This window comes from Coturnix japonica, chromosome Z, assembly GCF_054131305.1.
Source record: "Coturnix japonica strain WE chromosome Z, WE-NBRP24, whole genome shotgun sequence".
NCBI lineage: Eukaryota > Metazoa > Chordata > Aves > Galliformes > Phasianidae > Coturnix > Coturnix japonica.
The window spans coordinates 311559-449725 of NC_140702.1; the positions used below are offsets into that span (position 1 = coordinate 311559).

Genomic DNA, 138167 nt, shown 5'->3' on the forward strand with positions numbered 1-138167 from the left:
TGCGGCATGCAGTTGGGGGAGCTGCTGATCGGTGGTTTGAAGCATTATAATCAGCTCAACAACTCGGGGCCATCTGTCCACGAATCCTTTAGATCCTGATACCAATGACTGTGCAATTCTCTCTGGTGCTGTACTTGTGATTTTCTGCCACATGTCAGGATCGGCCCTCACTCTCTCAGGGTCAAGTTCGCTTGGATCAGGGCTGTACAACATTTTCGCCATGGCCAATTCCCTCAGGCGCTGAATACCTTTTTGGACGGTATTCCAACTATCAAATTTAGGCTTCAAAGCATCCTTATAGGGGTACCTTTCTCTCACGGCTTCTAACAGCCACAACCAGAGAGTGGCAGCTCCATCCGAACATCTGCTAATCCCTCTGTCGATACCTGCATCTTGGGCAATGCTTCCTAGTTGGCGAGCTTCATTACCATCTAGAGACAAGCTGTTGGCCCCGTTGTCCCAGCAGCGAAGCAACCAAGCAAGGATACCTTCATCTTGACGCCGTGTGAACTCCTTTCTTGAGCCTTGGATTTCAGTCAGCTTCAGAGGTCGACAATAGGTGATTTCCTCCTCATCATCAGTCTCTTCTTCATGCCTCTTGGTTTTTGCCTTTGCTTTTTTCGGTACTGCTCCATGCCCGGCACCTGGGTCTTCTGCTGCCCCCCCCTGTGCTTCTCCTTCTTTTCGTTCTAGACGCATGGACACCCGTTTCCATTTCTTGCCTTCCACAGGGGCAACTGATATTGCTACTGATGCCTCCTGTGACTGATCAGAATTAACTTGGGCTTGAATCTCAGATCGGAAACTCTCTCTCTCCAGAATAGTATGATACAAAGCACGGTATGCATAAGCCAAACCCCACATAAGGTTTACCTCCTTAGATCTCTGACCCAAATACTCACTTAATTTCTTAGGGTCCCTTAGGTGCTCAAGAGTGAAATCCCATGACACTGCGGGTCCCCATGCTTCTAAGACTTTTCCTAAGCCTTTCCATATTCCCTGCCAGTCATCATTCTCTGGTTCTGGAGGAGACTTCCGCATAGAACGAATGCATAGGAACATATATGCATGCATTGATAGTGATAACATGAATGCAAGTATGAACCCTATCTCAGTTATTGAAAAGCGTGTGGAAATCTGAGAGTACAACCTAAATAAAAAGGGTTTTTTTAGCCTGTACAATGAATTAAACATGGTGCTGTTTGTAAAATTGCCTGTTCCATCTGGGATGCAAGTATTTGTAAAATTGCCTGTTCCATCTGGGATGCAAGTATTTGTAAAATTGCCTTTTCCATCTGGGATGCAAGTGTTTGTAAGATTCACAATTCCATCTGGGGTGTAGATGCCAAAATTCTGACCATACCACATCTCGTAAAAGTACCAGGCAGGTGTCTCCATCAGTATCCACCTTATTAGGCTATATATCTGCACAATTCCACAACACCAAATTATGGTGTTAATAGTTGACCAATACTTTAAGAAGATCATAATTGCTTTCAATCCCTTAAACAGAGCAACTGGGATGAAGAGTGGATTCATAGCTGGCAGGCTCTGTAAAAGTCAGAGCTAGCTAGCTTTGCTCTAAGGGAGAAAGAAATCCCTTTGTTTTCTACACAAAAGTTAGATAGCAATGCTGAGAATGTGCAGCAGCCCTTAATGTTGACAATTTGTCTGGTATTTCAAGGTCATGTTCTCCGTGAGCAGCTACGGAAAGATAACACTCCCAACACTCCCGTAACGAAGCTCTTTAAGAGCAAAGAGAGAGTTGTTCTAAAAGCTAAAAAGCTCTATTGCCCGCATTCTCCACCAAAAAATCTGTCACGGGTTACTTAGATTTACCTATGCCCGTGACAGGGGAAGCCACCCCACGCCCCCCCCCCCGGGGCCCGGAAAGGAGGGGGAAAAAGGGAGTGGGATAAAACAGCGACAATCTAAGGAGGAAAAACTTATTTTACTAAATATGATATCGAAATACAAGATAACACAATATAATATAATTAAGGCTAACAAAATCGAACGAAACAGAGAGAGAGAGAGTCTCCGAAAACCGAGAGGCCTACTGTGAACTCTAGGCGACACGGCTGGAACGCTTCCCACTCTCCGAGAAGTTCGAGAGAAGAAGGAGGGCACTCCAGCCTGGGAACGAGATTATATAGAGTCCTGGTCCCGTGACTTATTGTTACTCCTGTTGTTCTCTGGGATATGTAGTCTTCTTCTGTGGACTGCACATTCAACAGAAGTATCCATACTTGACATGATGTTATGATGTGGAATACTGATAGCAAAATTACAAAATTACAAAACCATGACAGAGATGTTCCAGCCCATCCCCATCTTGGGGTCTCTCAGTCCATCCCCATCAGGAGTTGCTCCAACCCAACACCCATCTCAGGGTCTCAGTCCCACGACCTGGGATCTGTTATGGGGTCTGGGCTTTCCCTGCAAGCCAGACTGCACTCCCAAGCCCTCCTGCTGCTGCTCCTTGTAGCCTTTTGCTCCTCCACCCCCCTCTGCTGATCCTAAACCCACCAGAGCTGCCCCTTCCCCCAATTAACCACATGTAGCCTCAGAGCTACCCCAGAGCTTCAGCTCAGTGACAGCGCTGGATAAGAACACAGGATAAGAACACAGCAAAGAGCAGGATGGTCCTGACAGCTTCAGGGAGGGAGCCTTGTATAGTTAATGCAGAGAGGATGTGCTGGTCAATCATAGAATTTCTCAGGTTGGAAAAGACCTACCAGCCCCACGGGGTTCCACTTAGGGTTAATTAATAATTAATAAAATAATAATAATTAATAAAGTAATTCTAAACAAAAACATTAAGGTGGATTACAGCGATGGGATGCAGGACTCAATAAAACAACCAGCTCAGCATTCAGTTTGTTTATGCATGATTTCTTTGCCCCTTTTCTTTGTTTTCAATGCTTATTCGTCTTGCTTGGCTTCTCCCAAATAAACAGCTCCCCTCCCCAGTTCATTTTCCCCCTGTCTGCTGCATTGGAGCCCAGATTTGTTGTTCCAGGTGCTGTTGGCTGGGGGCATTATGTGCTTTGGGGCTGTGACTGAGTTCCTCGGTCCTACTGGCCCTTCTCCATTCCCGTCTCCATAAGGATCTCCATAAGGATGCACATCCTTCCATCAGACACACATGGAGCCGCTCATCTGCCCCACCACCCCCCTTTAACCTCCTGGATAACACAACTAAGGGGGAAACTGAGTACCCACGGACCCCCCCTCGGGTGGCACAGCCCTCGGAACCGACGGTGCTGTGACATCAGCGTTGCGGGCAACGGCAGCGTCCGTGGCGACGAAGCTGGTGGTGCTGTGCTGCCGTGCGATGATGATCGTGCCCCGGGGGGCGATGGTGTCTCTGCTGCCCCTCGTGGTGCTGCTGGCCGCCTGCCGGCCCGGACACGGATACACCGGAGCCTGCGAGTGAGTAGCCCCGATGTCAGCCCCGAGGGGACGGACGGCGGTTCGGGTGTTAAATGGATGCGTTTCTGGTTGCAGCACCTGCGGGATGAGACCTATGGCTTATCAGTACAGCAGCATGAGAGTGGTGGGGGGCTCTGCAGCCCGGCACGGTAACTGGCCGTGGATTGTCAGTATCCAGAATTACCACTCTGCGGGTACAGGACACATGTGCGGAGGGTCCCTCATCACCCCGCAGTGGGTCCTCACGGCTGCTCATTGCTTCGGACAACCCAGGTAACAACCCTTCCCTTCCCCTGCAGCACAGACACTGCAGGTCTCGGGGCTGGGTGCGTGCCCAAGGCACACCATACTCAGCCCCCATAGCACTGCCCTCCTCTCTCTGCATGTCTCTGCTCCTTCTCACCTCTCCTTCCATCCCAGCCACCTCTGGGACTCGCGTGTGGTGATCGGTGCCAACGATCTGACTCGCCTGGGCCAGGAGGTGGAGGTTCGCACCATCCGCAGGGCGTACATTCACGAGTACTTCAACAACAGGACGATGGTCAACGACGTCGCGCTGATCGAGCTGGACCGACCCGTCCATTGCAGCTATTACATCCAGCTGGCTTGTTTGCCTGACTTCTCTCTGCGGGTGTCGGAGCTCACAGAGTGCTACGTCGCCGGTTGGGGACACACGGAATTAAGATGTGAGTGCCCACAGCTCATGGGTGGCCCCAGTTAAAGCTTAGAGTGAAACCCAGGGTGACACCGTGGGGATGGAGCCATAGAGAGGGATGGGGCTGAAGGATTTGGATACATCGCTACGTGCTGAGATAGAAAGCCAAGATCTTGGGCTGGGGTTCAGGTGATGATGATTCTGCTCTGTGCTCACAGCTGCAGCACCAGCCAAAGCCTCTGACATCCTGCAGGAGGCCAGAGTGCATCTCATTGACATCCAGATCTGCAACAGCAGCCGCTGGTACGGCGGGGCCGTGCACAGCCACAACATCTGTGCTGGGTACCCGCAGGGCGGCGTCGACACCTGCCAGGTAGGAGCTGCACCCCAACACAGCGCTGTGCTCTGCATGCAAACCAACCCCCAATAACACTCTGTGCTTCACTGCAGGGCGACAGCGGCGGCCCCTTGATGTGCAGGGATAGACACGCTGACTTCTTCTGGCTCATTGGTGTGACCAGCTGGGGGAGAGGCTGCGGTAGAGCACATCAGCCTGGAATCTACGCCTCCACTCAGCACTTCTACAACTGGATCCTGACGCAGCTGAGAGCAGCGGCCCACCCCACATCGCGGTCATGGAGCCATTACACGACCGCCTCATCCCATTATCACGGGCAGTATGTGGCGCCGACACAACCCAGCACATCAAGCTCCTGTCCGTATCCAGTCCAGAAGCTCAGGGAATTCTTTGCTGGGGTGCAGGAGCTCCTGCAGAACCTAAGGGGGAGCAAGGCTTAATTAGGTGCATGACCCACAGCGGGATGAAATGCACCACAACCCTTTATTTTGGGGTAATGCCCAATGGCAGCCCCACTGCCAAAGTTCTGCTCTGCCCCATCCACAAGTTGGAAAAATAAAGCTTATTTTCACAACCATCCCAATCTCTGCTCAATTCAATCTCATGTAGTTCCAGAGGTAACCGCAGCCCCATCCCTGGGTCTCTCAGTCCATCCCCATCAGGAGTTCCTCCAGCCCAACACCCATCTCAGGGTCTCTCAGTCCATCCCCATTAGGAGATGCTCCAGCCCAGCCCCATCTCTGGGTCTCAGCCATCCCCATCTCAGGGTCTCTCAGTCCATCCCCATTAGGAGTTGCTCCAGCCCATCCCCATCCCTGGGTCTCTCAGTCCATCCCCATTGGGAGATGCTCCATCCCATCCCCATATTGGGGTCTCTCAGTCCATCCCCATCAGGAGTTGCTCCAGCCCAGCCCCATATTGGGGTCTCTCAGTCCATCCCCATTAGGAGTTGCTCCATCCCATCCCCATCCCTTGGTCTCTCAGTCCATCCCCATTGGGAGTTGCTCCAGCCCAGCCCCATATTGGGGTTTCTCAGTCCATCCCCATTAGGAGTTGCTCCATCCCATCCCCATCTTGGGGTCTCTCAGTCCATCCCCATCAGGAGTTGCTCCAGCCCAGCCCCATATTGGGGTCTCTCAGTCCATCCCCATCAGGAGTTGCTCCATCCCATCCCCATCCCTTGGTCTCTCAGTCCATCCCCATTGGAGATGCTCCAGCCCAGCCCCATATTGGGGTCTCTCAGTCCATCCCCATTAGGAGATTGTCACGGGTTACTTAGATTTACCTATGCCCGTGACAGGGGAAGCCACCCCACGCCCCCCCCCCCGGGGCCTGGAAAGGAGGGGGAAAAAGGGAGTGGGATAAAACAGCGACAATCTAAGGAGGAAAAACTTATTTTACTAAATATGATATCGAAATACAAGCTAACACAATATAATATAATTAAGGCTAACAAAATCGAACGAAACAGAGAGAGAGAGAGTCTCCGAAAACCGAGAGGCCTACTGTGAACTCTAGGTGACACGGCTGGAACGCTTCCCACTCTCCGAGCAGTTCGAGAGAAGAAGGAGGGCACTCCAGCCTGGGAACGAGATTATATAGAGTCCTGGTCCCGTGACTTATTGTTACTCCTGTTGTTCTCTGGGATATGTAGTCTTCTTCTGTGGACTGCACATTCAACAGAAGTATCCATACTTGACATGATGTTATGATGTGGAATACTGATAGCAAAATTACAAAATTACAAAACCATGACAGAGATGTTCCAGCCCATCCCCATATTGGGGTCTCTCAGTCCATCCCCATCAGGAGTTGCTCCAACCCAACACCCATCTCAGGGTCTCAGTCCCACGACCTGGGATCTGTTATGGGGTCTGGGCTTTCCCTGCAAGCCAGACTGCACTCCCAAGCCCTCCTGCTGCTGCTCCTTGTAGCCTTTTGCTCCTCCACCCCCCTCTGCTGATCCTAAACCCACCAGACCTGCCCCTCCCCCCAATTAACCACATGTAGCCTCAGAGCTACCCCAGAGCTCCAGCTCAGTGACAGCGCTGGATAAGAACACAGGATAAGAACACAGCAAAGAGCAGGATGGTCCTGACAGCTTCAGGGAGGGAGCCTTGTATAGTTAATGCAGAGAGGATGTGCTGGTCAATCATAGAATTTCTCAGGTTGGAAAAGACCTTCCAGCCCCACGGGGTTCCACTTAGGGTTAATTAATAATTAATAAAATAATAATAATTAATAATTCTTAACAAAAACATTAAGGTGGATTACAGCGATGGGATGCAGGACTCAATAAAACAACCAGCTCAGCATTCAGTTTGTTTATGCATGATTTCTTTGCCCCTTTTCTTTGTTTTCAATGCTTATTCATCTTGCTTGGTGTCATGGTTTAATAATTTTGTAATTTTTGCTATCAGTATTCCACATCATAACATCATTTAAAGCATGAATAATTTTACTGAATCTGCAACTTACAGAAGAAGACTACATCTCCCAGGGAACAACACGATGGGTCACGGGACCTGGACTCTATATTAACTCTGTCGCAGACTAGACTGACGTCTTTCGAGTTCTGGCGTTCAGGGGAGTGTGTGGGAGCCTTCACCGTCTCGCCTAAATTTCACAGTAGGCCTCTCGGTTACGGGACTCATTCTCTCTCTTATTTTGTCTGATTCGTTAGCTCAATTTTCAATTATATTATATTATATTTTATTATCCTGTATTTCGATTTAGTAAATAAGTGTGCCTCCTTAGATCATTGCCGCTGTTTTCTTTTCCTAATTAACTTTTTCCTTTTGGCCCAGGGCCCCTCCGGGGCCCACGGCCCCCTGTCACGGACGCAGGTGGATTTTTAGTTCAAACCGTGACAGATTTTGGTGGAGAATGCGGGCATATTGAGTTGCTGTTTTTCTGTGTTTTCTTCTGTTGCTCTTTTAGCTTTTAACAGAGCTACAAGTTGTTTTTCTTTGTTAAGGAGCTATCTTAGGTTTGCGATTCTGCGCCTGCGAGCTTGACCTTGAAAGTCCAGGCGGACTGCCAATACTCCGGTATATTTTATAAACACTGCTGAGCTTTGTTTTCTTTTAGTTTTTTTCTCTCTATTGAAGAAAAAAGAAAAAAAAAAAAAAAAGAAAAAAAAATGTTCCCTCTAGTAAGTTTGTTCTACCAGGGACTGCATTTCATTAGTTCCTCTTTTGTGATGCTCCAAACATATTGGAGCATGTTTAAGCTAGCCACTTTTTCCTATGGAATTGTAAACATGTATAATGATTTGAAAGCATGGTTATCAACGCTTACTTGGTATCTGCATGCAGCTCCAGAGGGAGCAACTAATGCAACTAATGCAACTAATGCAACTAATAGTACGGAAATGGTGGTTTTTGAGCGTGCTCTTCCTTTTTTCTTTGCATCCTTTAAGCAGTCTTCGACTGACCAGTTGTCCCAGTGGACCACACTGTCAATCTTATTAATCTCCCTGAATTTACTGTTGGTTATTGTAGTGATCTCACTCAGTATCTGGATTTATAACCTCAGGAGGAAGTCTTCCCTAGAATTAGAGAATACTGAGTGGCAGGGAGTGTGGAGAGACTTTGGAGAGACTTTTAGAAGACAGACATCTTTAGTGTCATGGAGCTTTACTCCTGAACACTTAAAGAATCCCAAGAGTTTGACCGCATATTTGAGACAGGAATGTTGTGGCTCAGGCAGATCTCAGGAGGCACAAATGACTTGGGGCCTAGCTAATGCTTATCGGGCCTTATTTAATACCATTTCTGAGAGGGAAGTTTTTGATGCTGAGAGAGGGAGTCTCAGGGCTGAGAATGAGAGTCTCCTTGATGAGAGAAATAACCTCCTACAACAACGAGACTCATTCTGGTATGAGAAAGAGAGTCTCAGAGCTGAGAGAGAAGACCTCCTACATCAACGAGACACATATTGGTATGAGAAAGAATCCCTGCAATCCAAACTCAACACTCTTCAGTCCGAGCACAACGCTCTCCAGTCCGGGCACGGCACTCTCCAGTCCGAGCACAACGCTCTCCAGACCGAGCACGACACTCTCCAGTCCGAGCACAACGCTCTCCGGTCCAAGCACGACACTCTCCAGTCTGAGCACAACGCTCTCCGGTCCAAGCACAACGCTCTCCAGTCCGAGCACAACGCTCTCCAGTCCGAGCACAACGCTCTCCGGTCCAAGCACAACGCTCTCCAGTCCGAGCACAACGCTCTCCAGTCCGAGCACAACGCTCTCCGGTCCGAGCACAATGCTCTCCAGTCCGAGCACGGCACTCTCCAGTCCGAGCACAACGCCCTCCAGACTGAGAATAGCTGCCCCCAGTCTGAGCGCGACATTCTCCCGTCGGAGCGTGACACCCTCCAGACTGATTACAACACCCTCCAGTCTGAGCACAACATCCTTCAGTCCGAATGTAACACCCTCCGATCTGAGCGAGATGTCCTCCGGTCCATGTACAGCGACCTCAAGGTTCAGTTCGATGCTATCAAGATCGATCGTAACAACCTCCAGACCATGTACGATGCCGTCCAATCTGAGCGCAACACTCTCCAGTTCAAACACGACGCGCTCGAGTCCGGGTTCGACACAATTCAGTCCAAGTACAATGCCCTCAGGGCTGAGTTCGACACCCTGGAGTTCGAGCGCGATCTCCTCCGATCCAAGCTATGCACCCTCCAGTCCAAGGGGAACATCCCCAAGTCTGAACCGTATGTACCACACCTTGACCAACTACCAGGGGCACCAGATACAATGTTGGTTGCCCCTGTAAGAGGGCGAAAAGTAAAACAATTTTCAACTCAGTTAGAGAAAATGCAGAAGGAGTTAGAAGAGCGGAGGGAGTTAGGAGAGCAGGACTCAGGAGAGCAGGGGGACTCAGGAGAGCAGGGGGACTCAGGAGAGCAGGGGGAGTCAGAAGACCAGAAGAAGTTGGAGGAGCAGAGGATGTTAGAGGGGTATAAGAAGATGATAGAGGAGCAGAAGAAGTATGAGGAGCAGAGGAAGTTAGGAGAGAGGAAAAAGAAGGAGGGTTACCTAGAGGAAATAATACAAGAGTCAGAGTCAGATGAAGAGGAGCCAAAAGTTAGATTTTCTTTACGAGAATTTCTCGAGTCCAAACTTATAGATGGGGCAGCCTCATCAACACAGTTACCACCATCAACACCTGGGACTCTTGATAGAGCAAAAGGTGAGCAAAGTATTACGACCATTATTGATAGATCTTTAAAACTGAGTGAAATTCGGGATCTAAGAAAGGATTACACACGTCAACCAAAAGAACATATGGTCACTTGGTTACTTCGATGCTGGGACAATGGTGCCAGCAGTGTGGCTTGATGGCAATGAAGCTCGCCAACTGGGTAGCATTTCCAGAGATGCACGTGTGGACAGAGGTATTGGCACATGCCAAGATCAGTCCTACACCCTCTGGAAGCGGATGTTGATAGCGGTAAGAGATAGATTCCCCTTTAAACGGGACTTGGAGCCTGAGAAAAGGAAATGGACTGATATAGAGAAAGGCATCCAAACTTTGAGAGAAAGTGCTCTGGTGGAAATGCTATACAGCTCCCACTTCAACCGCAATGACCCGAACCAATTACATGATCCTGAGATAGTCCGTGTACCACGACAAATGTGGCGTGACTTTACAAGGGCTGCTCCAGAAAAGCATGCCAGTGCACTTGCATTAGTATATGGCCAAGGGGAAAGGAAACCCCTTGTTAATGAACTAATTGCTAAACTTCAGGAGCTTGAATTATTTATAAGCACTACAGAAGTTAATCGTTATACTTCAGCCATTGTCAAAATAGCTGAAAGGTTAAACAGAATGGAGGGAACACAAAATGAAATTATTGACATGTTGACTAACATGCCTGATGTAGATGGATCCATGGTGGTACCAGATGATGGGGACCAGGATTCCCACGATTGCCTATTGAAAAAGCTAAACAACATGAGTTCCTCTCGACCCGTATCATCGAAAATCTCAACCATAAAAAAGAGAGGTCCTCATATTCAAGCAAATGACAACGATAAGACCATACGTTTTGCTTTGTTGTATTTCTTGAGTAATCATGGGGAGGATATAAAGAGGTGGTATAATTCATCCACTTCTGCACTTCAGGCACGAGTGAAAGAATTACAGTACAAAACAACCACCAAGGCGAACTCTTCCAAAAGGGGGAAAGTTCCAGTTGCTGCAAGCCACCGAGGTAAACAATAGAGGGGCCCTGCCCCCAGCCAGGGGGGGGAAAGGGACAACAGAGTATACTGGACTGTGTGGATTAAGTGGCCTGGCACATCTCAACCACAGAAATATAAAGCCTTGGTGGACACTGGTGCACAGTGCACCCTAATGCCCTCAAGTCACCAAGGGACACAACCAATATATATCCATGGAGTGACTGGGGGTTCTCAAGAATTGACTATGTTGGAGGCCGAAATAAGCCTCACTGGTAAAAACTGGCAAAAACACCCTATTGTGACTGGTCCAGAGGCTCCATGTATACTGGGAATCAATTACCTTAGGATGGGACATTTTAAGGATCCCAAGGGGTATCGATGGGCCTTTGGGATAGCTGCTGTTAACACAAACGGTGTTAAGCAGCTGTCAACTTTACCTGGTCTGTCAGATGATCCTTCTGCTGTGGGGTTGCTCCAGGTAAAAGACCAAGTGGTACCAATTGCCACCAAAGTGGTTCACAGACGGCAGTACCGCACCAATAGGGACTCATTGCTCCCCATTCACAAGCTAATTCGCCAATTAGAAAATCAGGGAGTGATTAGCAAAACTCACTCGCCTTTTAACAGCCCCATATGGCCAGTGCGTAAAACCAGTGGGGAATGGAGGCTGACGGTAGATTACCGTGGCCTGAATGAAGTCACACCTCCATTAAGTGCTGCTGTACCAGACATGCTAGAACTCCAGTATGAACTGGAGTCAAAAGAAGCTAGGTGGTATGCCACCATTGACATTGCTAATGCCTTCTTTTCCATTCCATTGGCTGCAAAATGTAGGCCACAGTTTGCTTTTACCTGGAGAGGTATTCAGTATACCTGGAACCGTTTACCTCAGGGGTGGAAGCACAGCCCAACAATTTGCCATGGATTGATCCAAGCTGTTTTGGAACAGGGTAATGCTCCTGAGCACTTGCAGTATATTGATGATATTGTAGTGTGGGGCCATACAGCAGCAGAGGTTTTCCAGAAAGGAAAACAGATAATCCAAATTCTTTTGAAAGCTGGTTTTGCCATTAAGAGCAGCAAGGTGAAGGGGCCTGCCCAGGAAATTCAGTTCTTAGGTATAAAATGGCAAGATGGACGTCGTCACATCCCAGCAGATGTGATTGACAAAATCACTGCTATGTCTCCGCCCACCAACAAAACAGAGACCCAATCTTTTCTGGGAGTAGTGGGCTTTTGGAGAATGCATGTCCCAAACTACAGCCACATAGTGAGCCCCCTCTATCAGGTAACACGGAAGAAGAATAATTTCTCATGGGGTCCTGAGCAGCAGCAGGCTTTTGAGCAGGTAAAACAAGAGATAGCCCGTGCCGTGGCCTTGGGGCCAGTACGGACGGGACAGGATGTGAAGAACATCCTCTACACTGCTGCTGGAGAGAAAGGCCCCACTTGGAGTTTGTGGCAAAGAGCCTCAGGAGAGACCCGAGGCCGACCCCTGGGATTCTGGAGTCGAGCATATAAAGGGTCTGAGGAGCGCTACACTCCAACTGAGAAGGAGATCTTAGCCGTGTATGAGGGGGTTCGGGCTGCTTCTGAAGTAGTTGGGACAGAGGTTCAGCTTCTTCTAGCACCTCGCTTGCCAGTAATAAACTGGATGTTTAAAGGACAGGTTCCCTCCACCCATCATGCTACTGATGCCACTTGGAGTAAGTGGATTTCATTAATTACTCAACGAGCTCGAATAGGAAAACTCAGCCGTCCTGGAATTCTAGAAGTGATCATGGACTGGCCTGAGAGTAAAAAAATTGAAAAACCACCTACAGAAGAGGTATCACGTGCTAAAGAGGCACCACCATACAATGAGCTACCAGAAAACGAAAAGAAATTTGCCCTATTCACAGATGGATCATGTCGTATTGTAGGGAAGCATCGCAGATGGAAAGCTGCTGTATGGAGCCCCACACGACAAGTTGCAGAGGCCACTGAAGGTAAAGGAGAATCAAGTCAATTCGCAGAGGTAAAGGCTGTTCAGCTGGCTTTAGATGTAGCTGAACGGGAGAGGTGGCCAATGCTTCATCTTTATACTGATTCATGGATGGTGGCAAATGCCTTATGGGGGTGGTTGCAACAGTGGGAAGATGATAATTGGCAACGAAAGGGTAAACCTGTTTGGGCTGCTGAACTGTGGAAAGACATTGCTGCCCGAATAAGGAACATTGTTGTAAAGGTGCGCCATGTAGATGCTCATGTGCCTAAAAGTAAGGCTACTGAAGAACATAAAAATAACCATCAGGTTGATCGAGCTGCCAAAATTGAGGTGGCTCAAATAGACTTGGACTGGCAGAACAAGGGTGAATTATTCCTAGCTCGGTGGGCCCACGAGACTTCAGGTCATCAAGGAAGGGATGCGACATACAAGTGGGCCAGAGACCGAGGGGTGGACTTAACCATGGACGCTATTGCTCAAGTTATTCATGACTGTGAGACATGCGCCATAATTAAACAAGCCAAGAGGATGAAACCTTTTTGGGGGGAAGGGCGATGGCAAAAGTATAAATATGGAGAGGCATGGCAGGTTGATTATATCACCTTGCCACGATCTCGCAATGGTAAGCGTTATGTACTCACCATGGTGGAAGCAACCACTGGGTGGCTTGAAACATACGCAGTACCCCATGCTACCGCCCGAAACACCATATTAGGGTTGGAAAAGCAAATCCTGTGGCGGCATGGCACTCCAGAAAGAATTGAATCAGATAATGGGACCCATTTTAAAAATTCCCTTGTAACCACTTGGGCCAAAAATCATGGCATTGAGTGGATTTACCATATTCCCTATCATGCACCAGCTTCTGGTAAGATTGAACGATTCAATGGGTTGTTGAAAACTATGTTGAAAGCAATGGGTGGCGGAACGTATAAAAATTGGGAGAACCATTTAGCAGAAGCCACCTGGTTGGTCAACACTCGAGGATCTAGTAATCGCAATGGTCCTAACCAATCCAGCTCCCTACATACCGTGGAGGGAGATAAGGTTCCTGTAGTACACATAAAGAGCGTGTTGGGAAAGACGGTTTGGGTCCTTCCAGCGTCTGGAAAGGGCAAACCTCTCCGGGGTACTGTCTTTGCCCAGGGACCTGGGTGCACATGGTGGGTGATGGACAAAAATGGGAATGTTCAATGTGTACCACAAGGGAATTTGATGTTGGGGGAGTGCAGCCAATGATTTTCCTGTAAATATGTAGGTAGAGTCTCAGAAAATATTTCAATTAGGTACAGAATAGTTCAATTAGGTATAGGACTTAAGATAGAGTGGATTAATGTTAAGGAAACACTTTTCTCTATATACCTTAATTAGGCATTCTGTAAGCAAGTTTTCCATCTGGACTCTATATCCTGCACTGGCCATGCATGTGTAGAGCACACATGGAAAGAAGTATAAGTCAAAAGGGAATCTGCTGTGGTGGCTGGGAAAGGATGAGTGCACCTTGATGTGGGGGACGCCCTACTAGCACTGCCTTTCCCCTCTACCGCTGACGTGTTTTCCTTTTCTGGCAGTTTTGCCATTTTCTCAAAATTAATAAATAGTAGGTTAGGTTATAGAGTTTTGTTCTCAACTTAGGGATTTGTATGGAATAAATATAAATTGTTGAGGAAAATAAGGTTGCTGATTATTCACAATTATACATATGAGTGTGTATGTATGTATAAACATAATGTAATGATGTAGAATAAGGGGTGGAATGTCATGGTTTAATAATTTTGTAATTTTTGCTATCAGTATTCCACATCATAACATCATTTAAAGCATGAATAATTTTACTGAATCTGCAACTTACAGAAGAAGACTACATCTCCCAGGGAACAACACGATGGGTCACGGGACCTGGACTCTATATTAACTCTGTCGCAGACTAGACTGACGTCTTTCGAGTTCTGGCGTTCAGGGGAGTGTGTGGGAGCCTTCACCGTCTCGCCTAAATTTCACAGTAGGCCTCTCGGTTACGGGACTCATTCTCTCTCTTATTTTGTCTGATTCGTTAGCTCAATTTTCAATTATATTATATTATATTTTATTATCCTGTATTTCGATTTAGTAAATAAGTGTGCCTCCTTAGATCATTGCCGCTGTTTTCTTTTCCTAATTAACTTTTTCCTTTTGGCCCAGGGCCCCTCCGGGGCCCACGGCCCCCTGTCACGGACGCAGGTGGATTTTTAGTTCAAACCGTGACACTTGGCTCCTCCCAAATAAGCAGCTCCCCTCCCCAGTTCATTTTTCCCCCTGTTTGCTGCATTGGAGCCCAGATTTGTTGTTCCAGGTGCTGTTGGCTGAGGGCATTATGTGCTTTGGGGCTGTGACTGAGTTCCTCAGTCCTACTGGCCCTTCTCCATTCCTGTCTCCATAATGATGCACATCCTTCCATCAGACACACATGGAGCCGCTCATCTGCCCCACCACCCCCCTTTAACCTCCTGGATAACACAACTAAGGGGGCAACTGAGTACCCACGGACCCCCCCTCGGGTGGCACAGCCCTCGGAACCGACGGTGCTGTGACATCAGCGTTGCGGGCAACGGCAGCATCCGTGGCGACGAAGCCGGGTGTGCTGGGCTGCCGTGCGATGATGATCGTGCCCCGGGGGGCGATGGTGCCGCTGCTGCCCCTCGTGGTGCTGCTGGCCGCCTGCCGGCCCGGATACGGATACACCGGAGCCTGCGAGTGAGTAGCCCCGATGTCAGCCCCGAGGGGACGGACGGCGGTTCGGGTGTTAAATTGATGCGTTTCTGGTTGCAGCACCTGCGGGATGAGACCTATGGCTTATCAGTACAGCAGCATGCGAGTGGTGGGGGGCTCTGCAGCCCGGCACGGTAACTGGCCGTGGATTGTCAGTATCCAGAATTACCACTCTGCGGGTACGGGACACATGTGCGGAGGGTCCCTCATCACCCCGCAGTGGGTCCTCACGGCTGCTCATTGCTTCGGACAACCCAGGTAACAACCCTTCCCTTCCCCTGCAGCACAGACACTGCAGGTTTCAGGGCCAGATGTGTGCCCAAGGCACACCATTCTCAGCCGCCATAGCACAGCCCTCCTCTCTCTGCATGTCTCTGCTCCTTCTCACCTCTCCCTCCATCCCCAGCCACCTCTGGGACTCGCGTGTGGTGATCGGTGCCAACGATCTGACTCGCCTGGGCCAGGAGGTGGAAGTTCGCACCATCCGCAGGGCGTACATTCACGAGTACTTCAACAACAGGACGATGGTCAACGACGTCGCGCTGATCGAGCTGGACCGACCCGTCCATTGCAGCTATTACATCCAGCTGGCTTGTTTGCCTGACTTCTCTCTGCGGGTGTCGGAGCTCACAGAGTGCTACGTCGCCGGCTGGGGACACACGGAACTAAGATGTGAGTGCCCACAGCTCATGGGTGGCCCCAGTTAAAGCTTAGAGTGAAACCCGGGGTGACACCGTGGGGATGGAGCCATAGAGAGGGATGGGGATGAAGGATTTGGATACATCGCTACGTGCTGAGATAGAAAGCCGAGATCTTGGGGAGGGGTTCAGGTGATGATTCTGCTCTGTGCTCACAGCTGCAGCACCAGCCAAAGCCTCTGACATCCTGCAGGAGGCCAGAGTGCATCTCATTGACATCCAGATCTGCAACAGCAGCCGCTGGTACGGCGGGGCCGTGCACAGCCACAACATCTGTGCTGGGTACCCGCAGGGCGGCGTCGACACCTGCCAGGTAGGAGCTGCACCCCAACACAGCGCTGTGCTCTGCATGCAAACCAACCCCCAATAACACTCTGTGCTTCACTGTAGGGCGACAGCGGCGGCCCCTTGATGTGCAGGGATAGACACGCTGACTTCTTCTGGCTCATTGGTGTGACCAGCTGGGGGAGAGGCTGCGGCAGAGCACATCAACCTGGAATCTACGCCTCCACTCAGCACTTCTACAACTGGATCCTGACGCAGCTGAGAGCAGCGGCCCACCCGACATCGCGGTCATGGAGCCATTACACGACCGCCTCATCCCATTATCACGGGCAGTATGTGGCGCCGACACAACCCAGCACATCAAGCTCCTGTCCGTATCCAGTCCAGAAGCTCAGGGAATTCTTTGCTGGGGTGCAGGAGCTCCTGCAGAACCTAAGGGGGAGCAAGGCTTAATTAGGTGCATGACCCACAGCGGGATGAAATGCACCACAACCCTTTATTTTGGGGTAATGCCCAATGGCAGCCCCACTGCCAAAGTTCTGCTCTGCCCCATCCACAAGTTGGAAAAATAAAGCTTATTTTCACAACCATCCCAATCTCTGCTCAATTCAATCTCATGTAGTTCCAGAGGTAACCGCAGCCCCATCCCTGGGTCTCTCAGTCCATCCCCATCAGGAGTTCCTCCAGCCCAACACCCATCTCAGGGTCTCTCAGTCCATCCCCATTAGGAGATGCTCCAGCCCAGCCCCATCTCTGGGTCTCAGCCATCCCCATCTCAGGGTCTCTCAGTCCATCCCCATTAGGAGTTGCTCCAGCCCATCCCCATCCCTGGGTCTCTCAGTCCATCCCCATTGGGAGATGCTCCATCCCATCCCCATCTTGGGGTCTCTCAGTCCATCCCCATTAGGAGTTGCTCCATCCCATCCCCATCCCTTGGTCTCTCAGTCCATCCCCATTGGGAGTTGCTCCATCCCATCCCCATATTGGGGTTTCTCAGTCCATCCCCATTAGGAGTTGCTCCATCCCATCCCCATCTTGGGGTCTCTCAGTCCATCCCCATCAGGAGTTGCTCCAGCCCAGCCCCATATTGGGGTCTCTGAGTCCATCCCCATTAGGAGATTGTCACGGGTTACTTAGATTTACCTATGCCCGTGACAGGGGAAGCCACCCCACGCCCCCCCCCCCCCGGGGCCCGGAAAGGAGGGGGAAAAAGGGAGTGGGATAAAACAGCGACAATCTAAGGAGGAAAAACTTATTTTACTAAATATGATATCGAAATACAAGATAACACAATATAATATAATTAAGGCTAACAAAATCGAACGAAACAGAGAGAGAGAGAGTCTCCGAAAACCGAGAGGCCTACTGTGAACCTTAGGCGACACGGCTGGAACGCTTCCCACTCTCCGAGAAGTTCGAAAGAAGAAGGAGGGAACTCCAGCCTGGGAACGAGATTATATAGAGTCCTGGTCCCGTGACTTATTGTTACTCCTGTTGTTCTCTGGGATATGTAGTCTTCTTCTGTGGACTGCACATTCAACAGAAGTATCCATACTTGACATGATGTTATGATGTGGAATACTGATAGCAAAATTACAAAATTACAAAACCATGACATTCCACCCCTTATTCTACATTATTACATCATGGTTAATATATACATATATATACATATATATACACGTATGTAAAATTGTGATAGCTAAATAGTAGAATTGCATGTAACATAACTAAATGTACAACTATAATAACTAAAATACACTACACATGCAAACATATATATATATATATATAGATACATAAAATTATTGACTGCACTCCCCCAGCATCAAATTCCCTTGTGGCACACATTGAACATCCCCATCCTTCTGCATTACCCACCAAGTGCACCCAGGTCCCTGGGCAAAGACAGTTCCACGGATAGGTTTGCCCTTTCCAGAAGCTGGAAGGACCCAAACAGCTTTTCCCAACATGTTCTTTACATGTACAACAGGGACCTTATCTCCTTCTACAGTGTATAGGGGGCTAGATTGACTAGGACCATCACGATTGACAGATCCTCTAGTATTCACCAACCAAGTGGCTTCTGCCAGATTCTTCTCCCAGTGCTTAAATGTTCCACCACCCATTGCTTTCAACATAGTTTTCAACAACCCATTATATCGTTCAATTTTACCAGAAGCTGGTGCATGGTAGGGAATATGATAAATCCACTCAATGCCATGATCTTTGGCCCAAGTATTTATAAGAGAATTTTTGAAATGTGTCCCATTATCAGATTCAATTCTTTCTGGGGTGCCATGTCGCCACAGGACTTGTTTCTCAAGACCTAATATGGTGTTTTGAGCGGTAGCATGGGGTACTGCGTATGTTTCAAGCCACCCAGTGGTTGCCTCTACCATAGTGAGTACATAACACTTACCACTGCGAGATCGTGGCAAGGTGATATAATCAACCTGCCACGCCTCCCCATATTTATACTTTTGCCATCGCCCTTCCTCCCAGAGAGGTTTCATCCTTCTGGCTTGTTTAATTATGGCGCATGTTTCACAGTCATGAATAATCTGCACAATAGCGTCCATGGTTAAGTCCACCCCTCGGTCTCTGGCCCACTTATATGTTGCGTCTCTTCCTTGATGGCCTGAGGTCTCATGAGCCCATCGAGCTAGAAATAATTCGCCCTTATTCTGCCAATCCAAGTCGATTTGAGCCACCTCAATTCTAGCAGCTTTATCTACCTGATGGTTGTTTTGTTGTTCTTCAGTAGCCTGACTTTTGGGCACATGTGCATCCACATGACGCACCTTTACAACCATATTCTTTGTTCGGGAAGCAATGTCCTTCCATAGTTCAGCGGCCCAAACAGATTTACCCCTTCGTTGCCAGTTATTTTGTTCCCACCGCTGTAACCACCCCCATAAGGCATTTGCCACCATCCATGAGTCAGTATAAAGATACAGCATTGGCCACCTCTCCCGTTCAGCAACATCTAAGGCCAGCTGGACAGCTTTTACCTCTGCAAACTGACTTGATTCTCCCTTACCTTCAGTGGCCTCTGCAACCTGTCGTGTGGGGCTCCACACAGCAGCTTTCCATTTGCGATGCTTCCCTACAATGCAACATGATCCGTCAGTGAATAGGGCATATTTCTTTTCATTTTCTGGTAATTCGTTGTATGGTGGGGCCTCTTTAGCACGTGATACCTCTTCTGCTGGTGATGTTCCAAACTTTTTATCTTCAGGCCAGTCCATGATTACCTCTAGGATTCCTGGACGATTGAGGTTTCCCATTCGCGCTCGCTGTGTAATCAGCGTAATCCACTTGCTCCAGGTGACATCGGTAGCATGATGAGTGGAGGGAACCTGTCCTTTGAACATCCAGTTCAGCACTGGCAGTTGAGGTGCCAAAAGGAGCTGTGTTTCAGTCCCGACTACTTCGGAAGCAGCCCGAACCCCCTCATATGCGGCTAAGATCTCCTTCTCAGTTGGAGTGTAGCACTCTTCAGACCCCTTATATGATCGACTCCAGAATCCCAGGGGTCGGCCTCGGGTCTCTCCTGAGGCTCTTTGCCACAAACTCCAAGTGGGGCCTTTCTCTCCAGCAGCAGTATAGAGGATGTTCTTTACATCCTGTCCAGTCCGTACTGGCCCCAGGGCTACAGCACGGGCTATCTCTTGTTTAATCTGTTCAAAAGCCTGCTGCTGCTCAGGGCCCCATGCAAAATCATTCTTCTTCTGCGTTACCTGATAAAGGGGGCTTACAATGAGGCTGTAGTTTGGAATGTGCATCCTCCAAAAGCCCACTGCACCCAGGAAAGATTGTGTCTCTTTCTTGCTAATTGGTGGAGACATGGCAGTGATTTTGTCGATCACATCTGCTGGGATGTGACGACGTCCATCCTGCCACTTTATACCTAAGAACTGAATTTCCTGGGCAGGTCCTTTTACTTTGCTTCGCTTAATAGCAAAGCCAGCTTGTAGAAGAATTTGGATGATCTGCTCTCCTTTTGTGAAAACTTCTTCTGCTGTATCGCCCCACACAACAATGTCATCAATGTACTGCAGGTGTTCAGGAGCACCACCCTGTTCCAGTACAGTTTGGACCAACCCATGGCAAATGGTTGGGCTGTGTTTCCACCCCTGGGGCAAATGGTTCCAAGTATACTGAATGCCCCTCCAGGTGAAGGCAAACTGTGGCTTGCATTCTGCGGCCAAAGGAATAGAAAAGAAGGCATTGGCAATGTCAATGGTGGCATACCATTTGGCTGCTTTTGACTCCAGCTCGTACTGGAGTTCCAACATGTCCGGCACAGCAGCGCTCAATGGGGGTGTGACCTCATTCAGGCCACGGTAGTCTACTGTCAGCCTCCATTCTCCACTGGCTTTACGCACTGGCCATATGGGACTGTTAAAAGGTGAGTGAGTTTTACTGATCACTCCCTGATTCTCCAACTGGCAAATCAAATCATGAATGGGGAGCAAGGAATCCCTGTTGGTGCGATACTGCCGTCTGTGCACTGTCTTTGTAGCAATCGGTACCTGCTGCTCTTTTACTCGTAGCAGCCTCTGACAGGCCAGGCAAAACAGACAGCTGCTTAATGTTGTCCATATCTACAGCAGCTATCCCAAAGGCCCATCGATACCCCTTAGGATCCTTGAAATGCCCCCTTCTGAGGTAATCAATATCCAGTATACATGGAGCCCCTGGGCCAGTCACAATAGGATGTTTTTGCCAGTCTTTGCCAGTGAGGCTTATTTCAGCCTCCAGCACAGTCAATTCTTGAGAGCCCCCAGTCACTCCAGAAATATGGATTGATTCTGCCCCTTCATGACTGGAGGGCATTAGGGTGCACTGTGCGCCGGTATCCACCAGCGCCTTATATTCCTGTGGTTCTGATGTGCCAGGCCATCGAATCCACACAGTCCAATAAACTCTATTATCCCTTTCCCTCCCCTGACTGAGGGCAGGGCCCCTCTATTGGTTACCTGTGATGACTGGAGCAACTCCACTGGTGGTTGGTATGTCTAGTAGTTCTTTCACCCGTGCTCGTAGTGCAGACGTGGGCTGATCATGCCACTTCCTCATGTCTTCTCCACGGTCACGTAGGTAGCGCCACATGGAAACACGCGGTGCAATCGTACTGTTGTTCTTTGCTCGAGCTGGGAAGCGTGTGCGTTTAACAGCTGAGACTTTTGGTGATGCAGGTGGGGAGTAGGACTGGAATACTTTGATCAGATCCTTCATTAGACCTGGTGGCCCGTACGAGGATTGACCTTCATCAGTTGTTTCTGATACTATTACGGGATCATTACAATTAGTTGATGGAAACAATTTCTTGCACATTTCATCTACTCGGTTTTCTAGCCGTGAGATGGCAGAAACTGCGGCATGCAGTTGGGGGAGCTGCTGATCGGTGGTTTGAAGCATTATAATCAGCTCAACAACTCGGGGCCATCTGTCCACAAATCCTTTAGATCCTGATACCAATGACTGTGCAATTCTCTCTGGTGCTGTACTTGTGATTTTCTGCCACATGTCAGGATCGGCCCTCACTCTCTCAGGGTCAAGTTCGCTTGGATCAGGGCTGTACAACATTTTCGCCATGGCCAATTCCCTCAGGCGCTGAATACCTTTTTGGACGGTATTCCAACTATCAAATTTAGGCTTCAAAGCATCCTTATAGGGGTACCTTTCTCTCACGGCTTCTAACAGCCACAACCAGAGAGTGGCAGCTCCATCCGAACATCTGCTAATCCCTCTGTCGATACCTGCATCTTGGGCAATGCTTCCTAGTTGGCGAGCTTCATTACCATCTAGAGACAAGCTGTTGGCCCCGTTGTCCCAGCAGCGAAGCAACCAAGCAAGGATACCTTCATCTTGACGCCGTGTGAACTCCTTTCTTGAGCCTTGGATTTCAGTCAGCTTCAGAGGTCGACAATAGGTGATTTCCTCCTCATCATCAGTCTCTTCTTCATGCCTCTTGGTTTTTGCCTTTGCTTTTTTCGGTACTGCTCCATGCCCGGCACCTGGGTCTTCTGCTGCCCCCCCCTGTGCTTCTCCTTCTTTTCGTTCTAGACGCATGGACACCCGTTTCCATTTCTTGCCTTCCACAGGGGCAACTGATATTGCTACTGATGCCTCCTGTGACTGATCAGAATTAACTTGGGCTTGAATCTCAGATCAGAAACTCTCTCTCTCCAGAATAGTATGATACAAAGCACGGTATGCATAAGCCAAACCCCACATAAGGTTTACCTCCTTAGATCTCTGACCCAAATACTCAATTTCTTAGGGTCCCTTAGGTGTTCAAGAGTGAAATCCCATGACACTGCGGGTCCCCATGCTTCTAAGACTTTTCCTAAACCTTTCCATATTCCCTGCCAGTCATCATTCTCTGGTTCTGGAGGAGACTTCCGCATAGAACGAATGCATAGGAACATATATGCATGCATTGATAGTGATAACATGAATGCAAGTATGAACCCTATCTCAGTTACTGAAAAGCGTGTGGAAATCTGAGAGTACAACCTAAATAAAAAGGGTTTTTTTAGCCTGTACAATGAATTAAACATGGTGCTGTTTGTAAAATTGCCTGTTCCATCTGGGATGCAAGTGTTTGTAAGATTCACAATTCCATCTGGGGTGTAGATGCCAAAATTCTGACCATACCACATCTCGTAAAAGTACCAGGCAGGTGTCTCCATCAGTATCCACCTTATTAGGCTATATATCTGCACAATTCCACAACACCAAATTATGGTGTTAATAGTTGACCAATACTTTAAGAAGATCATAATTGCTTTCAATCCCTTAAACAGAGCAACTGGGATGAAGAGTGGATTCATAGCTGGCAGGCTCTGTAAAAGTCAGAGCTAGCTAGCTTTGCTCTAAGAGAGAAAGAAATCCCTTTGTTTTCTACACAAAAGTTAGATAGCAGTGCTGAGAATGTACAGCAGCTCTTAATGTTGACAATTTGTCTGGTATTTCAAGGTCACGTTCTCCGTGAGCAGCTACGGAAAGATAACACTCCCAACACTCCCGTAACGAAGCTCTTTAAGAGCAAAGAGAGAGTTGTTCTAAAAGCTAAAAAGCTCTATGCCCGCATTCTCCACCAAAAAATCTGTCACGGGTTACTTAGATTTACCTATGCCCGTGACAGGGGAAGCCACCCCACGCCCCCCCCCCCGGGGCCCGGAAAGGAGGGGGAAAAAGGGAGTGGGATAAAACAGCGACAATCTAAGGAGGAAAAACTTATTTTACTAAATATGATATCGAAATACAAGATAACACAATATAATATAATTAAGGCTAACAAAATCAAACGAAACAGAGAGAGAGAGAGTCTCCGAAAACCGAGAGGCCTACTGTGAACTCTAGGCGACACGGCTGGAACGCTTCCCACTCTCCGAGAAGTTCGAGAGAAGAAGGAGGGCACTCCAGCCTGGGAACGAGATTATATAGAGTCCTGGTCCCGTGACTTATTGTTACTCCCGTTGTTCTCTGGAATATGTAGTCTTCTTCTGTGGACTGCACATTCAACAGAAGTATCCATACTTGACATGATGTTATGATGTGGAATACTGATAGCAAAATTACAAAATTACAAAACCATGACATTCCACCCCTTATTCTACACTATTACATCATGGTTAATATATACATATATATACATATATATACACGTATGTAAAATTGTGATAGCTAAATAGTAGAATTGCATGTAACATAACTAAATGTACAACTATAATAACTAAAATACACTACACATGCAAACATATATATATATATATAGATACATAAAATTATTGACTGCACTCCCCCAGCATCAAATTCCCTTGTGGCACACATTGAACATCCCCATCCTTCTGCATTACCCACCAAGTGCACCCAGGTCCCTGGGCAAAGACAGTTCCACGGATAGGTCTGCCCTTTCCAGAAGCTGGAAGGACCCAAACAGCTTTTCCCAACATGTTCTTTACATGTACAACAGGGACCTTATCTCCTTCTACAGTGTATAGGGGGCTAGATTGACTAGGACCATCACGATTGACAGATCCTCTAGTATTCACCAACCAAGTGGCTTCTGCCAGATTCTTCTCCCAGTGCTTAAATGTTCCACCACCCATTGCTTTCAACATAGTTTTCAACAACCCATTATATCGTTCAATTTTACCAGAAGCTGGTGCATGGTAGGGAATATGATAAATCCACTCAATGCCATGATCTTTGGCCCAAGTATTTATAAGAGAATTTTTGAAATGTGTCCCGTTATCAGATTCAATTCTTTCTGGGGTGCCATGTCGCCACAGGACTTGTTTCTCAAGACCTAATATGGTGTTTCGAGCGGTAGCATGGGGTACTGCGTATGTTTCAAGCCACCCAGTGATTGCCTCTACCATAGTGAGTACATAACACTTACCACTGCGAGATCGTGGCAAGGTGATATAATCAACCTGCCACGCCTCCCCATATTTATACTTTTGCCATCGCCCTTCCTCCCAGAGAGGTTTCATCCTTTTGGCTTGTTTAATTATGGCACATGTTTAACAGTCATGAATAATCTGCGCAATAGCGTCCATGGTTAAGTCCACCCCTCGGTCTCTGGCCCACTTATATGTTGCATCTCTTCCTTGATGGCCTGAGGTCTCATGAGCCCATCGAGCTAGAAATAATTCGCCCTTATTCTGCCAATCCAAGTCGATTTGAGCCACCTCAATTCTAGCAGCTTTATCTACCTGATGGTTGTTTTGTTGTTCTTCAGTAGCCTGACTTTTGGGCACATGTGCATCCACATGACGCACCTTTACAACCATATTCTTTGTTCGGGAAGCAACGTCCTTCCATAGTTCAGCGGCCCAAACAGATTTACCCCTTCGTTGCCAGTTATTTTGTTCCCACCGCTGTAACCACCCCCATAAGGCATTTGCCACCATCCATGAGTCAGTATAAAGATACAGCATTGGCCACCTCTCCCGTTCAGCAACATCTAAGGCCAGCTGGACAGCTTTTACCTCTGCAAACTGACTTGATTCTCCCTTACCTTCAGTGGCCTCTGCAACCTGTCGTGTGGGGCTCCACACAGCAGCTTTCCATTTGCGATGCTTCCCTACAATGCAACATGATCCGTCAGTGAATAGGGCATATTTCTTTTCATTTTCTGGTAATTCGTTGTATGGTGGGGCCTCTTTAGCACGTGATACCTCTTCTGCTGGTGATGTTCCAAACTTTTTATCTTCAGGCCAGTCCATGATTACCTCTAGGATTCCTGGACGATTGAGGTTTCCCATTCGCGCTCGCTGTGTAATCAGCGTAATCCACTTGCTCCAGGTGACATCGGTAGCATGATGGGTGGAGGGAACCTGTCCTTTGAACATCCAGTTCAGCACTGGCAGTTGAGGTGCCAAAAGGAGCTGTGTTTCAGTCCCGACTACAGCCTGAACCCCCTCATACGCGGCTAAGATCTCCTTCTCAGTTGGAGTGTAGCACTCTTCAGACCCCTTATATGATCGACTCCAGAATCCCAGGGGTCGGCCTTGGGTCTCTCCTGAGGCTCTTTGCCACAAACTCCAAGTGGGGCCTTTCTCTCCAGCAGCAGTGTAGAGGATGTTCTTTACATCCTGTCCAGTCCGTACTGGCCCCAGGGCTACAGCACGGGCTATCTCTTGTTTAATCTGTTCAAAAGCCTGCTGCTGCTCAGGGCCCCATGCAAAATCATTCTTCTTCCGCGTTACCTGATAAAGGGGGCTTACAATGAGGCTGTAGTTTGGAATGTGCATCCTCCAAAAGCCCACTGCACCCAGGAAAGATTGTGTCTCTTTCTTGCTAGTTGGTGGAGACATGGCAGTGATTTTGTCGATCACATCTGCTGGGATGTGACGACGTCCATCCTGCCACTTTTTACCTAAGAACTGAATTTCCTGGGCAGGTCCTTTTACTTTGCTTCGCTTAATAGCAAAGCCAGCTTTTAGAAGAATTTGGATTATCTGCTCTCCTTTTGTGAAAACTTCTTCTGCTGTATCGCCCCACACAACAATGTCATCAATGTACTGCAGGTGTTCAGGAGCACCACCTTGTTCCAGTACAGTTTGGACCAACCCATGGCAAATGGTTGGGCTGTGTTTCCACCCCTGGGGCAAACGGTTCCAAGTATACTGAATGCCCCTCCAGGTGAAGGCAAACTGTGGCTTGCATTCTGCGGCCAAAGGAATAGAAAAGAAGGCATTGGCAATGTCAATGGTGGCATACCATTTGGCTGCTTTTGACTCCAGCTCGTACTGGAGTTCCAACATGTCCGGCACAGCAGCGCTCAATGGGGGTGTGACCTCATTCAGGCCACGGTAGTCTACTGTCAGCCTCCATTCTCCACTGGCTTTACGCACTGGCCATATGGGACTGTTAAAAGGTGAGTGAGTTTTACTGATCACTCCCTGATTCTCCAACTGGCGAATCAAATCATGAATGGGGAGCAAGGAATCCCTGTTGGTGCGATACTGCCGTCTGTGCGCTGTCTTTGTAGCAATCGGTACCTGCTGCTCTTTTACTCGTAGCAGCCCCACAACAGACGGGTCCTCTGACAGGCCAGGCAAAACAGACAGCTGCTTAATGTTGTCCATGTCTACAGCAGCTATCCCAAAGGCCCATCGATACCCCTTAGGATCCTTGAAATGCCCCCTTCTGAGGTAATCAATACCCAGTATACATGGAGCCCCTGGGCCAGTCACAATAGGATGTTTTTGCCAGTCTTTGCCAGTGAGGCTTATTTCAGCCTCCAGCACAGTCAATTCTTGAGAGCCCCCAGTCACTCCAGAAATATGGATTGATTCTGTCCCTTCATGACTGGAGGGCATTAGGGTGCACTGTGCGCCGGTATCCACCAGCGCCTTATATTCCTGTGGTTCTGATGTGCCAGGCCATCGAATCCACACAGTCCAATAAACTCTATTATCCCTTTCCCTCCCCTGACTGAGGGCAGGGCCCCTCTATTGGTTACCTGTGATGACTGGAGCAACTCCACTGGTGGTTGGTATGTCTAGTAGTAGTTCTTTCACCCGTGCTCGTAGTGCAGAAGTAGGCTGATCATGCCACTTCCTCATGTCTTCTCCACGGTCACGTAGGTAGCGCCACATGGAAACACGCGGTGCAATCGTACTGTTGTTCTTTGCTCGAGCTGGGAAGCGTGTGCGTTTAACAGCTGAGACTTTTGATGATGCAGGTGGGGAGTAGGACTGGACTAGTTTGATCAGATCCTTCATTAGACCTGGTGGCCCGTACGAGGATTGACCTTCATCAGTTGTTTCTGATACTATTACGGGATCATTACAATTAGTTGATGGAAACAATTTCTTGCACATTTCATCTACTCAGTTTTCTAGCCGTGAGATGGCAGAAACTGCGGCATGCAGTTGGGGGAGCTGCTGATCGGTGGTTTGAAGCATTATAATCAGCTCAACAACTCGGGGCCATCTGTCCACGAATCCTTTAGAACCTGTTACCAATGACTGTGCAATTCTCTCTGGTGCTGTACTTGTGATTTTCTGCCACATGTCAGGATCGGCCCTCACTCTCTCAGGGTCAAGTTCGCTTGGATCAGGGCTGTACAACATTTTCGCCATGGCCAATTCCCTCAGGCGCTGAATACCTTTTTGGACGGTATTCCAACTATCAAATTTAGGCTTCAAAGCATCCTTATAGGGGTACCTTTCTCTCACGGCTTCTAACAGCCGCAACCAGAGAGTGGCAGCTCCATCCGAACATCTGCTAATCCCTCTGTCGATACCTGCATCTTGGGCAATGCTTCCTAGTTGGCGAGCTTCATTACCATCTAGAGACAAGCTGTTGGCCCCGTTGTCCCAGCAGCGAAGCAACCAAGCAAGGATACCTTCATCTTGACGCCGTGTGAACTCCTTTCTTGAGCCTTGGATTTCAGTCAGCTTCAGAGGTCGACAATAGGTGATTTCCTCCTCATCATCAGTCTCTTCTTCATGCCTCTTGGTTTTTGCCTTTGCTTTTTTCGGTACTGCTCCATGCCCGGCACCTGGGTCTTCTGCTGCCCCCCCCTGTGCTTCTCCTTCTTTTCGTTCTAGACGCATGGACACCCGTTTCCATTTCTTGCCTTCCACAGGGGCAACTGATATTGCTACTGATGCCTCCTGTGACTGATCAGAATTAACTTGGGCTTGAATCTCAGATCGGAAACTCTCTCTCTCCAGAATAGTATGATACAAAGCACGGTATGCATAAGCCAAACCCCACATAAGGTTTACCTCCTTAGATCTCTGACCCAAATACTCACTTAATTTCTTAGGGTCCCTTAGGTGTTCAAGAGTGAAATCCCATGACACTGCGGGTCCCCATGCTTCTAAGACTTTTCCTAAACCTTTCCATATTCCCTGCCAGTCATCATTCTCTGGTTCTGGAGGAGACTTCCGCATAGAACGAATGCATAGGAACATATATGCATGCATTGATAGTGATAACATGAATGCAAGTATGAACCCTATCTCAGTTACTGAAAAGCGTGTGGAAATCTGAGAGTACAACCTAAATAAAAAGGGTTTTTTTAGCCTGTACAATGAATTAAACATGGTGCTGTTTGTAAAATTGCCTGTTCCATCTGGGATGCAAGTATTTGTAAAATTGCCTGTTCCATCTGGGATGCAAGTATTTGTAAAATTGCCTTTTCCATCTGGGATGCAAGTGTTTGTAAGATTCACAATTCCATCTGGGGTGTAGATGCCAAAATTCTGACCGTACCACATCTCGTAAAAGTACCAGGCAGGTGTCTCCATCAGTATCCACCTTATTAGGCTATATACCTGCACAATTCCACAACACCAAATTATGGTGTTAATAGTTGACCAATACTTTAAGAAGATCATAATTGCTTTCAATCCCTTAAACAGAGCAACTGGGAGGAAGAGTGGATTCATAGCTGGCAGGCTCTGTAAAAGTCAGAGCTAGCTAGCTTTGCTCTAAGGGAGAAAGAAATCCCTTTGTTTTCTACACAAAAGTTAGATAGCAATGCTGAGAATGTGCAGCAGCCCTTAATGTTGACAATTTGTCTGGTATTTCAAGGTCACGTTCTCCGTGAGCAGCTACGGAAAGATAGCACTCCCAACACTCCCGTAACGAAGCTCTTTAAGAGCAAAGAGAGAGTTGTTCTAAAAGCTAAAAAGCTCTATGCCCGCATTCTCCACCAAAAAATCTGTCACGGGTTACTTAGATTTACCTATGCCCGTGACAGGGGAAGCCACCCCACGCCCCCCCCCCCGGGGCCCGGAAAGGAGAGGGAAAAAGGGAGTGGGATAAAACAGCGACAATCTAAGGAGGAAAAACTTATTTTACTAAATATGATATCGAAATACAAGATAACACAATATAATATAATTAAGGCTAACAAAATCGAACGAAACAGAGAGAGAGAGAGTCTCCGAAAACCGAGAGGCCTACTGTGAACTCTAGGCGACACGGCTGGAACGCTTCCCACTCTCCGAGAAGTTCGAGAGAAGAAGGAGGGCACTCCAGCCTGGGAACGAGATTATATAGAGTCCTGGTCCCGTGACTTATTGTTACTCCTGTTGTTCTCTGGGATATGTAGTCTTCTTCTGTGGACTGCACATTCAACAGAAGTATCCATACTTGACATGATGTTATGATGTGGAATACTGATAGCAAAATTACAAAATTACAAAACCATGACAGAGATGTTCCAGCCCATCCCCATATTGGGGTCTCTCAGTCCATCCCCATCAGGAGTTGCTCCAACCCAACACCCATCTCAGGGTCTCAGTCCCACGACCTGGAATCTGTTATGGGGTCTGGGCTTTCCCTGCAAGCCAGACTGCACTCCCAAGCCCTCCTGCTGCTGCTCCTTGTAGCCTTTTGCTCCTCCACCCCCCTCTGCTGATCCTAAACCCACCAGACCTGCCCCTTCCCCCAATTAACCACATGTAGCCTCAGAGCTACCCCAGAGCTTCAGCTCAGTGACAGCGCTGGATAAGAACACAGGATAAGAACACAGCAAAGAGCAGGATGGTCCTGACAGCTTCAGGGAGGGAGCCTTGTATAGTTAATGCAGAGAGAATGTGCCGGTCAATCATAGAATTTCTCAGGTTGGAAAAGACCTTCCAGCCCCACAGGGTTCCACTTAGGGTTAATTAATAATTAATAAAATAATAATAATTAATAAAGTAATTCTAAACAAAAACATTAAGGTGGATTAATGTGATTGTAGGCAGGACTCAGTAAAACAACCAGCTCAGCATTCAGTTTGTTTATGCATGATTTCTTTGCCCCTTTTCTTTGTTTTCAATGCTTATTCATCTTGCTTGGCTCCTCCCAGATAAGCAGCTCCCCTCCCCAGTTCATTTTTCCCCCTGTTTGCTGCATTGGAGCCCAGATTTGTTGTTCCAGGTGCTGTTGGCTGGGGGCATCGTGTGCTTTGGGGCTGTGACTGAGTTCCTCAGTCCCACTGGCCCTTCTCCATTCATGTCTCCATAAGGATGCACATCCTTCCATCAGACACACATGGAGCGGCTCATCTGCCCCACCACCCCCCTTTAACCTCCTGGATAACACAACTAAGGGGGCAACTGAGTACCCACGGACCCCCCCTCGGGTGGCACAGCCCTCGGAACCGACGGTGCTGTGACATCAGCGTTGCGGGCAACGGCAGCGTCCGTGGCGACGAAGCCGGTGGTGCTGGGCTGCCGTGCGATGATGATCGTGCCCCGGGGGGCGATGGTGTCTCTGCTGCCCCTCGTGGTGCTGCTGGCCGCCTGCCGGCCCGGATACGGATACACCGGAGCCTGCGAGTAAGTAACCCCGATGTCAGCCCCGAGGGGACGGACGGCGGTTCGGGTGTTAAATGGATGCGTTTGTGGTTGCAGCACCTGCGGGATGAGACCAATGGCTTATCAGTACAGCAGCATGCGAGTGGTGGGGGGCTCTGCAGCCCGGCACGGTAACTGGCCGTGGATTGTCAGTATCCAGAATTACCACTCTGCGGGTACGGGACACATGTGTGGAGGGTCCCTCATCACCCCGCAGTGGGTCCTCACGGCTGCTCATTGCTTCGGACAACCCAGGTAACAACCCTTCCCTTCCCCTGCAGCACAGACACTGCAGGTCTCGGGGCTGGGTGTGTGCCCAAGGCACACCATACTCAGCCCCCATAGCACAGCCCTCCTCTCTCTGCATGTCTCTGCTCCTTCTCACCTCTCCTTCCATCCCAGCCACCTCTGGGACTCGCGTGTGGTGATCGGTGCCAACGATCTGACTCGCCTGGGCCAGGAGGTGGAGGTTCGCACCATCCGCAGGGCGTACATTCACGAGTACTTCAACAACAGGACGATGGTCAACGACGTCGCGCTGATTGAGCTGGACCGACCCGTCCATTGCAGCTATTACATCCAGCTGGCTTGTTTGCCTGACTTCTCTCTGCGGGTATCGGAGCTCACAGAGTGCTACGTCGCCGGCTGGGGACACACGGAATTAAGATGTGAGTGCCCACAGCTCATGGGTGGCCCCAGTTAAAGCTTAGAGTGAAACCCGGGGTGACACCGTGGGGATGGAGCCATAGAGAGGGATGGGGATGAAGGATTTGGATACATCACTACGTGCTGAGATAGAAAGCCGAGATCTTGGGGAGGGGTTCAGGTGATGATTCTGCTCTGTGCTCACAGCTGCAGCACCAGCCAAAGCCTCTGACATCCTGCAGGAGGCCAGAGTGCATCTCATTGACATCCAGATCTGCAACAGCAGCCGCTGGTACGGCGGGGCCGTGCACAGCCACAACATCTGTGCTGGGTACCCGCAGGGCGGCGTCGACACCTGCCAGGTAGGAGCTGCACCCCAACACAGCGCTGTGCTCTGCATGCAAACCACCCCCCAATAACACTCTGTGCTTCACTGCAGGGCGACAGCGGCGGCCCCTTGATGTGCAGGGATAGACACGCTGACTTCTTCTGGCTCATTGGTGTGACCAGCTGGGGGAGAGGCTGCGGTAGAGCACATCAGCCTGGAATCTACGCCTCCACTCAGCACTTCTACAACTGGATCCTGACGCAGCTGAGAGCAGCGGCCCACCCGACATCGCGGTCATGGAGCCATTACACGACCGCCTCATCCCATTATCACGGGCAGTATGTGGCGCCGACACAACCCAGCACATCAAGCTCCTGTCCGTATCCAGTCCAGAAGCTCAGGGAATTCTTTGCCGGGGTGCAGGAGCTCCTGCAGAACCTAAGGGGGAGCAAGGCTTAATTAGGTGCATGACCCACAGCGGGATGAAATGCACCACAACCCTTTATTTTGGGGAAATGCCCAATGGCAGCCCCACTGCCAAAGTTCTGCTCTGCCCCATCCACAAGTTGGAAAAATAAAGCTTATTTTCACAACCATCCCAATCTCTGCTCAATTCAATCTCATGTAGTTCCAGAGGTAACCGCAGCCCCATCCCTGGGTCTCTCAGTCCATCCCCATCAGGAGTTCCTCCAGCCCAACACCCATCTCAGGGTCTCTCAGTCCATCCCCATTAGGAGATGCTCCAGCCCAGCCCCATCTCTGGGTCTCAGCCATCCCCATCTCAGGGTCTCTCAGTCCATCCCCATTAGGAGTTGCTCCAGCCTATCCCCATCCCTTGGTCTCTCAGTCCATCCCCAGTGGGAGATGCTCCATCCCATCCCCATATTGGGGTCTCTCAGTCCATCCCCATCAGGAGTTGCTCCAGCCCAGCCCCATATTGGGGTCTCTCAGTCCATCCCCATTAGGAGTTGCTCCATCCCATCCCCATCCCTTGGTCTCTCAGTCCATCCCCATTGGGAGTTGCTCCAGCCCAGCCCCATATTGGGGTTTCTCAGTCCATCCCCATTAGGAGTTGCTCCATCCCATCCCCATCTTGGGGTCTCTCAGTCCATCCCCATCAGGAGTTGCTCCAGCCCAGCCCCATACTGGGGTCTCTCAGTCCATTCCCCATCAGGAGCTGCTCCATCCCATCTCCATCCCTTGGTCTCTCAGTCCATCCCCATTGGAGATGCTCCAGCCCAGCCCCATATTGGGGTCTCTCAGTCCATCCCCATTAGGAGATTGTCACGGGTTACTTAGATTTACCTATGCCCGTGACAGGGGAAGCCACCCCACGCCCCCCCCCCCGGGGCCCGGAAAGGAGGGGGAAAAAGGGAGTGGGATAAAACAGCGACAATCTAAGGAGGAAAAACTTATTTTACTAAATATGATATCGAAATACAAGCTAACACAATATAATATAATTAAGGCTAACAAAATCGAACGAAACAGAGAGAGAGAGAGTCTCCGAAAACCGAGAGGCCTACTGTGAACTCTAGGCGACATGGCTGGAACGCTTCCCACTCTCCGAGAAGTTCGAGAGAAGAAGGAGGGCACTCCAGCCTGGGAACGAGATTATATAGAGTCCTGGTCCCGTGACTTATTGTTACTCCTGTTGTTCTCTGGGATATGTAGTCTTCTTCTGTGGACTGCACATTCAACAGAAGTATCCATACTTGACATGATGTTATGATGTGGAATACTGATAGCAAAATTACAAAATTACAAAACCATGACAGAGATGTTCCAGCCCATCCCCATATTGGGGTCTCTCAGTCCATCCCCATCAGGAGTTGCTCCAACCCAACACCCATCTCAGGGTCTCAGTCCCACGACCTGGGATCTGTTATGGGGTCTGGGCTTTCCCTGCAAGCCAGACTGCACTCCCAAGCCCTCCTGCTGCTGCTCCTTGTAGCCTTTTGCTCCTCCACCCCCCTCTGCTGATCCTAAACCCACCAGACCTGCCCCTTCCCCCAATTAACCACATGTAGCCTCAGAGCTACCCCAGAGCTTCAGCTCAGTGACAGCGCTGGATAAGAACACAGGATAAGAACACAGCAAAGAGCAGGATGGTCCTGACAGCTTCAGGGAGGGAGCCTTGTATAGTTAATGCAGAGAGGATGTGCCGGTCAATCATAGAATTTCTCAGTTTGGAAAAGACCTTCCAGCCCCACGGGGTTCCACTTAGGGTTAATTAATAATTAATAAAATAATAATAATTAATAAAGTAATTCTAAACAAAAACATTAAGGTGGATTAATGTGATTGTAGGCAGGACTCAGTAAAACAACCAGCTCAGCATTCAGTTTGTTTATGCATGATTTCTTTGCCCCTTTTCTTTGTTTTCAATGCTTATTCACCTTGCTTGGCTCCTCCCAAATAAGCAGCTCCCCTCCCCAGTTCATTTTTCCCCCTGTTTGCTGCACTGGAGCCCAGATTTGGTGTTCCAGGTGCTGTTGGCTGAGGGCATTGTGTGCTTTGGGGCTGTGACCGAGTTCCTCAGTCCTACTGGCCCTGCTCCATTCCTGTCTCCATAAGGATGCACATCCTTCCCTCAGACACACATGGAGCCGCTCATCTGCCCCACCACCCCCCTTTAACCTCCTGGATAACACAACTAAGGGGGCAACTGAGTACCCACGGACCCCCCCTCGGGTGGCACAGCCCTCGGAACCGACGGTGCTGTGACATCAGCGTTGCGGGCAACGGCAGCGTCCGTGGCGACGAAGCCGGGTGTGCTGGGCTGCCGTGCGATGATGATCGTGCCCCGGGGGGCGATGGTGCCGCTGCTGCCCCTCGTGGTGCTGCTGGCCGCCTGCCGGCCCGGATACGGATACACCGGAGCCTGCAAGTGAGTGGCCCCGATGTCAGCCCCGAGGGGACGGACGGCGATTCGGGTGTTAAATTGATGCGTTTGTGGTTGCAGCACCTGCGGGACTCGGCCCATGGCTTATCAATACGGGGCATCGAGAGTGGTGGGGGGCACGGATGCTTCACCGGGGGCCTGGCCGTGGATTGTCAGCCTTCAAAGTACGTGGTACGTGGGCACGGGGCACATCTGCGGAGGGTCCCTCATCACCACGCAGTGGGTCCTCACGGCGGCGCATTGCTTCGACCATGCGAGGTAAGGGCTGTCCCCTTCCCTGGGCACTGCTGGGTGCCCTCCTTCCAGCAGCCCCAAGCTCTGCAGCCCTCATACCCAAGGCACACTTGGGATGTCACAGCCCTTGTAGGACCGCTTTCCTCCCTCCTGCACAGCAGAGATAGCCATGAAATGCTGTCTTGCTGCAGGATGTCGTCATATTCCTCCTGACCCTTTTATCCTCTCTCCTTCCAGCCCCGACACACCGTGGCACGTGGTGATCGGGGGCCACAATTTGAAGCAGCTGGGCCCCGAAGCTGTTGTGCGTAGCGTGGTGCGGGTTATTCCACATGAGTACTACCATAGGGACAGCATGGCCAACGACATCGCGCTGCTCGAGCTGGACCAGCCCGTCCGATGCAGCTACTACATCGAGCTGGCCTGCGTGCCCGACAACTCGGTGCGAGTGTCGGAGCTCACAGACTGCTACGTCGCCGGCTGGGGACACATGGGAATGAGATGTGAGTGTTAAAGTTAAAGCTTGGCACGATGCTGAGATGCGTCGGGCATCCCTGATGGTTGTAATGAAAGCCAGTGACACCATGGGGGTGTATCCATAGAGAGAATCCAATTCACAAAGCAGGGAATTGAGACACAAAGCCAAGCTGTAGGGAAAGGGGTTCACACACAAGCAGCGTAACCAGCAAGGAGCTGATGGTGCCAATTGTGCTCTATGCTCACAGCTCTACAGGAATACATCGAACCGTACCGTGTCCTGCAGGAGGCCAGAGTCCATCTCATTGACCTCAACATCTGCAACAGCAGCCACTGGTACGCCGGGGCCATACACAGCCACAACATCTGTGCTGGGTACCCGCAGGGCGGCATCGACACCTGCCAGGTAGGAGCTGCACCCCAACACAGCGCTGTGCTCTGCATGCAAACCAACCCCCAATAACACTCTGTGCTTCACTGCAGGGCGACAGCGGTGGTCCTCTGATGTGCAAAGATAAAACTGCTGATTACTTCTGGCTCATTGGTGTGACCAGCTGGGGGAAAGGCTGTGGGAGAGCACAGCAGCCTGGAGTCTATGCCTCCACTCAGTACTTCCGCAACTGGATCCTGGTACAGATGGGATTGCTTCCAGCAGAAGCGCCGACTTCAACACCATATTCAGCCTACGTCACTACCTCCTATCAGAGGCCCAAACCAACGTACTCGACCCCAATTAGACCGTGCCCATTTCCACGCCAAAAACTCCTGGATTTCTTTAATATGCTCCAGGAGCTCCTGCAGAGTTTAGGAGGAAAGAAAGCTCGATTAGCTGCATGACCCCCAGCAGGCTGCGATGCACCGCGACCCTTTTCTTTGGGGTAATGCCCAACGGCAGCCCCAGTGCCAAAGTTCTGCCCCATCCACTCTCCTCTGACTGCAAAGTTGACCCAGTTGGACAAATAAAGCTTATTTTCACAGCCCTCCCGTGTCTCTGCTCAGTTCAATCTCCTGTGCCAGCCAAAGGCTTCCATACCCAGCACTGTCTTGGGACTCACTGGGGTGTGTAACGCACCAGCCAACTTAATGCTGGGTCAGCTCAAACACCAAGAGACCAAACCTGGAAGGAGCCAATGGCTGCCCCACTGAGTGTGCAAGGAGCCAGCCAAAGGTATTACCTGGATGCAATTCTTGTGCTGTTATTTGAAGGATCTGTGGGCTTGTTCTACAAATCTAGAGAGTAAAGTTGCATATATATGGCACTGCTGAGCACCAGTCCTGGTAGCTGGAGAGACATTCATGGTCACATTTATGCAAGGACATCACTCTGTGTTAATAATGTGTTTTGTCACCCACATCAGTGTTTATTCTTATTTATATAATAAATATTATATACTTATTATATTTATTATAATATTCATTATATATTTATTATTATATATATATTTATTATATACTTATTATATTTATCCATATTCTTGAAAACCAGAGCCTGAAATGGGGTACACTGGGCACAGCATAGTCATCCAGTCAAGGTGATTCCCTTGCTATATTTCACATGGGTGCAGCCTCGCTTTCACCTTTGATGTCACAGATAGAAAGCATTACATTCAGAGCAGCTCTCATGTTTCTGCTGGTGGACTGTCTCTTTGCTATGGGATCCACGAACTCATCAGCTAGTCCAGACTTAATGAGCACAGCTTCCAGTCCTGAATAGATCCTGGACAATATAAACATGCTGCTGTCTTCTGTTGTCTTGATGTAGCCACTGTTGAGCAAAGCAAACAAAGTCAGCCCGATTTTCTTACATTCAGATTAATCTGTGAGGCAATAGACAGACCTCCAAGATTCCCTGCAGCTGACTATTGACACTGGCAATGGGACAGACATCTAGCACAATCTGCAGCATGTCGTCCATAGCTTCCAGGGTCTGTAAAGAGAACAGTGGGTTGTGGAAGTCTTTCAGGGTTCCCTTTCATACCCAGGAGACTGCTGTGAACCCCTCTGGCTGCCAATAAAGGATACCCACAGATCTGTGCACAGGGGCACCCTGCAAGGCTGCTGCACTCAGAGCAGGCTACAACACAGGCTGTTTGCCAAGCCCAATGGAGCCACAATGGAGATGACAGTCAATCTCAGCTGAGAGCCCAAGGAAGTGAGAAGGAACAGAACTAGGACAGCTGACTTAAAATGGCTAAAAGATATTCCATACTATATGACATAATGTGGAAAGAGTTTTGAAGGGGGTATAACTTCATGTAAATCTCTTCCACTACTAGGAGGCTAACTGGACACTGATTGGTAGGTGGTGAGCAATTGCTTTTGCATTCATCATAACTATTATCCTTTTCTCTATCTCAGTACATAATTCTATCTCAACCCATGAGTTCTACTTTGTGTTGTCTTTTCCCCCTTTAATTCTCTCCTGCAATCCACTGGAATGGAGTGGAGTACTGTAACTTTCTCTCCCAACAGAAAAACACATTCATTCACAGACCTTGTGAAATGTGATCTTTCAAAAGGCAATGGGACCAGTAGGCTGCATTCCTATGTACCATCCCACCTGCCCCCGTGTTCTTGAGAACTCCACAACTCCAACAGAAGATATTCTCATATTTAAATGCCTTTTGGCTTACCCATAAAGTAACTTTCTCCATGATTTTTACTGCAACTTTTTCACCAGTAAGAAGATGCCGCCCGAGTTTTACCATTGCAAAACCACCTACAAATCAAAACACAGATGCTTAAAGTTGAGTGTGAATTCTTCTCTAATATAATATTACAGATAAAGCAGAGTACCTAGCATACACTGTGTGTAATGCTTTAATTAGAGGAAGAGGTAATCAGCACCATCAATTTCCAACTGGTTTCAAAAATCCAATTTCAAGTTTATCCAAATGAAACCTGACTTAGAGAACTGACAAGAGCTGTCAATCTATTCTCAGATTAATTCCAGGGTGGTGAGACAGACTGTTAGGCGTGCTGTTTCTGTACAAAGATGACACTTACCCGTTCCAACTGTTTCATGGAATTCCTAGTACTGGAGAATTTCCTCGTAGTCACTGACAGACATCCTGAATGTGCAAGAACTGAAGATCCTCCAAGCACGTGCAATGAGGAAGTGCCAGCAGTGTTCACATCCTACTTAGGACATATTCTTAGAGGCAGAAGGGACACTCGTGGCAGATCCAGCAATGCTCATCTTCTCACCAACGTGCATCCCCCTCTCACCCAGCAACAACAAAACACAGTGCATGAAGCTGGCTTCACTTAGGTTAACAATATGGAACATCCCTCAGGGCTTTGTGCCACAGAGCAGTAGCAGGGCTGGACTACAGCTTGAGGAAGCAGTGGAAGCCTTTCCCTGTATGGTTACAGTGTCCCTGCACGCACCCCACAGCCAGAGCGTTGCAAGCTGAGCTGCCTTGATGTTTCTTGCACTCATCCCAATCTCTGCGAATGAAGACTCAGAATTCAGTCAAGGCGTTGATTGAGCACGAGCGTGCCTTTATTCAATAGGAGAAAGGAGGGAGGCGTGAGGTCTAAAGGAAAGATGGAACCCATCCTCTCTTGTCTCATGATAGTGGCTCAGAGTCTGTGCTGTTGCCTGGAGCCTGGGACTGGTGGTTTGATTCTATGCCCCCCTCTGAGATGTTCGGCTTCTCCTCTGTGCTGCTGACCTGAGCCTGCATGGTGGTGTCGCTTTCTGGGCACTCGGGCTGTTCTTGGGCTGGGCTGTCCTCGAAAGGCTCTGGGTCACAATCCCGGCTGGTGTCTGTGGTGTCTGGCAGGCTCAGGTCAGCAGCTTCAGGAGGGATGGGATGAATTACGGCTTGCACGATGATGATGTTCTTCTCTCCATCACTGCTGTCATATTGAAGGCTGTCAGTTGAACTGCAGCATCCTGTGCTTCCCATGAGCTCTCCATTGAGGGAAGCACAGGATGCGCCATCATCAAATGTCCTGCGTCTTTGGGTTACAGAAGGGCTGGAGTCACCTAGGAAGGAGAAGATGCACAGTGGTTAGTGTCGAACATTCGCAAGCTGAATCATGAAGCTGTGTTGCTGACAAACAGTGTTTTGAAAGCTGGATTTGCACCCTTACCTTCCAGGACCAAGACTTCTACTTCGGAGGGCTCCCTGGCGCTGCTCTGCAGTTGGTGTTCGGCCACAGGGGATGGTGTGCCCAGGCAGAAGCACGAACACCAACTGCCAGCTCATGACTCTGCCCTCCTACTGGGAGAACTTGGTCTGCAGAGAGAAAACAGAGCATGCTGTCAGTTGTGGTGTAGGGTGAGGGAAGAGCTGCACTGAGCCCTCAAGTCCTGCTGGCTACATTTCTCTCAACCATGTCAATAAAGATGCAGAGCATGTGAGCAAAGGCTCCACAGCCGGACAGGACAGGAGCTGGCAGGCTCATATACATGTAACGAACAAAAAATAAACCAATAAAACCCACCAAACCAATGATGATAGGGGCTGGAAAAAGAATTCCTCTTTACCTTTCAGATAGAAAATCAATGACTGTATGGAATCTGCCCAGTACAGCTGCGGGGCCTTCCTCAACCATGATGTCGCTGCTCCGTGTCGCGGTGGGAGAGCTGCTCTGGCCGCTTCTCTGGGCCTGTGCCTCCTGCACGGTGAGCAGCTTTGTGGCAGGAGGCACCCACACAGACTTGGGCCCGGCCAGAGAACAGTGCCCTGCAAGGGAAAACCACAGGTGAGACGGAGGATCAGAAAGCAGCAGCACAGCCATCCCAGATCTGCATTTCTCTAAGACTTGCTTATGCGAGCCACTGGAAGAAGAGGAGCTCAAAATAACCATGTGCTCAGGGGTATGCTCGGGGCAAATGACAGCCATAATTAAGAGCAGCTCTTGGTATCAAAACAGGCAAACAAAAACCCTATAAAAACTAGGGGGCAGGGTTATCAGAAAGCTTTGCTGTCGCATTTCAATTAAGCTTCACCTGCTTGCAAAACAACAGCAGTGACGGTTCTCTACATGTAAGGTTTGGGATTGGACACTTTGAGGATCCAGCAATGGGGCACCATATTCTAATCTAAGCCCAGATGCCTGTTGTCTCCTCAACAGTTAGAGCATTTTCAAAGGTCTTAGAGAAGGCCTGGATTGGATCAAGGTGTCAGATCAATGTCAAGCTAATTAAAGAAGGTGCTCACCCTCTCCCATGGCTGTTGTGGATTTGGAGCAGAATAGGACATCTGCGTGGCTGATGAGGAATTCCACCACAGCTGACTGGGTTTGCTCCATGCAGGCAGCTTCTCCACTTGTGCAGGTAGATGGGCTCCGCTGGGATCTGAAGAAAAGGCAGATCTTACAAGTCATTTCCCCAAGTCTGAAATTCTGTAGCCAAAAACTGTCAAATTGGGCTCTAGAGGCTTCCACAGTGGGCAAACAGCGATGCCACTGACGAAATTCTCCTGGATGATCAGGGACATAGAAGTCCCAGCAAAACAAATGAGTAGAAACTGTCATCTAGAAATTGTGCCCCTGGGGCTGGGGGAGAGCAGAACTAAGCAGCATGTTGAAACGGAAAAAGAAGTTTACCTTAAGAGGTTTGGAGCCCACACTATCGCTAAATTCTTTGCATCCATGTTGGTGACGGAGCTGTTCCCGGCGAGAGACGCCAAGTGTCTCATCAGGTATTCCAGCGTCCTGGAAAACAAGAGAGGCAGATGTTCAGCACCAGAAAGCAAGCCGTGCTGCAGTGCACTTCAGAATAGCATCATCGCCCTCTGAAAGGCAGCAGGGCTGAGCTCAGCAGACCGAGCGCAGCACTGACCTGTAGTGAGGAGCGGGCAGCTGCTGGATGGCGTCCTGCATTCTGTGCACCCGCTCCTCCTCTGTGGCAGCGCAAACAGCGTCCTGGAAAAAGGCAGGAAGGGATTCAGACACCAGTCAGGCTGGAGAGCTGCCACAGGTTTGGGAACCATGGGGACAGCGCGCTGGTGGTCAGCACCGAGGCAGACTCGATGCCTTCCAAGAGGCATCAGGGGAACACAGCAGCACGCAGCCTGTGCCATCAAGGCCAAGCAGTGCAAGCTCTGGGCGGCTTTACTGCCTGATTGCACAGTGCAGCTCCTCGCAGCAGGCATTCATCTCCAAGTCCACTTTGCTATTAACCCCATTCTACCAATAGTTGGGGAACATGCCTCATGGGGCTAACAGAAAGGAGACCTCAGAGCTGGGGCACTGCTGCAACCACTAGCCAGGATGCCCAGGGAACAGGTACGTGTCATTTCCAAGACATTGCCCTGAGCTTACCGAGAACTTGTCATACAGCTGGTCGGTCAGGAGAGGATTTGGGAGCTCCCTAAAATACATCTTACATAGGGAGCTCACGCTGTGAAGTTCTCGGACGCTGAGCTCGGGAACCTGCTCCGTATCGAATTCATGGCTGCAGAGAAGGACACAGAATTGGGCAGAGGACTTTGAGAAAGATGAAAACAAGTCCAAAGCCACACAGAATACAGCTAAGAAAAGAAATGGGTTCCTCTGAACGCCCTCAGCATGACATGTGCCCCTACTGACAGCTGTGTCAGTCACAGCACTCTTACCGTAGTCGCTGGATCCTTGACGCCACGCCGGACAGGCGGTATATCCCCTGGACTACGCCATGCTCCTCAATGAATTCTGAGCAGCTCTGGAGGACCTGGGGGACTACAGAACAAGAGCCAGCAGTTAGCTCAGCTTCTTACTCAAGTCCTGGTTCAGGCCGTGACCTTCGCATATCCCATCCACTAAGCCCAGCTGAGCTACCGCTTGCTTCCTCCTTAGAGGAGAAAGCTGGCAGAGACAGCTGTGAGGAAACTACACAGAGATGTGTTCTTGGCTTTCCAGAAATGCCACAACCTATCAACAGCCTGGAGAAAGTAATTCTGGCAAAGCCACAGACACTGCAAGTCCCATCACAGCTCCCTGGGGAATGGAGGAATCCAATCTCATGACCAGAAGAGCAAGGAAAAGGATGCAGGATGCTCTCTTTGGCCAGAAGGCTTCCTACATTTTCAGGCTGAAACAATTGCTGGGTATGATCTCCCTTTCATCTTTAGATGCCCAATGGAGGAAGATCTCAGGAAGGGGCTGTTCCTTACCATCACGCCCAGAGCGCAGAAGGTGCTCCCCCAGGTCACACCCAAACACCCCTTCCTTCGTTGGCTCCGGCTCCGTCGCTCTCCTGGGGCGGGCCTTCACCAGGGAGCGAAGGAAGGTACTGAGCTTGCCCCGTTTCTTCGGCACTGTGCAACAAAACGAAGAAACCAGTTCATTTCAGACTTGGATCGGTTGGACGAGGCTGAGCATAACGCATTCAACCGAGCAGGTAACAACAGGAAGAACATTCCCAACAAGGACACACAAGAATTGTTTTCCCCATCCCTGCAACTGCCCAAGGCCAGGTCAGAAGGGGCCCCGGACAGCCTGCTCTCATCCCCAGCTAAATGCACAGGCTGGCGATCCAGACTGAGGCAGGGGCCTTGGAGCCTGAGGATCCTTTAGGCCCCTTCCAATCCCAAGCCATTCAAGGAGGATTCTGTGACTTCCCCATGTCCAAGAATAAACACAGAGGGATCGGGCCAGATCTCTGCGTGTTCTGATGGAGCTTAATGCAGTCCTCTTGCTAAGCTTGCTCAACTCAGGTATTAACAAAACCCCTGAAAGCCACGTTCTGACCCCATTTTATTAATCCGCATTGTCAAATATAAAATACGTACCTGGCTTTGGCAAGGAATTGACGAGGGACTCGGGAATTTTTCCGCTGATGAGTTCCACACACTCACCAGGGAAAAACCCAACCTGTAACAAGATCAAAAAGACAGGTGGGCATTAGCCTGAGCCCAGAGCCAAAGGGAAGGTCCTCTGACACCAACACAGGGCAACTGTTTGCATCCAGAAGCCATCCTGTGCAGGCAGAGCAGCTCCAACCTGAGATTCTTGACTCTACTCAAGTTGAGCTCTCTAGTCGGAAACATGTGCCTACCTCAAAGCCACGCTTGCCTCTCCACCAGGGGCTCAGCTCCTTTGGTGGCATTGCAATAATGCTCACCATGTCTCCAACCTGCAAGGGATTGAAATGTCAATCCCAGCTTCAGCACAGCTGGCAGGAAAGCACAGCTCAAATAACTGCCTGATTCTGTGCTGCAGAATATCCTCAAGCTTGACAGCAAGGGAGACATCCTGAAGGAGTCTGAGAGTATTCCTGAGGCGTTCACACCCTACACTACTCTCCCGTGCATGACAACAAGGAACTCCTGGAACTGCTTACCTCCAGGGAGAGCTCACCCGGCCCCTGGGCGACGTGGCTCTTGATAACATGGGCTGCCGCAATCGCTGGAACGTTAATAGATGACACCGCACGCTCCAGCTGCGGCTTCCGCATGTTATCAGCCTGCAAAACAGAGAACAGACCGTGGTCAGGAGCTGAGGACAAACCAGGAGGATTTCAAGGTGAGGAGCACATCTGCAGAGAAAGCTGCAGCAAATGCGCTCCGTCCTTATCAGGAGCACTTCAGAAGGAGCTGCACGTCTCATCACAGTTATTTCCCATCCTGGCGTGCATTGCCAGGCCATGCAAAGATGCATCTCTCTCAACCCAGACTAATCAGCAATGGCACTGGCGCAGACAGCTGGCCAGGCCCTTTTTGGCCCATTCTTTCCTGCAGGAGAGTACACCTGCAGCTCCTTCTAATGGCTCAACACAGGGAACAAAGACCAGCCAGAGCTTCATACTGTACCTCCGTCGCCGCCACCTTGGGCTCACAGCTGATCCCACTGCACGCAGCACCCATCACAGCTGTGAAGAGCTGGAACAGAGCAGAAACACACTTCTGTTTTCTCTATTCACACAACACACTATGGACAGACTTCTTCAGAGCTACCCGCGCATACCCTGCGGCAAAACCATGCGGGGGGACAAAACATGGCACGTACCTGGCAGTGAGATCACCTCACGCTATCAGCAGCAGTTCCTTGTCGCTTTGCTCAGATGTAATGAGAGCAAAAGCTGCACCAAGGCAGTGGGCGGAGGGTGAGGAGAGGAGAGAGAAAGAGCAGGTCAGTGAGCAGGGCTAAGACAGCCATGGAATAACGCACACAGCACAACCGTCCCATCCACTTGCTGCAAGACATGCTGAGTCTCAGGCTACGTGATGCCTGTCCACCCAGCAACTTTACAATGCTTCCACAATTGAGCAAAGAAGACAATGGAAGAAGCACGGGATGGGTGCCACCTTTACAGATACCCCCTTTGGAACGTGTGTACCAGGGGAAAATTACGTCTGATGGTCAAGAGTAAGCAATATGGTGCTGTGAGCTCCGACAGCCAGCAGTTCTCAACACCTCACTGCCCACCCATCCATCCCACATCAGCTCAACTTACCTACAAGCTGCTGCACACGACGGTGTGAAGAAAAAGGCACTAAAGGTACTAACTATAGGCACTAACTAACTAAAGGCACTAACTAACTAAAGGCACTAACTAACTAACAACACTAACTAACTAACAACACTAACTAACTAACAACACTAACTAACTAACAACACTAACTAACTAACAACACTAACTAACTAACACTAACTAACTAAAGGCACTAACGGCACTAAAAGCACAAGAGCAACAACGCAACCAACCACTCCGACCACTAGCTCACCCACAAAGGAACACAGAACGCACCGCTCCTCCCCTCATTCCAGCCACTTAAGACATCACCAACGTCCAACAGCCTGGTCCACCATGACACCCCACAAGGCGGGGAGCCAAGACCACGTGGTCACATATGTGACCTATATGTGGTCTAGTGGGGTCAATATGGGGTTGTGGGGCCTATATGGGGTCTATGTGCCCCATATGGGGTTGTGGGGCCTGTATGGGATTTCGTGGTCCGTATGGGACTGTGGGGTAAATATGGGATTTTGGGGCCTGTATGGGGTTTATTGGGCCCATATGTGTTTTATGGAGCCCATAGGGGGTTTTGCGGCCTGTATGGGGTTGTCGGGCCTGTGTGGGGTCTATGTGCCCCATATGGGGTTGTGGGGCCTGTATGAGATTTTGTGGCCTGTATGGGACTGTGGGGCCAATACGGTACTTTGGGGCCTCTATGGGGTTTATGGGGCCCATGCCCATAACTCAGTGTGGGCTTGGAATTCTGTCCTGGTGTGGGAGCGCAATGGGAGGTGTTAGGGCACAGCTGAAGAGCTGACAGACACCGGATGTTTCCAAAGGAGGGTGCCAGATTAACTCTCAGCATTCTCTTGCGGGGCTCTTAGGGATGCTTCAAACCCATTTTCACTGCCTAGGTCATTTCTAGAAAGTCCAGCTGACAAATGCTCACTTTGTCTGTGGAACGCCTCTATGCATCATGAATTAAAAATAAAATAAAATGGGCACGCGACCCTATGAAACTTACCTCTCTGCTCTTGTTGTCAGCCAGACACCTTAGATGAGCATGACGTGTCCCTGCTCCTGAATGAAGATTCACCCAAGTCTGTGTTCCTCTCTGCTCCATCTCTGGGTCTAAAAGAAATACGGACAGAGATGATGAGAAGATCCTTTGCGCAGACAAATAAGAAGGTTGCACATGAATTCTCTTTAGCAAGAAATACTACTTGAGAATGCACAGTTTTTTGAGAGGCTGTATGAAAGATGAATGAAAAGGAAACACATCCTGAACTATTATCATGAAAATAACCTAATCTCTCCCCATCAAAAAGGATGCCTTATTTGCAGCAGCTCCTAGAACACCTTGCACCACAAACTGCGGCACATTCATCTTCTTCCCACAGGCCCCTCCCCTTTCTCATTAGTGTCAGATTCACTCAGGTTAAAATACGTGGATCAGAACAGCCATTCAGTTCTGCTGAGGCAGGATCCCACCGCCGGGATGTCCCCCAGTCCCATTCCCTGCTTTTCCCAGCACGGGTGGGGAAATCAACAGCAACTGACATCACCTACCCAGACTTCTGCAGGGCCTTCCATTCAGTCTCACATCACAGCGAGAAGCAGGAGAGCTCTCGTGGCACAAAGCTCGGGGCTGCAGAAATCAAGGCTGCCTCTAAGATGGTGCTTCAAACAACGTGTGTAACTGGACATGAGACATAAAAGACCGGGCTGCATGTGCAACATCAGCGCTTCCTGCAGAGCACATTGCACAGCTGTTGGGGCTGGAGCTCGAGAGCTCAACACAACAGATATAACATGAGGTGCAACTGGATGATGTGTCTCCAAGCCAACAAAAGCCAACTCACCAACCAAGAGCCAGGTCTTGCTCATTCGGCTGATCAGAGCATGCGGGAGGGGCCGGACATCGGACCACAAGTGTCCATTTCCACTGCAGCTCCATCTAGAGAAGAGCACCAATCAGCAGGTGAGAATGAATTCATTCACAGGCTGCACAATGAGTCTGTTCTTTAGACAGAAAAGCCCACATTGATTCCCCCCAAAAAAGGGAACGGCAGGAGCTAATACGGACCAAAGAGGTCCTTGTTCCTACGCCTCATCCTCTCATCCCAAGTCCTGGGTGATGCCCACAGGCTTCAAGTCAGGTCTCAAATCCATTGGACTCCCGTCACTGGATTTGCCCTGGCCTGGCCAAAGCCCCAAACCTACCAGACAGACCCTGGGATTAAAACTGCTCCACAAACCACAGATGGACACCAGCACACAAGAAGTTGATCAGATCCAACCCCATGCAAGCACCAAGCCTCCCCAGGAAACTCTTTGCCATCAGGACTTGAGCAAGAAAAGCTTCTCAGCTCCTTGTAAGGCACTAAGTGATGGGATGATTTCCCATACCTGCAGAAATCCTGACCTCTGCCACAGGTGGGTGAGTGACACAAAAGCTGTGTCCTTGGTTCCCACCCTTCCTTTTGATGTTAACAAACTTAAAAAAGCCTTTTTTATTATCCTTTATCTCCTTAGCTAGATTCAACTCCAGGTGGGCCTTAGCCTTCCTCATCGCATCTCTGCAGGCCCTGACTATACTCTTATATTCTTCCCAAGTGGTCATACCCTTTTTCCACATACCATGAACTTTTCTCTTCCCGCGGAGCTTACACATGAGCTCCTTGCTCATCCACGCAGGTAGGAGCTCATCCACGCAGGTAGGAGCTCATCCACGCAGGTAGGATGCTCCTTGGGGAGCCTCAGCTGCATGCCAGGATCCCGGGCTGACAGGGTCTGGCACCACCAGTCAGTTTCAATTTCAGTCTTTAATAGCCCTCAATCTCTCCACCAGAGAGTTTCAACAAGGAGAAAACCAAGCCTGTGTTACTGTGTCACCTCCACATTAGCGAGGCTTAACTTAAAACATAAAATAGCCCCAGTGTGATCTCTCTTTATCCTGTTCACTTCTCTCTTCAGGTCACATCTGTTGAGATCTTGGAAGCTCTGCCAGGAAGATCAGAACTGTTTCTGTTCCTTGATAGTTGATTTCTATCTGCCTTGTTTACTTTTTTGAGAGCAAACAACTTTCTGATCTGACATCTGTATGGACTGTACACAGGTAGGCATCACTTCTGGTGGCAGCTTTCTTTTCTTCTCCTACCTAGAAGGATCCATATTTTCCAAGGACTGGCTGCTGGAATTGCAGTGAATGAGGATGGAAGAGGGAAAATCACAAACAGAGGAACAAAAATGTCTTTGTTGTGCCAGTTCATTTCTCCCAAGTGTTCTGTTTATTTGATTGCCAAAATCATCTTGTTGTGTTTCTTGAGCGATGCCAGGTATAACAGTCTCCCAGTTTGCATTTCCTAGTTGTCACTTCTGTTGCTGTTGAAGGCAACATAGCTTTCATAGAATCACAGAATCACCAGGGAATGTAAGGAGGTGGGATACATGCTGCTGCAGCAAGGCAGAGACCCCTCCCCATCATACCAGCTGAGATACCCCACTGCAGGCTTGGCGTTATGCAGAATATAAACGTCAGCTTTTTTATTCCCTTAGATCCGATTGCTACAGATGGTGCCTTTTTCTCTGCCAAGGAACACAATGCCTGAGCAAAGGCCACTGTGTATCTCACTGCACCGCACGTGTGGAGCAAATAAAAGCAAAGGAAGGTGACTCAATTGACTTAGAGCCTGCAGTGGGGCTGAAGGGCACAGCTCCCCATATCCACCACCAGCAAAGGAGCTGGGTGGCAGCCAGCAACAACTCAGCAATAGGGCAGACCCTGCCCTCGCTATGGGGCAAAGAACACAACACCTGGTGTGGGCAAACAGCTCACAGCACGGCCCCATTACAAATACCGGCCCCATTACAAATATCAGCCCCATTACAAACACCGGCCCTATTACAAACCCCATTACAAACACTGGCCCTATTACAAACCCCATTACAAACACCGGCCCTATTACAAACCCCATTACAAACACCGGCCCTATTACAAACCCCATTACAAACACCGGCCCCATTACAAACCCCATTACAAACACCGGCCCTATTACAAACCCCAATACAAACACCGGCCCTATTACAAACACTGGCCCTATTACAAACCCCATTACAAACACCGGCCCTATTACAAACCCCATTACAAACACCGGCCCTATTACAAACCCCATTACAAACACTGGCCCTATTACAAACCCCATTACAAACACCGGCGCTATTACAAACCCCATTACAAACACCGGCCCTATTACAAACCCCAATACAAACACCGGCCCTATTACAAACCCCAATACAAACACAGGCCCCATTACAAACACCGGCCCCATTACAAACACCGGCCCCATTACAACCGCCCACTGTCTCCACACAGATTGAATGAAGCCTTTCTCAGGCTGGAGGGCACAAAACAGCCCCTGAAGCATTATGAAGGGACAGGACAGAGCTATAGGGATTATGAAGGGGAGCTGACAGGCCGCCATCCCCACAGCCGCCATTGTTATCCCTGGAGAGCCGCCATCTTGGCGCCCAGCGTCGCTCTATTATGACGTCAGCACAGCGCCACGCTCCTTACGCCGGCGCATGCTCTGACGTCATTACGCAGCGTCGGACGTCGGACGGCGGCGCGCGGGCTCGGTGCGGAGCCGCCCCGCCATGGCGGCGGATCAGGGTGTGTACCACAGGGACAAGGTACAGGCCCGGGTCGGTTCGGGTCGGTTCGGATCGGTTCGGTTCGGCTCGGGGGGTGTCAAGGGGACGGGAAGGGGCGGTTCGGGGCCGGGTTGGGCGCTGTGCCGGCTGACCTTGAGAGAGGGTGGGCGGGGGGTGTCGTGTGGGGGGGCAGGCAGGCTGTGGGATGGGCTGTGGTGTATATGGTGTATATGGTGTAACTATAGGGCAGCCAGGCTGTGGGATAGGCTGTGGTGTATATGGTGTAACTATGGGCAGGCAGGCTGTGGGATAGGCTATGGTGTATATGGTGTAACTTATAGGGCAGCCAGGCTGTGGGATAGGCTGTGGTGTATATGGTGTAACTAAAGGGCAGCCAGGCTGTGGGATAGGCTGTGGTGTATATGGTGTAACTATAGGGCAGCCAGGCTGTGGTGTATATGGTGTATATGGTGTAACTATAGGGCAGCCAGGCTGTGGGATAGGCTGTGGTGTATATGGTGTATATGGTGTAACTATAGGGCAGCCAGGCTGTGGGATAGGCTGTGGTGTATATGGTGTATATGGTGTAACTAAAGGGCAGCCAGGCTGTGGTGTATATGGTGTATATGGTGTAACTCTATAGGGCAGCAGGGAGTGGTCTGTCTGCACTGGCCTGTCTGCAGCTCTGCTCATGTTCTTCCTTTTCTGTTTTTTGATGTAGGAAATGAGGACTGAGGTACACAGCAGTAAGAAAAGCAGCACGATGGGTTCAGGAGGCTTTTCCCCAGGAGGTTCAGAGGAAGATCCAAGCAGTGCCATTACAGTTACCTCTAGCAAACATTACCTGTGTGGCTACTGCGCCGCGTTCACAAACATAGCAGTCACCTTCCCCATCCAGAAGGTCCTCTTTCGACAGCAGCTGTATGGCCTGAAAACAAAGGATGCGATACATCAGCTGCAGAAAGATGGAATTAGAAACCTCTACCGTGGCATCCTTCCACCCTTACTGCAGAAGACGACCACGCTGGCTCTCATGTTCGGCTTATATGAGGATTTCTCCTCCTTGCTTCACAGCCACACCACTGCTCCTGAGCTCGTGACGTGCAGCGTGGCAGCAGTGCTTGCAGGGACCACAGAAGCTGTTCTTACGCCCTTCGAACGAGTGCAGACTTTGCTTCAGGACTACAAACACCACGATAAGTTCACAAACACGTACCAGGCTTTTAAGGTACTGAAAGTCCATGGAGTGAGAGAGTACTATCGGGGATTGGTGCCCATTTTGCTCCGAAACGGGCCCAGTAATGTACTCTTCTTCGGCCTGAGAGGACCTATTAAACAATGCCTGCCTGAAGCAACTTCTCACAGCGCTCATTTGGTTAATGACTTCATTTGTGGAGGGCTGTTGGGTGCCATGCTGGGGTTCTTGTTCTTCCCAATGAATGTTGTAAAAGCTCGCATGCAAGCTCAGATCGGGGGTGAATTTCAGTCCTTCTCGACAGTTTTTGTGAAGATCTGGCTGGAGCGCGACAGGAAATTGATCAATCTTTTCAGGGGAGCCCATCTGAACTACCATCGTTCAGTCCTGTCCTGGGGTATCATCAATGCGACTTACGAGTTCTTGCTAAAGCTGTTATGAGAAACACTTATTTTCTTCATCCCTTCTATTCGCTCGTTCTTTGCCACCTTTGATGATGCTTCATCCTTGGGAGCAGCGCCTGCATAGCGTGACGGGCATTTAATCTTGGCCTTCACTGCATACGGGGTGAACGCTGATACATCCAAACCTTGGTGCAATTATGGCTAGCTTCACAAATTATTTATTTGCTGGCAGGTGGATTTACCCCTAATGAAACGAGGAGACAAACAGATGAAAATAAAACCAAAAAAACCCACAAACTCATCTGTCAGTCCAGTGGCTTATTCAGTATCACTCCCCAAAGTCCCTAACACTCCGTGACTGAGCGCGTTCCACCGCGTACCTGGTAGAACATGAAAGGAGGCTGATGGAAATTCATTCCTGTATTTGATGAACTTCAGAATGCTGTTGTTAGATGACGTCCTCAGCTGCTGTAGGCTCCTGAGTGTTCAATGTTACTCGTGGCCAAATGGACAACAACTCCAGAGGAGGATGACCGAGTTCTGTGCTTAAATGAAGCCTATGCCAACTCTCCTGCTGGAAGCTCGGCTTTAAGCAGAACGTTTGACGAGGCAGCATAAAAGCAGTTACTGAATGTTGCCTTCGATGTAAACTGACTTGAGAGTGGGGTTTGTGTGAAAAGGGAAAAGTGGAAGGAGAGGAACAGCAAATACGAGAAAGCTTTAAAGTGTCCTTCCTTGTTATAATCCTTATACTTGTAAACGCGGAGCTTGTTCTGCTTTGCTTTTCTTTTTTTTTTTACTTCTTTTTCTATTATTCTACAGCTGCGAGGCCGGAAAGAAGACGTCTCTCTTTTTTGTAACGCTGATTATAAAATAGTTCATTTTCCTGCGCTCTCCTGTTGTGGCGGTCGTTCTCGGGCAGCTCTTTATAGAGAGGCATCTTGTCTTTTGCGGATGGCTCGCGTTTCATCAGAGCTGTGACGGAACCGATCACAACAAGTCTTCTTGCAGGGAAGATGGAGCTCTGTCTCCTTGCCGTGTACGTTTTATCAGTTCTGTAAGACAGAATTGTACTTGTAGCACTATGAGGATTGAACCAGGAGGCAGACAGACCTTTGGAATTATGCAGCACTTGGAGAGCGTTGGCGGACTTCTGTGGGCAAGTGTAGATGAAGATGTACAGAAATACGTGGTGTTCTGTGTCCTGCTGGGACACTGGAGGGGATGAGCATAACAGACCAAGAGAAGGTCCTAGTGAGAAATACTTGGTTGTCCTGGGAACTTGATGTCATTATGCTATATTTAAAAACAAAACAAAAAAAAACAGAACAACCTCACCAACTATTCTGAAAGATGGGGATAAACTTTTACCAAGTTGCTCTTTTCATAAGCTTGTAGTGGTGGTTTTTTTGTTTGTTGAACTGTCACAAAATACTTTTGCTCTAATCAGTGTGTCATGATTATTGATCCTAATGAGGTCCTTCGCTTCACAGTCCAAGAGGGCCCAGCACAAATGAGCATTGCTGTATCTGAATGTTGTGGTTATCTGCATCGAAATAAAACGTTTATTGAATGTTTGTTACTGGCAGAATCTGATTTTTACCGGTGTCATGGTTGTGGATTTATTTAATCTTGATGGAATAAACAACAGAACTGGATTCATTCATTGTGCTCAAGCCGAACCAACACCAGAAAGAAACACGCAGATGTTGCTCCACGTGTGGCTCTTTCCCCCTCAGTTCCAGTGTGCGTTACAGAACACAGCCCAGTGTAAGACAAATACATTAAAATAGATTTTAATTTACTGAGTTATTAAATGTTTAATTTATTACGCAAGCAAGGAAAACGTTCCACAAATAGTAAGTTACTGTACGGCTGTTAAGTACAATATATTCAGAGCGGTTCTGATCCTTTTATATTGTATGAAAAGGCTACACTTCATACTACGAAATCTCAGGTATCTCAAAATATTTACATGCACAATTTGTTCTAGTATTAAAAACTTTACACTTAAATGAAGATACCCAGTGCATAAGAAAATGCACCATTGACCAAGATCAGGAAATTAGAAGTTTCTTTCTCTCGCAGGACAAAAATATCACGGTTCTCAACCTTCCTTTACTCCGAATCTCGTAGAATCTTGTAAACTAGACTTCTTAAAAGCTTTCAGGAGGGCGAGGCGCAGAGCAGCAGGTCTGCGTTTCATGGTATCTCATGGTATCGGGACCTGCTGCACATCAGCGCCGCCCAAATTAACAACAACAACAAAAAGAGAACACAGAAAAAAACCTGACATTTACATTCCTATTCTGGTGGTAGGCAAATTGTCCTTACCAAGTCTCAAAAGAGTGCAAACAGCAGTGTGTCAGTATCACTGTGCTTTATCCCCAGTAATTCTGATGGAGGTTACGTTTGTCCCTGAACTACCCCCTTGTTGGACTGATGACGCCCAGTGGCTGCGGGCGTACTGAAATACACAGACAATAAAGGTACACAGACATGGATGTCATCTTCTAGTCCTATTAATGGTCTCTTTTTCATCCCCTACAAACGCGTAACAGAGCTACAATGACGCATAGACCAGTGGAACAGGTGGGAAATGCGTTTAAGCGTTGCAACACTTGAGAGGTCAAAAGTAAACGCGTCCGAGGCCACCGCTGTACTTTGCTCCTAGTGCAGACTTTAACGCACGATATGAAACAATTCTATCTGAGACAGGCAGGTTTATATAGCTGGGGCACTTGGAATTTTAACGGTGCAAGGTTAAGGGTTTGTCTTTTTCAACGTGGTCATTGTTTTTTGGGCTAATTAGAGAGAATCCAAAGCTCAGCAACGAATTTATCCACAAGGTAATGGTTCAGAAAGATAAAACCTGAACACCACTCCTTCCACTGGGCTGAATCATGGAACCACTCAGCTGGAAAAGACCTTAAAGATCATTTAACCCCAACACAACCATCCTACCCTAACTAACAGCCCTCTGCTTAATCACAGCCTGAGCACCACATCCCAATGCCGAGTACAGGGGCAGGATTGCCTCCCTACTGCTGCTCACATCATTCCTGATACAAGCCAGGAAGCCACTTCTTGGCCACGCTGTTGGTTCATATTCAGCCCACTGTCCATCAGCACACCAAGGTCCCTTTCCATCAGGCAGCTTTCCAGTCTCACCTCCCCAAGCCTGTAGGGTTGCCTGGGGTTGTTGTTATCACTTTACACAGGAATGGCTCTAATCCACCCTCAAACTGGCAACACTAGTGAAGAAATACTTATCTAGTTGCACTACAGACACTCCCTAGATCAACTCCTGCTGTAACACGAGGTGCATAGCAGTAGGAAGATGTCAAGGCCTGAACACAAGTAAAAACCCTGCACTGCTCATCTTCCAACAGAGGAAGAAGGTTTATGTGACTGATGTGGAAAGCTTCTCACCAAACAAATCCAACTGGCTGAGGACTAAAAGTTGCCAATTAACCACACACACTGTAAGAAACATTCTCTAAGGGTCATGTGCAGTGGATGCAACGTAAGAAGTTTACCTGTTCAGCTCCTGTTACTCTGGTTTACCTGTTCAGCTCCTGTTACTCTGGTTTACCTATTCAGCTCCTGCTACTCTGCTCCAGGCAATTCCAACTCAATTCTGAGGAAGAAATGCAGCAATGTCTCAGTCCATAGCATCATACAAACCTTATGTTTGGAAAAGACCACTAAATCCCCAATCCCAGCACAGCCCTGCCCACTGACGGTGTCCCTTAGTGCCACAGCTCCTTACACCCAACCTGAACCTCCCCTGGTGCAACTTGGGGCTGTCACCTCATTGTATTGCTGTTACCTGGGGGCCTCTTCCTTCTACCAATTCCAATTAAGGAAAAGCAAACTAAAAATACTTTTTTTTAGTACAGCAAATCACTACAGAAAGCTGACTAATTTTTCTAACTAACCACAAAAAAAAAAAAAAAGAAAATAAATACAAAACAATTTTTTCCTATCTTTTTGGGCCAACTAATGTAGTGCGTACAAAACCTGCTCTGTATCTAACAATCACTGCACGGCAGCTTCAGCAAGGGAGAGGTCCCCTGGAATAGAGAGGTGCTGCACCAGGGAAGCCTGGCTGCGTTGTGGCTGAGCTCCTACCTGCATCCCACCTATGTTTCTTTTAGACAACCCACTTCAGAGCGTGCTGAAGGAAATAACCAGCAAGTACTACAGTACGAAACCAAACAGAATGATGACTTGATGGCACAGGGTCAGAAGCAGCTGAGGTCTGCCTAGAAGGCTGAAAACACCACGCATGGAGCCTGACTTGCGGATGCAGGATGAGAATGCATACAGTGCTGGACAAGGAACTCACGTCATTATTACGTACTGAGACCACAGAAACGATGATCTCATCTGGATTTACGGGATTTCCAAAAGAACAAACTTCAACTAAGCTGAAGTAGTTAGAACACAAACGTTTGAAGGTCCTGTTGATGTACAATGAGCCTAGAACTTTGGCTGATACAAAGAAACGCGTCCGCTAAGGCACCCCGAGGCGATCTGACAGTGCGTTGGAGAGAACTTTGTTGTCAGTACCACATCATTGTGGGAATACAGGGAACGGATTTCTTTCAAGGGACCGGCTTCTTTGGGCAAGCAGTCAACAAGTTCACTGCAGTGTGCGTCGAACCCCAACAAGCGGATCCCAAAGCCGTGTGGGGATGAAATCATCCGGCCGTCAGGACTGAAGCAGAGCTCTTTGATGTAACCTCGGCCAACATTGGCTTCTTCAATGCAATGAGTCAATCGCAGGGAGCAGCGAGGTGAGACGGGGCGCACGGGGGCACCTTCCTGGAATTCATAGACACAGGTCCACTGAAGGGAGAGAGAGAGAGAGAGAAAGGAATGCTGAAAGACAGTAGAGCGTTGCAAACACACTTTCACTTCATCTGCATGTTAAGCAACTGACAGAGCAATGACCAACACTGTTGCTAATCTACTCCTCCGCAAGCATTTACTATGAGACACTGAGAACCAGCAGGTTGTTTGGCATCTTCTTATCACAGGATAAGAATGGTTTGGGTTGGAAGGGACCTTTAAAGTCACCCAGTTCCAACCCCCTACTTTAGGCAGGGACACCTCCCTCTAGACCTGGTTGAAATGAAATCTATAAAAAAGCAGAATTCAGCCTTGTGCAATTCAGAATGGCCTTTTGGCACCTTATGCCCCTGACTTTAAAAAGGAGTAAAGTCTTGACACAAGACAAAAATAGTGTTAGAAGAAATGCTGTGATCAGGCCTTTATCCTGTGAGGCAATCAGGGATTTTAATGCTTTATCTAATTATCTAATCTGAAATCAAATGCAAAATCCACTCCATTTACCAACTCTATCTGCATTGTGTCTGAATCCAAATGCTCCACAGCAAGACAGAAGATACGTTGTTTTGTTCACTGTCCTCTCTTGAAGTAAAGACGAAGAGAACAGTGCAAATTAATATCAACAGAAAAGAATAAGGCAGACACTGGGACTCCAGCATGTTTTAACTACTCCAGCTTTTCCATGCCTCTTCTTCTTAACCTGAATGTGAGCACATGGTAGACAAAAAACCTCTGTCAGCACAGTGGATCCTTATCCTTGTGACTCTGATGGATAAGCCAAACAGCTGGATGCATTTGAATAATATAAAGGAGCTTCTCTGCTTAGCTTAAAACATGCCCACCCCAGTACAACTGTGCAGTCTTCTGTCTTTTCCGAGTTCTTTTCTCCTATATTTGGGCAGGTACATATTTTTAAGTCATATATTTGAGAGGCCAAGAATTGTTTGAGAACATCTAACCAAGCTGCACACTATAAAAAATATTCCATTAAAGCTAAGCAAGAGGGATACTGAATAAAGGACAGAGAGTGTGGTACAGCAACTCTTCAAAGCAGAAAAATATTTCATAATCATGGCTTAAAAACTATTAATCTCTGCCTACAATTGAATTCATTTATTCAAATGCAAATTTACCCCAAAGTCAAGATTTTTCATCACAGCTGTACGGGTGATACAGCTTACTCACAAGTATCTGCTCAAAACCTTTTGTTTTACCTCCTGGTCATCTGTATTACTTGAGCACCGAAGAAGGGTAGCCCACCCTTTTGGATGTAGCTGTAGGGATGTAATGCAGTTGCCTCGGTCTCTCTCTCCTGGAACTTCTGGTGTTAAGACCTCCAAACTATTTCTAGGTGATCCACCTACGAAGGGAAGTCAACTGTGAGTCTAATGGAATTCTGTATGTTAAGTTTCACCTCTCGCTTCAGTCAGCTCTGCATATCTTGCCTTCCTCCCCCTGCCTGCCTTAAAGAGATTTTCACACCTGCTTTGGGGTCCAGATAAGCTTCCTTCTTTCACAACTGCTTGAACAACTCATTACCATAAGTAATTAAAGCTTAACATTACTGTTATTTTACATTAGCAAGCAATTCACTAGAGATTTCTGAACACTTGTGAACTTGCCAAGTTGGTGCTGAGCTCCATTCATAGTTCTGAATTTAGGTGGGACTTGCTCGGTAACTTCTAAACCATTCTGTCAATATTTAGGATTAATTTGCCTGTTCTTTTCCCGTGCTACTGACTTCTCATGGAGAAACAGCACACACATATTGCCATCACAAAAGGAAACATAAAGCAAAACACAGCTATGTTCTGCTCTGTTGGTTTTTCCCACCTGAAGGTCACTCACATGAGGGGTGCTGGGAATAAATAAATGAATAAATAAATAAAGCCCGGAGGACATGGCAGCACACTCGCATAACAAAAATAATGTACTCATGTACAATAAAACCTTACTGCTGCCTTCAGTTTTCTTGGAGAAAAAAAATGTTTAGATCTCCAGATTTTGGCTTGCAGTAACACTTTACTGGTTTAACAGAAGTTGTGGTAACACTTTTAAAGGCAACAAAGAAAAACACGGCATTTTCCCACTCTGCTCATTGGGCCACAATGAATTAAAGACCCTGATTTTTTATTTTGATGCTTTCTTACCTTCTCGCTGTGAGGACCGGGACATTTGCTTCTCAGACAGTGGACCCGAATCACTCTGGTGACATGGGGAACCAACAGCTCGAGGACTGGACAGACTCGAGGATGTTATATCTGCATACAGCATCAGCCATGTCAATACAAAAGCGAAGAACAGCCCGTGTACTTTGCATGTCCTTCACTTAACTCTCCCTAGCCATGCATCTTGTTAACAGAACACCTTTCAAAGCTCCATTTACAGTCACAAAACACCATTTTGTTGTGCCTCATATGAATAAAATGCCTGCATATCATACTGTGGGGAACAAGGAGGAAGCTGCACTCCTTGCTTCTGAGACACTCCTATCAAGGGGAGCTGGGGTATGAACTTTTCTCCCAGGCATTCACAGACACCCCAAACACTGAAGTTTGCCACTATTTTGCCATTAATGCCAGACAACAGGAGTGAAATTTTAGAGCATGGGACTCTACCAAGATTGAGAACAAGGGCACAACCATGCAAGCCTGAGGCAACAGAATTCCACACTATGCCCTGTAGTGCTGAAGTCTTGATACCAAAAATTGCCTTGCCTTCAGCATCACTTGTTTTGTAAATATACATACAGGATTACCACTACTATTATATTCCCTTCTTTTTCTGTCTTAGTATGTTGTCTTTATCTCAACTCACAAGTATTTTTTGTATATTTTTTTTATTATTCTCTACCCCAAAGCACTGGGAAGGGGGTGTGAGTATTTAGTGAGTATTTAGCTGCCAGACACGTGAAACCACAAGAATTCTAATAGAGAAGCTGTTACTGACATTTCAACAAGTATTCACCTGAACTTGATGCAGTCCTCCTAGCTCTTAAAATGGGGTAGCTGCCAACCTCTAGAGTTTTGTTTAGATCGAGGTCATGCAAAATCAGAAGGTATCCAGAGGACGTTGAGATCAGCATTTTGGAACAGTCTGGTGTCAACCTCATTCGCATAAGAAAACGGGTGTGAAAAAACTTCTTGTGGGGACACCCATCTTCAGTGCACCTGCATAGAGGAGGGAAAAGAAAATATAACTAAGAAATAGTTGCAATGGACTGTGACTCAAGTCCCTAATATCATCTGCAGGAGCCCGGGACATGCTAAGCATCTTTGTCAATACTAAAAGTATTTTCATATATTGTCTTTACCCTACTTAGATCAGACTAATCTCAATGGTGAAGAATTTTCAGAGAGGGAAAACAACATTTTGGAGTGTCAGCAAAGAAAACTCTCTTTTCTTTTTACTTTCTGGACTATACATCAAGGCAGAGCAAAGCCTTGGCAAGGGTTAGAAATACAAAAGCACAAAGAGTTGCTTACATACCTGTTTGTGTCCCAGATGATCACATTTCCATCAAATCCTGATGTTACCAGCAGCCTTGTATTGGTGTCGTACTCAATGTTCTTAACCCAGCTGGTGTGACCGTGTAAAGTGCACACTTTTGTGTTCAGCTTTCTCAGATCCCAAAGTGCTATTGTAGTGTCATCGGAACAAGTTGCAAAAAGTCGATTATCTAGAAACCTGAAAATGGGAAATACTGTGGTAGGACTTAAGCTGACAAAGGAAAATATAGCATAGATGTTCATGAGTCTGGAATTCTTGCTTACCTAAGAAATAACAGGTTTGTCACAATGTCATGTAAGAAGAAGATGAGAAAGTGGGATAGAACTTGGGTCACACTAATGGGATGAATGCATTCACTGTACAAACCCATCACTCCCTTTGGTCTTCGGGTAGCCCTGCTTCATCCACCACAAAGAGATTTCAGAAGAAATGGAAAAGACGTGGGGAGTTGCAAATAATTTGGGATGAAAAAGTAGACAGATCGTTTCAATTGATGAAGTCTTAACAGAAGGTGCATGAGATTGAGGCATATAAAATCAACTGCCACAGAGAAAGTATATTGAGATTAATGGTCCGCTGTCTCTAGTGCTTAAAGAACAAAAACAAGCAGAAAACAGAGGGCCTCAATCTACCAACTCTTCAAAACCCTTTATAAATATAACCAGAACATGGCATAAAACAAACTATAACTTAACACCCTACCCAAAGCAGTGTAAACTTCCTGCACTCCCATTAGAAAAGCACCTACAGAAAGAGAAAAACGTTATCTTTTCCTCCTTTTCACCAACCTGATATTATTTACACAATCTTCGTGAGCTTCAGAGAGAGTTTTGATGTGCTTTGAAGATATCGGGTCGAAAAGCAGCACTTCAGTCTGTTCACAAGCAACAGTCAGCACAGACCTGCAGGGGAGCAGAACAAAGCACTCGTTAACATTTGGATCTGATGAATGAATGAATGCACACACAACAAACAAACTTCCAGTCCCTAGATTCACATAGACACAACTTCAACATTACTTAGCTTGGCTCCCCATAGCAGCAGTTTTGTAAGGGATTGCTATCAGGCAGCACACGATACTAATGAACAAAGAAAAGGGAGCCCCTCTGATGAAAAGTGTTTTCTAAATACGTTATAGAAACCCGGAGCAGCGCGGCTCTGAGTGCTACATACAGCACCCTTATGGCCCTGAGGGACAGGAGAAGACACACAGAATCACACAGAATGACCCGGGTTGGAAGGGTCATGTAGTTCCAACCACTCTTGCCTAGCAGGGCCACCAAACATACACATTTACTACATCAGGTTGCCCAGGAGACCCCACAGATCCCCACAGAGACCCCATAGACCGCATAGAGACCCCATAGACCCCCATAGAGACCCCATAGATCCCCATAGACCCCATAGATCCTCATAGAGACCCCATAGGTCCCATAGATCCCCATAGAGACCCCATAGGTCCCATACATCCCCATAGAGACCCCATAGATCCCCATAGACCCCACAGAGTCCCCATAGATCCCCATAGAGACCCCATAGATCCCCATAGAGACCCCACAGACCCCATAGAGACCGCATAGATCCCCACAGAGACCCCATAGAGACCGCATAGATCCCCACAGAGACCCCATAGATCCCCATAGAGACCCCATAGACCCCACAGAGACCCCATAGATCCCCACAGAGGCCCCATAGATCCCCACAGAGGCCCCATAGATCCCCACAGAGGCCCCATAGACCACACAGAGTCCCCATAGATCCCCATAGAGACCCCATAGATCCCCATAGAGACCCCATAGACCCCCATAGAGACCCCATAGATCCCCACAGAGACCCCATAGAGACCCCATGGATCCCCATAGAGACCCCATAGGTCCCATAGATCCCCATAGAGACCCCATAGACCCCATACATCCCCATAGAGACTCCATAGATCCCCACAGAGACCCCACAGACCCCACAGAGACCCCATAGATCCCCCATAGGTCCCCATAGAGACCCCATAGACCCCATAGAGACCCCATAGATCCCCCATAGGTCCCCATAGAGACCCCACAGACTCCCATAGACCCCCACAGAGACCCCATAGAGATCCCCATAGATCCCCATAGACCCCCACAGAGACCCCATAGATCCACCATAGATCCCCATAGAGACCCCATAGATCCCCATAGAGACCCCACAGACCCCATAGATCCCCACAGAAGACCCCACAGAGACCCCATAGATCCCCCATAGGTCCCCATAGAGACCCCATAGGTCCCCATAGGTCCCCATAGAGACCCCATAGATCCCCACAGAGGCCCCATAGATCCCCATAGAGACTCCATAGACCCCACAGAGACCCCATAGATCCCCATAGAGACCCCACAGACCCCATAGAGACCGCATAGATCCCCACAGAGACCCCATAGATCCCCATAGAGACCCCATAGCTCAGGTTGCCCATGGCCCCATCCAACCTGGCCTTGAACACCTCCAAGGACGGGGCATCCACAACCTCCCTGTGCAGCCTGTTCCAGGCCCTAACCACTCTCCTAATGAAGACACAGCCGGACACCGAGGCCGGGAGGATCCCAGGGAGGATCCAGCACAGCGGAGGCCCAAAGCGATACGGGCCCTGCAGGCCTCACGGTGCCGAGCACAGCGATATAGGGGCGAGGTTCGCATCCCGTACCCGTCCGGTGAGTATTCCAGGTTAAATACGGCTCCGTGCGTTCTGGTGCTGAGGTACACGGAGTCAGCGGGCTGGATGGATCCGTATAACCCGGTCATAGCACGGTAACTATCCCGAGCCGGATCCACAGCGGCGCTGCGGCCCAGGCACCGCCCGCGGAGCCAAGCGAACAGGCCGGCAGACGGAGCGGTCCGTTGTGGGGCTGTAGGTACCGGCTGCTGTTCCTGCTTCATGCCGGGCTCTGGGGCCGACGTTCCGGGGTTGTACCCCGGCTCCGAGCTCATCTCCTGCCCGGGCCGGGCATCGCCGGGCCGCGCCTCCCTCAGCCCCGCAGCACCGCGCCTGCGCCGCCACCACAACACCTCACCCCCTATAGGCCGCAATGGGGATCACCACACAGCTGTACCACACAACACGACACACACAACTGTCTTTTCTTTTACTTTTTATATATTTAAAACAAATCTACTGCCCGAATAACTTCAACTACGATCCCTGCCCGCCTCATGCGGTGCCCTGCCCATGTTGTAGAACTCGTTGTTAGGGCGTAGGTCGATAAAATGAGCGATGCGATTAGACATGGCGAAGAAAGCGGTGATCATGGCGATGTCCCACGCGTCCTCACGGTCAAAGCCATGAGATTCCAGCTTTTGGAAGTGCTCCTCTGTGATGTTATCAGAACGGCAGATTGCCAGAGCAAACTCCAGCATGGCCAGATCGCGGCTGCTCAGATCTGACAGCTTCCAGTTCACTACGACCTGCAGGGAGGCAGAGAACACGGGGAGAATGGGGCAGCATCAGTCCCTATGGATGGGGAATAAAGCTCTGTGGGTGTCAGGAATAAAGCTCTGAGTATAAGGAATAAAGCTCTATGGGTGTCAGGAATAAAGCTCTGTGGGTATCAGGGATAAAGCTCTGAGTATAAGGAATAAAACTCTATAAGTATCAGGAATAAAGCTCTGTGGGTGTCAGGAATAAAGCTCTGAGTATAAGGAATAAAGCTCTGTGGGTATCAGGAATAAACCTCTGTGGGTATCAGGAATAAACCTCTATGGGTATCAGGAATAAAGCTCTGTGGGTATCAGGAATAAAGCTCTGTGGGTATCAGGAATAAAGCTCTGTGGGTATCAGGAATAAAGCTCTGTGGGTATCAGGAATAAAGCTCTGTGGGTATCAGGAATAAACCTCTGTGGGTATCAGGAATAAAGCTCTGTGGGTATCAGGAATAAAGCTCTGTGGGTATCAGGAATAAACCTCTATGGTTATCAGGAATAAACCTCTGTGGGTATATAAGGAATAAAGCTCTGTGGGTATCAGGAATAAACCTCTATGGGTATCAGGAATAAACCTCTATAAGTATCAGGAATAAACCTCTATGGGTATCAGGAATAAAGCTCTGGGTATCAGGAATAAAGCTCTGTGGGTATCAGGAATAAACCTCTATGGGTATCAGGAATAAAGCTCTATGGGTATATCAGGAATAAACCTCTGGGTATCAGGAATAAAGCTCTGTGGGTATCAGGAATAAACCTCTGTGGGTATATAAGGAATAAAGCTCTATGGGTATCAGGAATAAAGCTCTATGGTATCAGGAATAAACCTCTATGGGTATCAGGAAGAATTTCTTCTCCAAAGGAGCAGCCAGGCATCAGAAGGGGCGGCCCAGCGAGTCACCACCATCCCTGGAGGTGCTCAGGAACTGTGGAGATATGGCACTGAGGGGTTGGCTAATCCGTGGTCTTAGTGCTCTTTTCCAACCCTAGTAATTCTGTGATGCTATGATTCTCTCTGCTCTCACTGCGAGCCACACAGACTTAATGGTCACAGCTCAAAGTGAGCAGACAGAGAACACCATCCCTGTTCCCCAAAGGGACTGTGCTCCACTAACCTGGTCAGCCAGCGTTGGCTGCTTGGAATATATCCGATGAAGAGCTCCATGTGCAACCACACAGTAGGGACATCTATTCACAGCACTTGTGGCCACAATGATGAGTTCCTTGTCCGCCTTGCTGAGTCGCCCTGCAGGGAGAGAAAAGGATTTAGCATGCTTCGTTAGCATGTTAGCATTATCCATGGCAGCAAGTGCTGAAGCTCTGTAATTCTCTGCACAAGCAAGAGGCAAGCAGACTGCAATGTTCTAAAATCAGGCTTTGAGAAGAAAACACTGCAGCTTTCAAAGTGCCTTTCTGTAATAAGTTTACCCTGACATCCAATTTAAACTTACCCTGGCACAACTTTGGGCAATTTTGGGGTGTTTGTGTATGGTTTACCTGTCTCTTTGTTCATGATGACATTGTAATAAGCAAAAAATGCCCTGAATTCAGCAGGTCGGTGAGACATGACTTTGAACACGTTGGGCAGGAATCCAGTCTGTTCAAGGAAAAAGAGAAACCAGTCAAGATTTGCAGCTTAGCAGAGAGCACAACGGGCCAGATTCACACATGCAGACTTCCCTGGGATTGCTGCAACAAGAAAACTGAGACACAGCCCTAACAGCCTGAAACTACACACTAAGATTAGAACTGGAGGCTGATGATCTTTATGCTGCAATTTCCAGCAGGATCCTTGTCCTATAGGTTGGAAAGAGCCCCAGAAAGAAGTGCTGGTTGCCTCAATCCCATATGAGGATTGCACAGTATCTAAGTGGCCCAGCATTGGTCTCTGACAGCGTATGTCAGTGGATGTTTGCTACTGACAACATTTTGTAGGAGAGCTTTTTACCTTCACTTCTATTTCCTCCATGAGCTCCACAATATCGTATGGCATGTCCTTCTTATTCGGCACCGGGTATCGCCCGATGGGTCTGTTTGAGGTGTCTTGAGTAGTGCTGTATGTGTGCCATTGGGCAGCCACGTGGGGTCTTCTGGAGCATCTCCCAGCGGCCAGGAGAGGCAGATGCTGCTGGAGAGGAAGGAGAAAAAGCCTGTTATAGGGATGGATATCTACCACTGAACCTGAGGCATGTCCCAAGTATAAGATGTTATCTTTTTGCAGTAACTAACAGCACTGGGGGTGCAGCTGGGGGTTAGACCAGGGCTGCTCCAGAAACATCCATGTCCTGCCACAGTGTGAGCGAGGAATGGGGACAACCAAGAGGGCAGAGCGAGGTCAGTGTCCCTGCGGGCAATGGGATTGCAGCCCAGAATGAAATCACAGGCAACACACACACACACAGCACACACAACACATAGCACACACATACAGCATACAGCATACACAACACACACACAGCACACACACAGCACACACACAAACACAAACAGCACTTAACACACACTCAACTCACATACAACACACACAACATACGCACACACAACACAACAGACACACAACACACACACAACAAGCAGCACTCAACACAACACAACACACACACCATACACACAACACACATAGCACACAACACACACATACACACAAACACACAACACAAACAGCACACAACACACACACAGCACACAACATACACACAGCACACAACACACAGAACACACACAAACACAAACAGCACTCAACACACACAACACACACACAACACACACAACACAACACACAGCACACACACTCAACACACACAACACACAGCACTCAACACACATACACACAACATACACACACACAACACACAGCACTCAACACACACACAACATAAACACACACAACACACACACACACAACACACACAACAACATAACACACAACATACACACAACACAAACAGCACTCAACACACACAACACACACACAACACACACACAACACACACACAACACAAGCAGCACTCAACACACACAACACACACACACACAACATACACACACACACCACAAACAGCACTCAAAACACACAACACAACAGACACATAACACACATACACAACATAAATAACACAACACACAGCACTCAACACACCACACCACACACACCATACACACAACACACATAGCACACAACACATACACTCAACACACACGCATAGCACACAAAACACAACAACACAACACACACACACAGAGCACAACACACACACAACACAACACACACACAACTACACACACACAGCACAACACACACACAACACAACACACACAACACTACACACACACAGCACAACACACACACAACACAACACACACACAGCACAACACACACACAACACAACACACACACAACTACACACACACAGCACAACACACACACAACACAACACACACAACACTACACACACACAGCACAACACACACACAACACACACAACACTACACACACACAGCACAACACACACACAACACAACACACACACAACACAACACACACACAACTACACACACACAGCACAACACACACACAACACAACACACACAACACTACACACACACAACACAACACACACACAACACACACAACACTACACACACACAGCACAACACACACACAACACAACACACACAACACTACACACACACAGCACAACACACACACAACACACACAACACTACACACACACAGCACAACACACACACAACACAACACACACAACACTACACACACACAGCACAACACACACACAACACAACACACACACAACTACACACACACAGCACAACACACACACAACACACACAACACTACACACACACAGCACAACACACACACAACACACACAACACAACACAACACACCACACACACAACACACACACACAACACACACTCAATACACACACAACACACAGCACTCAACACACACAACAAACACAACACACATAACACAACACAACACACACACAACACACAACACAACACACACACACACAAGACAGAACCCCCTCCGTCCCCCTTCCCTCACCCTCAGGCCCCGCAGCAGCCCGCAGCCGCTCATGTCCGCCCTCGGTCAGCTCAGCAGCAGGGGCCGAACCGGGAGGGCTGACCGGGCCCAGCCCCGCCTCGTCCCGCCCCAAAGCAGCGATGGAGGACGGCAGCATGGCGGCTGTGTGCGCTATGGACGAGCTGGAAGCGGAGGAGGAGGCACGGGAAGCTCTATCGCTGCTACGGCTCGGTCCGACGGCACCCAGCGAGACACTGTGCTCGGTGTGTATGGACCGAGATGGGGCGGTACCGGTACCGTGTCCGGGTCTGACCGTGCTGTGCTGCCCTGCAGAGGAACGTGCTGCGGAAACGGAGGAGATGGGAGCGAGTGTTGGAAGCGAGGAGGAGGAGGAGGAACCAGGAACGGGAGAGGAGCAGAGCGAGGAGACACGAGGGAAAAGGTGGGGATGGGATGGAATAGGGTATGGGATGGAATAGGGGATGGGATGGAAGAGGGTATGGGATGGAATAGGGTATGGGATGGAATAGGGTGTGGGATGGAATAGGGTGTGGGATGGAATAGGGTATGGGATGGAATAGGGAATGGGATGGAATAGGGTATGGGATGGAATAGGGTGTGGGATGGAATAGGGTGTGGGATGGAATAGGGTATGGGATGGAATAGGGAATGGGATGGAATAGGGTATGGGATGGAATAGGGAATGGGATGGAATAGGGTGTGGGATGGAATAGGGAATGGGATGGGGTGGGCATGGTATGGGATGGAAGAGGGTATGGGATGGAATAGGGAATGGGATGGAATAGGGTGTGGGATGGAATAGGGTGTGGGATGGAATAGGGTGTGAGATGGAAGAGGGTGTGGGATGGAAGAGGGTGTGGGATGGAATAGGGTGTGGGATGGAATAGGGTGTGGGATGGAATAGGGTATGGGATGGAAGAGGGTATGGGATGGAAGAGGGTGTGGGATGGAATAGGGAATGGGATGGAATAGCACGGTAGGATATGGGATGGCATAGCGTGGTAGGGTATGGGATGGAATAGGGTATGGGATGGCATAGCATGGCAGGGTATGGGATGGCATAGCATGGCAGCGTATGGGATGGAATAGGGTATGGGATGGCATAGCATGGCAGGGTATGGGATGGCATAGCATGGCAGCGTATGGGATGGAATAGGTTATGGGATGGCATAGCATGGCAGGGTATGGGATGGCATAGCATGGCAGCGTATGGGATGGAATAGCATGGCAGGGTATGGGATGGCACAGCATGGCAGGGTATGGGATGGAATAGGGTATGGGATGGCATAGCATGGCCGGGTATGGGATGGCATAGCATGGTAGGTTATGGGATGGAATAGCATGGCAGGGTATGGGATGGCATAGCATGGCAGGGTATGGGATGGCATAGCATGGTAGGGTATGGGATGGCAGGGCTGCCCTCCTTGCTGTGCCCCGCAGGAGCTGCCCGGCAGCACAGCAGGGCCATGGTGGAGGAGCGGCTCCTGGACGCCCGCACATCGGGGCCGTGGCTCTGCATAGACCTCGGTTTGGCCGACTACATGACGCCCAAGGTACGTGCCCAGCTCCCCGCACACGGAGCAGCTCGGTTCGCTCCGGAGCCGCTATGATTCTCCATTATGTCAGCAGGAGACGAGCCGTCTGGCCGCGCAGATCCGCAGGCTGTATGGAGCTAACCGGCAGGCAGAGCAACCCTTCTGGATCTACCTGACCGAGCTGGTGCCGGGATCGCCCATACACCGCGAGTGCCTCCGCATGAACGACGGCTTCTCCGGGTACCTGGTAAGGGTGCTGGTACTGCATGGTGGACTCAGCGTCAGCCCTTCGCCAGCCTTAATGGCTGTGAGGTTGGTGAATCTCTGGGGTATTGCAGTGGCATTTAAAAGGGGAAAGATAAGCAGTGATTACCTGAAGGCATATCAAACCCAAAACGGCATAAAAGCAGAACTGAGAAGCCTTATCTGTAGGCATTAAGCACCCAAAGCTGTGCTGTTGGTTCTGTTGTGCTTCTGCCTAGCCTGGGCTCATGGGCTTTTCTCAACGTCTTGTGTTTTCAGATGGATACAACTCAAGAGAGCTACCTGGATCTGTTCCCTTTGGATGCAATTGTTTACCTCACTCCTGACTCTGAGAACGGTAAATGTTTTACTTGCTTTAGGGGAATGAAGGCAAAGATTGATTTTGCTGTGGTATGGTGATGAGCGTGTGCTTATCTTCTTCTAGTCCTTGAAGATATTGATCCCAAAAAAGTGTACGTCCTCGGAGGCCTGGTGGATGAAAGTATACATAAGGTGGGTTGGAAGCTGTTGGAACCTGAAGGTTTGTTCTCCCTCACTCTCAACTGAGAGCAGAGACATCCCCAGGGTGGGATCACTCCTGGAATGCAATAAGCTCTTCGGAAGGGGCAGGCAAGGAAGGTGGGGATGTTGGTGTGGCTCTATTAGAGAGTGCTTGGATGTTATTGAGCTTGGGGCTGGGGGTGGTAGGATGGAGTCCCAGTGGGTAAGGATCGAGGGAAGAGCCAATAAGGCAGACATCCTGGTGGGGGTGTGTTACAGACACAGGTATTGATTGATGCTCAGCTGAACATGAGCCAGCAGTGTGGCCAAGATGGCCAATGGCATCCTGGCTTGTACCAGAATTAGTGCAGAGAATTAATGCTTAGATGTGGTACTGAGGGACATGGTTAGTGGGAAATATTGCTGACAAGTGAACTGTTGGACTGGATGATCTTGGAGGTCTTTTCCTACCTCGGTGATTCTACAGTTCTGTGATGTGCAGGTTGTGTAAGTCATTCTTGCTTCCTTTACAGAACCTGACCCTGCAAAGGGCACGAGAGCAGTCCTTGCAAACAGCCCGCCTCCCAATTCGTGAGTATATGGTAAAATCCATGAACACAAAGAACTACTACTCGGAGACGCTGGCAATTAATCAAGGTGAGGGGCTGAGCCATGTCCAGCCCATTGCCCAAGTGGCTGAGGCTATTGCATGAGAGCATGGTACATCTTTTTGTTCCCAACAGTCTTTGATGTCTTATCGACTTACTACAAAACCCAAAGTTGGCCGGATGCTTTGAAAGCTGGAGTTTCTTCTGGTAAAGGCTACGTGCTTCCAGATGGAGAGGAATCAGTGAAAACACCTCAGCGTGACAATACACAAGAAAACTCTTTATTTCCTGAAAGTCTTGTGCAAGCAAGAGCAGCAAACTGCAGATTTCAAGCAGAGGCACCAGTGTGAATGTGTGCAGAGAAAACAGCTCTGCCTAAATCTATTTACAGACCTTGGCAAGAGTGATGGATTCTGCCTCAGCAGTACAGTGGCTGGAAATGACTTTTCACCCTGAACAGAAGCCAGCTGAGCCCTGAGATAACAAAGAGTTGGTAGGATTTTTTATTTTTTTTTTAACAGGATTACATAGGAAAAATTGTAGAGCACACCAGTCAATAGCAGTCCTTCTCATGGAAAAGGACAGTGCTGTTCTAACTGAGCACAGGATAGGAAGCAATCCAAAATTAACATAGGAAACAGTGCCCAGATGCACCACATTGTATTTTCTTCATACTGAAGACTCGGTGTCTTCACGTGAAGCCTGTAGTGAATCCTGTGCATGCTGGTCACAGTATACCTAAAGTAAAGTATTTAAATTCTTGTTGTCTCCTTACAGTAACTTGATGTCTTGTCCATTATCACACACTGACACACATTACTTCAATCACTGCCAGTTAAAAAACCCTGCAAATACTCAGAAAAGCCAAATCCAAGGACTTGGAGGGCTTTGCAGGTAAATTCCTGTCACCTTTGCCTCCATCTTCATCTCCCCTTCATACCAAGGGCCTTCAATACCACCAGGAGTTTGGTACTCATGATTCATACTGTCAGCAGGTGGTTTCTCCCCATAGAGGCTGAAATAGTTTGCAGCTGCCCGTTGCTTTATTGTGTCCTATGGGCTCTTCCTGCTTGCATTCATGTTCTGTGCTCATCAGCTGTAAGTAGATAAATGTCACTGCAGTCAAGGACTTGCTGCAACCCTCTTTACCACCAGATTGCTGAGGATGTGCCTCCAGCACTGGAAAGCACACATTCACTAGAGGTGCTCAATTAGGATATGTTTAAGGGCTGGTAGCTCGTATCTAGCTAGGCATATATAGCACTTTGTGCAGCTATTGACGAGAAGGAAAAGCAGCGTGCCTTCAAGGGAGGCCGGCATAACGGGTTATGTCAACAGCTGCAAAGTTGGCACTTCTGTCTTCAAGATTTATCCCCTTTTATTGGAAGACAGGGATGGTTAGGTAGCTATTTCATGGCAAGGCTAGCAGTGGGGGAGGCTGCTGGTTAGGGACTTTCTTCAGCATGAGCGACTGTAAATAGTTAAGGCTGACATACAGAAACTACAGCAGGAGGAAAGGATATGGTTTGCATCCCCAACCTGGGATAACCTTTGCAAGGAGAAGCAGATAAACAGAGTAATTCTTTAACCCAAAGTGGTTTCAACCACAGGCAGAACAGCCCAGCTCTCCTTGTTGGACCAGAGTGGATTCTGATCTCTCCTTCAGAGCTTGCTTGGTCACCTCTCTACCTGGGATGTGTGTATCACAGGTAACAGAGGAGGCTAGGGCAACACTTATGTGACTGGCTATCCACAAAGTGCTGGGGAGCTGAAGGAAATATCCCAGGCTACATAGATAAGCTATGAAGTGCTCAGTGAGTTTGCACATTATGCAGAGCTTGTGTTTAGATAAAGCGAGGATGGAGGGGCACGTGCTTTGTCCCATGTCCACCCCTGAACTAGGCAGCTGTTGGTAGAGGTCAGTTGATGCACAGAGGTGCCTTTCCATGACCATGTGCTGAGCTATGGGGGTTAAATGTCCCGTATGGGAGAGCCTAGTGATACGTGAATGTAATGTGTCGAGGCTCCTCTGCACTCACTGACTGCCCTGTCACAATGGGGGGACTGCAGCTGGTGGATGGTGGGGTAGTGACAGGCTGCAGGAACACGCTGCACATGGGAACGGTGGTTTCCTGCTTTCTGTCTTCATCAGGTCTATGGAAACAGCTGACATAGGACAGCTGACAGCTGCACTTGTCCATCCCAAATTGTGCCGATGTCTTCCTCATCACAGAAAATCCCAAAGACCTGGTCAGGATGGATCCGGCAGCAGCATCCCGCTCATCCTTTTTGTGATTAAAGCAGAGGAAGGAGGGATTTGAATCCACACAGTCTCCTGTTTTCCCCAGTGAGCCCAAGGGAATTGAGTTTGGGGAGATGGAAAGCTCTCTGGTTTGGAGGGAGTCTTTCCCCACTATGGCAGACTGTTCTCCAAGGAAAGGAGTCTGAACAGGACAGTGATGCTCATGAGCTGCATCTTCTGTGTCTTTTCTGGGCTCCCCTTCAACCATCCCATTCTTGCTTTCCAACTCTTTCTCAGGAGATAGTGTAGCTGATGATGTCTGCATCTCCTTTCTGACAGCATCATCCCCCACGCACACAGCGCTCCTTTGAGAGTCCAAAAGCTCTAAAGGGTCATGTCTTCTATTCTGAGTTGGGTTGGGTGATATTAGATCTGATCTCACCTGAACTGTGAGCCAGGAGAGTTGAGCTATAACCCCTGAACTGCTGCTGTTGTTTGCTAACAGCTGTGTTACATCTGGAAAACCCAATTCATTTTTATTGTACACTTCCCTTAAGGCCTCTGTGCTTATTGCTTGTCTGCTTTTGGCCTGTGACAAGGCACTGTCCCTCCTGTTCTCAGCACAGAAATCGAGGTTAGCTTTTCCTTCACCACATGGAACCAGGACAGACTCCTCACATCCCATTTGCCTCCAGACAGTGGGAAGCAGATCTTGCTCCTTGGCCACCCCATGGGGAGAAGCACTACAAGAGGAAGGAGGCAGAGTGCACTCATCAGCAGGGCAGACCATCTCCTGACCCTGGAATGGGGGGACATTGCCAGCTTTGTGCGTGGGTTCCATCACATCACACTCCCCTTCTGGTGCTGCCTGGGCTGGCTGATCTCTGGTGGTCACACAACTCTCATCACTTGGCCATTTCACTGTGGGGCTTTCCTTTATAGCACTGCTTTGCTCCTGGTGCACGGCTTCCTCTTGGAACAGTGAATTTGGGTGTACAGCATGTGCAGCACGAGAGAGCTGACCCACATCTACAGCAACATCCGCACTCTCCTCCCTATGGTCACCTTGCAAACGAACAGCTGAAATGGAAGAAACCACCAAGTCAGTCACTGACTTTATTTCCATGGTGTCAGGCTCCATTTCCATCACACCGGAGGATGACTTTGTGCCAGCAATGTCTGTTTGAGTCTGGGGGGCAGGCGTTCCCATTTCTGCATCCTTGTCTGAAGAAGATGGATCTGAGGACTGAGCAGGGAGTGCTGGGGTGGGTGGCCAGGAGCAGCAGCTCTGTGAGGAGCCTGGTAGAGCCAGTGGGAAAGTGACCTGTGAGGTGTAATTGGTTTTCAGAAAAGATCTCCTCTTCCTCAGGCTCTTGGAATACATCAGCTGCTTCTCCTCTCCGTATTTCTCTCTTGATATTGAGTTTTCTCCCAAGCTGTAACATCTCGGTTTCTGTAGGATGCAGTTATCTTCTGCGCTCTCCTGGGATGTCGCCTGGCAGCCTGCTGGCAAGGAAAGAACACGTAAGCCAGGAAATGGCCCCAAGCAGCAGAGTACACATACATCTCTCCCAGACGCCAAAAAGCTCTTTAAGTCCTTCAATTGCAGACAGAAGCATTTGGCAACAGAGCCTGCCTCCCAGGTGCCAAAGGAAAGCATCTCTTTGTGGTCATGGACCAACTTGGAATGAGCTCTGTCAAAAAAACAAAAATAAAGTGTTCTGACCCGTGGCTACAAATACTGAAGTCCAGGATTAGCTACAGATGTTCAAAGGTCCTGCAAAAAAAAAAACCTTGGGAAAACCCATAAACATGATGAACAGCTGGAAGATGATCCCTACCAGCAGGGTGATATGGCAGGTATGACCCCAACCCAAGAGGACAGAGAGGACAGTGGGTGGGTGAGGGTTTACCTGGCAGGGAACAGGGGGGGCTGAGCCTGTCGGCAGCATCATAGAACTCCTCCTCAGAGCTGGTGTCACCGAAGCCCAGGGGTGGCTCCAGAATGAGATCGCTCACTTCTGCCATCTGTTCTGCTCCCCACGGCACCTCATCATGGGCAGACTCATCTTTCCAAGGACTTCTGTTATGGTTGTGACTGATGCTGCTCCTCTCCACGCTGCCTGCAGGGGAAATGCTGCAGCACAGGCTGTAATAGTCCATGGAGTTTCTCTCAGACAGCTTGGTCCGCAGCACAGACACATCACTATCTACTCCTTTCTGCTCACAGGGGCTGTGCTTACACCCGTGTTTATCTGCTTCTGGTACCTGCAAGAAACAGAAGAAGTCTCTGGCTTCTGATCCGCCAGAGCCTCCTGCAGCACAAATGGGGAAGCTCTTGTCCAAGCTGTTCATCTCATGCACAGTAGGTGTGTAGAAGTGGAAAAACTCTGGCCTGGAGGAAGAGCAGGCTTCTAACTCATCTTCTTCCAGCGCATCCATTGAGTCACTCGAGCCACTCGTCTTAAACCCTCGGCTCTCTGTGTTGGCTGAATCAGAAGCATCAGATGTGCTGTCTGCATTGTCACCCCCATCACGCAGGTAATTCCCTATAGGCTGGGGCTCTGTGCTGTCCTTTTCCAGGCTCTGAAGCTCTCCCATCTTCTCCTCAGACACAGGATGGGTGCTGCTGTGTATGCCCAAGCAATGCTCAGAGGAGGAATCCATCTCCCAAGAGTCTTCAGAATCACTGCAGGTTCGAGATTCATACCCTGCGATTTAAACACATCTGTCAGCAGTCAGAAAAGGGTTACAAACTTGGCCCACACAGCACTGATTTGGAGCCAAGAGAGCTCTGCCCACGCTTGCTCATCAATAAAACCCTACAATAAATCAATAAATAATATAATAAACCTGCAGGGCCATAACCTGTGAGCACAGACCTGGTTCTGTCTGCCTGGTTTTACTGCAGAGCAGCAGCCAGGTAGCTTGCTGTCTGAAGTCTGTCTGCAACCCTTATGGGACCAAAGCTATCATGACAAAGGACAGCACTGCAAACAGATTGCCCATCTCCTGGTCAGAGCACAGCAGGGATTGCTCAGGAGTTTGGTAAAAGCACAGTTTCAATGTTCTGCAGATGTCACTAAACCATTCCCAGGAAGGAATAACACTGCTACCACTGGATGATCAACCCGCTTTCCTCCCCATTCTTTGGCACATTAACCTTCTTCGGCTGAGACACGGTGTAGTTGCTGTCTTTTCTCTCCCCAAGTAAATACGGAGACATTTGCATCCACAAACAGTCTGTAATAGCCAACGATGAGGCAGACAAGATCTTTCGCACTGTTTGATTCCAGCAGCAGAGTCAGCAGCTTTTATTGGGGGGAAGGAAAGGAGAGGGAGACAGAAAGCAATCACAATCTTAGAACAAACACGGCTTTTACCACCATTTGCCACACATTGAAAAGACATTTCCTCGCCCTCATACTGCTGCACAGCACTCTGTTTCTGTATGAGGAACATCAGCACAATAATATCATATTATTTAATAAAACAACAACAACAACAGACAGTCCCCCCCCCCCTTTTCCCCTGCCATGTGCTGTGAGCACACCACCCACCTTCAGGTCCTGCAGGTAGATTTTCACCATGCTCACTTTCTCTGACTCCTCCGTCATCTCCACCCTGCTGATGTTTGAGAACTCTGCCAGGCTGGTTATGATGCTGAGCTTACTATTGATTATCTGGCTCACCCCGTGCTTGGCACCCACCAGCAAGGCAACGTACGATTCCCTGTCCTGTAGCTGTAAAAGGGAGAGAGGTCAAACATTAAGATGGAACCAAAGCAGGAACACTTCCCATCCCCACCCCAATCAGCTCTGCTAGTCTTACATCAACAACCAATTCAGAAACATAACTAGGACTTTCTGCTTTGGATTAAGGTTTGCTATGGTTAAGATAAACCCTTGTTACAGCTCAGACACTAAGGAAAAGGCTTAGCAGTGTTTCTGGTACCCTGTCCATCCATTTACTGCCCCAGCACACTGCATGAGCGATGCACAGACAGCACGTCAACCCTCAGCAACACAGATTAACTGCACTCGTACCATCAGGGTGGCATTAAAGATCTTCCCACTGTACATCTTCAGGTCTCCCAGTATTTGCAAGTAGTTCAGGCGCACTTGGACCGCTGCAAGCATATGCTTCGTTTTGCAAGAGAAGAAATATTATTTAAGAAACACGATAGAAGAACAAAGTTTGCCAGGTAGACTGTAAGCTGGACAGTGCTCTTTTCATACAGCATTCAGTATCTGATCAGCACATCTAGTGCTTCAGATCTGAATAGGACAATACTACATTACAAGTTACCAACTGTACAAGCAAACCACATCAGAATAGATGATGGAAAGAGAAATTTGTGTGTGCTGCAGGGGAGCTTACAAAAGAGAATGAGAAAAGCAACTGGTCACACACTGAGGAGACCCAAAGAGGAAAGACATGCCCTCTTTGGTACTGAGAAATGCCATGCCATACACTCTACCTTCTGCCGAGGGTCCAGCAGGACCTGGTTCCGTTTCATGTGGTAGCTGATGGCTTTCTTTATATCCTTTCCTCTCATGTTTCGAAGCAAAGTTGGTGAGATGAAGTTTTCAATTCCCCAGTCTCTCCTGCCAGAAAAGATGGAATCACAGAACTCTTGGGGCAGGAATGTACCTTTAAGGGTCATTTAGTCCAACTCCTCTGTAGTGAAGTGGATCACATACAGCTGGAAATCATTTCCCTTTCTCCTACCACAGCTGGCCCTGCCGAAGAGTCTATCCCCTTCGTTCTTACAGTTCCCCATTAGATACTGATAGGATGGATATAAGGTGCCAGCTGTGCAAACTTGGTAATTATTCCCTTTCTAAACTACAGCATGCAAATCTTTTTGTATTGGCAGACACAGCCTTGGTAAGCAGGTTAAAGGCAGGGAGGCCCATGCAGTTACCTTGCCTTAAAACAAATGGCAAAACCAATTGACTGAGGTCTCCGTGGGTCAGAGATGGATTCCTGCTCAGAACTAAGCACTGGGCAAAAAACATGGCTGCTATTAACCGCCTACGAAATAACAGAGAAAATCTGGAACTTACTCGATGTATTTCAGAGAGACTTTCTGTGGCTGAGCACACGTGTAGATCCGTTCCTGTATCTGCAGGGCAGCCAGACGTAATGCCACACTGCATTTCATTTCCACAGCAAACCTCTCCTGCAGCACATCGCTGCAGCTCTGGAACAAACAGAGCTGAGTTAGCATGAAGGCTAAGAAGACAGAACGAGACCTTTGGGATTGTCATGGATTTATAGTGTTGTGGGCCAAGCAGAGGGAATCACCCAGCTCATTTCAGTCTCATTCTGTTAAGAAAACAAACTGATTTGGGAGTCTGATAAAAGTTCAGCCCTAATGATGATGCTCTACATTTCGTACTCATGTAACTAAACAGGCTGGAAGTACGCTTGAATGTAATAATTATTATTCCTGAATTATGGAACACCTCGATTTCACCTGCAGGTAGAGATATTCAAAAGCAACTGGGTCTTCCTGCAGCAGGTCTAAAGGGTCCTTTGGGACAAAGCAAATCCTGAAGAGGCATCGGCAGTCATGGGATTCTCTTTTCTGGACAACCTGCAATGGACAAACATCATCAGCCACAGTAACTGCTGGAGTCCCTCCATAATTACAGTGCTCAGCATCCAGCATGAGCTCAAAGAAATCATTCAGAGCCAATAGCAGGTGGAAGGCTGCAGATCAGCCTCTGTCCTTAGCAAGGAGATGCTGATTGTGTCTGTATTTCTATCTTTGATTCTTTTCCTGTTTTTTCCCTTCCCTCCTTGGTAGCCTCAAAATCATTTGGCAGCACGAGTTAATTGGCATCTAGTAATTGTAGCACACCCATGACAGGGGGTGTAACCACAAAGAAAAGGGCAAATTCATCTGCTTTTAAGTTCAGTCCTAAGATACAGCAGCACAAAGCAGACATTTGGGTCCTCATCATTATGTTAACACAGCATTAAAGTCCTTGGACTGTACATTAGCATATTTTATGATGAGCTAGATTTGCTCAGAAACAGAACCTACACAGACATACACCCCATTGACCACTGCTCACTGGTTCTGGTTGCCCCCATCTCCATACCTGCTCAATGAGCTCCTCCTCATGCAGCAGATGGATCTTTGATGCGTTGTACTGCTCCTCCAAGGTGAGGGCAAAGTGAGCGATGCTCCGGATGGAGAGCTTCTCCTTCAAGGTGAGAACAATATCCTGCAGAGGAAGAGCGTGCAGATGGACAAACAGAAGTTAAACACAGTTGTAGATGGCATGAATGCTGTCTGAGTGCAGACAGTTCTGACCAGCCTTGAGAAGAAGCCACGTGGGACAACACTGAAAGGAAAGCAGCCAAACCTAAGCCTGGTGGTGACCAGCTGTGTTATCCCAGCAGGGCAGCCAAGAAATAAAGGATTCCATCAGCCAGGCAGGACAGCGTTCAGAGATACCCACATCCACTGCTGCCAACCAGTGGGCAACAAAAGGAGCCACAGGAACTGCAGGGGAAGCATGGTAAGTGCAGAGGAATGGAGGATGATAGACTATTTTTTGTAGGGCAGAGGGACAAGGGAGAGAAATTCAGCTTGCTATGACAAAAGTGCTGCAAGAGGCAAAGCTTTAAGGTCTGACAGGCATCACATGCACTTCCTAGAGCTGTATGGCTTGGGCTGCCTCATGTCCAAAGCTTTTGCCTCACAGTCTGGAGCACCTTGTCACCTTCACTCCATGTATCTGCTGTGAAATATTCCAGCTTTATAAAACTCTCCAATACTTTCCAAAGAAGCTGCAAAGACCTGCTGAGAAAACCCTTTTAGACCCCAAGCAGTGGAAGAGCACAAGATGAACCCCTACTCCCTTCAGAACTCCTTCCACATTATATCACATTATAGAATATCCCTTTTGTCAGCTGTCTTGGTTCTGTTCCCTCCCAGCTTCTCGGTACACCCTCCACAGGCTCTTTGCTTTAATTCTGTATAACACTGCTTAGCAGCAACTACCAATACTGCTGTGTTACCGACATATCTTTTCCCCTAAAACCAAAACATAGCATTGTACCAGACACTCTGAAGAACAACAATTCTGTCGCAGTTTAAATGAGACACCCACCTTTAATCACACTTCACAAAGTTGTAGCGGTCTCACAGCCAAGCTCCTACAAGCAATGTGAAAATCTGCTACTAAGAAGAAAACTGAGAATCAAAGTAATGCTTCCCCTTTAGGAATGGCAAAGAAAATCCACCTTGATCAGCAGCAGCCAGCAATGCAATCGGCACCAGCTGGCCAGTGCAACCCAGAGGTTGTAAGTTACTCTACATGCATTATTGCAACTGGATTGAATAGAGGCAGTGAGAACAAAGACATGGAGCATCGTTACCTTTACAGTAGTGCTGGTCTCAAACCTGAAAGCTTTGGTCTGACCATTTTCCAAGTATACCTTGAGGACATTCGGCATACAAAGAAGAGAATTCCCCTGTGGAACAGAAGAAACAGCACTAATTAATCCTTGGACATCTGGCCTATTGGCACCAGGATACTCTTCCTGACACAGCACATCCTGATATAAACCACAGAATGGCTCGAGTTGAAAGAGATGTTTAAAGATCATCTAGTTCCATCTAGTTCTTTGGCAGCAGTATTCAAGTCAGATCCAATCAATTGGGCCTTGTCTGCAGGCTCTGAATTCATTCTGAAAGCTTCTGCTATCACTGAAGCCTGTATCCCGGTCTTGTTTTGTCTGGTTTGTGGTTGATTTACTCCAGGTTTACAAATAGGCCCACATCTTCTAGTAGTACACTGATGCTGACCTCATGATCCCAAGGGACCCTGCTCTTACGTATCATTCAGCTATATGGAAGCTTGCACTGAGTTCACAGCATAAAATGGAGGCTGGATAGCATTGAGACTCATCAACAATTTATGCTCCCAATCCTGGGTTTCAGGTTTCAGCTGCTCCTTCCAGTTGTCACAGAGATCATTTAGCAATGCTCCATTAAGATCACTTAATGAAACAGGAGTATTTGCAGGCTTTTTTTTTTCAGGGCCATAATGTCTTTTTTTTGCTTGCCTTAATACATCTCTCCTTCAATAGGAGGGTAGTTCTTTGTCACACAAGCAGAACAGCCCTTGTCTGTGGTGAATACTGTAAGCAATTCCCTATGGCGATGCCAGCACTTCCCCCCATCACCCAGGAGCCCACAAACCCAGATGGGACCAGATGATGGGATGCATCCCCACCCCCATCCCCATCCCCATCCCCATCCCCATCCCCATCCCCATCCCCATCCCCATCCCCATCCCCATCCCCATCCCCATCCCCATCCCCATCCCCATCCCCATCCCCATCCCTATCCCCATCCCCATCCCCATCCCCATCCCCATCCTCATCCCCATCCCCATCCCCATCCCCATCTCCATCCCCATCCCCATCCCCATCCCCATCCCCAACCCCATCCCCATCCCCATCCCCATATCCATCCCAGCACATCATTGCCAAAGGACATCACCCATTTCTTCCCAGTACACGATGCAGCTGATCCCCACTGACCTGTGAGTGCCCATTCACCAGCACCTCCTCTGCAAAACGCACTTTCACGGGGTTTGTTTTCAGCCTTGCCCTCTTCTCCTCGGTGAGAAACGATGACTTTGGCCCACCCTGAAAACAAATAACAGCACTCTGTTGGCAGCTCAGCCTGATGAAGAGCAAATGGCTCACAGTGGGGATCAGCTTTTCCCTGCTTTGTAGCTCAGCTTTTACACGTACTGAAATCTATGTTGGCACACGCACTGTGCTAGCAGTACATCTCTGCTGGTAATGCTTATACAATAGGAGCAGGCAACCTGCACTAAAGGTTTATACTGAAATTTGGCTTCTCTTCACAAGGCAGGACCAACACCAGGGTCCCAGCTTTAATAGAGCCCAGAACAGGGAGCAGAGCTGGAAGAGAAGCCACTTACCGATGTGCAACGAATGACAGTGAGGAGGAGCTCATCACCAGCATCCCTGTAACAGAGGGATGCAGTCAGTCAGGGTCATCATATGCCTTTGTAACCCATGGAAGAAGTGGCTCCCCACATCTCCCCTCCTGTATTCATCCCCTTGTCTGCACAACACGGGCAGGACCATACCTGATGATGTCAGCCACCCGTTCAATAGACATGTCCTCCACCATGGTAGAGTTAATCCGGAGCAGTTGGTCACCTGGCAGCAGCTTCCCATCCGCAGTGCTCCCTGTGGGCAACCAGCCTGTTATCAGTCACACACCATCAGAGCTTATAGGATGTTCTCCTCTTCCCACCCAGCACCCAATTGCTGCAGCAACTCCTTCTGGGTGGCAGAATAAAAAGGGAATGGGCTTGGGGCTCTGTTGCCAGCCTTGCCAATAGGGTGTAAAGCAGATGTTTTTGTGTATCCATTTAAAAATAGAGTCACTGTTCTTGATGCTAAACTGCCAAAACGGCTTAAAAACAGAGTTAAGCCCCAGCCTTTTGTAACTGGAAGCACTGATCTGCTTTACCTAGGCAGAACTTGGGATGGACTGCCTGTAGCTAGTGGTGATCCTCTCCTTGGTACAGCATTTTAAGTCCAGGCAGCCTTTTCAGCAGTATGACCTCAGTGTAAGAGCTCTAAGCACTGTAAGATTAGACAGAACTATTTCTTGGCATTTCAGATTCAACACCAAGCTCTTTCGCTTGGCTTTTAAGCGTCTCACGTCCTTCAGGCTCAGCTGAGTCTGAGTGCAGCCAATACACTGATGTTGAAGTTGCCATGGCTTCAGTTTTCAGAATGAGACCAATGTCCAAACACTTTGCATGCCACAGACACGCAGGATTTTCCCCCTCAGTGCTCACGTGCTAACCAGAGGTGGGAAGGTGTCAAAAGGGCTGGGACATCTCAGGTCTCTCACCCCCCTGTAAGGACAGGACAGTGGTGCCTACCTGCAGTGACAGATGCGATTGTAAGAGGAAGGTCTGGACAAATCTCGAAGCCGTAGTGATGGAGGACCAAGTCTTTGTACACTGTGACAGTGAGTTTGACACGGCTGATAGCCTGGGCACCGCCATCGCTGCTGACGTCTGTCACAGACACTCTGCCACTGCGAGACAAGAAATGATATCATCAGAAAACACCCTGCCAAAGGGGCTCAGAGTCCACAGACCCCTGAATTCCAATGGGCTGCAGTAATGCACAGAGAGGTCAGAACATATTTACCTGGATGCACCATCCCGGGAGCGATGAAGCCATTTTGCTACCATCTGCTCTATCCTGCATGCTTTGCGTGTCTGGATTAAGTTAGTCTCCAAGTCTTCCATTTATCTGAAAGCGACAGAAACCACAGGAAAACAGAATGACCAAAAATTGAGTTGTTTGGAATCACCAACTCAAAGCACCTTTTCCAGATGGATAATTGGGAAATAATCACAAGCGAGCAGTTCTGCAGGCAGGAAGACGTATAGACATATGTATGACATATCAAACCAAGGCTTGAGCAGTCATCACTTACGCTTAGCATCCCTTTTTCAGTCTCAGTATTTCACCTTTTCTGTCTGTCAGCTCCCTAGACACCATGACACATAACTAACAGCGTGGCTGGCACACTCTCTGAATGTTCATTGTAAGGAGCACTTCATCCTTTTGAGTTCTTTAGAATTCCCCTTAGAAATATGGACAAAGTCCACATGGGTGTTCCTGGAGCACCCACACCAGAGCAGCACTGATGGAGTTTCAGAATTGATTTGTATTTCTGTACCTTAAAAAGAATGCAGCTGACCTTCACGGAGGCAATAAGAACACCCTTGATAAATGATCCCAGATACATCTGTACGAGGCAAATGAAGAATAATTCAATTGTTTTGTTTGTTTTGTTTCATATTTACTGGAATTTGGGGGCTAAATGTATCATGAATTTGTTCTGGCTACAGGGAACAAGCAGCTATGACACACATTGCTTTGATAATATGTGTATTTATGGTGGATGCAGTGCAACGACTCTGCTTTCTTCTTTGCAGCAGATACTTCAGTACCCACAAAGCAGACGACTGGAACTTGCCTTACCACACCAACTGCCAGCTCTGCTGATGTTGCCAATGCAGAATGAAGTCAGACTTGGCAGGTAAGACCCAATTATTCCACCTCATTTTCTGCGGGGTTAAAGAGCATGTCCAGCTATGCAGGAATTAATGCAGTATTCCTACTGCATGTGAATTCACTGAGGGAGGAAAGGCCCTTAAGTCTTCCTCCTCCTCCTCCCAGGCACTCTGAAGCAATGATTATAAGTAGAGACAACCATGAAAGCAACCAGCTCAGGAAGCTAAGCTCCACCTAACGCTGCACAACCCACACAGAAAGCCTTGATATGTGCACAGGACTGGCCATGGGAGATACCTGTAATCCCTGACAGTGTCCAAACTTCAGCTCTTGTGGTCGGAAAGGCTCTTGCAGGTGGATTTCAGTACCAGCAAAGCTAATGATCCATCCTCAGACTGCAGTTCAGATGAAATGGGGCTGGTTCTTGCAGAGGCTCCGACTCATCAGACATGCTATTCCCCAGCGACCAGCTGTCTGTGCTGATCTAAGAAGCAGACAGTGGAGCAGCAGTGCTCTCTTTTGCAATGCATCCTACCTCCCTGGCTTGGAGAACAGCACTGAGAAACACTCAAGCTCACACTCAGAAAGCCCCAGTTTTTTTCCAGTGGTTTTCAGAGGCCAAAAGGATTCTGCTCAGGCACTCATTGAAGTTGTCACCAGCTAATGAACACTCCTAACTATGGGGAGAGGACATTGTGGGATCCCTCAGCCAGGAGAGGACTCTCCACCCTGGACAGCATCACAAGGTGCAGAACCAGTCTATGATTCTATGTACTAGATGTGATCAGGGGACAAAGCAGGACCAGGATCAAACCTTCCCACCAGATCCTAACAAAGCCTGTGCCAGGAGGATGATACCAGAGACTCCTCCAGGACCACGCTGCCATCATCATTTCATGTCACTGTTAACAGCTTTCCGCAATCACACAGACCTTGCCAGATGTCACTAACAGGATTTAGATTATCCTCTGCATTCCTTGTGTCAGCTGCTTGTCTGATCACCCCTGGCTATAATCGGTTTGGTGCTGCAGAACAGCCTGACTTCCAGCAAGGACTCTCTGCAGCTGAGCTGATGTCCCCTCTGTGCCACTGCTGAACATTTCAGCTGCTCCATGACAGGGAGACTCAGTGAGGACCTACAAAACGAAAAGCTTGAGGGACACATGGGACACACCATCACGTCCTATACAGTCCCTTGTAGAGTCTATGGTTCTAATGCTGTGGGCTCAGAGGATGGGCCAGCATCTGAAGATGCTGCTCTCTTGCTGCCTTTCCTTGCATACTCCCAATATCTGAGCACTGTGTCATTGCCAGCTGTTAGCTTTCTTTCTGAAGTCATGTGCAAGCTTAAGAACTTTCTGCAGACCTAGCAGGCTTCACATCTGAACTAGTTTTAGAAGACAAGATTGTGGAATTACGCATAGACTTCAGGCAGTGGATAATAATCCTATTGGCAAGTGCCCTAGGGGAGAGGTAAAAGCTTCATGGTCCATTACACACAAAAGGAAGAAAATTATGAAGATAATGTGCAAGGAGAAGAAGGAGAAAGTGCAATGCCTTTCCTCTGAATAGCCTCCACTTCAAAAACTAGATTTGTGTGGAAGCATTAAGATTTTCATCCCTTCAGTTGTATTTCTCTGGAATATTCCCCTCTAGTTTCCTAACTTAGCTCTAAAGTAACTTTCTTTTCAGCACAATGCACTCAGATCCCCAGCCCCTGTATACTCAACAGCACTCAATCAGGCAGCTATCACAAGCAATGCTTTCTTTCCACTTGCAATTTGTACAACAGGGGGGGAAAAACTAAACCATTCAGTACAGAACACTGCATCCATCACCTGCATGTTAAAGCCACCCTGACTTTGTCTCCCTCAACCTCCTGTGAAATTTTCCTCCTCATATTTTCCCATTCTGGTTAAAAAGATGGTATTATCAATTCAGTTCTACGACTTGAGACTTTTTTGGGGGGGTGAGAAGCATCTGTAGCTTCCTCCTATGCAAAGAAAAATGATCTCACAGTGTTTGGTGCAAGGCTAAGTCAAGCTACACTCAGCGAGAGGATGTCTATTCAAGGACCTCAGCATTCAAGGTCGCCAGCGCTTCATCATCAGGCGTAACAGGAGAAGCCAGTTACTAATCCCAGTAGTATCTCAGAATCATTAAGGTTGGAGAAGGGCTTCTAAGGTCCGACCCAAACCCATCCCCACAATACCCATCTCATAACCACCTCCATGGGGCGGAGGTCCACTCCTTCCCTTATCACCCCATTCCATTGCCCGACCTCTCCTTCGGAGAAGAAATACCCAATACCCAACCTGAAAGATGGATATTAGCAAAGGCTTTTTCTAGCTCGGCTTTCAAGGAATAACCAAGTCAAAGCGAAGGCGGCTGCGATGTATCCTACAACATATATCCGAACCCATCGCTTCCGATTGCCCCGACGGCCGCGCTGCTCCGCATCCCCCGCTCTACCCTCTCCTCCCTCCGCCTTTCCCGTAGGGCTGCCGGCTCCCCGGGCATCCCTCGGACCGGGTCCATCCCCGTTACCTTCCGTAGATAGCCGGGCTCTGAACTGCGACGGCAGCGGGGCAGGGGCAGCTCCGCTGTCCGGTGGGGAGGGCGGAGCCGGGGCGGCGCCCGCACATCATCATCATCATCCCGCAGCTCCAAGCCTTCGTTCTGTCTGCTGTCCGCTCATCTCCACCGTCTGTTGGGGTTATTGCAACAACTGGACAGTGAAATAACCGAGCAAACAGCTGGAACAGCCTTGTGTTAAGCACTCCAGAGTTAAGCCTCCCCACTGCTCACCAACCCACCTTCAGTTTGCATACACACTGGCACACCTGAGCCCATGTCACACCCATACACTCACTCCCATAACAAACAGAGAGCCCAGGAAAACAGAAGTGGAGCTCAGAAAGGAGGTAGGACAAGCTGTGCTGACAGAGCACAGCATACAAGCATCTGACCAGCACAGAACAACACAATTATCAAGGTTGGAAAACAAAAACTAGAAGATCATCCAGTCCAACCATCACCAACACTTCCCAGTTCAATCATATCCCTCAACATGCAAACTAATTGTGCACTGCAGCACTACAGAGATGGGGACACAGGAACACACACACACAGTGGGGTCAGCAGTTCCTACCCTCCTCTGACACCAGTCCTTGATGTAAAAAAATGTCCTGTTCTCTATTTAAACTCCTTTGCTTCTGTCTGCAGCCCTTTATTTAGCACCGGGTTGGGCAGGAAGAGTTGCCTATTGAAAGGTATTGATTTTTTTCTGTTTTGTGCCTTTCTGGTTTTGCTTTTTCATACTCCCTAATTAGCTGGAGCATTTCTGCACTGCAGTTCCTTCTGCCTTTACCTCTGATGCTCTTTATGCTTCTAGCCCAGGAGCTGCCCTTCTCCTAGATCAACACCCAGAGAAACTGTGATTATTTTTCACTTCTGCTGATGTAAAAGCTTACCTTGGCACCATTCACAGTCAGTACTGTTTTGTGATTCACCAAACTTCACCAAACACCGAACTTCACAAAAACAAACAAAGATTTGGGCCTGCCATTAAATAACATTAAACAGTGCCCTAGAACAAGTTTTGCATCAACTGCTGACTCATGCAGCTTTCCTAGACAGCTCACATCACACCCCTATTCTAACCAGTACTGATGGGTAGCTCCATAGGAACTCCTTGAGTTTTCTTCTCAACAAAGAAAGCACAGCTTTGTCCTTCAGCCCTCTGAGTGTGAGCGGGCACATTGCTGCCCAGCCCCATTCTATAATGATGCTTGGTCCTCCAAGCCCTTATTTAAGGAAACAATTTCAGATCACTCAGTGAGGAATACACAAGTGGACTCCTTAACAGCACTACTCAGATTGATGCTGCTGTAGAATCAGTTCAGGTATCTTTTATCCCCCCTATGTTATGCCCTCAGTTTACATAATACCCACAGCGTCCTGTGGGTTTGAGCACTGCTTTATTTATTGTTACTTGGTCTGAAAAAAGAAAATACCTCTCCCAGTTTTGACGTCAGCGATGGAAGCAGCTCTCCCCAGCAGCACTATGCTGAATGCACTCCTGCTGGAGGATGTACGCAGTCTCCTCCTTTGTCCTTAACAGAGGTCACTACAATAGGGTTTCTAAAGTCTCTGTTTCTCCATTTAAGCTCTTTAGCGTTCTGCTTCCCCTTCAGATTAGCTGCTCAGTTGACAGCTCTGCTACAGCAGCATTAAAAGGAGTCATTCTGTTTCCAGTTTGGATTTTGTCTTTCAGTTAAGCTATCTGTGCTGAGACATCTTCCTCCTTATACAGCCACCAAAAGAGTCCTGCTAGACAGATGTGTTTGGCACTGCTGACTCTCCTGGACCTGCAAAACCAACATGAGCTGCAATTCAGACCAGACCTTCTGGTTGGAATTAGTTGAGTGGATCAGACTTCAGGTCTGGTCAAGTGAGAAGCAGAGCTCCAACCATGTGTACTCAGATGCCTTTCTGACAGACTTTGTCTCTTCAGTGAGATGGGGATGATTTTATGCACTGCAGAACTGAAGAGAGAGACTGAATGCAGGGAAAGCTGTGCTCCCTCTGGATGTCTGTTAACATAGATGGGGGTGGTTGGACTTCTGTGAGCACCAGTGTTGCTGCACAGATGTCCCAGGCACTGTGTACTGGGATTTATTCACGTACCATTGGAGTAGACAAACTGTCTGGAAACTTGCAGAATTCCTACATAAAAGCCCTTGTCCTTTTTGGTGGGGCCTTGGTGGGCCCAAGGTTACAGATTCAGACTGGAGAGCAGATAAGAAAGGAAGTTATCCAGTAGTGTCTATCTGAAAGAACAAACAAACAAACAAAACAGCTTGTGCAGTGACTTGGCTGACCAAGCTCCCAAGGTGACACACTGCCAGGGCCGTCCTATCTATCTGGGAAGGTCTACTCAAGCATTATCCTACCCTTGATAACACTGATGACTTTTGTCACCATGCCCAGGGGTGTCCCCACACCTTTGGGGACAGAGAGGTGGAGGGAGAAGGGGAAGGGTGTATACAACCTGCTTATGGCTGTTTGCCTTAATCTTGGTTATTTATTCCACATTCATGTGCCCCTTACTCCTCACTCTCTGCCCCTGCTCTGTGTGGGTTACCTCCATGGGATGCTCTGCTTCCTTGGCTGACCTTGAGTTGGCTTCCCACAGCTCTTCAAGCCCTGCTCCAACATGAGTCTGTAACCACAGAACCAATATTTGATGTCAGTGTTTGCAATTCTTAGTGAGCTCTAAAAGCGTTATCAGAGATTTATGATGTAATTTTACTCTCCCCGTGCTTCCACTTTGAAAGCAGCTGTTCATAAGTGGACATACCACCAAAAGTGATGAGGTGTATGAGGTGAGCTGTGAAGTGAGAGACAGTTCTCTCTGGTAAGATAGGGCTTGTAAAAGTAAGGTATGTATGAGGGCTGTTCCTTCAGTTCGAATTGGCAGATGCATTCTTTGTTGTTTTCAGGCTGGCTTGGTGAAACCCAGGAAACATATCTTTGCACAGTCACACTGACTGTGTGGAGCCCATAGAGACAGATTATAGAGGGGCAAACTGAAATGTATTGGCTAGATGGAGAAATTCTTTTTGTTTGCACAAAGGCAAACGCAGCCATTAGTGTACATATCTGTATTGATTCTTCTGATGGGGTGAAAGGGTCGACACGGTAGGTAGCACCAAGGCTCCAGCATTATCTACTTCACTTCCCTCCTGTGCTTCTGCAAGACTTCCCCTGTGCCTCAAAAATCCCTCTGGTATGCACTGGTGATAAACATCCTGATCTGATTCCAGCAGTGGAGGCTTCTGGTACTTCTCTAATTTGTTGGTATATGTTCAAGCAGCTTGTTTGTACCTGTGTCCAATCCTAGAGCCAAAGAAATTCCCAAGGTGGAAGAGATCTCAGTGTGGCATTCCAGTACTTAGAGAGTGCCTACAGGAAAGAGGAGGAGGAAGTGTAATGAGAGGACAAGAACAATAAACCAGTGGGATGTGTGACCTCATTCTTAGGAAGCCAAGGCATCAGTCTGGTTCAATAGCACTGTTGCAATTCTGGGTGAGTTCCCAAGTCGCCCATTGGAGACTATTGGTGCAATTTTGCTTCTGTTGCACTTGGTTCTTTCAAATTAGTTGTCCACAAATATCATACATAGCACTGAAAAGCAATAATGTGAACAAGGTGGGATTGCAAAGCAAGGGCTATTTCTCTCTGGTAAGAGAGGTCTTGTAAAAGTCTGTCAAAGAGAGCTGATCCATTTTTTTGAGTTGAATATATAACTTGATAGCCCCCAAGTTTCCCTCAGCAACCTCATCACTGCCAGCCTGAGCTATCAGGAAGGGACAATGATAAGAGGAGTGATCCAGACCAGGAAGTTTCCTGATGTCCCTGACCAAAGCCCCAGAGCTGCAGCACACTTCCCTACTAGAAGGGTGCAGCCAACACACTGGGCCCTTTATTTCCCTCAGAAGAGAGTCACTTGCAAGTCAAATGATGAGGTCTCCTTTTTTGACCCCTAACAGGGGCTATTCCCATCTCTAAGACTTGCATCACAGTCATGAAAATCTGCTGTGTTTAAAATCCCATTAATCGTTCACAGATTACAGCAGTGCAGCCTTGCTCATGCTTTACCTTGCATAAAAGCAATATCCATGAGGCTCTAATGGAATGGCAAACTAGCACAGACCTGCAGGATAACACACAGCCAACCCTTTCTGCTTTTATTTCTGAGTCTTGTCTACACATGTGAGAAACTACATTATTTAGAAACTAGAAAAATACATAATCATCTTGCTCATCTTTCTCATTTTCCTTTGTTTTTCTTCAATACAGACTGATACCGAAGTTGGAGGGTGTAAGCCTTAGAAAGCCAGGGAAATATTACCAAAGAACCTCTACTTTGGTCGTCAGCAGAAATAAGTCAGTACCAGAGTAGTTTGTGATGTGACAGAACTGCTCTCCCATTTATTTAAAATCAAACTCCCTCTGCACTGGATTCAATAACAACATAATTTTACAGACAGGTTCGGTAACATTGATAGCCACAGCACGCCGCAGTTTAGAGGTAGGTGCACAACAAAGCGACTTGTTAGCACTTCAAACTTCATGAGAAAAGATGAACAATTTTTTACAGGAGGACCAGAAACGTTCCATTGTAACACTACTGATGCTGCGGAGTGCTCTGTGAGTACCTGCACAGAGAACACACACCTGCCCCACATCCCCCACCACGTTATCACTCGAACACGCCTACATGGCTATTTTAAAGAACATTTAGGATCGGATGCCTGCCTCTGGAACGACGTTGAGCTAATGATGAAAGGAAAGCAGTTCGTGTTTTCAGAAGCCGAGTGTTCCGTGCAGCTCGCGGAGCCCTCACACGCTGTCCAGCTTCTTCAGGATGAAGGGAGCTGAAAAGAGAGCAACACAATGTCAGTGTCTGGTGGTGAACACGGAGAATGGCTTGGGCAATGCAGGTGTCCGGCCGGGCCTAGCTCTAGGCCTAGCTCCAGGCCTAGCTCGGTGCCTAGGTCTGGGCCTAGCTCCAGGCCTAGCTCTGGGTCTAGCTCTAGGCCTAACTCCGGGCCTAGCTCTAGGCCTAACTCCGGGCCTATCTCTGGGCCTAAGTCGGCCTAACTCCAAGCCTAGCTCCGGGCCTAGCTCTAGACCTAACTCCGGGCCTAACTGTGGGCCTAGCTCCGGGCCTAACTCTGTGCCTAGCTCCGGGCCTAACTCTAGGCCTAGCTCCGGGCCTAACTCTAGGCCTAGCTCCGGGCCTAACTCTAGGCCTAGCTCCGGGCCTAACTCTAGGCCTAGCTCCGGGCCTAACTCTAGGCCTAGCTCCGGGACTAACTCTAGGCCTAGCTCCGGGCCTAACTCTAGGCCTAGCTCCGGGCCTAACTCTAGGCCTAGCTCCGGGCCTAACTCTAGGCCTAGCTCCGGGCCTAACTCTAGGACTAGCTCCGGGCCTAACTCTAGGCCTAGCTCCGGGCCTAACTCTGGGCCTAGCTCCGGGCCTAACTCTGGGCCTAGCTCCGGGCCTAACTGTGGGCCTAGTTCCGGGCCTAGCTCCGGCCTAACTCTGGGCCTAACTTTGGGCTTAGCTCCAGGCCTAACTCCGGGCCTAACTCTGGGCCTAGCTCCGGGCCTAGCTCTGGGCCTAGCTCTAGTCCCAGCTCTAGACCTAACTCCGGGCCTAGCTCCGGGCCTAGCTCTAGGCCTAGATCCAGGCCTAGCTCCGGGCCTAGCTCTAGGCCTAGATCCAGGCCTAGCTCCGGGCGCAGCCCCTCAGGCCGCAGCCCCATCCCCGCACACTCACTGATCCGCAGCAGCGCCACGTAGATGAAGAAGTTACGGACGGAGGTAAGAACGTCTCGCCGCATCTTTCTCCTCATCTCCTCCGGGTCCATCTTAGGCCCCAGCCCCTCGATACGGAACATGCTGCTCCACACACCGCCGCACCGCGCCGGTCACCGAGCGGGGCCGGGAGCGGAGGAAGGGAAATACGAGTGGCTGACGACACTAAGCTGCGACGGAAGGGACGTCACACCCCGTCAGGAGGAGGGGCCGCCGTTGTGAGGCGGCAGCGCGGCGCTTGGAGCGGGAGAAGCCGGGCTGTGGTGGCGGGGCTGCCGCTTGTCGCCGTGGCAGCGCTGTGGTCGGACCCACGATGGTGTCCAGAGCTGCAGACAGACTGCTGATCGTTGTTGCTGTGCTGGAAGGTAAGCCATTAAAGCTTCAGCCCTGCTGTAGTTGCTGGCTTGTTGCCTGTCTCTGCAGCCTGTTTCCTTCAGTGGGGCCCAAGATATTGGAGAGCAGAAAATGATGAGCAGAGGAACGTTATCTCAGCCTAGAGAAGAGAAGGTTGTGGGGTGACCTCATTGCAGCCTTTCAATTCCTGAAGGGAACTTACACCCAGGAGGGGAGTAAACTCTTGGAAAGGGCTGATAATAGCAGGACTAGAGGAAATGGTTTTAAGTTAAAAGAAGGAAGATTTAGGTTGGATGTTAGGAGGAAGTTCTTCACTAGGAGAGTGGTTAGGCCCTGGAACAGGCTGCCCAGGGAGGTTGTGGATGCCCCGTCCTTGGAGGTGTTCAAGGCCAGGTTGGATGGGGCCATGGGCAACCTGATCTATGGGGTCTCTATGTGGATCTATGGGGTCTATGGGGTCTCTGTGGGGATCTATGGGGTCTATGGGGTCTCTATGGGGTTCTATGGGGTCTCCTGGGCAACCTGATCTAGTAAATGTGTATGTTTGGTGGCCCTGCTAGGCAGGGGGGTTGGAACTACATGATCCTTGAGGTCCCTTCCAACCCAGGTCATTCTGTGATTCTGTGATTCTGTGATTTTAATGTAGGAGAGTAATTAGTAATTAGTTTGCAATTACAATATTGCAATTACAATAAAAATTGTAATTAGTTTGCAATAAGGATCTGAGCTCACTTGTTCTGTTTGTGGTGACTGGTAATCACACTCTGTTTCAGGACGCTGTTTTCCAAAACGACCCAAGCACATGCTTGTAGTTGAAGCAAAGTTTGATGGAGAACAGCTGGCTACTGATCCTGTGGAGCATACTGATCAGCCAGAGTTTGCCACTGAATTGGCCTGGGAACTTGATCGAAAAGCACTTCATCAGCACAGGTAACAGCAGAAAGCGAAGCCTGAAATAAATTTGTTAATAAATTTGAGCCACTCCTCATAAGACTTGTACTCCAGACCCCTCACCAGTTTTGTGGCCCTTTTCTGGACACGTTGCAGGGCCTCAATGTCTTTCTTGCAGTGAGGGGTCCAAAACTGAGCACAATACTTGAGATGAGGCCTCACCAGAGCTGAGTACAGAGAGATGATCACCTCTCTGCTCCTGCTGGCCACACTATTTCTTATACAGGCCAGGATGCTGTTGTCCTTCTTGGCCTTTTGGCACACTGTTGGCTCATGTTCAGCTGAGCATTGACCAACACCCCCAGGTCCCTTTCCTCTTCACAGTCCTCCAGCCACTCAACCCCAAGCTGATAGTGCTGCATGGGGTTATTATGGCTGAAGTGCAGGACCTGGCACTTGGCATCTGTGAACCTCATCCCATTCACCTCATCCCAGCAATTGTTTTTTGTGACCTAATTGCAGGGGTTAATTTTTACATTTTGGATTTCAACTGAGATGTTCTTACAGGCTGCAGCGTACACCCATCAAACTCCAGTGTTTTGCATTGGACCCTCTGTCTTCGGTTAAAGAGAATATAGGCTACGTTGTGCTTGATTTAAGGGCTGTACAGGAAAAGAAACAGGTATGTTTCTGGGCATAAAGTTTTACATTTTGATGTTTACAAAACAGTGCTCTGACAATAGAATTTGAATTAAGGCAGAGATCTAATTTTTGGGTTGTTTAGAAGGACTATGAGTACTACTTTTTGTTTAAAGAGAACAAATGAAAGTAGTTTTGTGTTAATGTTATTGGAATGAAAAATATTTACACAGCCTGCTGTGCAACATGAAAAAGCCAAGAATGTAGATTAAAAAAAAAAATTCTTACACTTCAGAATTTGAGGATTGGAATGTTTCTAATCACCGTGTTTAGCCATGATATGGTGATAGATATGACTTGTCAGCTGGGGAAAAGGAGAAAACAAGGTAGTTTGGAGAGTGAAGTTAATTTTTTTTCCTATGGAAAATGTCTGAGGTGTTCTGAAGCTCTGGACAATTAACAAAGCAGGAGAAATCATGATTGTTATATAGATTTTTGATGAGGGAATTTCATGTTGTGCTTGATCAGGGTGTAATTCTGACATGGGTCATGATATGAGCTTGGTTTAATGTTTTGACATCGCACTTAAAATTTATAATCCATGTAATATAGTCTGGACTGTTTTAATTGAAAATTTAAACATTCTCTCTTCTAATTAGAAGACTCATGTTATATTTTGCTTCCCTACTGCTGACTGTGTAAATCAGTGAAAGAGAGTATGTTTAGCTCTTCTTCCAGCAATGATTCTGTAGAGTTATTTAGTGTGTTCAAAATAGACCATGTCTTTGCAAATAAACACAAAGGTATTTTTCTGTGAACAGTAAGGTAGAATTGCTCGAGCAGGTCTGTTATCTATTACTGTGTTTTATCATTTTTGCCTTTTTGGAAATGCTTTTTGCTTTTTTGTTTCTGATTTTGTAGACACCGAAATGGTACTCTTTGCTAAGTAACAAGTACACTAAATTTAAATCCGAAATAAAAGTAGGCATTGTGTTGGAAACTGATTCCAAAGCACCAGTTGATGATTTTAAAGCAAAGGAGGCACCCCCTAGAGAAGGGAGGGGTAAGTAAAATAATACCATTGGCTCTGAATTAAAGATGTTCCTGTTTCGGGTGTGTATTGCTTGATGCAAACATGTTGTTTGAGCTCAGGTTTATCATTAGTAACAAGTTCACCTTGTAACATCTGCTGATCTATTCTAAGTTAACTGTTGGCAGTAATTCTGGGTCTGGATTCTCTTCTGCATTCCTTTCAAAGTTAAAGAATTAAATATATCAAGATCTGTTAGGACTTAGTTAAATTACTGGTGCTGTGTAGTGGTAACTGGTAAATGATTTAAAGGGCTCATTCTTGAATAGTTGTTGTGTTTCTTTACTCCATCATTTACCTCATTTTTAAAGATACAAAGTCAGGGAACTGGAGGTGGAGTAAGTTGGTGTTGGTGGAGGCTGACAGATTTGAAGCAGTGGCCATAGAGCACTTGGCACACTGTAGTCACACTTACTCCTGTGTGAGGCTTAAAGCAGTGCCTTCCTGTCTGCTTTCTACATAATTATCAAACCTATAGTGCAAGTCTCTGGTGTTTTTTGCACTGAAGACTTCAGGTGGAGCTTCTTCAAATGAGACATTCTAAAGGTCTGCAAAGTGAAGCATCATACTTCATCAACATCTGGACAGTCTGACCTGTCCAGTTACTGCCTTTCATCTCTTTCAATGAGTCAAAGAAGCAGGAGCATAACAGGCTCCAACCTAATGAGCTAAAGTCTACATCACTTCAATATTAAGAACGCTCTAGTATTCTTTCTAGAGGTGTTCAAACTGATATATGTGATCCCTGAGTAGAAAATAATTAAAAAAACCAAGCACAACACCTTTGTAATTAAAGTTGTTTACACTTGGAAATTTGTTTTATGCTGAAATACTTTGAAACCAGACATCAAGTTCTTTATTATCTATGTGGAAAGATTGTAACTTATTTCTTAATTGTCTCTTTTCTCTTAGTGTCTACCCTTCTTTCTAGACTAGATCCTAAAATTCTTGTACCAGTCCTGAACGAAGAAGAGGGCTATCATCAGATTGGACCAGCAGAGTGTTGTAGAGACTACTTTGTTTTGTCTGTAACCATTGCATTTGCCACACAATTGGAACAGGTATGTTTTCTGTCCCATTTAGTTCTGAAGAAATATTGCGCTATGCTTTGCCATCCTACAGCTCATTTCTATTTAGATTTATTTTTTATTGTTTTTTTGTAAGAAATAGCTCTGCTCTTATACTGAATTAATATTAATTGAATTGAAATTTTAAAACTCTGTGTAGTACTTACATGTTAAACTACAGTTGAAGGATCAAAATCCTTTTTGTCAGTAAAATTGTAATGATGCATTATTCTTTTCTCTTTTAGTTAGTTCCTAGTACTATGAAGCTTCCTGAGCATCAGCCTGAGTTTTTTTTCTACTACTCATTATTGGGAAATGATGTAACAAATGAACCTTTCACTGATTTGATTAATCCAAACTTTGAACCAGAAAGAGCATCTGTTCGAATACGCAGCTCAGCTGATATCCTTCAAGTTTATTTTTGTGCGCAGTCAAAATTGCAGGTAAGCTGTTTCTTCTCAAATGTGAATGGAAATAAATGAAATACTGAAAACAAAAGAAATAGAATCTGGCTTGCATTGAAACTAAATTTTTTCCCCCCCAGACTTCCTTACATTACAGTGTTTTGGCCAAATATAACTTAATTTTTATGCTAATGAGGAAAACACTAGCAAGTTTCCCTTCTCACAGAGAGTGCAATCTCTAACATGGTGACTTAGAGCATAATTTGGTGGTTGTATGTCATGAGAGAAGATACTGCTACAAAATGGTAATGTTGCTATTGTGGCATCCCCAGGAGCTTTCAGCTCTGGGGCTTCTTGAAAGCAGACCAATCTACAACCCATGCTCCTGTATCTCTCAGATAAAATCACTGCCTTCAGCACAGTGTGTGGATAATAAGAGAGGTCTGGGATTTCCCCCAGCTTTTCAGGTGTTTTAAAATGCTACAGCCATATTTAGGCTGTTATGGGATATTGCTTGCCTTCAGCTGTGCCTTGGAGGGTACTGAAAGCATTTATAGTGATCTGCACTTGTCTCGCGCTTCAGTCTATCTGAATTAATCTCACTCATTAAGTGACTACAAGTAAGTCAGTGTTTCTGAGGGTAGAATAGAGTTTTTAAAATATATATGAAAATACATATGGCATTTACTTCCTGATACTTCTGTATGTATGCAGATTCATCTTTGCTGTGGTGACCAGTCCCTTGGAAGCACTGGAATACCCCTGTCTGGACTACTAAAGAAGGGAAGTGTGGAGATTGAACAACACCCAGTAGCAATTGAAGGAACATTTGTCCTTGTTCCACCAAACAGAGCTAAGCAAAATCTGCCACAGTTACCTCTGGATATGGCTCCTACTGTTGGGGTATCTGTAATTCTGCAAAAGGAGTGCTTAAATGTTCAGGTATAACTTACTAATAGTTAAGATATCATTGCACAGTTCCATGTTTAAGAAAAAATATTTCTAAGTAATATTTGACAGTTAAATACATTTACACTCAAGCCATGATCAGTAATAATACCATATCACTTCATTCAGCCTTTGATTCCTTCAAATGTTCCAATTGAACCTAAACAACCAGAGAAGAAAGTTCTTTCACCTACTGGTGGCGAGGCTTTGCAGCAGAGATCCCAGGATGTCCCATCTCAAGCTGACCACTCTTCTCTAATAGAAGATGAAGCAACAGAAAGTGAAGCAGAAAGTCTGAAGTGTGAAAAAGGCACAGAGCTAAAGGAAGCTGGTATGTGATGTATGTGGGTTTTTTCTTTGTTTGTTTTAGTTTTTCCTCATTGCCAGGCACAGTTATGGGTTACGTACTACACATTTGGGGTAATAAATCTTTGGCAAGTAAGAATTATTTACACAAGATAAATGATAGTGTGAGAGTAAGTGCTGCTCAGATTGAGGATTTGTTGGTGTCTGGATTGTGAGTGATATGAATGGTCTTCATCTTGAGAAAGGATACCAGAAACATTTGAAATTACCTGAGTCTGAGAATGGTGAGGTTTGGTAAGAACTCATGAGGAAAACAATTTCTTCAGTTTTAGTGGTCTAAAACTCAAATGTATTAAACAGAAAGGTAAGGAAAATGCAGAATTTTTAAAATAAGATTTTTAAAAGAAGAGATACTGATCCTGAAGAAACTGTGTTCTGTAGGAGAAAATCTTGCTGTCAGTATTTGTCTGCTCTTTCTGAAAAAATGCTTTTAATCCTCATGGGTCTTAGCAGAGCAGTGGTTATATCCTTTGACATTAAGTGTATTAACATTTTTATGACCTATAAAACCACTTTGAATCTGTGGTTAAGAATATGTAGTTAACACTTTCGTAGTGCTCTGGCAAGATGAAAAACGTGCCATTTCACCATTATCTTTCAGGGCTAGTGGATGAGTCTTGTAAAGATGTTAACAAACAGTACACCGAAGAGCTCCCAGTTTTCAGATCACAGAGCAGTGCAAAATCTCTGCTGTTATCAGGTCTGTACAATTCCAGTAATGCAGAATAACTTACCAAAATCAGGACATAGAATGGAATTTAAATATAGTAGCAACTTAAACGATTTTTAACTGTTGACTGTATGCATTTTTATGTTTTCTTCTTTGTGAGAGCCTTACTGTTCTTCCCATCCATCTAATTGCACAAAGCAATTCAGTGCCTTTATCTGTTAACTAAGAAGCTCAGAAGACTTAATTTTATTGCCACATTATGCTGACCAGCTGATATTGAACTACCAAAGTTTTTCCTTTTTAGTGTTAATGTAAACATTGCTCCATAAGCCAGCAGAAGGAAAAAGTGTGTGTATGTATATATATGTGTGTGTATATAAAATATACACACATTTACTATTGTAAAAGCACCTCTTCTGCATGCCCTCAAGTTGTCTAGCAACTATTACATGGTATCCCCCTTGGCTCTACAGGGTGATGCAGTATCTTACATGTTAGCTCAGACTTCTTCCAATAAAATACACTCACACAGCTTTAAGAAATAGAAAAATATCATTCAAAAATATATTGTTCTTAATTTTATATTACTTTATTTTATAAGCAGTAAATTACAGTGGCTAATTTTTGTGGTATTAGTTTACACTACAAGGAATTGGAATCATTTAGGAAGTCAGCTATTTGCCCTTGTATAAGAACTGAGCCATATATTCAGTGTTTTCATTGTTCAGGGCAGAATAAGTTATTAAAAATGTGCCTGTTTTCTTGTGATTTCAGCAGATGATGCCCCAGTAGCTGCACCTCAGCCCAACTCTGTGAGTGCGTCTGGCTGTTCTGAGACTGTATCAGCACAGAAAATTCTCATTCCAGCAGCCTCTCACCATTTTTGCTTTTCAATAGACTTACGAAGTGTACGTGGTCTGGAAGTTGGTTTTCCAGTAAACTGCATTTTAAGGTATGATTTGCTTTGGTTTATCTTGTTCTTGGTAATAGAGTGATTATTATTCTGAATAATTGCTACCGATATTCTGCCTGATGAATTTTACTTTCATTTAGCTGAATGTTTTGGGATGTTCAACTAGTCCATCACTAAACTTCTGAGAGCATTAAAGACAGTACATAACACTCGTGCTGGGAGAAAAGACAGGTTGTTGGATAATTGAACATTGTGCCTCAAGCGAAAATACAAAGCCTCAGTGCTAGTTTGGAACATCTGTGTAAAGATCAGTTTGTTCCTGTTGGCAATATGAAGGAAAAGTATGGGGGTGCTTCTGGAATGTAACCTTCCAGGGGCACAAGTTGGCACAGGGAGAAGTTGAGAATAAGAGAAATAAGAACTCAGTGATGAAGTTCCAATTAAAATCCCTCATCTGGGTATTCAGTTCGTTTTTCTTTAGCTTAGGATTTTTACTTTTTTACTCTTCCAGTGTTTTGGTTTTTTTAATCAGCTTGTTTTCTTTTTAGGATTTCCTTAAAATTATTGTTCAGAAGTTCACAGATACTGGAATATGAAATGTTAATGTTAATTTACAGCTTTGTAATACTAAATAAATTGGCATTTTCAGTTTGAGCAAATCAGAGTTCCGTGAGTTCTTGGCCTCTTGGTTATCAGACCCTGAATTTGCTGGCACAGTACTTTTAGTGCACGGTCAGAATGTATTTTTCCTTTTGGTATATTGAACTGTGGGCACTATAAACATAAAGCATTAAAAGTGAGTTAAATTTTCAAGTGTTTCTGACACTGAGTGTATTTGTACTTTATCAGTTATTGTGGTTGAACTTGTTTTAGTTATAAACGATTACATATAGTATAGTACTTAATTCTTCTTCAATTATTTTATAAAGTGTGCAGAGAAATAGAATTTTACTGTAGCAAAATTCATGTTTCTGAACGTCCATATGAATTGTGAAAGCTTTTTGTCAAAATAGCAGCAAATACAAAGGAAGCTGTATTAGTACTGAAGTAAATGAGAAATCCTCAGTATTTCGGAGTTAAGTTCTGCTATTGCATGTATTTGTGCTGTTTTTACTAATGTTAATTTTTCTTTCTGAAAATTAAAATAAAAAATAAAAATCACATCTATTAAACTGTTACTTGATTGCTGTTGGTTTTGTTTTTATTAGGTACTCCTACCCCTTTTTTGGCAGTGCAGCGCCTATTATGACAAGCCCACCTATAGAAATCAGAAAGAACATGGAAGTTTTTCTTCCCCAGTCCTACTGTGTATTTCACTTTGCAACTACACCTCATCAGCTTCAAGACACGTTTCTGAGGTGATAATTTTCATTCTTTCTGTTGTAATTATATTGAATGTGTTTTGTATTTTTCATTGCAATTAGCATCTAAAGTTTCTAATACTTTACTGAAGGTCTTCAGTTTGAGAACGTAGAATAAAAATGCTAGTATCAATGTGTATTTAATACACCAGTCCCATGAATGTCATTCCTCTGAGTGAAAGGCAGTAAGCCTTTATCATTGACTGTTGTGACAAGTTATACGAGGTCTTTCTCCTCTTGTGTGTTGATTACTGACATGAGGATCATTTTCTTGTTTCAGACTACCTCTGCTGGCTGAATTGTGGCACAAGGATAAAACAGCCAAAGACTTGCTTCTAGGGATTGCAAGACTTCAGCTTTCAAATGTTTTGACTTCAGAAAAAACACGGTTCTTGGGTGGCAGCGGTGAGCAGTGCTGGCGTCAGACTTTCAATGAGACAGTCAGCGTCACAGCAGCACAAGGGTAATAATAAAAGATTATTTGTAGCAGTCGTTGAAGAATTATTTCTTTAGTATTTCCCTCCACAATGGTCAGCTTTCCTGTTTGCCATTTTGCTTTCTAGTTTTAAAACCTTTCTTTAAATGGAAGAAATTGAGGCTTTTTTGTAAAAGCTGTGTTTTGTTCACAGAACTCCGCTAGTGACCCTATAGTAGAGAATATGCTTAAGACATGTAATCTTTTTTTTTTTAATCTTTCAGCAATTACTTGCAGTGCTCTTATGTTTTTTTATGATAAAAGCAGGAAATAAGAAATGTTGATATACTGAGTCTTAGAAATCAGATATTTAGGTAGGTTTTGTGTAGGTCTTCTATGGCTGTTTTGCCCTTGGAAACTCCTACATATTTTTCTCAGTGCATAGGTACTTAAACTAGATGATCTTCTAGATCTACTTTGGACTAGATGATCTTCTAGGTCTTTTCCAACCTTGATAATTCTGTAATTCTGTGATTATACTGTTGATATATTAACTCGGTCATTTTCATACTAAGAGCTCTAGAGAATAATAAATCAAAAAATGAAATGGAGAAATACGAAATTAAAACAGAATGATGACTATTAACAGAACTCAGAGTGGACTGCCAATTTAAATAAATAAAAAAAAAAACAAGAAAACATTACTGAGGAACCTTCATGAGTAAGTTGTGTAAGAACTGTGAAAACCTTGTTTGTCCATAGTATGTTTTCAGCACAACTGACCTTGGAAATTAGGAGGACCATCCACAGAGGGCTTATATTGATAATAACAGTGTTTTCTGCTTGAGTGCATCAGAAGGAGCAGTCGTTTTAGTTAATGTTTCTGAAGGTGTATGTTTGCTTATATGAGAGACTGACATTCTTTTTCATATACATGGAGAAAGTTAATTTACAGTGGGTTCTATCTTAAACCCTGATTGAAATTGTGAACTGTTGCAATAGACAGTGTCTAGATCCTTGTCCTTTCCTGTGTGATTGATAATGAAATCTGGTTATGCCTGTGGCCTGATTCTGTGGAGAGTTGATCTCAGTGAACACAAGGGTAATGCTTTCACAAATGATTTTTAATCATTTAATATAAAACCTCCTTTTTGCACAATATTTAACCACTAGATGGCGTTCTCAAAATGTCGTCAGCTGTGCATTTTGCTGTTCTGATACTTGTCTGGTTTTTTGCACTGGTTGGTGCAGTGTTCATTTTAGACTCATACATTCATCTACCTTAATTATGTTTCTGAGGTCCGTTACCTTGAATGATGTTTTGTAGTCAGTTACTGATAGAAAGCTGCAGGAACTCAATGCAGTAATTTATGCTAGTTTATGAAATGTACAAATAGCCCTGCTTTTCCCCCAAGGGAATAGCTTAAGTAAATTCCTGTGGCTTTTTCTTGTGAATCACAGTATCTAGGCTTTAAGTGATAGTTTCACTGCCTTCACATCATTATTCAGTTTATAACTGACATGGTAATGTTGTTTCTGACCATTTACAGGTCTATGTTGTAATGTGTTTTCACATTATACTAGTGATAACATTCAGTTAAATGGTTTATCTGTGTATTCTTTCTCTTAGCATCTTTCTATGCAGAAAACTACTTTTGTTTACTGCATTTCGTCTGAGTTTAGAGGTAAGACAGCCAGGAGTAAACTGTTCTGTTTGGACAGAACCTGTAACTTGCTTCAAATTAGTTTCTTAATATATTTGTTTTCTGGACACTTTCTCACTGTGTTTGAAGTCAGTTATTTACCACAATAAGGTCTGTCTGTAAGTGGATGTAAAGCTGTCAGTTGTCTGTGCTGAAGCATGTTTTGTAGGAATCCAAGGATACTTTATCACAAGTGATAAGTTAGCTGTCTTATTATACTGTGGTTAATTAGAAAGTTATTGTTAATTTTTGGAAGGTTAACAGAACTTTGCCACGTATCTTAACATGTTCAATTCATTAGCAAATAGCTCTTCAACTTCACAGTCTTACATGTTGTCATACAGTTCACTTCCTGTATTTTTTAAGTCTGTCTTAATTAAAATAATATTCTAATGTAATTTTCAGGTCAGACACCAGAATCGCGGAGCTTTCATATGCCATCACTTTGGAGGACTACGGACTTGTGAAAATCCATGAAGTTATGGTGTCAGATTCTTCTCAAGTAAATTTTGCATTTATCTTGGCCCTTTTCCCCAAACAGTCCATTCCAAAGTTGTTTTTTTTCCCAATTAAATTCCCATTGTTATGTCAGTGTGTAGGTGCTGGCCAGCAGCGGCATGCCACTCACACTCGGCATCATTGTGCTTCAGAGAAACAGCCAGAGCCTCGAGAAACTCTTGAATACAAAGCAGCACTGGAATTAGAATTATGGAAGGAAATGCAAGAGGACATTTTTGAAAATCAGGTTTTTACTTTTCTACTTTCTAAATAACGCAACCACCTTGAGAAGCTTTGGCAAAATTGGTCGAAGGAACAGTAATTGTATTTTTTTTTCATAAGGTTTCCCATTGTTTGTAGAGATGCATTGTGCTCATATGCTTTAAAGCGTTGGAGATGTACAGAAGTATCTTTTCTTACCCTTAAAAGCAGAATATTAATTATTGATTATTATGAAACGATAAAGTAGTTGCAGTGTAATGAAATATTAAAATATCGATTTCCCTTCCTGGTTTCTGAAGTGCAGGAGGTGTTCAAGATGCAAATAATTACTGTTAAGTATTAACTCTACAATTATTTATTCTCAGTCAAGTCCCACCACTGTCTTTGTACACTTGAAACCATTCTGCTCATCCTATAAACGTTTCCTCTGACAGTGAGGATAGGCGTCATTGCAATCCCATGCAAGTTAATAGAGTGAGAATCCACTTTGTCTTACTTGGGATCTTTTTTTCAAAATTAGGCTGACTTTGCACCTCATTTGTAAGGCTAAGTAATATCTTTCACTGTAAAATTCATACCATAAATTACAGCAAACTGGTGTGTTAAAGGCTTAATTCTGTTAGTTGCCTCTCTAAATTGTGCTATCAACAATTTTGATATGGGTTTCTGTTCTGGGACTTTTTGTTTGTTTGTTTGCTGTTAAAAGCTTAAAAAGAAGGAAATGGCCCGTATGCAAGCACTAGCAGAAGAATGGAAGAAAAGAGATGAAGAGAGAGAAGCAGTAGTGAAGAAAAAGGTATGGAAACTAGTTGCTGAAAAGTCTCATTATAATTTTTATAGTAATAGGATAAACCACTTTGTAACTACAACAAAGAGTCCATGGTAAATTCTCACAGCTTAATACTGAATATGTACTTAGCCACAACAGTGCAGAAAAGCAATGTCACAAAAATAATTTGATGTTTGTTTAATACCAATGGAAAACTTCTACATTGCCTACCTTTGTTAATATTACCTAGACAGAATATTTCCTAGGCATCCCTTTAGTTAGCTGGCTTTCTCTGGAGGTGGGGGTTTAATCTCACTTGGCTTTTTTAAAAGTAAAAAAAGGCAACTGTACAGTTGGAATATGTTGAACTGTGTTTCTGTCATATTCTTTCTAATAAAATAAAGGTTCTCTATCATAACATCATTAAGAGCTGGAAATTTGTTTTCTGTGTAAATTTCTAGACCAGATATTATCAATACTTCAACAAGTTTTAAATTTTAAATCTTCAGCTGTCTAAAACTTAATGGTTATTACAAGAGAAATGTTCTGTTGTTTGTGTGTTTGTACATATACATATATTTAATACAGGTAGCAGAATATACTGCTCTGGAAGAACAGCTTCAGAAAACCCTGAGAGACCTAGATAAACGAGAACGGCAGCTTTTGACTGCTGAATCAGAGGTAAAAAGTCTCTTGTCACTTTATCCATTTTTTATTGCATGAGTTGCTTTTACAAGTTTCCTCTTCAGTTGCTGTGGTTTTTTTAAGCTTTCTTATGGACAAATTTGTGATCTGTGTGCAAGAGCTAAAACAGCTGCATTCATACTGATACACAGATGAGCACTGGTCGTTTAAAATGAAATTGTTATAACAGTGCATGCTTATTGAACTGGAAGTTGCTACATTCAAGAGTTTGCTGAACAAGTATAGAACTGTAAATACTGTTTTCTTAACAGAATTAGTAGAGATATTTGTATAATGTTACAATATCACAATTAGGTTTAGTGTCCTGTTGTGCTAAGCATTGTACACGTGTACAAGCATACTTTATTTCAAGCAGTAATTGCCAGATGAACAGTGAACCAGGTGACAAGCAATGCTGGGAAGAGCTGCAATTGTCCACGTTTTGTTATGCAGGAATTTGATGGAATTTCTATCGTATTTTTCAATAGTGACAGAACCAAAGAAGATAACGGGAGAAACTGGTAGCTATGACTGTTTCTGGATCTCACTAAGTATCCACATCTAGGGAGCAAGATGAGTCCTCAGCTAGTAATGTGGAAAGCGGGTGGGGGAGAGCTTTTTTTCTTTCTTCAGAACAGTTTCACAACATAGGTAGCTTGCAGTGTTTGAATTAGTGAACCAGCAGTCTCTTCTCCTGTAGCTCATGTCACTCTTTTCATAAGGCGCAGGTGGAAGTGAACTTGGCTAGGGATGTGAAAATTAACAAGAAAGGCAAAGAACTTGTGCAAGGTTTTCCTCTGAGCATTGGTGGGGCCACATCTCAAGGACTGTTTGCAGTCTTGTGCCCCTCACTACAAGAAAGACGTTGAGGCCCTGGAGAGTTCCTAAAGAAGGGTAACAAATCTGGTGAATGGTCTGTAATACACATCTTAAGAAGTGTTGCTGACAACTGGATCATTCAGTCTGGAGAAAGGGAGGATCAGGGGAGACATTATCACTTTCTACAGTGACCTGAAAAGAGCTTGTAGTGAAGCAGGAGTTGGCTTCTTCTCCCAGGTAACAGTGATAGGTTGAGAGTTGATGGCCACAGATTGTGTCAGGGGAGATTCAGGCTGGATGTAAGGAAAAATTACGTCTCAGAAAGAGTAGTGAGGTATTGAAACAGTCTGCCCAGGGAAATAGTATAGTCACCACCCCTGTGGATTATAAAGGAAAGAATAGATGTTGCACCGAGTGACATGATTTGGATCACGATATGGTGATCTTAGTGGTCTTTCCAACTATAAGGATTTTATGACTCTGTGGTCCTCCACCACATCTTTACCTTTAAATTGAAGAAATATGTATTTGAAGGATGGACTACTGGGAGGGCAGAGGGTTGGTTGGATGGTCATAGCCAGAGGGTTGTGGTAAGTGGCTCTATGTCTCAGTAACAATACAATTTCTGTTTAGTTTTAAAAATTGAAAGTAATATTTTGTCATGAATAAATAGTAGCATTTTTAATAGACTAATAATGGAAAGATCCTGCACCTGTGGGTTAATGCAACTGTCTCATTTTTAAGATTCAAAGAATAAAGAAGGAGTTGCAAGCAGAGCATGAACAAAATAAGCAGGACTTACAGGATTCTGTGCGGCGAACCAGAGAAGAATTTGCCCACCAGGTTGAACTGGAAAGGTCAAAAATGAAGCAGCTGGGAGAAGACAAGCTTCGTATACAACAGCAGGTACGTCCATTTATATGTTCTGCTTCCATCATTTACTGTAAGATAATAGCAATAAAACCTTAGATTAAGTACGTTCAGTGAAGGAATCATATTGAGACAAGCATATTCTGGCAGCTTGTTAATACATACTTTATTTCCAGTTGTTCAGTGAATTACATGGAGAGATCCATCTCTGTCAGTCTTGCTTAACGTTAGGGCCACTTTGCAATGCAGTCGTTATAATTTTACTTTTTTTTAATGCTGAAGATCAAATTATGATTACAAGCATATGTTGCGTGTGGCTGCGATCTGAACTTTAGCGTACAGTTCAGTAACTTCTAATGAATTCTTAGCTATGAACATCTATCAAAATGTCTAGGTAGCTTGACTTTGCAATTCATTTTATGCTTTCGTTGCAAAAGATTATTTTCAGCACCCCTGGGGTGGGGAAGCTGTAATCCTGATGTTGAGATCTTCTGTTTTGAAAACAGTGCTTCAAACCAGAAGAACCTACACCACACTCCATTGTATTTTATGCTTTCTATTGCACTAATGACAAGACTAGCCCAACTACATCTTGCTGACTGTTAAAGAATTCCATGCAGCTGTAAAAGTACTGCTGTCTTGGAGCATATTTAGAATCTTACATAGATTAAATCTTAATAAGAGTTGAATGTCTTTCACTGCTTTTCAAAATAGATACACTACATCAGAACAAAGGTCCTGTTAACCTGGCATCCAGTTACAGCAGTGGGTGGGATTTCAGGCAAAGAAAATAACTGGGACAAGTGTAGAAAATATAGTTTTGCTGCAACCAGGATTGCCATCAAGAGTTATATATATCCTGAGTGAGAGGCTGCATTTTGTATTTACCTGCCATCAATGAGCGTGTTCCTCTTGAGCTCATCTGATTCCTTTTAGAAGAAGAAAAGTTCTAGCAGTGCAACATCCAGCTTAGTTCACTTTGTAGTTTGTGTATTTTAAAATATTTCTTGTTCCTTTTAAGCTTGTAGCTTAATATAAGTGAGTAAAGCTTTTGTGCTCGTGCTACATGCCACTCCTATAATTTCATAGGCATGTCTCTTCCAGACATGAATCCTACTGTGTTTTGTATTCCATTCTATGAAGCCTATGCCTTCTGCTGATCTTCCTGGCTGCCTTTATCTGTGTGGCTCCCACTATTTTGAGTCTCTCTCATGCTTCAGGACGAGGCAAAAGTACTTGCTCTGCATATGATACAGATATGCTTTTTAAATATACTGCTAAAGAAAAAATACTGGGTTGGTTTTGTTGGTTGGTTGGTTGGCTTGGTTGGTTTCTATGGATGGATGGGTTGTTGTTTTTGCTTGTTTTTGTAACTTTGGAGCCTCACTATGGGATAACTCCCTTTGTAATGTGCACAAGCACAAAGTTCCTATTGCTACCAGTTCTCATGGACCCCTTTTTTGTATGGCTTTCAGTATGTTTCACTGGTATTTGTTTTCAATAAGTACTACTGTGGATTAAATTGCCAGTTCTATAAAGCATATAAGTTGGATTCATCTTTAAGGAAATCTGTTCATACTTCTTGCATATAAATAAGTGTAGAGTTTAACTTGTTTGGAGGTGAGCCCTAGAATGTACATGAGATGATTTTTGAAACTTCTGCTTTGAAGAATCACTTTTATTTCCTGAAAATGAAGGTTTTGCTTTGTTTTTTTTTAAGATTTGTGCAGTTCTCTTAATAGCCTGAGGTCTCATGAGAGACTTCTTTTTTGTTTTTAAAAAAAGAACTTTTAGAACTAAAGAAGGATTAAATTTATTGCTGAAGTTTGTATAAATTGATGTCTTTATTATAGCTTTACAACTATACTTTAAAAATTATTAAAAAGTATTGATAAGAAACAATATCTCATTGTCAAAGTTATCATGGTTGTAAGTGGAAAAATAACTGCAGTGAACTACACACGTGTCTTGTTGCTTTCTCATGTAAATTCTATTAAAAATAATGATTTGTAATAATCATCCGTGAAAAAAAAGGCTTTGAAAGAAATATTGAGGCAATTCAATCAGGAGTCCCAAAGAGTTACAGCATTGATATGTTAATAAAATAATAAATGTTGGCTTTGTAACAAGAATGAATCTTCTGAAGCATTTTCTAGCTGAGAAACATTTATTCTTCTGTACTGTTATTTTATCAACAGAACATTTTTATTAGTTGTTTTATTAATAACATCCATACAACAGAAAAAAGTAGCTGTTAAGCTTTTGACTTGTGTTAGTTTTTGAAGCAAAGTAATATAACCTCATATTGGCTTAATTTTTTCAAAATACTCGTTTGAAAAAGAAAATCAAAGCTCTTTTTATGTTATCTTCATGAAAGTCTGGAAGTACACAGAGAGGGCAGAGGTACACAGTACTAAGTCATTCGTCACGGGAGTGTTTGCTTCAGCCTTTTAAATCATTATTTGGCTGCGTGAGATATTGGTCATTTCCTCATCCAGACATTCCTAAACAAGTTATGCTCCTGAAATTTGGTCAGGAATATAACTTCATATAGCAGATGCCATTGTTGGCTTTCTTTAAAAGTTGTGTGTACATCTAAATAGCTTTGTCTTCTGTGTTTCTTCTGCAAGTCTCTTTTAGAAATATGAACAGCAGTGTTTATAAATCTTTCTCCTTTGTATGAGGAAGGACTTGGTTTCTTTTTTTTTCTTTCTAGTACAGAGCAAAGATCCTCTTTAAAATTATTCTTATTAAACCATTAGTGTATGTCATTGCCAATGTATCATTAATCATGACTGCGTAACTCTCAGTATCTGTTTTGTTTCTCTTTTAATGTAGCTTTATGAAGCAGAAAATAAGTACAAAATTTTGGAGAAGGAGTTCCAGCAATACAAGGAACAGCAAAGTAATAAGCCAGAAATCCAGCTACAATCAGAAATAAATCTGCTCACTTTAGAAAAGGTACCTTGTTTTCTCAGTCTCTGAAAGCTATTACAACAGTCCAATCAGTGATGAGGGAGATAGAGAATAATCTCCCACAAACCTGGTTGATTTGTCCATTTTGGTTTGTTTTTACTTTTTTTTCCAACAGTTTCCTCAAGCTAAATGTTCATAGATGAATAAGACTAAAAGTGGCATTACTTCTGTAGAGGAAGAAAGGCCACGTCAGGAAAAACAAAGTTATGTGAATGAATGAATGGCTACTGTCATCATTTCTACTTCGGACTCCGAGTGTTCTGTTCATAAAATTAAATGAAAAGGGACAATCTCTTGTGAGGGTTAATTTGCTGTTATTTCACTGTGTGCTGTTTTTGTGTGGTTTGTTGTTTTTTTATTTAATATTTCTGGACAGAGGTTGTGCTCCTTACTGTTGCAAGCTGATTTCTTTATACCCTCAGCAGGTAGATAGATATTCAATGCAAAATATAATCTGTGCACAGATAGGGGCTGGAATTTTTAAGAGTTTTGAGTCAAACTGTTGACAGAATCTTCTGGAAAAGAGCATACAGAAGATTCTTGGTTATGCAGCTAGTCTGCATGTTATTGTAAGGTCAAACAGCTTCTAGTAATGCTAGCAGATGATTCAAAATGTCTCCTTGTACAGGCAGAAACTTTCTAGCTAAAATATTTTGCTAGATTTCTTATTTTTGCTTTTTAGAAAATCTTCATAAATTTAATACTAAATAGCTTTTTTTTTTCCAGTTAGAAGAAAATATCACTGTCTCATATTTTTGATAGAAATGATTCATTTTTCAGGAAACCACGCTCTGTATTTTATATCTGTTTTCATTTCATGCCTTTTTACACTGGAATATTTTTTGCAAAGTGCAGCAAATTATTTTTCTTAAAGTTTAAGAAGTTTATAAGATTTATGATTTAGACAGTAAGATCAGAGATACCCACCATATACATAGGCTTTAAAAAAAATATATATGGTCAGAACAGAGATCTGCTTCAGAGCAAAGAATGTAACACATCTTCCATCAGCTCCAGGAAAGAAAGAAAAAAAAATTATGCACCTTTTAAAGGCAAGATTTGTCCATCAGCATTCCTGTTAAATTAAAGTTCATAATCTTAAACAACAAAAAAAAGAGGGTGTGGGGGTAGAGGGGGGAGGTTACTAATTTGAGAATCTTAAATTTAAAAGGTTACATCAGTAGATTTAGTGCTAAAAACTAATCTTTTCCTTTTTGTATAGATGGCTATCCAATAAAAATAAGGCTGTGTTTTAAACAAGAAAATGTTCATGTGCCATAATATTTATGTTACATTATATAACAGCTTTAGATGATGTTGTATGCTGCACTACATAAACACTTTTCTTAAACCATACCCTTTGTATATATACAGCTTTCAATGATTGTTACTGCTGTTATTGCTTCAGCTGATATGATTTTAATTGCTTTTAGGTTGAACTTGAAAGAAAGTTGGAGTCGGCTACCAAGTCAAAGCTCCACTACAAACAACAGTGGGCCAGGGCTTTGAAAGAACTTGCAAGGTTAAAACAGGTATGCAGGTTGGTTTTTTTTCAGTATACAAGACAGTGAAGTTAGTGCTGTGTTGGAAGCTATTTATGGTAACTATTAATTACTGGCAGCTTTCCTCATTTTAGTGTTTTGTTCATCTTTTTAAATTCAAGCTCAGAGCTACATTTCTATTTGGAAAAATAAGAATAGTAAAAGTCATACAAGTTTGTTGCATTCAGAAAAGAGCATAACTCAGGTTAGCGAAGAAGGTTGGTTTAGCTGAAAGCAGGCATGGTTTAAAGAAGAAACATTCTGTCTCATTCCCTTTCAGAGAAAGAGCTTTGGCCTTCCTGGCTGTCTTGGTCAATAACAGTCTAAACTATTCCCAGTTTTAACTGAAATAAAGAATAAAGATGGAAACCAAAAATAGAAGCAGTGGTTCAAGGCTTGTTGAATGCTGTAATGTGATGTAAAATCACAGGGGAAAAAATAAAGAAACGGAGGGTGAAAACTTTTACTCCTGATATTGGAAATCCTAATCTCTGAAACCACGGTGGCGTGCTTTTTTTACCTGTTGTTTTGACAGCGCTCTTGTAGACATTTATACAGTCACACGTATGCAACTTAAAAATACTCAGTTCAAACTTGCAGCAGTAACACTCCTCACTGAATGTAAATGCTCCTGTCTTTTGGTGATCACCTTTTTCGTGAATTACAGTAAACATGAGTGAGCTAAGATGCGATATGTAAGAGTGACAAACATGTTCATTGGCTGTGACAAATTAATACATCACTGACCAAAGCGTAGAGAACTCAGGTTTGGTAGAAGGCTTTTACTACCTCTCTTCATATGTGTTTCCTCACATATGAAATATGTTACTTCTTAAGGATTATAGTCCCTGCTTCATTCTTTTTCTCAGAACTTTTGTTTTTTGGAGAGCAGGAAAAAAGCCTTTTTTCTTCTAATTAATAGCTACATTTGTAATCCCTCTTTTACTTTGAAGACAGTAAACGTGCTGTGTAATTGCCATTAAAAAGTCATGTTTATTTGTTGTCTTCAAATTGATCCTTTTTTGCCTACTGATAAAAGGAGCCGTGAATTTTCCTTTCCAGTTTCTGAAATAGCTGTTCTTGGCAAGATGAGAGAAGACGAATAAATCTCGTCTTTCTGATTAAGATTTTTTGAATTGCCATGAAATGTTTAGGCTGTTTTTTCTTAAAGCCGTGTTTAAAAATGCCTGCAGAATTGAGGGGAAGATGCTTGCCAGATTAACACTGACTGTGTATAATCATCATTAAGATTTTATTACAAGTTTCATCACAGTGGACACGATGATCCAAATTTAGTAACACGTGGATGGTTTCAGCTGACCCCCTTCCTAAAAATCTGAACCAAAAAATAAGTTGGCGTATGCTGTGAATTATTCTTCTTAAAACTTGTATGCTAAAGAACAAACCCTTTAAAAGTGTTTTCTTATGTTTTTATATTCCCATGCTTCAACTTAGTCTATTGATAAAGGATTTAAAGAGCCAAGTAAAAGTTAAAGCAGAGCTGATCAAAAACCATTTACTGTGTTTTAAATATAAATTTGGAAAGTGTTGCTTCAGGAATTCTAGATCTGCTTTCGTTCAGATGATTTGTGCAATTGCGCATAGTTTGACCAATTTCTTGTTTAAATTGGATTAGTACCATGTTAATTTTGCATTGCCTCTGGTGAATAGCCACAGGGCTGTAATCTGTGCCAGTAATTTGTCACACCAAAGCTCTCTAGAGAACTATACAAAACATTTGTGTAGTGAGGATTAGACGCTGAAAGCCATATCTTAGATTGTTAATAAATGTTAATGACAAAACCCAGCTGGTAAGTCTTGGAAATGAGATCTAATGCTTTGTGCCTATTGCCAAAAAAATGTTTAAATAGAGATTTCCATTACTCAAAGGTGACCTAGTACAGTCAATTTGTGAATTAAAGAAGCATAATTCTACAGGCTAAGCATTTAGTAAAATGCTGTTCTGATTTGCAACCATAAAAGTCAATGTTTCCTTAATTAAAAAGTTTCCTTTTACTTGGGAACTAGTTGTTAGCACACATTTCTGTCCTTACGTTTTGGATAATGAGATATGCACTACATAAGCTTTAAAAAAAAAATAAAACAAACAAAAAAAAAAGCATGGAACTGTCAACAGAAAGTGCCCTGAACTTCTCTGTGTGCAGTGCTTTGAATGTTGGAAACATGGTGCTAGCGGTAACAACAGCAACAGCAAACCTCAAGCACATGTGCGTATACGTAACCTATGCCTAACAGGATATAGAAGGCAGTTGGATTTAACACAGTTTGTAATGCTGAGTGAAAATAGGTTTCACCTGAATGTAACCGAGCTTCTTTATTCCCTCTTTGTTTCTTCTGCACTAATAGTTATCACGCTCCTTTTCAGCTTAGGACACTGCACCAAGGTAGCTACACATCTGTGTTTCTGCAGGTTACTTCCATCGCTTCCACAGGTTTCCAGGCCTGTTTTTTAATGTTAGTTGGGACCTACACAAACAAGACGTGCCTGTTTTTATGTGTGCAAGCACTGTTTGTGGTATTAATTAAACAATTTGCACAAAATTGCAGAGCTTTTAGATTCTAAACTCGGTACCTATGGGGGAAAAAAACCCACTGTTTTAAAACAAACACCAAAGCTAGCAGAAGCGTCGCTTTCAGCAGCTGATAGTCTCTGTGGTAACCCCAAAGCACATGCATGCGTATTCAGCCTTGTGGGAGAAATGTTTTTTCAATTAAGACTTTTATTGTTTTTGTGACCTACAGATCTGTTCAAACCAATACTGATGCATTTAGTTAAAACAGTGTCGATCTTATTGGCTGGCTGACATTCACTCTATCTTCTCTAGTCTCCTGCTTATCCATTCAGTAATTAATTTGATTAATTTATGACTAATGTAGCAAAGGATGGGATATAAATCTTTGCTTTTTTTAAAAAAAAAAAAGGAGAAAACAGTTGGAGGTCCGATTCCTGGTTAAAAACTGTGCCTTGAAACCATCCAGGCCCTCCTACTGACTTGTCAGCTCTGGGTTATTTTCAGAAAACTTTATTTGAGTTCTTTAGCTTCAATCGTAAGTTTTCCCACAGACTTGCATGGTATGTGTGAGTGGGAGATTGAATAGTGGCCGCTATTTAGCCATTGTTTAGTCTAGTGTATGCATGTTTACATCTCCCTTTTGGATTTATAGGCAGCCATAGCAAAATAGAGATTGCGCTTCCTTGATTGAAGAGCCTCTTAACCAAAGCACCTGGTGGCTCAGAGGGGTTCTTTTACAACCTGATTGTAATTGAAATTCTTGTTTTCTTAATGCTGGCTAATTTTTATTTAATGTCGAGTGTTTCTCCACAACACGATTTAAGTTCCCACCCTGCCAGCCCTAAAACAATACTCTCGTTCTCAAGGACCATACTAGGCGTGCAAACCAATGAAGAAAAGCAGTAAAACAATGAAGCAAACGATCTGGTTAATATTATATGGCTTTAAGGCACTGTTTGGCTTGACTTTGTTTTTGGGAGTTAAGGGAAGGATGGCAGAATATAGAAATGATAATTAAAAAAAAAATAAAAAATTCCAGCAGCTCTTGCCCTGTCTTAAAACAGCTGGACTGATTCAATAAGTGATTAGGAATAATCTGAAACGTTCCCTAATTTAGGATACATTGTAAGAGCACATTTTTTTTTTTTGGAATTAGAATAAACTACCACATAAATGCTTTGGTCAGAGAGCTTTAAGTACATTTATATGTAAGGTTATGTGCACCGAGGTACACATTTGGTGCATTCAGTTACGTTCTTGTTTTTTAATTAAATGAAGACAGGACAGAATGAAGACGTTACACAAGCCTGGAAACATTGGAGTTACTTTTATTGGTACTGTATTAGTACTGTTTCATTAATGTCTTCTTAGAAGATTACACAGTAAATTCTGCTGAATTCTGTATCCTCATGTGAAATACGGTTCAGTTTCCTCTTTGTTTTAAGAAAAAACACAATGAATTATTAAACTGTGATGGCAAAAGTGGGTGCAGTACCTGAATTTCTCATAAAGCAGCACCAGCGTCAGCACTGCAAATAAGGAATTGTTCCTTCTCTCAAAATCTTTTTAGCTCCCTACAACATACAGTAGATTTTCGAAGGACTCAGAAACTTGTTTTGGGAAATATATTTCAGATTTATTACGTAGTATGGAGCGCATGATTTAAATTATATTACAGGATCCATCAGAAATTAACCAGCATTAATCCCTTACTTCCCTCCAAATCTAGGGATGTTGTCCCACATAAAGAATGTGCTCTCAAAACTTAGCACAGGGCTTTGTCCTGAGTATTCAGAGAATATACTTCTTCAAATGTTGTCTTTTTTCCACTCAGTTCAATAAATAAATAAAAGCGAGGTGAGGCGGGAGGTGGTTATTGCCAGCATCAATTTAATCGGTGGACTACACGACCAGTTTGTCTTAAAACATTGTGTTTGGATTTCTCTACAACTCTTGGATAGGCGTCTGTTGGCAAAAATGTCTTACTATTTTCAGTACCGATTTGTTGGTTTCTGATATAAAACCTGACCTACTTCAATCTGAGACTGTGCCTCCGCTATGCGGCCAAGTCTTGATGGGAAAGGAAGGACTTTGGTCTTATCTCACCCAAGTGCTTTTCTGTTTTTTTAAAATATATATATTTCTATCATCTATCAACTGTAGAAATTCCTTGGCAAGATTCCTTCTTGCGGGCTTTATTACTAGTATTTGTTCAGCAAATTGCTAGTTAGTCATTTTGGCCTTGTTGACTGTGTTGAGTTTGTATTCGAGGTTGAATTGAGGATGACTGGGAGAACAAGCAGAGAATAGAGCACACTTGTTGTTAAGACACTGTACAGCATCACAGAATGATAGAGGATTCCAGCCCTAGTTTTTCATCTCAATACATGGTACTGGAGCAAAAAGCAAACTTAGAACCAAGCAGACTTTTAGGACAGGTAGGGTAGTTGGATTTGCATCAAATAAATTACCTAAGGTTTTGCACACATCTGGAAAACTGTAAAAGGAAAGATTCAAGGGTTCTAAGTTTTCAGGGCTTACTTATTCAACATGAATTGCAACCTTGGCAAGTCGTCCTTCAAGTTTTGGTGCTGGATATTGTGGGGCCAGTAATGGGAATTTTCTGCAGCTATTTAGCATTTTATGTGTCTTATGTAATTTAATGTATTTGTCATTATTTAAAAATGTATAGTTTTGTATAATCTGTAATTTAAAATATTATTTAGCCACAAAAAAGAAAAAAAGAAAAAAGTCTGGGAATCTTGAGCAGTTTCACAAATTTTCTATATGAAAAAGCAGAAGATGGTGTTTGTAGAGAAGGTTTGTTTCACTTTTGCTGTTTCATTAATAGAAAGATATCTTTGGTTGGACTTCAGGTGATCTGCTCTGGATAGGTTTACTGCAGTTGTAATACTTTTACAGCATTGTGGATAACAACAACTAAGACATCTTGTTTAACTTGTGCATTTCTACTGATACTGGAAACTTAACTGCTGTGATTTCATTCCTGAAAGTTCTGCTCAGGTTATAATAAGCACTTTCACATATAACCAGTTAACTGTGTTGTTTTTATCCTTTCACACATCAGCGTGAGCAAGAAAATGCAATGGCTCGCCTTAAAAAGCAGCAGCAAGAGCTGGAGCACATGAGGTTGTGCTACTTGGCAGCAGAAGAAAAAGAGCTGGGGAAAACAGACCGACAGGAGCTGGAGGATATCAGAAATGAACTTAACAGGTATTAGAACACTCGCAAGACTCCTCTTTTTCCTCTCGTCTTGAACTCTGCCTCCAAGTAAGAAAAGGTTCAGTTAAATCAGTTATAATTGGCTGTCAGTCCAGTAGAAGAATGTGTTTTGGTGTCCCTTAGGTAAAGATTGCACATCTGTAAAATGTGGCAGTACTGTTCTATAGAAAATCTTTGTTTAAAGCCTCTGCGCTTTGGTTTTAATGTTGTCGTAGTTGTAGAACACCAAGGGTTTTTGTCTGTGTCTGTTCTGAACCTTCAGGTCTAGAGACAACTGCATTATGGGAAGGGGTGTGAAAGATATTTATCCTTATTTGGGATACATTAAGATTTAAGGTCTGCCTAACGTTGTCCTTTGTCTGCCAGCATTAATACCATTCATAGAAACCTTGTAATTTGGGTGGCATTTGCAGTATCAAAATAGTAGTTTTGGTAGCAGTTATTACAGTTGTATTAAAGAAAAGTAGCAATCATGTTAACACCTCATTTATGTGTTTTTTTTCCCCTTAATTTCCATATATACAAGGTAAATTTTCACCTTTTATCCATTCATCTATTTTACTAATTATTTCAACAGATGTATGATTTTCTCATGAAAAGCAAAGCAGTTTGTAATACACTCATCCTCTGTTCCCTTCCATTGTATCAACAACAGGCTAAAGCAACAAGAAGAGGAGAGAAAGCAGTTTCAAGATGTTAGAGATAATTCTGCAAGTAAAGTGGACAGTCTTCATACCAGAAAATTAAATGAGAATGTAGATGATTATCTCTCACGTCTGATGGAGGAGAGGGATACCTTGTTGAGAACAGGAGTGTATAATCATGAGGACCATATTGTAAGTGAACTTGATCGTCAAATCAGAGAGGCTATGGCAAAAAGAAATGCCACTAAATAAAAGCATAGAAAGAGCTGTTAAAAACAGCCTGAATTTGAGTAGGGTTGCTGACATTTTTAAACCTTCCTCTTCAGAAATGTGTGGTGATGCACAATTTTGCACATTGTTAGCTGTTTTTGAAGCCAGTGTCAAGGTTTGCAGTGCGTGATGATAAGTGAGGTTGTAAGGTTCAAGGGGGGTGGCTGTTTTTAGTGGTTTTTTACTCTTGTACATCCAAATATATTTATATTCTGAAGTTTTTTCTACCATCATGGCTGGGTTCGTTTTTAAGATATTTAATAATCCTTCTCAGCGTTTTGATCAGTATTCCAATTTTTTTAGAGTGTCAGCAGCTCTTTTCCCAGATTGAATTCTCAGTTTTGACCCAAAATGCAGCTCCTTAACAATTGTCACTTCTTATTAAACAACAAGCTAATCAATTTTTACTTATGCAACTGCAGTCAAAGTAGCTACGTTTTATAGTTAATTTTTCTTTTTAGGGGCAGGCATTTAATTGGAAGGGGAAGAGCTCTCAAGCCTTGTGAAACTGAAACTGATTGGAATGTTAAGTAACTGGTGGGATCATACAGAATGAAAATCCCTTTGTCCTATCAGCTTTTCACATAAGACTGTAAGGGTGAACCCAGCCTTTGTTCAGAAATACGTGTGTGTTCTTCTGTCTGTCCTGTGTGAGGGATGATGTTTGAGTCACTTAATTCAGAGGTTTTTAAACACTTCAGGTGCAGGGCAGTCTGTTTGAGTAGTTCTAAAAGCATTAATGGGGATCTTGCTAATTACATAAACTTAAAGCACTGTCTTTTAATGGGGATTTTTGTCCGTCAGTTTGAATCTTGAGCATTGAGGAAGTGTCTCTAATCAGGCAAAGCATAACAGGTCCTATGCAAAACATTTATTTCTGTGAACTTGCATGGGTACAACCGTATATGTATTGCCTTCCTATTTTTTATGGTGTAAATCATAGAACAGTGCATCTGACTTTGCCCAGCACGGGCCTGTTTCTCACTAATAAAGCTTGGGTTTTAGGCCCCTTAAGGTTTTAATGTAGCTACTTATACTCAGATGTTATTCTCTGTGGGGATTTACTGCTCATCAGAGTCAGACTATATAAGCAATTATTTTGTAATGCTTCCCACACCTGTATCTTTTCAAATGAACATCTTCAGAAAGATTCTGCTCCACTAGGAAAGCAAGTAACACCTTGATAAATCCTGCACAGATCCACAGCATGCAACTTTAAGTTTTTATGTTAATATGTCTGTTATCGTCAATGCATGACCGTGCATTACTGGAAATGAAACAGGAGGGATTCTTCTGTCTTAACTAGAAGGCTTTGCAGGACATCGCTCTTGAAATTGCTTCTTTGGCAAGATGTGCAGTTTCTTTCTTCAACACAAGGGGGTCCATGAGACTTAGAGATTGCAGTGTGTTTAATACGTGTTTTCATGACTGCAGATTTTTTTACCTGATTCTGTGACTTTTTCAGGTGTTATATAATTTAATAAACTTCTGTTTTTAGTATTAAGGACTTTGTGTTTCTGTTTCTGTGTATTTGAATGAGATTTTTTTAATTGCTATTGGTTATATGACCGTCTTTGCAGTTTAAAGCCATGAGACTGAACAGTTGACCTTCGAAGTTAATTTCATGTTGTCAATTTCTAATCTTTATCTCTTTTGGTGGCAGGAATAAATACCATCTAAGCCTATTTTATCTTACCTAGCAAAAAAAAATTCCTGCTTGAAATTGTGTATTATTCCAGTCCTGCTTCATTGTGCGCACCTTCATCATCCTTACTGCTTGGGCACAGAACTTACTGCTTCCTCTAAATAAGGAGACTTCAGTACTGAATTATATCCCGTATTTGTCCAGATCTGTTCTTCAAAAGGTAAAGCATTAGTCCCACTGAAAATGAGGACATCTAGAAACAGTTTGTGTGCGGGATATTCCTCAGCCAGAGGACCCCTGCCTGCTTCATGGGGTGCCAGCTGTCTTTACTGATCTTTGCCATCAAATCTTAGATTGTTTAGTACAGAGTTGACAGCAAAGCTGCATGTGATCTCTCTTTATACACCTTAATATAAGATTCTGAGAACCGTTACAAGGAAACCAAGCTTTTTTCACTTATTATTAGGCTTTATCAGAAAATGTATCTAAACTCTTACTTGTTCAAGTGGTGAAACGCACTGTGAAAAAACATCACTAATTACGGAAATGAGAAGAAATGTTCTCCTTTAGATCTAGTTTATTAAAGGATGTAGGTACGAGCTGATCTTTCCAGCTACATACTGTGTGCCTGAGGGTGAAGCTGTAAATACTGCTTCTATACTTTCGCAGTTACCCAACATTTTCAACCCTAACCTTTTCAAAACTGCTGCTGTAGAGAAGCAGCAATGTTATATCCAACGCTGAGTTTTCAAGTATTCATTCCACTGCTCTGCTTCACTGTGATATAAATGCTCCTCTCTTCCATCCAGCGAGATAAACCTTAATGCGCAGCTAAAGATGGAAGTCCTTTATCGTATCTCTTAAGTGCCACTGAAGTGTTTATACCAGTTATTACATATTTACTCAATTATTTATTTTGCTACTACTGTGCCTAAATGATTGTGACCTGTGTCAAGTCCTGGATAGGAAGCACCAGCTCTGCTATTGTTACAGGCAGAACTGTAGAAAGGCGGCTGCATACTTAGATCTCATTTAATTTGTTTCCCCGGGGGGTTGTATTAGTAGTGTTTTCATTAGAAGTGTTTTTACAGATGTCAGCTATCCAGATATGAAGTCTCCGTGGCGGAGGAGCAGTCAGGAGTTTGGCATTCAGAACAGAAAGGAAAAAAGTCAACTTTGAGAGACTAATCTATAGAAAAATAATTCACTGGCTTTCTGATGTAGCGATGTGCGGTAACCCCGTGGCAGCTCTCACGTGAGTAATGGAAGTTTTGCAAGCAGTTCTTTTCTGTTCTGAACTCCAAGAACTGCTACGGCGTGTTATTCCTCCCCCCCAGCAACTGGAATAGTCCTCATTAACAGCATTTCTGGAAAGGTGGGCATCCAATGCTCTTTTTTTTCCCCCTTCCCTCCAACCAAAATACTTGTAGTAGTTTGACGTTATTTTAAACAATTTATGTTTTGCTACGGAAAGTTTTCTTCTAACAATATACATAGCAAGATCGTGTGTGTTTGGTGTTATGGCGTTACAGAACGCTTGACTGAAAGGGGTTTGATGAGGCATAACTGCATTGACAAAATAACAAGGCATTAACATTTAAATGGGCTTCCTTGCAGTAGGAAGGGTAGAGCACAGCAGCCCTAATGCTGTCTCAACAGCTACTGTGCATTGCTCATAGTTTTAGCTGTTCCATGAGGGAATGGTGGGATAATTGTTTTAAGAGTTATAGGTTACTGTCATCAGATCTGCAGTGCAGAATGGGGAGAGGCTGTTTGGCAGGGAGTGAAGTGAAGGTATAAGGAAGATTTAAGTACATGATTGAAATTCGGGCTGCCCACAGGAGCGTGGGTGCCACGTCCAGCAGTGGGATGGGGATTTGGACAGTCTGATGGGGTGGGAGGTGTCCCAGCACGTGACAGAGGAGCTGGAACTGGATGGCCTTTAAGGTCTCTTCCGACCCAGGCCTTTCTATGCCTACAGCAGTGAAATTAAATCATCAGGTTTTAAGTTGAGCAGGAGAATTAAGCTAGTGAATGTTTTGTAGAGTTTAGGTTGAAGTGGTAAGTATTTGTTGTTCTTTATTTGCTTAGTAGCTTACTGTAAGAGAAGGGACGTTTGGTTTTGTTTCTGGAGATAGAGTAGAATTGAGTTGTTCCCACACCAAGAGCTGCTGGTTGTAGAAGACCCCAAGCCATTGGTGTTCTCACCTGAGAAGGCTGCTTTGGGCAATGAGGTTATAACACAGCAGATGATGCAGATGAGGGCTGTAGGGCACTGTAAGCTATTATTTGCTCTATAATCAGCGTTACACATGAAGGTTGGGAAGGCCATTTGTTCCAGGCGTTAAACTGACATGCAGCTTCCCATCCAAATGGGTCAGTCAACTTCATGACTCGTTCTTAAAGCGAGCTGTTCAAGCCAGTGATACCCATACTTCTTCATGAATATTAGTGCCTATTTTGTGTAAAGCCCTCTTGCTCCACCAGGAATCATTCCAGCAACACAGAATCTTTTGTTTAACCGCGTAACATTTCTGGTGTTTGTACAGCAATATGATGCTTCTGATGTGTGTGTATGTGATGTTTCAATGCTCAGGTTTATTGGTCCATCCCGATTTTTCTGGTGGAGAAATGGAACTTAAGACCCCAAATAAACAAACTAAACAGGATGTCAAGATTACGGCCACACCACTGCCAGAAGGAATTGGTGGGTCTGTCTACCTCCATGAGGGGGCACTGCTCTTCACGGAAAGCCTTGGACACCTTGACAGCGTGCGGTAACCTAAATAGAAATAGTCAAGCATAGCAAGAGGACATCTTAAAAGGTTTTATATCTGCATCACAGCATAAGGGCAAAGCAACGCTTGTGTTGCATTGCTTCATGCAACGTGACAACGTCTTTCCTGAAGCAGTCGTGAGGAAGGGCTCCAATGGGCAGACTGAGGGGCGGCTGTATAACAGGGCTCTCCTTTTCTCAGCAGCAAAATGAGAATAATGGGGGCAAAGGTTCTCAGTGTAAGTGGTTCACAAACTGCTTCAGCCCCAGACTGTGTGCTGTGCTGGTTGCTGTCTTCATAATGCCCTGCATGTGGTAGTTACTAGCTTCCAACAGGACGCTTCTTCAGCAAGTAATTAGAAGTTACTCACATTACCTGACTTCTCTTAGTGAATAAACCAGTATCATTTTTCATTTTTCTGAGTAGTTCTGAATTTATTCAAGGGTTTTCAGGAGGAAAAGAAAAAAAAAAAAGGGGAAGTTTGCTCCTTAACTCCTTCTTTCTATTGGAAGGAAACTAAGCAACTTCAAGGGAGGTTGTTTAAGGAATAGCTATGAAGTTTTGCTGCCCGTGGATGCAGCTGTATTGGATGTGATGCAGTGCTGGCTGCTCCTGCTTCCTTCTCTGCAGGGAGGAGGAGGAGGATTCCTCATTGTGCTGATGTCTTGAGGAACACCTCGCGAGTTAGTGATGGCAAAGCATTGTTTGCCGTTCTCTGTGTGTTGAGTAAATAAGCAATTGCAAGGGTTTTAGTGAAAGCTTCTGTAAGAAGTCTTTTCCTGACGTACTGAGATACTAATAAAGGCAAATTCCTATTATTCTAATCAGGACAGATACAGCTGGGAATAAGTCTGGAAGGCACTCAGCATCGTTGGGAAGAGCCGTGAGCACTGCTGCCCATGGGACCTCATCCTCCACGTGTGTAGCAACACGCTGCCGACTGCTCACTGCGACCACACGGACAACAGTGAAGGGAAAAGCAGATTTCAACAGCAGGCAGTGATTTGTTTATGGTGAAAGACAACATACATACTCATTAGGTAATATACAATCCTCATTTTATATACTTTTGTTGAAAGCAATCTTTTCATCTTTTCGAGAAGGTTATTCTTGCCCTTATTTTGCTTGCTGCCCGTTTTATGGGTCAACTTCAAGATAAAAACCGCTTTTGTGCGAACACTGAGGGGCTGAGGGGTGCTGTTTTGTTGCAGTAAATGAACTCTACTGTGAATGAAGTAATTAGATGACCCCTATGCCATCCGAACACATATATGGGTGTTTTTAAACACGCGGGTGAAGCTGGGATGTGGCCACTGGAATCCACCCAGTTGCTCTGCAGGCAGAGAGGCTTGCTCCGTCCTACAGCACTCTTGTGATTTCCTCCTGTTGCACGGAGCAGAACTTCAGCAGCTCAGCACCCAGATCCCTGGAAGTCATTTTAAGGTGGAAAAAAGTTGTTGCTGGGTGATAAGGGGCAGCATAACCTGCTCCACTGTTCATTTCCCTTATGGAAGTAAAACTAACCGCCCAGCATCCCACTGCCACTTGTGCCTTTCCTGGCCGAGATTTGTGAAGTCTTGCATTTATTCATCCCAGTCTCATAAATACATGTTTTTAAAATGCTGCAACCTCAGCTCCCTCCTCCAGCTCCGATTTTGTTATCACAGTATCTATTTTAATGGCTATTAAGCTGCAGTGTCCGTGCCTTATCTTTGTCAGTTAATGTATCTAATTCCACCATCCCAGAGGGAATAAACCTGAAGCTAAAGCCTGCAATATATTAAAGAATCAAGAACGCTTATGCAGAACAAACAGAGGATTTAGCTTGGATAAACAGCAGAGAGCTCAGTGTCTTTTATGTCCAGGGCTCAGGACTGGAAGAAGAAAATGACTATAAATCATCCCTGTGAAACAACATAACATAAATGTTGTATGTTTATTTAAAACTTTATACAATCATTTATCTGGGCTATAGCTCAGTTTCAAAAAGTGCTCTGCTGTAATGAGGTACTGAGACTAGCAGTGATCAAGAGTGAAATGAAATATGGTCTACAGCCAGAATTTGCTTATGGGAAGAATGGAAAGCACTTAGGCAGACACCGAGTATCTACGGCCAGCAGATCAAGCAGGAGGATAATTCAACAATAACAAAATCCTTGATAAATTTTTTCCTGTTTCTCTTCAAAATATCACATTTCTTGTAACGTGACATTGTTTTGAGAGCTAAGCAACCGGCAATTTATGCCTTAATTTTCACACTTGAATAAAGGCTGATTTGTTTTCCATGTCCGAGGTATGACATGTTGCTCCACCAGACTCTAATTTAAAAAAGACTAAATCTTCTGGGCTTGCATTCCAGGGAGAAGCACTCCCTAAAACACGCTGCTGCTGCTGCCGCTTGCTTATACCCTGAGTTTCCTCAGGCTCACAGCAAGTCACAGCTAGCTTTGTACTTACAGGAGAACGGAGAGCCATCAACTGCATGTGTTCTGCCTATGGAGACGGGCAGAACATAATGCAGCACTTACTGCGGGAGGAGAGCTTTCCCCACATGCTCCATGCTTCCATAGGGTTAGAAGAATGTAAGAAGTATAAGAAACGTGGCACGTACTCTGCACCTTGAGTTGTTTTAGTCATTTTAATGTCATGTCGTTGCCCATGAAGGTGAGGACCTGTACAGACGAGGTAACCGAGGCACCAACGCCAGAGGTGATTCCTTCTCCCTCTGCACTGCTGACAGTGCCCTGTAACGCAGTGCCGTGCAAAGCACAGGCTCATAAATATTTCTATGGCCATGCAGCTGCGGATGTTTTCAAGCAAATATATTTATTATGTCAATAACAATAAAAAAAAGATGACTTATTCAATAATTCATAATGGTTGCGGGGATGCTGGGGGCGAGCATGGCTCACTTTACTTTAGATAACTTATAAATGTAGATAATTTCCATGACAGACTGAAATTACTTTCTGGTGAGTATTTATCTGAGATTTAATTTTCTTATTGTCCTGCTCTCCCAGAAGCAAGCGGCCACATCCAGAAGGATCCAATGAAGGCCGTGCAGCAGGAGAGGAAGGAGCACTGCACTCTGAGGGCACACAGCTTCCCCCTCCATACTGAGCTGAACCACCGAGCTCAAGGCACCCAGCCATGAAACTGCAGGCATCTCAACAGCCCCAGCATTGTGAGTGAGTTCTGTTCTGCTGGTGTTTGGATGCCAGCAGCAGTTATTGTATGGACAGAAAAGCGTACACAGAATAAGCTTACAGAGAACAAGCTTAGGATATTTGGCTATTTGTTTAAAGCTGATCTTCACAGGCTGGTAGGTTTAGAGTTTATTAACAAGTTTGTAGTGAATGCAAAGTAGGGAATCTGTAATTATAGAACTACGAGATTGCTTTATGGGTTTAATTTTGCACATGTGAAAAACCCATACAGCTGCAGGAATCTGTAGCTACAAGCCTGGTGGAAAACAAACCTTGCTCTAACAACAATAAAACTTACCTACAAACCTTGGAAACTCAACCTGTGTGCAGCAGTGGCTGTGGGCTGTGGGCTGAGGTGGTAGTGCTGGGATTGAGTCCCACTGCCCCACTGCCCTGCTGTCCCACTGTCCTGCTGTCCCACTGTCCTGCTCCACACCACAGGCACAGAGCACCCTTCTGCCTTCATCGCTGGAGAATTTACTGATGATATGCAACTAAATATTTAGTTGTGCGGAGGACAGCTTGTCACAGACAGCTTTGTGGCTAATGTATACAAATGCTGCTATGGTGCTGACTTCCTCCCCGTGTGCACGGAGATACACACGCACCAGCCGCAGCCTAAATAAGCTGATTTATTTGTTTCGGTTATTTGATAAGTGCATCATACCTCAAACCCTAGGAAACCACTTTAGGAGGATTATAAGTTTTATGATGTGAAAAGATTACCGTGAGTGCGCTTAGCAAAGTTTACATTCAGAGCCTGTGCAGGAGGTGAGGCAGCCGCAGAGACTGGGGAAGGGCTTGAGAGATGGAAAAGGGATTTTCTCTATTGCTGCACCTCTAGTCAGATTTTTAACCCCCTTCTTCCACTAAAGGGCTTGACCTGGAGAGCCACAGTGACAGCCAGGGGGCTTGGAGCTGGGGGAGGCCATGGGCTGAACTGGGGCTGGCACTGTTGGCTCAGCACAACATGGACATTCACTGTGTGAGTGGCATTCACATTGTGTTGTCTCCTGCACCTTTCAGGAGGGAGTGCTCACCAGGAAATACCGGGCAGCACACTTTATTAGCCTCACAATCCCAGGGCCCATCAATACTTGTCGGAGCCCGATGAGATCATGCCACCGCTGTTAATCAGAGTGGAGGAGGAGGTGGGACATACCTGCAGGAAGGAATCCGTTTTGTGAAATGCACCACGGGTTCACATGCAAAGTGGTTTTTCAGTACAAAAGAGCAGGCAGACAACCAGCCTATCGCTGAAGTTTAAGCTAACTTCCACTTAGTATCAGACAGCTCATATTTTTACAAGAGGAGAAATATGGCACGGCAGAGTACTCCTGCGAGTGGATCCTTCTATCAGCTTCTGTAAGGCCCTTTACTTAGGAAAGCACTTAAGCTCACCGCTGGCTCCAAGCGCGGGGGGTGTTAGTTAATGGAGAGCTGTTAGACTGAGGGCTGTGGGGGAAGGCTGAGATACCCTGCTGACACACACCCCTGGTGAAAATGCTGTCCCTTGCAGAGCCTTCTTTGCACACCCAGCTGAGTGTGAAGCACAGCGCTCAGTGCGTCACATCTTTCACACAGCACAAGGTCCCCCCTCTGTCACTTTGGGTCCAGGTGGCATAGTGATGGCAAATATATGGTGCTCAACTGGCCCAACAGAAGAAATGAAGAGGAGTGGAACAAGCCATACACGATAACTCCTCCTGATGCCATAGCAGTCACAGCCGAAGCGATGCAGCTGAAATATCTCAGGGAATCCCCACAGTTACTTGAAGAATTCTCATAGAAAACCCTTGATCTGAGCCATGTCAGCACTCCTGAGGGTCTCCCCGGGGCCTTCTGGCACAAAGTGCCTCATACACAGCTAATACGGTCTCTGTTCTCACGGTGCAATGGATGCGCTCTTGTGAATGTTAAACACAGCGCCACACTCGTGTCTTTTGTTAGGAGGAAGGGGTAGGCTTTTAACAGAGCCATTTCTTCTTCTCTGAACTAAATGCGAGGGTTCAGAGGATAGAAAGAGTGGAACACATTCTTAGAGGAAATTCCGACGGGAATTAAAAGCGAGAAGCAGCAATCAGAACTCAGCAGATGCTGTTACAAACCAAACACACTTGGCCTCACTGAAAAGCACTTGCCTCTGTTTCTGAGTAAGTGAATAGAAGTAAACACATCTAAATGAGATGCAAATATGTTTCCCCGTGACCTCTTGGAGCTGCTGGCCCTGCTGGGTTTCTGCATTTCGGTTCTGCTCTGAGGGGAACAAGCATTTAGCAATAGCAGCCCAATTCCAGGTCTCTCCTGAAACAGAGGCAGAACCAAAACCACTCCTGTGCAGGTCTTGACGTACGTGATGACTGCACTGGATTTGGGGGCAGCAAAGCCTTTTGAAACCATGAATTTAATGCCCATTGATTACTGTAATTCCTCCAGGCCCCATGAAATTCTTTAAAATGGATATCAGATACAAGAACAAAGCTGAGAAATCAAATGCAAATCTGCTTCGCTCAGGGCAAAACCTCGCGCTCATATTTCTACTCCATATCGGACTGTTCCAGCTAAGAGCACAACTGACAAACAGAACTAAAAAGCACTTAATTTGCTAGTGTGGTGGAGTACCTGAGTACAGAAGAGGCCATTAGATCGTACAGCCTCATTTTGTGCAGCACAGCACCCATCGTGGTGTCTTCCAGGAAGGCACACAAGCTCCACATGAGGATGCTGGTTTGGGCTGTAAGCATCCTGCAGCGGGGTGATGGGATGTTAGTTCCTGGGCTCTTCTGACAGCACCGGACCCAGAAGCAGCCAGCAAGAAGCAGAAAGCTTTTCTAAGCCCATTTGCAAACGACTTTTATAAAACTCTTCTGTAAAACTTCTGGGCCTTGTAATTCAACGCCAGCCCCGAGCTCCGGCTTTTGACCGGTGATGTATCTTGGCCTGATCTCACGCTTCCAAAACTGGGAGCCAAGTTTTGCAAAGTAAGCTTTTGGTCTGAATATGGGTTAGACGTGCCCTTGATCCAAGTACAGCAGTGCTCCAGGCTGCTTGTACTGATTTACAGTGAAAACAGTCTTTCAGTGACTCTAGTTTTTCCTCTTTTTCCACCAGAAGAAGAAATAAAGCCAATCACTTTGAACTGCTTTCTGTTGTCTTCAGGAGTCATTACAGAACAGATTCTGGTTTAAAACTTACCATTTCCTTGTGACTAGCACGCAGCTTATTTTTACTATCTCTATGACATCTCCATAAGCCACCAACCCATGACTGATTGCTGCTGCCTGTCCTTTTCTGCTTGGTTCTGCTCTCAGACAGGCGTCCATCCTTTTGCTCCTAGCACTCAAGGCACTGAGGTCATCAAATGGGGCTTCCAGCATCCTTGGCATAAAATGCAGGCGAGAGGCAGACACTGAAGGGTTTTCCACCTATGTGTTCTAGTAGCATCAGTCAGATAAAGGATACATGTGCATAAAAATATGTGTATGTGCATTTCTGGTTTGGGTTCTTTTTCTTCCCTTTTCTTGCTGGCTTGTTGTTAGCCCTTCATTTCTGCTTGTCTAATAATACAACAGCGTATTAGTTTAAAGCTAACTTCGGAAAGTATGTAGCATTAGGGACTCATAACTTCTTATACTTCTGGGAACTTGCTGGGGCACTCAGTGTTCCCACAGTAAGGTGGGCAAAGCGTTTGCTGGCGAGACATCACATGGCGACTTTGGGATGCCGTTCATTCATCATCTGGGTTTTCTGTTTTTTTCCCTAACAATTCATTGGACCTCTTGGGAGAGCTGCTGTACCTTAGTGAACCTCTGTTGGGGGGGGAGTGGAGATGATATTCCAAGCACTTTCCCCACCCGAAGCACCACAGAAGGTCACTTGCACGGCTCTCCGCAGTCAGTCATCCTCATCAATCAGAGAGGCACTTCTTTGCTCCGCACTCATTTAAACCAGGGTGTGTTTGCATTTCTCATTAATTTGTCAGCTTCCATTTGGGAAGCATTCTTGTACAATCAATGGAAGTCAGCAGGTAAGCCTAAATATTTGCACAGGCTGTACCTAATGAGATCGCTTAGACAGCATTCAACATGAGGTGTCACCAGGATAGGGATCCATCCTTGGAAAAGGGATGCCAGGACAGGTGAGGTGGGCACACCGCTGTGCACACACACCTGCCTTCTTTCCTCTATCTAAACCCAGTGCTGACCCTGCACTATGGGCCTGCAGTGACTGACTGGGGCTGAAGCTGCATTTTGATCCTGTTTTCTGAAGAATGAGACTGTTGCAGGTTCCTGTAAATCAAATCTCAGCCACGGAGCAGTTCCTTGATATTCACTTTCCAGCTCACTGCTTTGACACACATGCAGGCTGAATCCTGCTCAGCTCTTATATGCAGCTGCCTTTCACCGATGGATCCAGTGCCCTGCTTGTGCCTTAGGAAACCCAATGCCACGCTCGCTTCTGAGTTATAGTAGATATAAAGGCTTTTTTTTCTCTCTCTCTCTTTTTCTTTTCTTTTTTTTTTTTCTAAATCATTTTACCGCCATCATTTGTTGGGCCTTAGGGTAAAATTACATTTCACAGCTCCCTTGTTCCCATGCTATGGTAAAAAAGAGATTGATGTCTGAAATTTCAACTGTATTTGTCTTACAAATTTGTCCGACTCCCTGGAGAATAATTGTCTCATATCATTTGAAGGCTGGTAATTCCTTTGGAATGACCTCTGTGTTATAATTACAGCGAGAGCACTAGCATGTAGCTGGGCAAAGTGAAAGTTAATGTTCTCGGTTTCTAGCTTTGTTATTTTTGTTAAACTGTTCCCCTTCAAAAGAAATACCTGGAGATATGGAGCTCTACTCTGGGGGGCTTTTTGCAGATAACACGCAACGATTTTTTTTTCCTGCAGAACACTTACATGCATTAACAATTATCTGAAGGTTGCAATATATTCTTAAAGTGATTGCACGTTTCTGGAATATATTAGCAGAAATGGTGGCTGCAGCGTGCTGCTTACCTCAGGATTATTTATTTTCTCCCACTCCAGATGCTTTGAAATTTTCTGGAAATATATTCAGCTGCGGTTTATGTACTTTTTCTGTCGTGATATGGGGTCGAATTGAGAATAATTTAAATACACGTTCTGCTCAGGAAAGAGAATCCTGCAGAGCTGCATAGAAATAGGGAGAAAATAATGAGTGGGCCAGCAGACGAAGAACAGGAGGTGAAATAATGAGTGGGCCAGCAGATGAAGAACAGGAGGTGAAATAATGAGTGGGCCAGCAGACGAAGAACAGGAGGTGTGCGCTGTGGGCATCAAGGCAGGCAGCAGTGCTGTTGGCAGCAGGGATGTCAGGTGGGTGCTGATGCCCCGGGACCCCGTGAGGTGCCTGAGACCCCTCATGGGAGCTGTGGGTGCTGGGAGGTGTTGGGCTCAATGCTCCCTGCAGGCACTGCGGCCATCACTGAGATTTACACGCTCAATCCTGACTGCCTCAGCAGAGCGATAAATACCTCAAAATGCTCTACATTGTAGGGCCTATTCCGTTCTTGATTTACAGGGCCAGTTACCTATACTAACCTCTGCTAATGTGGGTGGGAATTTATTTTATAAATCTTTGGCATGCTCAGGAGGGACATGGGACTTAATCTGGCGCAATTCTCCTCTCCAGACAAACCTAGTGGCATTCATCCCCTTTAATGCAGCTCTTGCATGTGTTTTTAGGGCAACATTTGAAGGTGAAAAAGACTTTTGATGAGGCTGATGGACCTGCACACTTCATTTAAAAAGCACACATCTGTCTCAATACGGTTGCTTCAATCGTAGTTTCTGAATGGCCGTGCTTACCAATCCTTTAGGAAGCATCTTTGATAATACTGGCATTTTTTTTTACTGACTGCCCACTGAAATCGTGACACCTTGTCGTGGATACTCTGCGATATTCTGTTTTTTTCCCTCTGCACTTCCTTGAACAGCATCTGCCATAAAAAATCCAGAACTGAGACTGCTGAAGGTGTCCAGCAGGGCAGTTCACATTGTCCCACGCTTGTTGTCAGCAAGAAAATCCTGGTCCAGCTTACCACTGCTGAATTCATCTCTGTTTTCTCCTGTGTGTTTTCTGATGCTCCTGGAGTGTCAAACCTTCCTCAGATCCTATTTAATTCGGTGACTGGAAATGTTTGCAAAGCAGCCTTGCATGTAGGCAGCCTGGTGATGGAATTAGAGGAAGACGAGAAACTTCATTGAAATGTAAGGAGAATTAATGTTTTGGCTGTTGCAGTTGATGGATATGTTGGAAAAATAGTTAAAGTTGCTTTCTGTGTTCATGTCAGCTGCCATCACTATTGTTTCCAGAGAACACAGCTTCTGAATTCTTGTGTAGAGCGTGGAGGGGACTTGAAGAACACAAAAGAATGTGGGGTTTGGAGAGAAGGGGGGGGCGGGGAAGGGAAAGAAAAGCGCTGTGTAAGTTTAGCTGCTTCCAGCTCATTTTTCCCCATTGCAATAATGAACATAAGTGCATCTCAGCTGCAACCCAAGCCAGATCTGGAGACAGCTCCAAGACTGCTGTCTTTAGTGCAAGAACTACCCTGCAGTTACGAAGCCTCACCAACACAGTCTCTATTCCATGTTTTTAGTCCTAGATGAGGATGAAAACTACTTTATGGAGTGAAAGGCAATAAAGGGAAGTGCTCCCTTTGCTGAGTGCAACAGGCACTGGCACAGCACTACTGCATCCCACCCAGAGCACGAGCCCTTCCCCATGGACACCTAGGACTCTCACCCTTTGCACACTCCTTTCTGCAAAGGAACGTGCCTAGTTTTCTAAGCGCGTCCTACAGCCCAAGATGCTACAGAGCAGTTTTATTTGCACTGGATCAGCCACTGTTTGACCTGGCAAATGCCCGCAGAGGTCCTCTGCAGTGGTTCTCATGTTGCATGCACTCATTAAGGCACCTCCCTATAAGGAGGTCTGAACCAAATAATGGATGGGATATGCATAGCATTACCAGTTTTCATCAGTGTGAAGGCCAGAACTCAGAAGTTATCAGAAGAGAGTTTATAGTAGAGGGGTAAATGAGGAGACATGCCTGATGACTGCTGTGCCAGCAGCACAAGGGGGGGATCAACAACACACAGCTTGTGCAAGGAGAAGCTTTGTAGCTTTGCATCAATTCCAACACTCAGCTCTTGTGATCCAGCACAGCTGAAGAGAAGATTTTGAAGGGGTGACCCTTGGTTCTTACCCACCACTGGGGCTATGATGTAGAATACTGTTCTTCCAGTTTACCCAAGAGACATTTCCCTGTCCTGCCTTTGGATTCTTGCAAGGGAGAAGTTCAGGAACAGTTTAGAGGTTATAGACCAGATCATAGAGCCATCATAAAGCTTTCATCAGTCAATAAAACAGGCTTTTCTTTTCATAAAAAAAAAAAAAAGGGCTCAGACTTTTTTTTGTCTTATAAAAAGAATATTGACGTTGGAACCCTGAAAACTTCGTCTGAACTTTTATTCTCTCTGCTTTTCTTTTCATTTCCTGTTTTTCTTTTCTTTGCATGCAGGGATCTCTTTCATGAGAGCTTTAATGCTTTTTGATCCACTTATGGGTGAGGTGCCTCAAATAACACCTCCGTGCTGCCCATCTCCAATTTCCAACAACAGCTCACAAGGCAGCCGCGAACTCCAAGTTGCTGGGAGAGGGAGGTCATCACCCAGCCCTGTCCCAATGGAGGAGGAAGGGTGAGTAGGGCACTCCACACTCCTCTGGCACTCCCAGGGCCTCTGGAAAGAGCGTCATGAGCAGCACTTACATTGAATGATCTGCTTGCTGGCCTGGTGAGAAGAACAGCATCCCTTCTGTGAAGCGCTTGCACAACTGTCATCACATCGGGCTGCAGTCAGCAGACAGAGCAGGTGCCTTAATTTCCTGTTCTGATTATTTTTCTGAGTTTCCTGAGTAGAAACCAGGAGCGGATTGCTGCTCCTGGCTGAGCTCCTCTCACCTTGGGCGTGCTGCTGACGGGGCTGACCTCAGTTCACCCGCATCTGATCCACCTGCATTCAGGACAGCATTCTCAGGCAACTGAAATAAAACAAAACAGTTTTAAAAGACACAGCAGTTCAGCCTGTCTTCTCACTTCTTTCTTTGCCCTCTCAGTATGTTCCACCTCCGCAGAGTGCTGTGATGTGCAGTTGGTGTAGACTGCTCTGTTACTCAGGGCACATATATTCTGGCGACCTTATTACTTGCAGGTACTTTGGCGCAAAAGGTATAGTTATGTTTTCTCATCATATATATGCTGGCTAAGCTATTCACAGTTAGAACCCTTGCTGTCAATAGGATGTCATTGATTACATCTGGTTGTGCTCTCAGTCAGGTCTGCTGCTAATTGCAGAAATTCAGAGACTAAAAATAGGAAATAATTTCACGAGGAAATTACAGATATTGTCCTTAAAGTTGTGTGACAAGGGTAAGGCTGAGACTATATCTTGTAAGGCTTAATTACTTTAATACGCTGATTTAGTGTCAGCAAGCACCATGGATATTTCATGCACAAATTACACTCTGAGATTTAATTACTCTGAGAGTGGTGAGGTTCTGGAATGGCTGCCCAGAGAGGCTGTGGATGCCCTGTCCATCTCTGGAGGTGTTCAAGGCCAGGTTGGATGGGGCCCTGGGCAGCCTGGGCTGGTATCAATGTGGGGGTTATTGGCCCTGACTGTGGCAGGGGTTGGAGCTTCATGATCCTTGAGGTCCCTTCCAGTCCAGGCCATTCTGTGATTCTATGCTTCTCTTATGCTATGTATTTTGGCTGCACAAAGATTTTGTGGCTATCTGCCAGGCAGGTATCTGGAGAAATCAGTGTTGGTTGACAGACAGAAATATATATATATTTAAATGTTAGGAAGGACAAATTTGTCACATAACTTGTTTGCAGTGAATTATTTTTGTCCCACCCTGTCTCCATACAGGTGATACCACAGAGCAGCACAACGCTCCAGGGATGATGACAGCCAGGAAACGAGCACTCTACAACATTGTCCACAGGTAAAACTTTTACAATTTGATGATAAGAGATTTTGAATTATTGCTGGGCAGCTGATTGGAAGTTGCTGCGCTTGTTTTCAAAGGGTGGTAAGTAAAAATTGATGTGATTTTGAAAATGGAAAACTATTGTATGAAACTTTTTAGCACCAAGAGAGCTTCCTGGATGATGGCCATAAGCTGCATTTGTTCGAGTCAATTTTGCATTAATCAGTGTGCCATGAAGATTGTGTCCTATGTTTTTTTATTTAGTGGGTCGTATATTTTAAGAAGTGCCTTTAAGTGTTTTGATGAAACACATTAAAAATCCACTGTAATGCCTAGGTGGCTGACAGCGTTAATATATAGCAGGTACATTTGCCTTTGCAGTTTAAATAATCTGGAAGAGATGTTTTATTATTTATTCTCAAATTTTATCACCAACGGTCCATAATATACGAAGACCAAATTTACAGCACGTGTCCTCAGTGCCTTCAAAAATATCAATGAGTGTTCTCCCATCACTCGACCACAAAATCAGACTTTTAAATGAAGTTTTCCATCAAGAAATTATATCAGTGATCTGCTGCACTTCTGCTCCAAGGGAGGGCAAACGAGCTGAGGAGGTCTTTTTGTTAGACAGTGCACATGGATTGAACGCACTGTAACATGTAGCTGAAGAACAACAGCCAGGTCCCGGAGCATCCTGATCTTCTGAGTACTCACAAGACTGGCACTTTTTTAGTAGCTTAACCAGGAGGAAGTTTTTCACCCAGAGGGTGGTGACGCACTGGAACAGGTTGCCCAAGGAGACTGTGAATGCCTCATGACAGCAGGGACTCCCGCACACACACACTGCAGCCCAATGTCCTTCCCAGACACAGGGCCGCATACTTACATGGATGAAGGATTCAGGGCTTGATCCTCTGTTTCAAAGTTCTGATTAGCACATGGGAGCAGAGGCACATTCACCTGAACAGGTGTGAGAGCAGGACGAGGTGCAGAGCTGCTTTCACCAGGAGGAGCTCCATGGAGCTCAGATGGGTATACCCGTCAGCGCTCTCAGAGCAAAAATAAAGCAGAAGCAGCAATGAGATGTGCTCTTTGACCGCCACCAGACGTTGCTTTTGGGTCTCTTGGAAAATAATAGCCGTGCTCAGCTGCCACTTTCTCAGGCAAAAGACCAGCCTGGTTCCTGCCGTGAGCGCGGCCTCGTCGGCATCCCGTCACGGCGCCTGTGGGGTGAGCTCCTGCGGGGAGCAGGTCTGCTCCTGGTCCAGCAGAAGGGCTGAGCAGGAGCCCGCAGGCATGGAGCCAGGAGGGAGGGACCCAGCTGTGCGTAGGAATATTTGCAAAAGGCACAGAGCTGAAGGCCAAGGGCTGGCCTCACATCAGCCGGGGGTTCTGAGCAAGGGTTTTGTTTCATTGCGAGTCTATCCAAGCTCATTTGTCCGTTGCTAGTAATTTGCCCAGTGGGCCACATCTCACAGCCCTGGGTCTTTATTCAGGCGGCGTGCCCAGTGACCTCAGCACACGCCGTGCCAGGATAAAGACTGCCTGAGGGCTGCGGGATGGATACCTCGAGCGCCGTTTAGATGCGACTTCCAATCTAAAAACCTCCGTTTCTCTTAAATAAAGTCATAGAGACACAGGAGAACAACAGCTTTAGTGATGTGATTCAAAACAAGCCCTTCTCTAAAGCAGCTGTGAGGCAGAGGGTAGAAAATGAACCCTCTGGAAGAAACACGGACTGTGCAACAAACAGGGAGTGGTTGGTGGGTAAGCGCATGCTGGTGCACTGCAAAGACACAGGGGTTATTTAGCTTATTTAGCTTATTTAGCTCATTTAGCACCTGTCCCAGGCTGTGAGCAGGACTACACAAACGCAGGCTGTCACCGGTACGTATCTGTGGAGTGATGCAGAAGGAGCCCGCAATGTCCCCACCAGCACTCCAGGCTGCAGATGGGGCTGCGTAGAAGCTGAGATGCGGTGAGCTCTGCCTCTCTTATCTTGACCAGCTCAGAAGTTGAAGCCTGTGGAGCCTTCTTGGCCTCCCATCTAGGTCTGACCTATCCTCTGAGAGTGTGAGGATATTTTTGGCTTTTTAGAATATACTGCACAGATCACAGAGCAGAAAAATTACAGCTGGCAATAATCTTACCTCATTTAGCCTGTCTGCCTGTCTGTGAAGGATTGCTCCCTAGAGCCTGCTCTTGTAGCATTCGTAACGCACTGTGGAGCTGGTGAAAAGGAGAAAGTGTGTCCTGAGAGGTCTGCTGCTTTGGGGAAGTGAAAAGGGTTGTGTTAAGGGTGTTTTGGGTAGCCGTTGTCATTTTGTTTTATCTGGATGAAATGCACAAGAATTGAGACAACCCGCCAGCGCCGCTCTGTACGCCCAGGTGAAAGAGATGCTCTGCACAGCTATTTATTTCTATTGTGGTGTGTGTTTCATTGTGATATGAAGCAGCACCTGAGTACCATCTAAACCGATTTTCATCTGCGCTGAGAATTATTATTGCATGTCGCATGAATGATGCAACCTGAAGCTGTAATTTAACATTTCCTCTGCAGGGGCACTTCCCAGTTACACCAAATATACAGACACAGGTGAACAGTTTCCAGATCAACACAACACCAATAACTTGGCAGCTGGAAGCTCACGTTGTGAAAAAATACACACCACCAACCAACCAAAAAAGCAACATGCAAGTAAAAACTGCCATGCATAAGACAGCCTCCAAGGAACCTGCAGACACATTTAGGTTTGCTGCTCCTGGACCACTGGGGCAATGCTGGACTGCAGCACCCAGGGAGGGGGCTCTACCCAGTGGAAATCCCTGGGCATGGTGGGTGCTTCTGTGTGCTTTTGTTTGCAATGTGAAGCACGAAGGCTCAGCCCTTTGAGAGCCCTGGGATCTGGCCAAGGGTGGGAGTGATCTCTTAAAGCCACTGCCACAGCTCCAGAGAACCGTGTTAAACTTCACTTTTGGTAGGTCAACTTTTAGAGAACCTAAAATGAGAAAAATGCAAGAAAAATAATGCATGCACTGCTCTTCTTTGGAATCATTCTATCAACAGATAACATTATCCTGTACAATGTTCTTGAGCTCTGCGTTATTCTTGTTTTTTAAAGAGTCTGAATCTGCTTCATTAACTGGCCTCTTCTGGCACAGCACTTTCACCCATCAGATTTACCTGTTCTTAGCTGCCTTTAAAGAAATTCCAGACTGTGAGTAGTAGTTCTGTATCACATCTGGTATTGCTTAAAGTTATGCATAGTCTCTTAGCAGAGTCATTTTCCTTTCTGCTGCACAAAATGAAGAATATTGATTATAATTTGTTTCCTTTTTTTTTTTTTTTTTTTTTTACTCTAAACTTGGAAGAAAATATTCAGAAATCTTTCCTTCTTTCTTTCTTTCTTTCTTTCTTTCTTTCTTTCTTTCTTTCTTTCTTTCTTTCTTTCTTTCTTTCTTTCTTTCTTTCTTTCTTTCTTTCTTTCTTTCTTTCTTTCTTTCTTTCTTTCTTTCTTTCTTTCTTTCTTTCTTTCTTTCTTTCTTTCTTTCTTTCTTTCTTTCTTTCTTTCTTTCTTTCTTTCTTTCTTTCTTTCTTCCTTTCTTTCTTCCTTTCTTTCTTCCTTCCTTTCTTCCTTCCTTTCTTCCTTCCTTCCTTCCTTCC

At 45.8% G+C, this 138167-nt stretch overlaps 12 protein-coding genes and 1 long non-coding RNA gene across 42 annotated transcripts; 8 read left to right on the top strand and 5 right to left on the bottom strand.

The window, feature by feature from the left end:
* Positions 1-3294: 3294 nt before the first annotated feature.
* On the top strand, positions 3295-5025 carry LOC146753310 (acrosin-like). Its single transcript, XM_085528727.1, has 5 exons — positions 3295-3435; positions 3511-3708; positions 3856-4121; positions 4309-4463; positions 4541-5025. The coding sequence occupies exons 1-5, from the start codon at positions 3338-3340 to the stop codon at positions 4886-4888; spliced, it is 1065 nt and encodes a 354-aa protein (XP_085384853.1). The 5' UTR covers positions 3295-3337; the 3' UTR covers positions 4889-5025.
* Positions 5026-14958: 9933 nt separating this feature from the next.
* On the top strand, positions 14959-16958 carry LOC107306627 (acrosin-like). Its single transcript, XM_085529833.1, has 5 exons — positions 14959-15370; positions 15446-15643; positions 15792-16057; positions 16242-16396; positions 16474-16958. Exons 1-5 carry the CDS (start codon positions 15273-15275, stop codon positions 16819-16821), a joined length of 1065 nt encoding a protein of 354 aa, XP_085385959.1. The 5' UTR covers positions 14959-15272; the 3' UTR covers positions 16822-16958.
* A 13793-nt stretch (positions 16959-30751) lies between these two features.
* Positions 30752-32768, top strand: LOC146753311 (acrosin-like). The gene is made up of 5 exons (XM_085529834.1): positions 30752-31181; positions 31257-31454; positions 31602-31867; positions 32052-32206; positions 32284-32768. Exons 1-5 carry the CDS (start codon positions 31084-31086, stop codon positions 32629-32631), a joined length of 1065 nt encoding a protein of 354 aa, XP_085385960.1. The 5' UTR covers positions 30752-31083; the 3' UTR covers positions 32632-32768.
* A 2016-nt stretch (positions 32769-34784) lies between these two features.
* LOC146753312 (acrosin-like) lies at positions 34785-36711 on the top strand. Its single transcript, XM_085529831.1, has 5 exons — positions 34785-35062; positions 35138-35335; positions 35549-35814; positions 36037-36194; positions 36272-36711. Exons 1-5 carry the CDS (start codon positions 34965-34967, stop codon positions 36623-36625), a joined length of 1074 nt encoding a protein of 357 aa, XP_085385957.1. The 5' UTR covers positions 34785-34964; the 3' UTR covers positions 36626-36711.
* A 417-nt stretch (positions 36712-37128) lies between these two features.
* Positions 37129-49752, bottom strand: LOC107306684 (rho GTPase-activating protein 32-like). Of its 8 annotated transcripts, XM_085529826.1 has the most exons (21): positions 47823-49752; positions 47045-47139; positions 46752-46931; positions 46207-46313; positions 44732-44804; positions 44536-44604; positions 44067-44189; positions 43782-43859; positions 43516-43597; positions 42898-43041; positions 42361-42463; positions 42068-42200; positions 41586-41668; positions 41351-41458; positions 40963-41099; positions 40287-40485; positions 39890-40035; positions 38795-39782; positions 38422-38507; positions 37626-37715; positions 37129-37553 (listed from the first exon to the last, which is right to left on the bottom strand). In XM_085529826.1, exons 6-17 carry the CDS (start codon positions 44587-44589, stop codon positions 40002-40004), a joined length of 1278 nt encoding a protein of 425 aa, XP_085385952.1. In that variant the 5' UTR covers positions 44590-44604; positions 44732-44804; positions 46207-46313; positions 46752-46931; positions 47045-47139; positions 47823-49752; the 3' UTR covers positions 37129-37553; positions 37626-37715; positions 38422-38507; positions 38795-39782; positions 39890-40001. The 8 variants fall into 8 exon arrangements, with proteins under 8 accessions (XP_085385952.1, XP_085385950.1, XP_085385949.1 ...); XM_085529824.1 differs by lacking the exon at positions 37626-37715 and having other exon boundaries at positions 46752-46830; XM_085529823.1 differs by lacking the exon at positions 37626-37715 and having other exon boundaries at positions 46752-46881.
* A 44-nt stretch (positions 49753-49796) lies between these two features.
* On the top strand, positions 49797-53011 carry SLC25A51 (solute carrier family 25 member 51). 2 transcript variants are annotated; one of them, XM_015850081.3, is made up of 2 exons: positions 49797-49874; positions 50557-53011. In XM_015850081.3, the coding sequence occupies exons 1-2, from the start codon at positions 49839-49841 to the stop codon at positions 51469-51471; spliced, it is 951 nt and encodes a 316-aa protein (XP_015705567.1). In that variant the 5' UTR covers positions 49797-49838; the 3' UTR covers positions 51472-53011. The 2 variants fall into 2 exon arrangements, with proteins under 2 accessions (XP_015705567.1, XP_015705565.2); XM_015850079.3 differs by having other exon boundaries at positions 49797-49854.
* A 203-nt stretch (positions 53012-53214) lies between these two features.
* DCAF10 (DDB1 and CUL4 associated factor 10) lies at positions 53215-62808 on the bottom strand. Its single transcript, XM_015850077.3, has 7 exons — positions 62479-62808; positions 60590-60703; positions 59781-59978; positions 59259-59461; positions 58442-58552; positions 57506-57651; positions 53215-56288 (listed from the first exon to the last, which is right to left on the bottom strand). Exons 1-7 carry the CDS (start codon positions 62760-62762, stop codon positions 55920-55922), a joined length of 1425 nt encoding a protein of 474 aa, XP_015705563.1. The 5' UTR covers positions 62763-62808; the 3' UTR covers positions 53215-55919.
* A 102-nt stretch (positions 62809-62910) lies between these two features.
* LOC107306736 (uncharacterized) lies at positions 62911-67391 on the bottom strand. Of its 3 annotated transcripts, none has more exons than XM_085529835.1 (5): positions 67327-67391; positions 65200-65376; positions 64749-64848; positions 64367-64497; positions 62911-63236 (listed from the first exon to the last, which is right to left on the bottom strand). In XM_085529835.1, the coding sequence occupies exons 1-5, from the start codon at positions 67357-67359 to the stop codon at positions 62961-62963; spliced, it is 717 nt and encodes a 238-aa protein (XP_085385961.1). In that variant the 5' UTR covers positions 67360-67391; the 3' UTR covers positions 62911-62960. The 3 variants fall into 3 exon arrangements, with proteins under 3 accessions (XP_085385961.1, XP_015705564.2, XP_085385962.1); XM_015850078.3 differs by having other exon boundaries at positions 65200-65379; XM_085529836.1 differs by having other exon boundaries at positions 65200-65401; positions 65481-67391.
* Positions 67392-67441: 50 nt separating this feature from the next.
* TRMT10B (tRNA methyltransferase 10B) lies at positions 67442-70993 on the top strand. The gene is given in 9 exon segments (XM_085529830.1): positions 67442-67568; positions 67639-67747; positions 68767-68879; positions 68956-69108; positions 69384-69462; positions 69550-69617; positions 70139-70262; positions 70349-70517; positions 70519-70993. Coding segments are annotated over 9 exon segments (1089 nt in total). The 5' UTR covers positions 67442-67445; the 3' UTR covers positions 70670-70993.
* On the bottom strand, positions 70473-91006 carry FRMPD1 (FERM and PDZ domain containing 1). 18 transcript variants are annotated; one of them, XM_085529816.1, is made up of 20 exons: positions 89454-91006; positions 88711-88788; positions 88254-88354; positions 86112-86271; positions 83862-84048; positions 82689-82793; positions 82415-82572; positions 81605-81707; positions 81434-81479; positions 81024-81131; positions 79854-79949; positions 78569-78694; positions 77938-78057; positions 77525-77661; positions 76936-77062; positions 76502-76597; positions 76016-76198; positions 75619-75766; positions 74369-75166; positions 70473-73961 (listed from the first exon to the last, which is right to left on the bottom strand). In XM_085529816.1, the coding sequence occupies exons 6-20, from the start codon at positions 82787-82789 to the stop codon at positions 72208-72210; spliced, it is 4101 nt and encodes a 1366-aa protein (XP_085385942.1). In that variant the 5' UTR covers positions 82790-82793; positions 83862-84048; positions 86112-86271; positions 88254-88354; positions 88711-88788; positions 89454-91006; the 3' UTR covers positions 70473-72207. The 18 variants fall into 18 exon arrangements, with proteins under 18 accessions (XP_085385942.1, XP_085385940.1, XP_085385938.1 ...); XM_085529814.1 differs by having other exon boundaries at positions 86112-88111; XM_085529812.1 differs by having other exon boundaries at positions 86112-88159.
* LOC116652476 (uncharacterized) lies at positions 83486-91006 on the top strand. The gene is made up of 2 exons (XR_004305521.2): positions 83486-83589; positions 83730-91006. It is a non-coding gene; the product is annotated as an uncharacterized LOC116652476 (long non-coding RNA).
* Positions 90532-92102, bottom strand: TOMM5 (translocase of outer mitochondrial membrane 5). The gene is made up of 2 exons (XM_015850076.3): positions 91915-92102; positions 90532-91006 (listed from the first exon to the last, which is right to left on the bottom strand). The coding sequence occupies exons 1-2, from the start codon at positions 92033-92035 to the stop codon at positions 90972-90974; spliced, it is 156 nt and encodes a 51-aa protein (XP_015705562.1). The 5' UTR covers positions 92036-92102; the 3' UTR covers positions 90532-90971.
* Positions 92103-92164: 62 nt separating this feature from the next.
* Positions 92165-119347, top strand: CEP120 (centrosomal protein 120). 3 transcript variants are annotated; one of them, XM_015850071.3, is made up of 21 exons: positions 92165-92317; positions 93080-93236; positions 93765-93879; positions 94758-94899; positions 95839-95987; positions 96239-96436; positions 97112-97339; positions 97475-97676; positions 98313-98411; positions 99156-99333; positions 100503-100652; positions 100936-101118; positions 103179-103275; positions 103366-103518; positions 104200-104289; positions 104851-104943; positions 106510-106671; positions 109474-109596; positions 111045-111143; positions 116775-116920; positions 117585-119347. In XM_015850071.3, the coding sequence occupies exons 1-21, from the start codon at positions 92266-92268 to the stop codon at positions 117823-117825; spliced, it is 3057 nt and encodes a 1018-aa protein (XP_015705557.1). In that variant the 5' UTR covers positions 92165-92265; the 3' UTR covers positions 117826-119347. The 3 variants fall into 3 exon arrangements, with proteins under 3 accessions (XP_015705557.1, XP_015705559.1, XP_085385947.1); XM_015850073.3 differs by having other exon boundaries at positions 99159-99333; XM_085529821.1 differs by lacking the exons at positions 92165-92317; positions 93080-93236; positions 94758-94899.
* Positions 119348-138167: the final 18820 nt, after the last annotated feature.

Coding starts and splice junctions, on each gene's coding strand:
- LOC146753310 (XM_085528727.1), top strand. CDS start 3,338: ATGATGATCGTGCCCCGGGGGGCGATGGTGTCTCTGCTGCCCCTCGTG. Junction 4,122..4,308: donor GGGACACACGGAATTAAGAT/GTGAGTGCCCAC, acceptor CTGTGCTCACAG/CTGCAGCACCAGCCAAAGCC. Junction 4,464..4,540: donor GCGGCGTCGACACCTGCCAG/GTAGGAGCTGCA, acceptor GCTTCACTGCAG/GGCGACAGCGGCGGCCCCTT.
- LOC107306627 (XM_085529833.1), top strand. CDS start 15,273: ATGATGATCGTGCCCCGGGGGGCGATGGTGCCGCTGCTGCCCCTCGTG. Junction 16,058..16,241: donor GGGACACACGGAACTAAGAT/GTGAGTGCCCAC, acceptor CTGTGCTCACAG/CTGCAGCACCAGCCAAAGCC. Junction 16,397..16,473: donor GCGGCGTCGACACCTGCCAG/GTAGGAGCTGCA, acceptor GCTTCACTGTAG/GGCGACAGCGGCGGCCCCTT.
- LOC146753311 (XM_085529834.1), top strand. CDS start 31,084: ATGATGATCGTGCCCCGGGGGGCGATGGTGTCTCTGCTGCCCCTCGTG. Junction 31,182..31,256: donor GGATACACCGGAGCCTGCGA/GTAAGTAACCCC, acceptor TTGTGGTTGCAG/CACCTGCGGGATGAGACCAA. Junction 32,207..32,283: donor GCGGCGTCGACACCTGCCAG/GTAGGAGCTGCA, acceptor GCTTCACTGCAG/GGCGACAGCGGCGGCCCCTT.
- LOC146753312 (XM_085529831.1), top strand. CDS start 34,965: ATGATGATCGTGCCCCGGGGGGCGATGGTGCCGCTGCTGCCCCTCGTG. Junction 35,815..36,036: donor GGGACACATGGGAATGAGAT/GTGAGTGTTAAA, acceptor CTATGCTCACAG/CTCTACAGGAATACATCGAA. Junction 36,195..36,271: donor GCGGCATCGACACCTGCCAG/GTAGGAGCTGCA, acceptor GCTTCACTGCAG/GGCGACAGCGGTGGTCCTCT.
- LOC107306684 (XM_085529824.1), bottom strand. CDS start 44,589: ATGGGTGCTGCGTGCAGTGGGATCAGCTGTGAGCCCAAGGTGGCGGCG. Junction 43,598..43,781: donor GAGGCAAGCGTGGCTTTGAG/GTAGGCACATGT, acceptor ATCTTGTTACAG/GTTGGGTTTTTCCCTGGTGA. Junction 43,042..43,515: donor CAATTCCTTGCCAAAGCCAG/GTACGTATTTTA, acceptor TTTGTTGCACAG/TGCCGAAGAAACGGGGCAAG.
- SLC25A51 (XM_015850081.3), top strand. CDS start 49,839: ATGGCGGCGGATCAGGGTGTGTACCACAGGGACAAG. Junction 49,875..50,556: donor GTGTGTACCACAGGGACAAG/GTACAGGCCCGG, acceptor TTTTTGATGTAG/GAAATGAGGACTGAGGTACA.
- DCAF10 (XM_015850077.3), bottom strand. CDS start 62,762: ATGAGCTCGGAGCCGGGGTACAACCCCGGAACGTCGGCCCCAGAGCCC. Junction 59,979..60,589: donor GATTGTGTAAATAATATCAG/GTTGGTGAAAAG, acceptor TCCCATTTTCAG/GTTTCTAGATAATCGACTTT. Junction 58,553..59,258: donor GAGGACTGCATCAAGTTCAG/GTGAATACTTGT, acceptor TGCTGTATGCAG/ATATAACATCCTCGAGTCTG.
- LOC107306736 (XM_015850078.3), bottom strand. CDS start 67,359: ATGAGCGGCTGCGGGCTGCTGCGGGGCCTGAGG. Junction 65,380..67,326: donor GGCTGCTGCGGGGCCTGAGG/GTGAGGGAAGGG, acceptor CTTCCTCTCCAG/CAGCATCTGCCTCTCCTGGC. Junction 63,237..64,366: donor AGCCAACGCTGGCTGACCAG/GTTAGTGGAGCA, acceptor GCCTCCCTGCAG/GTCGTAGTGAACTGGAAGCT.
- FRMPD1 (XM_085529809.1), bottom strand. CDS start 82,789: ATGGAAGACTTGGAGACTAACTTAATCCAGACACGCAAAGCATGCAGG. Junction 82,573..82,688: donor TCCCGGGATGGTGCATCCAG/GTAAATATGTTC, acceptor CTTGTCTCGCAG/TGGCAGAGTGTCTGTGACAG. Junction 78,695..79,853: donor AGACCAGCACTACTGTAAAG/GTAACGATGCTC, acceptor CTTCCTCTGCAG/GATATTGTTCTCACCTTGAA.
- TOMM5 (XM_015850076.3), bottom strand. CDS start 92,035: ATGTTCCGTATCGAGGGGCTGGGGCCTAAGATGGACCCGGAGGAGATG. Junction 91,007..91,914: donor CGTGGCGCTGCTGCGGATCA/GTGAGTGTGCGG, acceptor CTCTCTTTTCAG/CTCCCTTCATCCTGAAGAAG.
- CEP120 (XM_015850071.3), top strand. CDS start 92,266: ATGGTGTCCAGAGCTGCAGACAGACTGCTGATCGTTGTTGCTGTGCTG. Junction 94,900..95,838: donor ACCCCCTAGAGAAGGGAGGG/GTAAGTAAAATA, acceptor CTTTTCTCTTAG/TGTCTACCCTTCTTTCTAGA. Junction 96,437..97,111: donor GTGCGCAGTCAAAATTGCAG/GTAAGCTGTTTC, acceptor GTATGTATGCAG/ATTCATCTTTGCTGTGGTGA.